The 124,069-nt window shown below is 54.4% G+C and overlaps 3 protein-coding genes across 5 annotated transcripts; 1 reads left to right on the plus strand and 2 right to left on the minus strand.

Annotated features, from left to right (window-relative positions):
• The first annotated feature begins 67,184 nt into the window (after positions 1-67,184).
• GALNT5 (polypeptide N-acetylgalactosaminyltransferase 5) lies at positions 67,185-82,847 on the plus strand. The gene is made up of 10 exons (XM_075757391.1): positions 67,185-68,526; positions 72,667-72,833; positions 75,033-75,152; positions 75,598-75,733; positions 76,110-76,229; positions 76,712-76,829; positions 77,030-77,353; positions 80,480-80,560; positions 81,323-81,484; positions 82,424-82,847. The coding sequence occupies exons 1-10, from the start codon at positions 67,283-67,285 to the stop codon at positions 82,562-82,564; spliced, it is 2,613 nt and encodes an 870-aa protein (XP_075613506.1). The 5' UTR covers positions 67,185-67,282; the 3' UTR covers positions 82,565-82,847.
• A 4,752-nt stretch (positions 82,848-87,599) lies between these two features.
• ERMN (ermin) lies at positions 87,600-91,606 on the minus strand. The gene is made up of 3 exons (XM_075757401.1): positions 91,060-91,606; positions 90,640-90,726; positions 87,600-88,734 (listed from the first exon to the last, which is right to left on the minus strand). The coding sequence occupies exons 1-3, from the start codon at positions 91,304-91,306 to the stop codon at positions 88,334-88,336; spliced, it is 735 nt and encodes a 244-aa protein (XP_075613516.1). The 5' UTR covers positions 91,307-91,606; the 3' UTR covers positions 87,600-88,333.
• An 8,368-nt stretch (positions 91,607-99,974) lies between these two features.
• CYTIP (cytohesin 1 interacting protein) lies at positions 99,975-121,388 on the minus strand. Of its 3 annotated transcripts, none has more exons than XM_075757400.1 (8): positions 120,832-121,388; positions 108,150-108,199; positions 107,761-107,815; positions 104,956-105,058; positions 104,735-104,828; positions 104,199-104,268; positions 101,360-101,426; positions 99,975-100,824 (listed from the first exon to the last, which is right to left on the minus strand). In XM_075757400.1, the coding sequence occupies exons 1-8, from the start codon at positions 120,844-120,846 to the stop codon at positions 100,352-100,354; spliced, it is 927 nt and encodes a 308-aa protein (XP_075613515.1). In that variant the 5' UTR covers positions 120,847-121,388; the 3' UTR covers positions 99,975-100,351. The 3 variants fall into 3 exon arrangements, with proteins under 3 accessions (XP_075613515.1, XP_075613514.1, XP_075613512.1); XM_075757399.1 differs by lacking the exon at positions 120,832-121,388 and adding an exon at positions 111,429-111,684; XM_075757397.1 differs by lacking the exon at positions 120,832-121,388 and adding an exon at positions 109,160-111,395.
• Between the last annotated feature and the right edge of the window lie 2,681 nt (positions 121,389-124,069).

Here is a 124,069-nt window from a genome sequence, read left to right on the forward strand (position 1 = left end):
CTTCTATGATATCATCTGCCAAGGTCTTTCGAATTTCTGCTTTGCATTAAAGACAAAGAATTCTTCACAATTAATGTGCTTTGAGGGTTTCCTGTCACAGGAACATAATTAACTCTTTGCTGGCCTAACTAATTTCTGCATTTTAAAAAGTAGCCTGATAATGACAAAAGTGGAGCACTCAATCCACAGGATAGCCATTAACTGCACTCAGTTATTGTGCAGTCTCAATTCAGACCACAATTACTGTCAGAGAATTGCACTGGAAGCTACTTCTTGTACGCAAACAAGAATACTATTCATTAAAGGCCACTTTCAATAAAATACAATCTATATTTTTAATGAATATTTGTGGAAGAAAATACAATCTTGGATTCAGAAACCTGCAATACAGTTATTATTCTTTTAATAACAGACTTTCTCAGGTACAGCTACTGACAGATGTTGGAGAGGCAGCAGAAATGAGATGGCTGGTGTAAGAGCTTTGACTCCAGAAATGAAAAGCAGAGCTCCGGGTAAACTAAGTCCATGTTAAATAAGGCTTCCCTGGAACCACCTACAGCAGACCCAGCTCCCCCCCGCCCCAGGGCTTTTACTGGTGTCCCTCGGCGAGCAGCCCCCCTTAAACCCTTCTCGCAGTTCAAGACAGGCACACGGGAACCCCGAGAGGCCCGGGTGCCCCCCGTCGTCCCCCCCCCAGCTCTGTGTCTGGGACCCCAGCGCTGGCAAAGGGCCCTTTCCTCTCCTCTCTCGGAGAAGTAAAAACTTGGCTTGTCCGTCTACGGAAATCTGTATTTTTCCTACGAACCATGAACGTTGCCCGAAGGCCGAAGGGCCGGAGCTTTAGCAGCGCAGCGCAGCGACTCTTGGCGCAGATGGGTGCCTGCGGCCCCCGCTCAGCACGGCACCGGCTCCCGTTCCCGGCCCTGCCCGTGCTAACGTGCCCTGCTCAGGCCCCGGCCCCTCCCGCCGGCCAGCGGAGGGCAAGGGGCCGCTCCCAGGCCGGGGGCTCCGGCAGCCCGCCCCGCTCCGCGCCCGGGGAGGCCCCGCAGAGCGGCCCGGGTGAGGCTCGGGAGCCGGCCCGGGGACCAACGGCGCTCCCCGGCAGCGCCAGCGAGGCTTCCGCGCCCGGCGGGACCCGCTCCGGGGGACCCGGGAGAAGCGGGACGGGGGCGGCCGCCGCCCGCTCGGCTCCGCGGGGGCTGCGGGGGGCGCGGGGGAGCCGGCGCGGCCGCTCGCCGCTTCTGCACGGCAACATTGCCCTCTTTCGGCTGAGCGCCGCGGGCCGCGGGCAGGGGGAGCGGGGAGCGGGCAGGGGGAGCGGGTAGGGGGCAGGGGGAGCAGGGAGCGGGCAGGGGGGAGCGGGCAGGGGGAGCGGGCAGGGGGCAGGGGGAGCTGGCAGGGGGAGCGGGGAGCGGGCAGGGGGAGCGGGCAGGGGGCAGGGGGAGCAGGGAGCGGGCAGGGGGAGCGGGCAGGGGGCAGGGGGAGCAGGGAGCGGGCAGGGGGGAGCGGGCAGGGGGAGCGGGGAGCGGGCAGGGGGAGCGGGGAGCGGCAGTAGCAGCGGGCAGCAGCCGCTCCCGGCAGCCCCTCTCCTGCCTGCCCTGCCGGTGCGCGGGGCCCTCCCGGTTCCGAGCACGCCGGGGTGGCCGGGAGAGCCGCAGCCAGCACCCAAGGCCGACCCGACGTGCCGCAGCCCTTGCCTGGGCTTTGCCGCAGGTTCCCGTGTTTTCCCGGCCCGGGTGACCGCCTCTCGCCTGCCCCTGGCACGGGGTGACGCCGTGAAGGGAAGGGGCCTTCGGGCCGTGGCCCCGGGGGATTGGGGTCGCGGCTCTGCCCAGGGACACGGCCCAGCCGGGGGCACCGGCAGCCGCCCTCCGCAGCCTCCCTGCCCCAGCACCCTCTGTCCCCATCCCCATCCCCACAGCAAACCCCGCAGACCGGGGAGGTGCTCACATCTAGGCTCCATTTCTGTTTGCAGCCCTACAGAAACGCACGTGGTCACAGGTTTCTTTACAGACTGAATTTGGGAAGAGGTCCAGGGAAATCAGCTAATTCGTCATGACATTCACTGTGAGGTCAAACTCAGCTCTTCTGCTCCTGAGGTTTTCGTGCACAAGAAAGTTCAGAAGAACTCCCATTTTTAAGGAAAACATTGAGTTTCAAGGGAAGCAGAGATCCCTCAGAAGTCAAAGCATTTTGCACAAGTATTCACTGACAGCGTGTTCTGTCTACGCTTTTCTCTTGTGTTTTATAGGTAGGTGAGCACAGCCAGAGATCAACAGTCCCACAGCATTATTAATTATGGTTTTCTTCTTAACTGTGTAGAAACAGATAAGCAATGTAAAATTACTACATAATAAAATATTTACTGACTTTAATATCTGAGGTTAAATACATTGCAATAGAATATGATACCCACTCTTCTTTAACTCAGTCTGGTATTTTTAAACATCAGAAGTATTTTGTGCTATGTCTCCTGTGTTCTTTCATTGCCCAACTGCTACTCTGAATTCAGTGACAATTACCATCGGCTCTTTCAGGTTTGTCAAAATACCATCTCTTCTCCCATATCAGCAATTCCGGACTGCCACAGACCTCTCTCCAGCTGGGGCTGAAGTGAGATCCAGGCTCCAGCCTTCAAAAGGAGCGGTGAAGAGTCCCCAGCATTGCTTTGCAACTCTATTGATACAGAAGAGGCTTTTTTCTTCTCTTTGTCACGTCAGACTTTTAGCCAGAAGACTTTAAAAAAAAAAAAAGGTAAAGCAAGCAAAGTAAAATATCCAGTACGTGTATGTGAGGAATGGAGCACATCAGTACAAAACTCAGCACAGCACCTATACACTAATTTTTTAAGGCCCTTTGTTTGTGCGGGGTGCGGTGCCAAGCAAAACGGGGACCTGAGGCAGGGCCCTGGGCACACAGCATTAGGTGTTATTTTTAAAAGATACGAATACACATATTCAATGGGATATATTTTAGAGAATGATGCTGCTTGCGTGTAAGTGTATTCAGGTGTTAGCAGGACAAATGGTTGCTTCTCTTCTCATCCTGGGGTCCTCTCTCTGACACGTGCAGCTTTCCCAGCCACGTGCAAGCCTCTGCCGGGCACCGCCAGCTCCAGTTTGATGTACAGAAACCCACATCGGACGTTTCGGTGGGCTTCCAAGGCAATTGCACCATGCCTTATACTGCCACAAACTCAGCTGTTACGTGACCTTCCTGATAACTTTCTTCTCTTGAACATCATTTTGCTGGATTCTCCTTTGATCCGGAGGAATTTGAATACTGTTACCTGGTCTGGGGCACATTCCTCGTGACAGCCATACGCAAACCGGTGGGAAGCTACAGGAGCATCGGTTCCACCCGCCTCCGCGCTGCGGTGCCGATGCGCTCGCCGGCAGAGCGGAGCGCTGGCAGGACTCTGTCCATGGGAGCACGCTGCACCTGGAGCTGCTGCTTCCTCCGCAGACGTCGTGTGTACACCTCCGAGGGGCAGGGAGAGCCGCAACGTTGGTTTGTGTAAAACTGCCACAGAGTTACACTCTGGATATTGTGGATTTTTATCCTCTTGGATAAGATTATAAATCGGTTCAGGATTTGTTTCACCAAGCCTCTCCTCCAAGGGATAACCAGCATTGAACGTGGCACCAGGGGCTGCAGGTGGGCTGTGGGTGTCCCCGCTGCGGGGTCCGGCCGACACGAGAGCGCCCGAAGCTTTGCCAGGCAGGAACAGCAGGGGAAGATAGATACCTGTTCTGGCATCCCTCCGGGACCGGGCAAGGCCTGCCTTTCCCTTTGCCCGAGCTCGGCTTGATGTGAGCCAGGGGAAGGCAGCCGGGAGTCCAGCGTCCTTGTCCACACTGAAAAGCAATTAAAGCAGACTATGTAAAAAACCTCCTGGAGGATGACGTGGGATTGCGTGGTGGTGTTTCTACTGCACAAGTAAGAGTTGACCAAATTACAAAAGAAGCCGGTAACAATTCCTGTGTGGCAGCTTACAGACCTGAATATGCAGAATGGCCGAAGAGGGAAATTTCTGAGGCTGCAGAGAAATTACACCCCAGGGAGGTAAATAGTAACGTGGAGGGAGGAGGGCCTGAAGGATGGAGTAGCCTCCTCTACTAAAGTAGTCATTCCCAAAATAACTTTTGTTTCTCCAATACCAAAACTGTATTTAGTTAAGATTTTACAAATGAAAATCTTAATAATCAGGAAAAAGGGAAATAAAAATATCGTTGACAGTGTTAAATACTAACATGGCTATTTAACTTAATGGCACCGCACATGCCGATAAATCCTAAGGGATCCCTCCCCCTTTCTCCCTAGTGGGATAAACACGGTTTGTCACATTGAGAGAATATTCTATAGTGCAGGAATAATCAGAACATATTGTTGGATCCAATTTTCTATCATTTACTTTTTGATGTCAAACAAAAGTAAAGCTCAGTACACGATTTAGTCATGGGTGGAAGGAGAATTAGCCATATAATGCGAACTACTTTTGGAGGTAAAAGTTGAGGGAAATGCAGCTTGCATTAATTCACATTGTTCGCTGCCCTTACTGATGCGATGAAAGGATTTTGATTTTCATTATTATGTACTTTGCATGTTGCTTGTATTAAATCAATGGGCTACTTACCTCCTTGTTTTTCCTGCAGCTGATCTAAAAGGCTTTTTGAAAGAAAACTGAACTGGCGCAGACAAAGACTGATTCTTCATCCATCTGACATGTCACGCCAACAAATGGGGTTTTGTGCACTCTGTCAGTGTCTTAATCAGAGCGTCACGCCAGCCCGCAGCACCTTCCCGGCTCCGAGACCTCTTCCAGCACTTAATCCTTCAACTTGTGTACCTTGTACAGACATTCAGATGAGGGCCGATAATACCAGAGATTTACATGTTTCTGTCATCGCCTGGATTTGTCACACATCACAACCCGGCGTCCTCCCGCCCCAGCCTGGGGGCCGGTGGTTGGGGAAGCGGGGGGAGCAGCTTCGGTTTGCTCTTGCCGGGGCGTTCTGCTCGGACGAAACATCTCGCCTGGTGGGTTTCCCGTGCCGGCGGCGTGGGCTGTCACACGGGATGGATGGGGCTCAGCCGGTTACGGGGGAAGGAGGGACCCGCGGCTCCCGCACTGGGAAGGAAAACAAGCTGCGGGCAATCCTCCGTGCCCTCGGCCCCTGCCCGGGACCCGGGACCCAGGAGCTGGGAGCTGGGGGGGGTGTTTGTGCCAGTGCTGACCCCCCGGGGACCCCCGTGCCCCTGGGCTCTGCTCCACTCCACTCCCCCCGGGCGGCAGCCCCCCAGTTCACCTCCAAACACAGGGGGGGTTGGGCAACGCATGAAACTGCAGAGCTGGAGAAAAGGCACCTTCGGGACACCCTTGGGACACCCCTCGGGTACCTCCTGGGTTGCGCTCGGTGACCCCGCTCATTAGCCCTCCGGGTTCAGCACCCAGCCCCCTGCTTGCTGTGGCCAGGGTGGTGGCACGGGCTTGGGGCAGGTTCAGGAGCCCCGGGTTCGTTAGGAGGCCACCTCACCTTCAGCCTTAGTGGAGACAAGCCCTTGGCTGAGTTCCTGGCAGCTCTGTGAAAGTCACTTTCTTCCCTCAACAAACACTTCCAACCCAACGTCCCCTACCCCGCTTCCCTCCCCGGCCCAGGGCTTTCCTCCTGCACGAGGACTTTACAAAACCGGGTGTGACCCCATCGTAGAAGGTCACCAAGTTTGTCAGGCACGATTTGCCTCTAGTGAAGCCGTGTTGGCTGTCACCAATCGCCTCCTTATTTTGCATGTGCCTGAGCATAGTCTCCAGGAGGATCTGCTCCATGATCTTGCCAGGCACGGAGGTGAGACTGACCGGCCTGTAGCTCCCTGGGTCTTCCTTGATTCCCTTCTTAAAAATGGGGGTTATGTTCCCCCTCTTCCAGTCGGTGGGAACTTCACCAGACTGCTACAACTTCTCAAATATGATGGAGAGTGGCCTGGCCACTTCATCTGCCAGTTCCCTCGAGACCCGCGGATGCATCTCATCAGGCCCCTTGGACTTGTGCACCTTCAGGCTCCTTAGATAGTCGCAAACCTGGTTCTTCATTCTCCCAGTCCCTGCCTTTGCCTTCTGCCACTTGGGCAGTGTGGCTAGAGCACTTGCTGGTGAAGACTGAGGCAAAAAAGTCGTTGAGTACCTCAGCCTTCTCCATATCCTGGGTAACTATCTCTCCTGTAGCATTCCAAAGGGGGCCCACATTTTCCCTCATCTTTTTATCACTGATGTACCTATAGAAGCTTTTCTTGTTGCCCTTGACATCCATGGCCAGATTTAATTCTATCAGGGCTTTAGCTTTCCTAACCAGATCCCTGGCTGCTCAATTCCTCCCGGGCTACCTGCCCTTGCTTCCAGCCTCTGTAGGCTTCCTTTTTGTGTTTGAGTTTGCCCAGGAGCTCCTTGTTCATCCATGCGGGCCTCCTGGTGTTTTTGCCTGACTTCCTCCTTGTTGGGATGCATCGCTCCTGAGCTTGGAGGAGGTGACCCTTGAATACTAACCATCTGTCTTGGGCCCCTCCTCCCTCCAGGACTTTGTCCCATGGTACTCTACCAAGAAGATCCCTGTAGAGGCCAAAATCTGCTCTCCTGAAGTCTAGGGTAGTGAGCTTGCTGTGCACCCTCCTCGCTGTCCTGAGGATCTTGAACTCCACCATTTTGTGGTCACTGCAGCCAAGGCTGCCCTTGAGCTTCACATTCCCCATCAGCCCCTGCTTGTTGGTGAGAACAAGGTCCAGCACGGCACCTCTCCTCGTTGGCTCTGATTAAATTAAGCATGGACAAATGCACCAGGGAAAACGTCACCGTGAGGTAGCCGAGTGCTAGTGTGTGGCATCCATGTAGGACTCGCACCTCCCAGTGCGGATTCCCAGGTCAGATGGATGCAAACATCCACTGGGAATGGAAAAATAAAACACTGGGGGAAACACGGCTCACAGCTGAGCACATTGGATATGTTTTGCAGCAGTTTTAATAAGACTCTGGGTGCTTGGTAGAGAAAACAGCCATCCGGAGGAAACGCATTTCACGCAGCTTTTTTTTCCTTTCCGAGAATCCCACCAAACTACCCGTTAGGGCCCCGCTTTGCCCGTCCCGTGTCCCACCCGCCTTTCAGCATCTCCTGGATCATTGTCTCCCGAAATGCGGACGTACGGCCAGCTCTGCGCCCCACACAATGCTGAAATGGCGCTGCTCTTTGTGCGACATCCAGTTTGTCTGGCATCTGACATTAGCATTGCTAAGCACCGAAGTGCCGAGGGCTTACCGGTTTCGAGAGCGTACCACCGCATCAGTCATCCCGACCCGCAGCCAAAAAATCTCACAGGGAAAGCCAAGAGGGGAGAAAGACTTCATGGCCAATGGGAGGCTGCCCGAGGAAATAGAATATGCTAATTTAAAGGCTTCAGAAACTGGAATGCTAAGAAAAAAAATATTCTGTAGAGGATAAGATGTAAAGTAGAAGATTTCAGCCTTATCCCAGCCTGACTCCAAAATACCAGAGCGTCAGCAGTGCGGACTTTGCGCTGGGTACAATAAAAAAGTTGTAATTCATGGCGGAATAAAGCGTAGCATCTATTCTGTGCAACTGTAATGCTTACATATAATCACTCCAACACATATTTTAAAGTACATTATGCAATACATAAAAAATAATGATTTTGAGACAAATTAAGCCGTAACAGCCTCAAATCAGTTTGCCTGCACAGTTAATATGTTGATTAATGTCCTGTTAGGACCGAGACACTCATTTTTATCTCATTATTCAACTCAGTGTTTTCCCATAGCTATTGAATAAAAATGTAATTATTGCTCTAAATTATCTTATTATTAACTTTCACATGGTGTTTCTCGATAAACAGCAGCACAAACAGAGGGCTGCCGGTGGTGAGGAGACAGGAATAAAAAATACTTAAATAAACAGAACTGTTTATTAGCACGACTTTTCACGTTAGTGTCACAAAAACAGTCGGCTATGCAAACAAAAAGTGAGCTGTGTTTTGCACAGTACACCGACGGCGCGCTTGGGCGGGACGGGACTGCACGGGACGGGTGTTCCAGCAAGGCGCCGTTGATGCGAGGAGGGCGGCGCGGCTCTGGGGCCAAACGCCGAAGGCTCGGGCCAGCGAGGCTGTCTGCGGAGGCACGGGATGGGTGGCTGGATTTGTGCCGCTCCCGTCCCTCGGTCCAGGCTCACCGAGCAATTCGTTACCTGCTCCGCGCCCCGGTTCTTCTTCTGGAAGCGCAGGTCGAACACACCCATCCCTGCCTTATCTTCTTTATTCGCTGAAATTCTAATTGGGCTCTAAAATATAGAATTGTTATTCAGAAGCAATAGCTATCGATATTAAAACCAACACGATTGTCTGTTTCAAGATTCATTATCTTCTTAGAGTTGCCAGAGTGCAATTTAATTGATAAGTTGAGAGGTAGAAACGCTTGAAAACAAAATGAAAGAAAATCTTTTTAAGCATTTAAATTTTGTATGGAAGGAAAGCTAAGGTGTTTTCAGTTTTTTTATTGAATCTAAAATATTTTTTCAGGGTTTTTTTGTTTAATCAAACAAAGTAGAATGAAAAAAAAAACAGCGCTGGTTGTTTTTGATGTCTCACTCCAGACACATTTTTTTAATAATGAATTGTGTGAAGAGCGCAGATTCAAACCCACCTGCAAGAGCATCTTTGTCTGGATGCTCATTTGAAGGACTGTAAAAAAGGGAAAAAAAAAAATATTCCCGAAGAGAAGTATATCCACTGGGGGACCTAAACTTTTCGAGAACTTCCCAGGTGTCCCGACCATTCCCAGCATTTTCCAGCCTGGCCTCTCCGCCAGAGGCTTTCTGGGGCACAGGGCATCTCCAGCACCCCATGCAGCGGCGGGGAGAGCGGGGGGTACCTGGCACTCGGGGCTGAACCCCTGGGCAGGGACCTGCCGGCTGCCCGGCCGCGCTCCCGCCCAGGCGCTGGGCTGGGACCGGTGCTCCCCAGCCTGGCACCGGCACCGGCACTGGCATCGACACCGGCATCGGCACTGGCACCGGCACTGGCACCGGCACCGGCACTGCCATTGGCACCGGCACTGGCACTGGCACCAGCACCGGCCCCAGCCCAGCTGCGTGGCAGGGAAGCAGCAGCCCTGCACGTTGACGCCTGCCTCTCATCCCCGTGAAGGAAGAGACGTGGGTGCACAGCCGTTGTGGAGGAGGTATAAGGGATGCTTAGCTTGATTGAGAAAGGTTAATTACATGTGAAATGAGACTGGGATTCAGACTATGTTTGCTCTAGATTTTGTGTAATGTTATATCAACATTGGGATTCTCTGTTATTCTATTAACAAAATAAACTCATTTTGTTTGGTTTCATTTTACTGTTGTTTTAATCCCACTGAACATTTATACTGTTATTTAATTTTACTAAACATGTGTGGATAGTAAAATACCTACAGAATTAAACTACCCAAGGATATTAAAGTGATCCAGTTCTCATAGAGATTTGATCTGCTAATTAGCCACACCAATTTTATGGATCATTGCAGCGCACTTAAAATGTATTGTTATATGTTCATAATCTTTTCTTAATGAGCTTTTATTGAGAGCACAGGCCAGCCTCGGTGCAATGTTCAACAGAGGGGTTTTTTCAAAGCCTGTGTGCCTGTGCCTGGTTAATCACAGCACAGTGCTGCAAGAGAAACCACCGGCAAAGAGTTATTAAAACGCAGCCTTGCATGAGGCACCCCGGGTGACTGGGGTCAGCAGAGCGGGGATGGGGGTCCCCCGGCCCTGGGGGCGAAGGGGGCTGCTCAGCCAGGGCAGAGGGGCAGCATCCCCCGAGCTGCACGGGTCCCAGTGCCGCCCCGCTCCGTGCTGCGCTTATGGCAGACGGAAAACACGTTAAAACCTGGCAAAACAGGAGCACGCAGGAAGCACCAGAACTCGGGTCCCCTCTCACCAGCCCAGCCCAGCGCCGGAGCACAGCCCTGGGTCGGCTCGCAGCAGCCGCAGGGCATGGCCCCGTCTGGGCTCCCAGCGTCCCTCCCGGATCTGCCCCGGGCACCCCCGACGGAGGGCGATGCTTTCACCCATGGGTGGGTGTGCTCTGGGACCCCGGAGCCGCACACCGGGGTCCGGGCCCCTCTTGGTGTTCGGATCCCTCAGCCTGCAGCAGTGGAGCAGAGATCAGCACCAGCCCCTCAGCAGGAAGAACTGGGACCAGACTCTAACTTTGTTACCATCAAGTGTTATCTTTGGCCTAAATTTAGGAGGATGCTGAAGGTTTGCTTTCCCTCGCTAAGGAGGGAGTTGAGCACATGGGGTTTCCCAGCACCGGCAGGTTAATTTTGGCCAAACCCAGAGCCATTGCAGGCGGGTGCAGCTTGCAGCTCCCCTGTCCTGGAGCCAGCCGAGTGGTGGCCATGGGGTGTCCAACCCCACTTTGGGCACCCGACCCCTTCATGCAGCCCCAGGCGGCAGCGGGGTCCCCTCTCTGGCTGGCACATCGCCCGAAGCGTGGTGTCAGCTCCCATCATCTCCAGCCCGGCGTGGCCATGGCTAATCCCTCCTGCCTACATGTGGGGTCACGGGAATCGGAGACGATTTCCTAAAACCCAGAGGTAATTGGGTCACCTTTTGACACATGGGGTTCTGAGCAAATGTAGGGATCCCTGAGAAAGCTGAGGAGAGCATCCCCAGTCCAACGAACGGTGGATGTGTCCTGTGAACACACTCCCCACAGGTTTGCCTGGTTTGGGTGGTCTCCAGCCTTCCAGCGCAGGGACCGGGGGGGGGGAGCGGTGCCCTGGCAGGAGATGCGGTGACACACACCAGTCCCAGGTCCACGGTGATGCCCAGGGCTTAGTTTTGCACCGGGGTGGACACGGCTCCAACACGGCCACCCCAGGGATGGGACATCGGGGCGAGCACAACCCACAGCGGCTCCTGGGGGTCCCGGCCGTCCCACCCCTGCCCCAGCCCCGGGGGCTTCTGCAGTCCTCGTCCCCCCTTGCCATTGAGGGGTTGCCACTTAATTAATTAGAGACGAAAGAATTGAGAGCCGAGGAGTGAATCGTAGATCATGGAGTGTGCTGTTCGGCGCTGGCACGGGCTCATTTAACAATTCAAGGGTCACTACCTGCAAAAGTGAGGACACAGCTTACAAGCGCGCGGATCCAGCCAGTTACAATGTGCGCATCGGGATAATGAACTTAAAACAATCGTAATTAGCAGGCCGAGACAAAGGATTAAAATTAAAAATGAATGGTGCGGTGTGTGCAGCTTGCTTGTAAAACAGCACTAAGCCAACTTAATCCATTTTAATTCAGCACGGGACGCGCGGCGCGAGCGCGGCGGCGCGGGGTCGGGTTCAGCGGCTGGGGAGGCGCGATACATCCGCCTGCCGCGGTCCTTCCCGGCGATAACGCCCGGCACCTCCCCGGGGACGGCGCCCGCCGCTGGGCTCCCCGGGGAGCGGGTGTCAGCCGTGTCCATCAGATGCCGGGGGGAGCGGGGGAGCGGGGCTCCCTGCTATTGTGCCACAGTTGTCATTGACTGATCAGGCCTTTTAAGCGCGCTTTCAGAGTCAATGAAACCACCTGAATAGATGAAAGGCAGACAGCTCCTGACAAACAAGGGGCTGCGGAATATTCATTGTGCATCTGCGAGGGAAAGATTAATGTATTAGAAATTAAAATGGGCCCAGGACGTATGATCTTGCTCTAACACTTGGCCAGACCTGTGTCACCCACCGCGAGCGCCTGAAGTCGGCAGACAATCCTGCCAAGGTAGTGGGGAATCATTAAGCATCCGGCTATTGTGCACAGTGAATAATAAAACTTTCCCCCTATTCTTTGCCCAGAGCTGACAATGAATAATTCTGGAGCTATTTGCAATGTTAACAGCACCTATCTTGCCCATCCATTCCTTTACGATAAGGATGGAAATATGCATTTCAACAGTCTGCACAGATAGTGATTCACAGGCGCTTCAAAGGACACCTGCCACTCAAGTGAAGGGCTGTCAGTCTCCCACTGCTGACGCTGCCAGGAAAATGGCGAAAAAGATTATCTGCACTTTATTTCTTTTTTCCTCCGATTATAACACTGTTACATTTGCCATCAACTGACAAGTGATTTACACTCGCAAGTGTAATGTGTTTAAGCTAGAAAAAGCTATTCTCTTAGGCAGCCCTTATTCTTTCAAGGTTTACAACTGTATCAAATATACTATCGCAAATGTGATCTCGACCATACAGAATGCCATTATGGGAGATATTAGAAGCGTTTAATCTGTTTGCTAACATAAAGGTGACATTGATAAAGCCCTATCTTTGACGTCAGGACCCAGCCAGCTCAGCCTATTTTTAAAAACCAGCAGGCCAGCTGCAGTTCTTTGGGGTGTGCCTGGAGGGTCTCCAAACTCCACCAAACCAGGCACTGGGAACGCATGCCGCTCGCTGGGAGTCTCTTTTGATGGAAGAGGGGTGAGTGTGGAGCGTGCCGCCACGGGCTCCTGCAGGCACGCAGGCGGAAGGGTGTTCGTTAGCCCTGAGTGCCCCTGTTAAACTGGAAGGTGTGTCCTGGCACAGCGATCTCAGGGCAAGGCTGTAAGCCCCTCGGGTGGGCGAGCTCCCAGCGGCGGGCACTTCTCCTGGACAAACATCCAGACACCAGACGGACCAAGGTTCCCCTGGGAGTGAGGTGCCCCATGGCTCTGCCATGTGAGCAGAGGTGTTGGAGTCGTCCCTGTGTCCCACTTGCGCCCCTGGGCAGTGGGCGACCCTTTGGACCCTTGCGCATGGCCAAAAGCAGAGGCAGACGGTGCCCGAGTCCTGCTCCCACACCCCGGGCCTGCCCGTGAGGGCGACGCATCGGCAACGGGCAGAGCTGCAGAGGTGTGCGCTCAGCTGCGGGATCTCCGGCACCACCGTTCCCGCAGGACCCGGCCTCACCCCATGACCCATTTATCCGAAAAGCAGCCGGAGGGATCGGCCCTGACACCCAGCACAGCCGCTCCCCGCAGCCATAGCTGCCCGGCCAGCCGGCGGCAGAAAGGGAGAGCAAGGGGTGAAAGAGTTCGGGAAGCTTTGGGACCCCCCGAGGGCTTCAGCCCAACCTGGGCAGCCACCACGTCGTGCAGCTGAGCCAGCTCTCGGCGCTGTGGGTCACTGAGGCGAGCGGGGCCGCGGCACTCAGCGGCAAGCCATATGTGGGACGAGGTTTCGCTCGGCAGCGACGCCACGCGTGGTGCTGCTCCCTTCGGCACCCTCCCTCTGCGCCTCACCGAGCAGCCCCGCGCCACTGCGGTCCCGGCTCCTTCCCGGCAGCCTCCGCACCCAGGGCCACGGCAGGGTGGCAAAGCCAACCCCGGGCACCCCAAGGAGGATGTGGGATGGCCACGGGGTTGCTGCCCAGCCACGTGCTCTCAGGGAGGCTAAACGCAGTTAAATACCACCCTCACAGAGGGTGCGTCTGTGGAACAGTTCAAGCCCCCCAAATGCACACATATGCACACACATATTTATATATTTATAAAATAATCTGTTTTTTATCAAGCACTGGCAGCCAGCCAGTTGGTATGTTGCCCCTGGCCGCAGCCCGGGCAGCCTGAGGGCAGCTCTCCTGGGCAGAGCCTGCACGGGATCCCTCCACCTCGGAGACACGCGGCTCCCCGGGCAGCCCCGGGCCCTTCCGGCAGGTCAGCAGCTGCTCTTGCTCCACTCTGGGTTCTCCCAAGGGAAAAACAAACAAGCAAAAAACCCCACCACTCTGTTCACATTTATGTTAAATATTTTCCAGATTATTTTCTTCAAATTCTTCCTCCACAATCTTCCTATTGTGGCGTTTAAGTGGACTCCCCAAGCAGCGAGGCTCCGCTTTATGAATGTTCACTTTCTTTCGGCACCAGCCGGCAGAAATACCGGGGAGTGACTCAGAGCTGCTGCGGCTGCGCTCAAGTTCTTTCCATTGCAGAAATAATTTTAGTTCAAGAGGAACAAACGCCAATGTGTTGTGCACCCTGTCCGGCATGATTCCCCACTGCACCCGCGGTGACCGGCCATGCCGAGCCCTGGACGAGGGCTTGGGGACAGGCAGCGCCTGGCCACAAACCCCCCCCAACCTGGCCTGGTCCGTGTGCTCGCAGCAGGTCCGTGTCGGCAGAGGCAGGACGGGCGGGAGCCCTGGCATGCACCCAGAGGCTCCCCTGGTGCTGGCACCAAGGCATCACCAGAGCGGCACCGAGCACCATGGCCTGGGCAGGGTCCTGGGTCCCACTACTACCACCCGGACGTATTGGTGAAACTCAGTTGGACCCACCAGCTGACCTCGTCTGCTTGGATAATGAAACATGGATTAATTAACAATCTATCTCATCCCAGCAAATGGGACAATTTGGAAACAGGCTCCTGCAGGACCCCCGCAGCTTGCAAGAGCTGAAGTGCAAGGCATTTGACACTGTCCTGCACAACATCCTCGTCTCTAAATTGGAGAGACATGGATTCAATGGATGGACCAGGCGGTGGATAAGGAATTGGCTGGATGGTTGCACTCAAAGAGCGACCACTGGTCAAAGGCTCAATGTCCAAATGGAGAACAGTGATGAGCACCGTTCCTCAGCGGTCGGTACTGGGACCGACACTGTTTAACATCTTTGTCGGTGACATGGACAGCGGGATCGAGTGCACCCTCAGCAAGTTTGTTGATGACACCAAGCTGTGTGGTATGGTCGACACGCTGGAGGGAAGGGATGCCATCCAGAGGGACCTGGACAGGTTGGAGAGGTGGGCCCGTGCGAACCTCATGAAGTTCAACGAGGCCAAGTGCAAGGTCCTGCACATGGGTCAGGCAATCCCAGGCGCAACTATAGGCTGGGTCAAGAATGGATGGAGAGCAGCCCTGAGGAGATGGACTTGAGGGTGTTGGTTGGTGAGAAGCTCAACATGAGCTGACAATGTGCGCTTGCAGCCCAGAAAGCCAACCGTGTCCTGGGCTGCACCCAAAACAGCATGACCAGCAGGTCGAGGGAGGGGATCCTGCCCCTCTACTCTGCTCTGGTGAGACCCCCCTGCAGTGCTGCGTCCAGCTCTGGGGGCCCCAGGACAAGAAGGACATAGAGCTGTTGGAGAGAGTCCAGAGGAGGCCATGAAGATGATCTGAGGGCTGGAGCACCTCTGCTATGGAGACAGGCTGAGAGAGTTGGGGTTGTTCAGCCTGGAGAAGAGAAGGCTCCGGGGAGACCTTAGAGCCCCTTCCAGTCCCTGAAGAGGCTCCAGGAAAGCTGGAGAGGGACTGGTGACAAGGGCAGGGAGTGACAGGCCAAAGGGAATGGTCTGAAGCTGCAGGAGGGGAGATGGAGATGGGATGGGAGGCAGAAATCCTTCCCTGTGAGGGTGCTGAGGCCCTGGCACAGGTTGCCCAGAGAAGCTGTGGCTGCCCCTGGCTCCCTGGCAGTGTTCAAGGCCAGGTTGGATGGGGCTTTGGGCAACCTGGGCTAGTGGAGGGTGTTCCTGCCCGCGGCAGGGGTGGGAGTGGGTGGGCTGGGAGGTCCCTGCCCACCCAAACCAGGCTGGAGTTCTATGACTCTAAGTTGCACGAGCCGTGCCGGTGTCCCTGGGAGCCCTGCCAGGGCTGCTGCAGGCAGGGCAGGGGCTGGGGTTGCTGTGGGGCCACCCAGCACGTCCCCGCAGATGGCTCCTCTCTGCAAGAGGCACCATCCTTGTGCAAGACCCAGATGACTCCTGTGCTGGACAAAGCCTGTATTTTCTGCCTCGCTCTGCAGCACGGCACTGCTGATGATGCCAACGCTGGAAACACTGACTCACGGCGTTTAATTCTCAGGCAACGTTCATGCCTCGCCACCCCCGCCGAGCGCCTGTGCCCCCCACCAGCAGCCCCTGGGCACAGCGCCGCAGCCCCCCGTCTTCGCCAAGCGCACCCCAGCCGTGGCCGCAGCCCCAGGTGACATCCTGCCTTTCTCCCACTGTTCCATACACAGATTTTCCAAGTTTCTCAGTGTCAAATCCAACCCTCCCCATCATTAATGCAGGGCTGCTGCCTGCCCTCTGCCACCTTGCATCTGCAATTAAGTCCGTTCTCCATTTTGCCATAAAAACTGGAAAACTTCTTATTTTGTAGAGCCAGCTGAAGCAGAGAGAAGATCCAATTTAGCCACTAGTGACTCCCTTGTGAATGTACGGCCACTTCTTGGGTTACACACTAAACTTTTAAAGTCAAACGAGAGGAGGGGAAATACTCTGAAACGAAGAAGAAACATGCTCTTTGCAAACAGGCAACAGCAAACCCCTCGCTGCAGTCAGCAGGTCACTTGCTGGCTGATGACAAGGCAAAAATGCAAGTGCCAGCAACGATAGCATGGGTGGCAGCGGCACGGGCAGCTAAACGAAAGGGGTTTCTCCTGCTGGCTGTGGGTACCCGGTGACGGGGCTCCGAGTCCCAGCTGGGATTTACACCCTGCACACGATTTCCATCCCATGCCCAGCCATGGGCAGGGCAGAGTTGCCTCGGAGCAGAACAAAGATGCTTTTAAAATGCCATTGCTCAGGGGAAAAACGCCAACGTGGGGGGAGAGCGAGTGGGAGAGGATCTCCTGAGCTGGAGGACGCAGCGAGATAGGGCGGAAATCTCTCCTGGGAGAAAAATGTTAACACTAACCTGACTCCCTTCCCTCCCGCACCTCGGTTTTAGGATGCGCTGGGAACATACTTGCTATTAAACGGTCTCATGCAGTTTGCAGCGGGCTGTTCTTTTTGCCGATGGTAGTTATTTCTAATGTAGCCAAGAGGACCAGAGAAGAACTATTCACAGTGTCTCTACACGTTTCTAAGTGCGCAGCTCAACCCTCAAACTTGCAATCTATCTGCAAGCAACAACTGAACCCAGAGCACACTTGTGCGTGCTGCAGGGATGCAGGATCAGGGTCGTGCTGGCAGGGATGGTAAAAGACATCTTAGTGTTTCATATCTATTCTCCCTCAGTGACTCCCATATAAAATTTGCTCAGAGTAAAAGTCAGAGCCAAAGTTTTACAACTACAAATGCTGCAAACTTGACCTCATACCTGAAGAATCATGTGGCGGACCTTCTGCTTTGTACAATGCCAGCAGTAAAGATTTGAGAATCAGGACTGGGCAATTTCATTGCTAATTCATGAGAGGCAAGGAAATGCAATTTACTCTCCTCCATCACAGCCAGATTTTGCCTTTGCAATCGCAGTCCGTGAGGGACGACTCATTTCTCTGCTGAAGTCGGCACAGAGGGAATGTCACAGCAATTTCTGCAGCCCCATGCCAGAGGGACGGTGCAGATTTGGGGTGAGTGGACCCGGCGCAGCTCCAATGCACGTGGCCGGAGATGAGAAGCGTCCTGGGATCCCAAGCAGGATTGGCATGGGGCGCCAGGAATTTCTTCTTCATGGCTCTTTGAATATTCCTCAACTTAGCAGGAAACCGCAGCGCGCTGTGTGTTAGACATCTTGCACTTGTTTCTTGTGCAAGGTTCTAGGTTTTGATTTAGATTTTCAGTTTTCCCCAGAGAAGTTTCTGGAACATTTTCATTTTTGTCAGCACTAAAGCTGAACACAGAGAGCAGTGTACGACCCAGGGCCTCAGGACGACTGAGGACATTGTTCTGAATGTCCCACAACTGCTCTTCATGGGGTCCTCTGGGAAATCCGTGTCTAACGCGTGAGTTTTCCCAGTACCAGGTCACGCTCCTGCTCTGCAGGGAGAAATATTTCTACTTACTGGTGTGAGTGACCAGGAGTTATGAAAATACTTTGTGTTTTTGTTTTTGTTTTCACATTTGATGGAAGTCCTGGCAGAAGGCGCAGCATTGCCTGGCTACGTCCCAGCACACCAGGGTGCGTGTTCCCCTCCCTCCCATTTCTGCACGTGGTCCCCTCTGGTGCGGAGCCGAAGGGGCCAAAGCGGACCACTCTCCAGGCACAACATCCTCCTCTCTGTGCCTGGATCACATCCATGGTCATCACTGAGCCACTCGCCAGGCACAGATCTGACCTCTTACAGCAGGGACTGTGTTCTGTTGCAAATGCTGCAGAAAATTTTTTGTGATGCCAAAATTTCATTTTTCCTAAAGTTGAATTGTCCCATTTTCTTGTGTGAAGACAAGTTGTGAAAGCTTTACTTTCAAAATATGGCATTTCTCAAAACAAAATTTTCATCCAGTAGGATGAGAGGGTTGGATTTTCTGCTGGAAATGATGTTTTGAAACAATCTTTTTATCTTTGAAAATTCTCAGTAAACCAAAAAAATAATGACGGTCTAGACTTTTGTGTTTCGGTAGCCTTGGCAAATAATGAGCGCATACGCACACGGTCCCTGCTAACCAGCAGCAATTTTAGAAGACGCAAAGAGCTTCTGGTTTCTTTCCCTCTTCCTTCCTTCCAAACCCAGGATCCCAACACAGCCGCTTTTTCAGCAGATCAGCTTGAAACTAGTTTTAACTTCATTCTGCAGTGGTGTGTCCTCCCTCACGAGGTGATGGAAGCCGGCGCGGAGGTTCCCGTGCTCCCAGCAGTTCCCCAGGTCCAGCCCGCAGAGCTTGCCCGCTGCCAGGGTTTGCATCCTGGTCTGGCCTGACCCCTTCTTTTTGGGAACGGTGCCCTGTAATCGCCACAGTTCCACTGCTCGATGGGGTCCCATCATAAAAGGCTGTGCTGCTGGTTGCCTGGACCGCGGGTTTGCGTCCCTCCTGCCAAGCAGCGTGCAAACAGAGGTTATGGTCCCCGCGCAGAGCCGGGCTTTTGCAGACCCCGGCTGGGTCCCTGCAAGCCGTGGAAGGTTTCTGCATCGCCGGCTGCTCTCCTGCCACCCCCCGGCACCGGTCCCTGCGGATGCTGCGCCGGACCGGCATCTGCGGCCGCCCCTTGGCAGCGTCTGGTTGTATACAAACGTTCAGAGCAACGTGTGTTGTAGGTTATGAAAACACACAAGGATCCCCATTCCAGCCAATTTATTCTCCTGGATGAGGGTGGAAAGCGATCTGGTTTATGTCGGTAAGACTTAAGCTTAATAGAAGAGTGAATTCAGCCTCCGTCCCACTAAATTATCTGGCGAGGGCTGAACCCTATTTTTCTTTTGAAGAAGAACAAGGGCACTGAAATAATTTGTGGATCTGGGTTCCTAATATTAAATAATTCTTACCATTTAAAACAGTTTTTGTAGGAAATATTTTATAGTTAGAGAAATAGTTTTTGACATTTTGGGGGGGAAAAGAACAATGGACCGTTTACAGGTCTACACAGTAGATTAATGAATCTAATTGAGTCTGTAGGGAAATGCTTCAGTTTAACTACTGGAACTAATTTATACATTCACTACATCGTAATAAGTCAATTTAAGTTTCTGGAAATAAAACTGGATATCCTGGGTATAGATTTGAACTATAAATTTCTGCAAGAAAGGAGTCTGTGTGTTCATTATACATTGTAAAATTACCATATGGACCTGTCAACACTTCTTAGCACAGCTTTGTAATAATGTCATTTAGTTTAACATTGTAATGTGCCAACTGAATTAATGCGTATGACACAATGAATGCCTCCCAACCGCTGGTTCTGGGGAGGTTTGCAACTTTTAAAAGATGTTTCTTATGCAAAAGAGTTTTGCCTGTATTTGCACAGCTAATATCTGGCCTTTGATCGGGTATTATCAGCTGTAATGAACGTCAGAGAACTGTTCAACTCCCAGCAACTACTTCTGCAGTTTCAGGCACGGGGACTGGTGTGCTGCAAACCCAGCGAGATGCTCCTGACCGCCCGCGGGACACAGTGCCGGTGCGCCTCTGCCAAGCCGCGTCTGCAGCCACGTATTTTTCCTCTTGCTGGCAATGCCGAAGTTCTCCTCCCTTCCACTGTTCTTTACGGCTCGGCAGCCGTGCTGCTGCTCCTCTCGGCCGCTCTGGCCACATGAAAGACGCCCGTTGTTCTGGGTTATTGTATGCTTGCTATGTTTCTCCTTCCCCACTCTCTATAACTTGCTCGTAATACCCTTTACTTTCATCCAGTCAAAAAATACAAGTCCTCGGCAGTAAATGGAGCCAGAGACAACGGCAGTGCCCCCCATTCCCTCCTTCTGAGGAGACACGTCGGGCACTGGTGCTGCTGCCTGCGGGGCAGAATGCAGAAATCCATTTAAAACCAGGCCCTGGCCGTCTTGGCCAGGCCTGTTTCCAGATCGCAGCCCTGTTTGGGGGGGTGCAGCCACCCACCGCCACGCCGTACCTGCCGGGTTGGCCTTTTGGGGGAGGCAGCGCGGCCCGTGGGGCTGCAGCCCCCGCAGTGATCCCGCTCCTTGCCCGAGCTGGCGCCTGCTCACTCGTGCACGCTCCCAACCCCAGCAGTGCGGGTCAGCGAGGGCACCCGAGCCATGTCCCCGTGGCAGAGCCGCTGGCTTAGCCCCCTTTCTGTCTCCTCACTTGCCAGCCAGCCCGTGCTCCCGGTAAGAGCCCCCCGGCTCAGCCTCGCGGGGCGAGGGGTGAGCTCAGCTCTCAGGCGGTGGTGGGGGCGGGAAGGGTTTTTCCCCCTGCACAGCAGGGCACGTCTCCCACTTTTTCTGCTTTAGACGCCCCAGGACCCCGCTCGGCTCCTGGAGGCCTGAGAAGAGCAGCAATCACCCGCACGGTGCGCGCCAGCCGCGGCTTACGCAGGACAAACCCGGCCCGGGGAAAGGCTGAAATTTCCCGAGTCGTGCCTCCAGCCCGGGCAGAGTTCCCGTAACGGAAAGGCACGCACAGCCCTAATTACCGAAGCTCCCTGAAGGCTGCGGTGAGGATCGAAGGGAAACTCCTTTTGCAAAGCTGAGGACCGATCCTGCAATGCTGACCTCCCGCTGCCGCTGAAGTGGAGGGGAGCTTCTCCCGAGGATGCTCTGCATAAATCAAGCAGCATTTTGCCCTTTGTCCTTATTTGTCTACTTCTTTGATTTCATCCCCTCCTCCCTATGTCTATCAGCAGCCTTTCTGAAGTGACACTAGAGATTTCATAAAATATTACGGCATTTGGCTGGATGAGGGGACTGGAGGGGGGCTGCTACTTAAAGGTGGAAAAAATAAAGTTGCTAATCTCCCTGTAATTGGGCTACGGGCATCGCAGTGTGAAAGCTTTCCGCTCTCTTCACTTGCGATGGGCACGGCTGCCGTTTGCCTGAGCAGCCCAGCCGTGGCGCCCGGCGCAGCACCAGCGTGGGTTACCTGCCGGCGGAGCCGGCCGCGTGGACCAGCTGCTGGTGTCTGCCGGTGGGAGGGATGCAGCCTGATTTCCCTCAGGATGCTCTCTGAAAGTCAAATAACTAAAAATCCTACCTCAGTGAATTAGCTGAACAGGCTAATCCCCACAAACAGATAGGATTTAGGATTTGATTCTTGGGTTCTTATCCAATTGCACAAATCTGGGTAGACCCAGCCATGCCGGAGCTCCCGAGCCGCGCCGGGAGGTGGAAAAATGCCGGGTAAGCGCCCAGAGCTGGTGGCTCCGCACGCGTCAGATGGACCAGAGTGCTCCGCTTTGAATGAGTGTGGTGAAACGTACCCGGGTTTTGTAATTAAATGTTGTAACTAAGGTTTTGCATCACTAATTACATATTAAAATCCAGTAGTTATTTACATTTCTGCACTCTGATTTCTACTTAAAGCTGTAACGGTTAATGTCACTACTTATGCAAACCTGATGGCATCTGCCTATAAAAGGATGATTATAAAAGATTAGCGCCTTACCTATAAATTCATCTCACTAATAAGCAACACGCTCATGATTGAAAGTCAAAGAGACTTTTGAAAGTAGTTAGATGTTTTATTTCCTTTAAAAAAATTATCTGACGACAATGAAAGAAGTGCTTGAGAACAGCGTGTGTGTCAAAAGTATTAGTGCTGCGCGTTCGATAATTCTGGAAAGAGTGATAAATAGCGGATCCTCAATTACATCTTTGCTTTATTCCCCAAGTGACTTGTATTTTGGTTGATATACAGTCAGTGTGATTGCAGTTGTTTCCCAATGCAAGGAAAATGCCCTTCATGCAAACATTATTAATTACAGGGAGCTGTAATTGTGGGGAATGCTGGCGGAGGGGCAGGCGGCTGAGAGGGAAGGAAGCGCCGCTGTGCAGAGCGATGCCGCGCCGGCTCCCCGTGCCCTGTGCCGGGGCTCCCGCCGCCCACGCTCGCCATTCCCTGCGGCCACGAGGGACGGTACGGTGAGGGGCGGCGAGCGGCTCGCCAGCAGGGACCCACAGGGTTACGGGGGGAGCATCACACCCAGCACAGATGTAGGAGGAACGCTCTTTGGGAACCCCCGCCACCCTCCCGCCCTGGGAGGATAGCGTGATGGAGAGGTGCCGGTCTCTGCTGGCTCGGAGCGGGGCCACGTCAGGCAGGTCTGCGCAGGCAGCACGTCCTCTCCCCACGCTGGCTTTCACCCCGTTCCTCACCCACCACGTCATCCTCCGCTGTGCCCGGGTGAAACACCTCGGTGCCGGCAGGAACAGACGGCAGCAGAGCTGTTCCACACCTTCGTCCCTGGCGCGACAGCTTGGCCGGGGCTCGGGGCACAGCCCCTGCTGAAACCGGTTTGGCTCTTTTTGAAAACGCCCGCTCACTGTGTCCATAAAACAGGTTTTTCTGTTCATCGTATGGCCCTTGTTTCCCTTTAATAAACCTGTAATTGTACATGCTCGCGGATATTTGCTATGCTTCACGCTTTGACATCTCCTGCATGAACCTTATCCAGGTTAAGAGAGGTCACTAGTCAGTAATGATTTCCCAAGAGCCCAAAACCAGAATCTATTTTTTTATTTGGAATATCTTTTATTTAATTAACCGCCGGATCAGGCAGGCGGTGTTCTCTGCATAACCTACCGGTATAGGAAATATTTCAGTGAATTTCCAACAGGAGAATTTCTCCCCCCCGCAGCGAAGCCGCCCGCTGCGTGCTCACGGGCAGTGCTCACAGCACCAGGCTGTGGGCTCCTGCTTCCTTTCCCCCCTCTTTTCCTCTCTCTCTTTTTAATTATGAAAATCAAGGAACCCATAATTCCCATGACAGCTGTGACTACATTCAGACTTAACCATAAACTATGCAGCAAATGCTTGGTTTGTAGAAAATCATGTTCTATAACATATGTTTCTCATTATGGGGTAAATTTGCAAAAGAATAAGGCTCATTTCTTCTGCAGGTGCAAAGCAAATGCATTTCCTGCTACCTGCACTGCACCTGCAGCCCAGCCTCTGGAGGTGCAAGGACTACAGCTCACGTTTGCAATGCAACTCGGGGAGCAACTCCTGCCTGTGTCGGCCGTGTCCTTTGCACACTCACCCCGAGGAGACGTCTGCGTGGCGGGTGGATGGTGGTGCTTGCAGCAGTGAACGCACCAGCAGTAAAGCAGTGCCATGACTTGTTGGTGACAGGGGAGATCCTGCACGGGAATGCTGTGGTGGGAACGCCGGGGTTAGTGGGAGCTGGGGGTTCCTGTGCTTCCCCAGAGCCGGCCTGCGCCCGCTTGCCTGTGCGAGGCGGTGGCACGGCTGTCGCTGCAAGGACAGGGACCGGGAACTGCCCCCGACTCTCCCGCTGTGCCAGACCCTCCCTGGCCCAGCCCGAGGAGGAGGCAGCGCTTTGCAGGTGTTTCAGTGCGGGGTGCGTTGCCCCAAAGCTCTTCCTAAAGTCACTGGGTCAAAGCCCGCCTTGGCCGCAGCACCCCTTTGCCCTGCCACTGGTGGCACCGACCAGACCGCTCTGGAGCCCAGCACCTTCATCTGGGACTTGGTGTTCGCGTGTGTGTGCGCGTGACGTCCGGCTTTGTCTAACGGTCCTGCTCTGCAGGCACGGGGTGCGCTGAGCGCCGCTGCTGCTGGCACTGCTGGCGCTGCTCACGGCACCGCCACGGCACTGCCCGCAGACGCGCGACCCCAGCGTGCTGCACAAACCAGCACAGGGGTGCCGCTGGTCCCGGTGGGTGCCCGGAGCCTCCCCGTCCCCCGCCCCGTCCCTCCACCCCACGGCTGCGTGGTTTTTGGGCTGCGCCGTCTCCAGGTTGGGCTGTCCGCATCTGACACGGGCACGGGAGAAGGGGGTGACCGTGCCGTCGCACAACACTGCCTGGCTCTGTAGGGGTGTCCCTGCAGTCCCAGGGCTGCACCCCAGGATTTGGATTGCTGCAATGGGAACTGTCCCTCAACGCAGCCCCGAAACCTCCAGCCGTCCCCTGTGCTCAGAAACAAGGCTCGGAAACAGTGCCCGACCTGCAGCAGCCGCCACGGGACTTCAGAAGGTAACCAGGGGGCAGAGCGAGGAGCATTTTCAGCAGAGATGGTGGAGACCCCGCGGAGCTGATGAAGGGTCCGTGCCCTCGCCCCATGCACCGGCCCCGAGCAGAGCGGGACACCGGGGCAGCAGGCAGCTCATCCCATCCCTCCTGCGGCCTCGGCCCCGGACCCCCGGGAGCTCCCACCGCACCCGCAGCCGGCTCATGTGCCGCTGCGCAGGGCCCAGCTTTAAAGTCCTCTTCCATCTAGTCCCCAAGTAAAGAACACTTCCTCCCCCTCCTGGCTGCTCTGATTTCATCCTTCCACGGCATTAACCACGTACTCCTGCTCTCCCACGATCAAATCGTTTCATTTCAATTCCCTCCCCGCGTCCATTGTCTCCTCCTGTGTCCATCCATGATGCCTCGCTTCATAAAAAGTTTGAAAAATCTAGCAGAAGCACGTTGCAAATGGAAAAGAGAATTTCATGTTGGTCGAAATGGGTGTTGGCAAATTCACTGGCAAGAAAAATGAAAATAAAGTTTCTGCTTTGTCTGGAACCGTCACTGCCGCCTGAAGGAACCGCTGCAGGGGAGTCACTGCATGGCTCAGCCCAGTGCTCTGCCCCCAGCCTCTCCCGTCCCCTGCCTTGCTCTCTGGCCATCATCTTCCTTACGCCCTTCTCCCACGCCGACGCTGATGACGCTGCAGCGTGGCTCCTGCGTCCCCCCGGGCGGGTGGGCATCGCCCGGGGCTGGGCCGTCCTTGTTTTCAGAAGCAGAGCACCCGTACACCTGAGCATCGCTGCAACAGGCGTTTCTCTTCATGCAGGATGCTTTCACTTGTCTGGTGCTTTCACTTAACGGCTTCTGGCCACATGAAAGTCTTGGCTGCCCCTGCAGTTTTAGGGGAAGCGTTTTGCTGCAGATAATTCTGTGGAGAAATGTGTTGCAAAAATTTTAGTTGCGGTAGTCCGTCTAAGATATTGCAAATGGAGACGGCCCTCTGCCTCCCGCGACACCCGCAGAATAAGTCTAACCTGAACCGACCTTGCAAGAGTCTCTTGGGACAGTGCATTTGATCCTCATCACTCAATTTTTTTGGTTGAAATCTATGCAAATTGGGATTAGACATAAAGAAAAAGCAAACAAAGTATAAGATGTACAGAAGTATGTTTTCCTACATATATTATAAAATTGCTTCATTGACTGTAAGAGCAGAGTTGCCATTAAGTATTAACTAGACAGGTATTAGCAATAGCCCATGTCACTGTTTTAAAGGAAATCAATATACAACATAAATGCAAAATCAAAAGGTTCTTCCCCTGATGGTATCATCTTACCAGCACCGAACAAATAAACCCCGCGTCGCCTTTTACTGCTCCCTAGCCCCTTAACCTTACTTGGATTGCTCAGATGTTCCAAGACACGCACGTCGGAGATCAGCCCGGAGAACGGGCGGCTCGCGGTGAAGAGCGACCGGCGGTCCGTACCGGATGGGCTGCGGCAGATGTGCCCCAGCCTTGGGCAGGACCAGCCCTGCACCCCCGTGGAGCCGCCCGTGCTCAGCGGCCGTGGGCTTCGGGCACGCGGAGGAGCACGAACACCTGGGTCCGGTCATCACGGCACAGCCCTGCACGGCCACGGGCGTGTTTTGTAGGGAGAGGTGGCTTTCCCGGTCTTACAGGACAAAGAGGAGCAGGATGTTCATTTCTGTACTTCTCAGATGGGTGATGGCATAATCCCAACACCTAAAGAGCAAAGCGCTTTATCTGCTGTATTCTACAGGCAGCTACCGGCATGGGAGAGCCGAGCTGCCCCGGCTGCCCCACGGCAGCACGTCCCTGCGGAGCATCGCCGAGGACGAGCCTCTGCTCCCGCAGGCACCACCCGAGCAGGGGCCAGCGGGGTGCCAGGCCACACGTTGGCCATTCCCAACGTCCACCACCAAGCTGAGTCCGAGCGGGTCTGTCGGATAGATGTGTAATCTGGTGTTAATGACTAAGCCACGGGGGTGTGCTACCTCCCCTGGTAACTGCTCCATATGTTTAATTATGCTCGCTGCTAGGAAATTACATTTTCTTTCAAGGCTCAATTTGTCTAACCTCAACTTCCAAGCATAACTTAAGCGAAGAATGAAAATTATATTTTTAGGATGTGTGATCATTTGCTGGGAGAAAGCATATAGAACACATAACATATCAAGAGAAGTTGCCTCATTAGATTAATTAACTTGTGCAGGCGAAGCCTTACATGCCAGCGCTGGAAGGAGCGAGAGCCCTCAGCTGCCATCGCTTCCCGGGGAGGAGAGCGCCCAATCCCTCAGGAATATTCCGCCTCTTGTGGGCCTGCAAGGGCAGAGTCCGAAATCTGTGGCCCTTGTTTGCCATATAAATGAGTATGTAGCTTTTCCTTCGGTCCACCCGGAGCACATATAGAAAATCCGTGCTCTTCATGAATAAAGAGCAGGGCCCATCCGTGGGGAGTCGCCCCAGCCAGCACACCGGCTGCGCCCTCAGTGCCCCGTGCTGCCCGCAGCAAACCCTGACGGCTGGAGCAGCCGGATCTGCCGGGGAGGACCGCTGTCTGAGAGCCAGGATGCTGGCATCCCCCGGGGCCATCGCCTGCCGAGGTGGGGACCTGTTCTGTCCCGCCTTCCCGCACCGCGCAGCCCGTCCCCTTCCCATCCCCGAGTCATATAATTCAATGTCAAGGGGGCTTATGTAATATTTAGGCGTGTATTACACTAAATTAATCTTAACATGAAAAATCTTTTGATTACATAGTATGTTTTTGTCATTGATTGATTAATTCATTTATTCATATAGTAATGCTATGTCCAACTTCTATTTATATTCAGTTGTAAGAGAAAGTTCCTATTCATGTCAGAGGAGATGAATTAAAATAGTTATATCAGTGGTATTTGTTAGCCTACTATTTTGTAAGGTCCCTTTACAATAGGTACTTTCTTTCCGGTACAAGCCGCCTGCCCCAAATCCATACCATTCTCACCGTCCCCGTGGCAGCCGGAGGCTCTGGACCGGAGCAGAGGCACTGATGGGTCCTCCTCAGCACGGAGGACCAGGGAGCGCAGGGGGTCACGGGGAGCCCCCCAGCCCAGGGAGCGTGGGGCTGGTGCATCCCCAGGGAGATGTCCGCTGCCCGCCCCCGCAGCGTGATACCGGGTGGCCCTCGGACCGCGCTACCGGCACTCCGGCATCTCCGTGCCGCCCGCTGCCAGTACTGCGGTATTCATTCCCGGGAAGCAATATTGCAGGGCTGAGCAGTGAGAAAGGCTTGGTTGCCATGGCATGAGGCTGCCCTGACGCAGGAGAGATTCTTCTTAATTTAAAAATAATGCTTAATTAATTGTAATTCTTTTATGGGCTCGCTCATGCCGTTAAGGCAGAGCCCCGAGGGCCCGCAGGGCAGTAACGGCTGCCACGTGCGCATCCCCTCGCCCCCCAGCCCCAGGTCCCCTTTGCCATCGTGCCGAGTGCCGAGGCAGCGACCGGCTGCGGGAGGCGTCCCCTGCCCTCGCCCCGCTGCGGAGGTGGGGGACCCGGCCCCAAACCCTGTCCCCTCGGTGCGGGGCTGCTGCGGCCAGCCCCGCGCAGGGCTGAGGATCCGCTGCTCTGCCAGCACTCGCCCTGTTCGCTAACAATAAAGCGGGCTAAAATTATCATCAATATGTTATTTTAATTTCACACACAATAATGAAGCCATTGGAAAAGTGGTTGTGTACACACGAGATATACCTTCTGCTATTTATATGTGTTTTTCTAAATTAAAGGGAATATAAAACCGGTGAGAAATCAACTTGGAAGCATTCCCCTTTTGGGTAGAACAAAATTTCAAGCCAAGCAGTATTAGCAAGGAAAGGAGAACCCACCACGCGGCAGCTTCACGCACGACAGCAGCAGGACAGCCGGGGTTCGGCAGCCCCGGGGTGCCCGGCGGGCGGCACAGCGGCAGCACCGGCCTCGCCAGCTCCTGGCACGTGGGGTTGGCAGCAGCCCGCCGGGCACGGGAGCATCCTGGAAAGCTGCGCCCGGCTCTGCCGCTTCTCGGCAGTGACACTGGGAAAAGAGCAGAGGTGATGCGGGGCTGGGCTCAAAACCTCTCCTCAGAGGGCTGGAGGGTTTCTGAAACTCAGAATACCTCGGTGAGCACTGGAGAATTCAGAGGGGACTTTAGCATCTCTAGAAGTAAAATCTTCTTTCCTTCATCAGAGTAAGAGGCCTGGACCGGCAGCTAAAGCGAGGTCAGTCAGATCACAAACGCACGAGCTTCTGATGTGGAGATATTTCACAACGGTAGCAACATCGCTGTCAGTACGAACAAGCCTCCATCGGGAAGGGCCGGGCGTTTCTCCGGGGCAATCCCGTCCCTGCAGCAGACGCTACAGCCTGCTGCGAGGCAAAAGCTCCGCCGTGGCTGCCCAGCCGGAGGAGCCGTGGCGGGGCCGTGATGGGGCTGGGGGTCCCTCCGTTCCCCGCCGGCTGCGCGGCCCTGGGGCAGACGGGCGTGCGTCCGGGTACCCGGTGCTGCTGCATGGTGCGGACGGGGCCATCCCGTGCCCGGCCAGCGGCTGGGACGCTCCTCGCTGCTGGGAACCCGACTCTGCAGGGCCACGGGCCGCAGCCGCGGGAAGCACGGTGCCTGCTGCTGCGGTGCGTGCTCAGCGCAGGGCACTGGTGACGCCAGGGTCTCTGAACGGCACCTGCTGAGTGGCACCTGCAATTAGAGCCTCCCAGATGAGGATGGCCCAAGGGCAGGCGTTCCTGGCTGCAGGGAGCTCTCCCTGCTCTCCCGCACCGCTCCAGCCCCCAGGGTCCGTGGGGCGCAGCCGCAGGTGCCGCAGCGCCCAGAGGCACCGGTGAGTGCCACGGAGCGTCTGGAGGCTGATTTTAACAGCGTTGCACTTTGCTCCCCTCCTCTCTCCGCCCTCTCTCCCTATATGTGTACCTCTTACACAGCCTGGAAGGGCTCCCAGCGCCAGGGCCATTGCTTTGTGACCTGCAGTGGCCACCCGGCCGCTGAGCACGCAGAGCGCAGACCAGGCGTTGAGGAGCTGCGGTCGCATCCCGGGGTGCGGCGTCGCCCCAGCGTTTCCCGCGCTGCCCTGCTGCGGTTACCGCTCCTCAGCCCTCCCGTATCCGAAGGCGTTTGGGTACAGAGCAGACAACAAGCAGCAATTAGTGCACTTATAGCCTAATCTCAAACTGACTGACAGATGAGAGCTCTTGCAACTTCCCAGCTGATTTCTGTGCCAGGAAATCGGATCAGCTAACGAGGACCTGGCTGCCAGCTTCTCCCCTTCCTCTTTTCCCGCAGAGGGGACACTCGGGTTTGAAGCGTCTCCGCAGTGCTTTATCTGAAAGCTAGTGTTGTGGGTTTTACACACATACACACACTCCGTTCTGTTCATCAATATTTCACATATGCAGGTGTACATAATCTTCATTTTTATGCAAATCTCTCTGCAACCAGACAGGTGCATTTTCTGATCTCTATTCATCATCAAGAAATCCAATAACTTGGCTGTGTACTTACATCTGGTTAGGGGCTGACCCAATGTGCACTTAAGCATGGATTTCAAATATGGGCAGCAGGGAAATAGCTTATTTCCCCCCTGGCCTTTATAAAATTAAATGCAAAAACCCCCAGTGTTAATGCAATGTTAATGTTGCAAGATCAAGCACTTAAAAGTCAGGAAATTCCATAACTTGAGGTTGCTCCAGCAATGCTGAGTTGATACATTGTCCATCCTATATATTTTCTTGTAAACTTTAATGATAAATATTAGTAATTAAGCAACTAAATAAGCAATATTAAAATATCGCTAGTACGTCAGCAACGCTGAAATAAAGGGAAGTCTAGAAGAAAACACCCTGTGTCTACTAGGAGACCCTTCAAGATGTCCTTATTAGTACAGATAAGAGTCTGACAAAAAGGTTTTGAAAAGGTAAACCGGAGCTGTGACATAACAGCGCGTTTGGGGGCTGAGAGGTGCCGTCAGAGCCTGGTGAAGCTCGACGCTGGCGGCGGCGATGAGGAGGGCTCCCGCCCCCCGCTCAGCGCCCGTTCTCCGCGCTGTAGCACGGCTGTTAAGCCACATCTGCTCGCGTCCAGGGAACAGTGTCTGTCCTCCGTCTGCCTGTCTGCAGGCACCCTGAGGATTCTGCTGTCGCTGCTTCTTCAAAGCCATGACGGTCCGGTTTTGGTTTGCTTGTGTCAAGCGGGAAGAGTGTTTGTTTCCTTTATTATCTTGGAAATAGATGAAAAAGATTAATTCCTTTTCTGGACAGGACAGGGGCAAAAGGACATGTGGCCTTTGGGGTGGGCCAAAAACAAAACCCTTTGACTTAAGAGGGGATTATTTCCTACAGACAGGCTTGTCGGTCCCACTGCACTGGCTCAGCCCCCGTGCTGGGAGCTGGGACTGCACAACTCCTCGGCAGTCCCTGAGGTTCAGTTGGGTACCGACACCTGGAGCAATTCAAACAATATCAATGGTGGAAAGTCATTTTTAAAGTTACAGGTAGGCTCCCAAATCACGCAGGAGAGCCGTTAGGAGACTGTTTCTAGGCACACACTGGAAAACAGCAGCTTTGTGCGCCCTGCTCGCCTGTGCTGGGGTAGCCGACGGAGTGTCTGCTGATGGCACCCGCGGGGTTTGCGAGTGGCCTGGATGCTTCATGCAATGATTTTGCCGTCATCACACGAAAAGTTATGTTTTGACCACGTCTCTATTTACAAGTTTGTGTTTGTTTGAGGTGTATGGTATCCTGTCCCTCACTGGTTGGGGTAGCGTCCCCTTGCCAGCGCCGGCTGACCAGCCTGTGGTCCCGGTGCGTTCTGCGGACAGACACTGGGTGGCTCTGACCGTACCCGGCCTCGGCGAGCAGTGGGTGAGGTGTTCAGCCTTCCTTTTGTTGCCCTCGCTCACCAGCCGCAGTCCCTGCCAGAGTGCCCGTACAGAGTACAGGTTACATCTGGGGCTCCCTGACAGCCCAGTAACTCTGCGCAGGCTCCTGTGACTAACCAAAGACCGAACCGGGCTTGTTTCTGGCCGTTCAACGAGTCCTCCCCACAAGGAAAGAAGGGGGAAATCCCTTTATAGGGATAAACAGCTCTCCTGCTCAGATGAATTCACTTCCCCGAAACAGGGACCGCTGCCCACAGCCTCCCACGGCCATGGAAGCGGCTGCCTTGGCCGGGCACCCGCCTGCCCGCGCCGCCGTGCCGGAGAGATGCTGAGGACGCAGACCCCGCGCTTACATCCTAGTGCAGGGGTAGGAGTGTGCGCCTCACATTATTCCTGCCTGGCTGCTGCAGCTGCTATGCCTTCGTTCCAAAATAATATTTTTTCAAATGAAGTAGCAGAAAACAGCTTTACATTTTTGTTATCCCTTCCAGCACAAAATAAAAAATGCCTGTGCTGCCACTACCTGATTCAATCAAGTGGAGTACATTGGATACCCACAGGCTACAAGTACTGGAAAAAGCTGACTTGTATTTTAATTAATAATGCGATACAGTGTCTCAACAGCCAGGCCTCTGGCAACATGCTTTGCTTTGTTCATTATTTGCTGTAAACAATTTTCAAGCAACGTGTAGACAGCCCTATTTTTTAATTTCTGCTAATTCGTAACATTAACAGAACGCAGGATTTTTCTTGTGCAATAAAGCAAGTGATTAAACCTCCTTTCTGGCTCATGAAAGATTTCAGACCGGTTCTGGTTTCGGACCCAGAAGAATCCACAGCTGTTTGGCATGGCTCCGCGGGCTCTGGCAGGGTTACTGGGTGGTGCTGGCAGGGGGTGGCTTTGGGGGACGAGGGACAGCCCCGGCTCAGGACCCTTTCCGAGTGGTGGGTTCGGACTCCAAGGTGCAAAGGGAACGGGATCTGAACGGCCCCGCTGTGTTTGCCAGGTTGTCCAAAGGTCTGTAACGTCGGCTGTAACGTTGGTTAGTGATTGCTCGGGAAGAGAAAGCCGGCGCGGCTGCGGAGAGCAGTAAATGCTGGGCGGTGACGCCTTCAGCCCCCAGCCGTTTCCCGGAGGGAGCAGAGCCGCCTCCTCTACCCTTACCCTGGCTCGGGCTATTTTTCTGCTACTTGTTGAGGTGTTCGATGGGTGCTGGGGTGCAGGATGTGACTGCACCAGCCCCCAGCCCGCTCCCAGCTCCCGGGCGTGGGGAGCCCCAGAGCTCAGCCGGTGACTCCTGGTGCCTCCCCCATCATTTCCACGGACATCTCCGCTCTCTGCCCCGGCTCCTGAGGGGCTGTGCACGGGCACAGCAAGCACCGGGCTCAGGGAAAGAGCTGCTCAGCCACAGCGACATTTTTCTTGCGGAGAATAACTTGTATTTGGAAACAGCCGAGATCCAGGCTGCACGCCTCCTAGTCTGCTTTCGCTGCTATTTGGCAGGCAAGGAAGGACCCTCCAGCTTTTGCCGTTCTGCAGATCCTCCTCATGAGCACAAATAGCAGGCTCCCGCACACAGCAGCGCCCTGCTCTTAATTAACGTCTCTTCCCTGGGCCATCTGCTCAGCCAAGATCAGGCTCAGCCCTCCCGGAGCCACGCGCGCCCCAGCCGCGGGGAAAACGCTGCTCCCCGGGGACGCGCGGGCCAAGCGAAGCGGCTGGTCCCTGGTCACCGCCTCGGCCGGTGCCCGCCCGGTGCACACCTTGCCTTCCTGCACGCGGAGACGCGCTCCCGGGGGCAGCGCGAGCGAAGCACGAGCCTGCACCCCACCTCCCCCTGAGCCCCCGGGTGCCTGGCGCGGTCCCCGGGGGGAGCGGGCACGTACCGCCCCACGCGCACCCTCCCCAGGGGCATCACCCCTTCCCAGGCTCCCTCCTAACGACTTGGCAGCAGAGTCGCTGTTTGATGCTACCAGGTAAGAGAAGATTGGTCAGAGCACAAAGTAAAATGTCACCCAAATGTCACAGCAATTTCCTAAGTGTCCACAAAATGGCAGATGCTCCTTTTCAATGGCACGTCGGCTTCTTCTTGGAACAGCAGCACCTCGCTCCTACCCGCTGTCTCCCCTGTCATCGCTGGGCGCTAGCGCGGGGTGCTGAGGGACACGGCCGCCACCGCGCTGGAAGAAGAGACGTTACCGCACTAGAAGAGGAGAGCTCTGCTGGTCATGGGCGCAGGCACGCTCGCCACAGCCCTTTCCCTTTCCCCGGAGCAGCTGGTGCCCACGCGGTGGCCGAGGCAGACCATCTCTGCCGGCCTGGCTCTTCCTCCCTTTGACGTCGAGCCCCACGGCCAGAAGGAGGTCAAGCACTTTCCAAGGCTGAACAAAGAAACAAATCTAATCTATGTTTCTTCTAATTTTAGAAGGGCAGAGCTATGGGGCAGCACTCTGAAACCAGCGGTAAACACGGACAAACAAGCGCCTGCACGCGCGTCTCAGGGCTGAGGACCCTTCACACTCACACTGCACATGTACGCTCATGGCTGTGAACCTCTCATCTTCTAAATCATTAACCACTGGATTAAACAGCGTGATCACAAAATTATCCTGGGCCATCCTAAGCACTTTGCATGCCTTCTTTATAATGGTGCTCCCCATCTGCGTCACCTGTGGAGGTGCTCTCCTAGGTGCATTAGACATCAGAGCCATCTGAAGTCCTTCGTGGAGGCTTCCAGGTCCGTTCGTGTTTAAGGACCAAGCTGCTATTTGCAGCACTTGCAGAACCGCAGCGCACCACCTTCTGCGGACACCTGGACTGCACCAGGTGGGGAAGAGGAGAAGTTGCCTCCAGCCCATCCTGTTCCCAAACCCTCCCAAGGTCTGTGAGAAAGACCTCACCCCACTCCTCGGACACAGGTGATGTTTTTTGCACTTTTGATTCCTGCAGGACTGGCTTCCAACAAAGACAGCTGGGCAAACCCTGTTATCACCCGGGCTTGATTGCTGATGGTGGGATAGCTCTTCCTGGTGCTGCTGCTCCCGACCGGCAGGCTTTGCACAGCAGCAGCAGATGGTGACCTGGAGCAGGGCTCCGGTTTGGTCTCACCTTCTCCTGTGCCTGGTCATCTTCATACAACACACCCTGCTGGTACTGCACTTGCTTCGCAGGACTGGAAGATGCCCTCTAACAAATACGGCCATGATGGCACGCTGGCAAGGTGGATTCATCTTCATATCTCTGCTGCGCGTGCGGCGTCTTGCTGTGCCTAGCACTCCCCGTACAACACACACCGCTACAGTCTGAGCTGGAACATTTCTGAAGAGGCTGGCAGAGCCGCACAGCCTGCTCCCTCCTGGCAGCACGCTTTCTTGGACATGACCTCGTGCAACTGAAAAGACACTGCAGTAGGAACACCTCTCCCTCCTCTCCTGCTCATCATCAGCGCGTATGCAATACAACACAACAGTGACACACGCTCACAACGTAAGACAAGTGTCAGAAACAGCGAGCTCTGACTGCTCTGATGAATATGTAAAAATATCACCAAGAGCCACAGAGGAAAATGGACCAGAAATAAGAATACATATTCTGAAATAGCACACCATCTGCTGCATAAAACAATCTTATGCAACCACAGCCAACCCATTGGTACGTGGTGTATGGAGACAGATCTCCCCTTCCCAAACTTCTTCAGCAGTCTATTCTTATGAACCTGGAGGGAAGCCACATCTCCTGCCGGAGCAGGAGACCCAGCAGAGGGTCCTGCCATACACGTTGTCTTCCTTCGGTTGTGTTCATCTGACAGCGACCACACTGTCATCCCACCACGGCACCAGCACGCAAACTATTGGCTTGGTGGAGATGAAACCCTGGCCCTGTCCAAATCCCAGGAAAAATCCCATTTATGAGGCTATGAGTTTGAGGGCGATATGTAAAGCTGCACATTGAAGGTTACACAGCTGCTGTGCTGACAGGATTTTTTTGCCTGTGATCACCCCGTTATTTTGCGACATTAATTCATCCGATCCCTTCATGCTTGTATGTGCATTTAGTTCTCGCAACTTCAGGATCAGTTTTCTAAGTATCTATATAAACGTATGCATAAATAGCTGTACTGTCTATTTTGCCTGCTTAGCGCTTTAAGGACTCCAGACATTGCTCTAAATGACTTGTCAGACACCTACGAAATATGCCTTAACATCATAGCTAGTTTGATGAGCTGCAGTTTGATAGCTCGCTTCTGATGAAAGCCCCCGCCACTGCAAATACAGGAAATTATAGTATTACAGAATGCGCAGCCCTTGCATGGCAGTGCTGTAATTATACAACTTCTAACAATTAAGTGCTTACTGATTATGCGTTGAAAGGAAGCTGAACACCATCAGATCACATCATTGCTGATTTATTGAGTTATTATTGGCCACATCCTGAAGCTCTGACTGTCCTTCCTTGATCAAAACCCCTCATTTACCTGAACAAAGATGAAGAATTTTGCCCTGTAGTATTTCAGGCGCTAGTGTGTAATCTCAAAACCTTTTCAAATGCTATTTATAATCCTGAAGCATATAGTTTTATGCTTGTTGAGTTTTATAAACAACTATTCTTCCTGCAAGGATAAAAATAAAGTCAACCAATGGCTTCTGCATTTAAGTCAGGTCACCGCAAAGTGCAATAGGCAGGATTTTAAAAGGTCTGGTTTTACAATTTATTGAAGACGAAAGAAAGACTCTTGAAAGCTTCCCAATATTGTGTGCACTACAGTATGTTATGTATAAAATAAGGTCATATATGCATTATCTTTCTGCTAGACATTAGGCATGAAATGAAACAAAGCTGACAAGCAGTTTGCATGTTTTGTGTTAATATCACAAACTTAATTCAGCCGCGAGAAGACGCTTTGCATAGTGCGTGTCATTGACAAAAAGGTACTAGACAATCGTAAAGAGAACAAGGTAAGTGATCTTCATCATTATTATTATTATTTATTCCATCTCTTCCCTTTTCCCCCATTAAGCATTTCATTTGGAAATTCACTGGGGAAAAAGAATGGGAGGAAATGCGTTCTGCTTTCCCATCTGAATATCCTTAAGTCACATATGTTATAATATATTTGCATTTTTAAATAAATACCCCTCACAAAAACAAATTAGAAATGGTTATTTATGTCTTACGAAGCTCTGTTACCCTGCAGGGCTGTCAAAAGGTCAACCATTGCCTCTAACTTTGCTGTGCACACAATGACCTGGAAGTACCATCGATAATGACCCTATGGCTGCAAGTCTTGAAGACTTAATCATCTGACATACAAGGAGCCCTACGGCGTTCGTACTTGGCATTTGCCTTATTGAAATGTACACAGACAATATGCATTTTAAACAATTCCAAGCTGCGTGCCTAAAATAGTCATCGGGCCACAGATCCCTTCCTGAAACAGGCTTCTCGCTATTTCAGCTCTCTCGCCTTGATGAGCAAGTCAGCTAACGAAACAATCTGATGCATCTGGAGCTAGAAACTAGCTGCATTTATTATTGGCATTTGCTCCATATTGCAAGGGAAAGTTATCATCTGCGTCATCTGGAACTTAATTACTATCTGCCACCAGCCAAATTTGATTTTAAGCCTCTCTTACAGAGAGTTCATAAAACACAACAACAAAAAGGAGGGGGAAATTCTGCACTAAAAAAGAAACCCATACAAAACTGAGTTCCCCTGCAAAAGCAGCTGCACCTGGAAGCCCCGCGTAGCTTTGGTGCTCGGTCAGCGAGGTCTGCCTGCTCCAGGTCTTAAAGTGGTCCAAAAAAGCCAATTGCTGCAAATCTTCCTTCGGTCTGGTAGAGCAAACCCAAACCTATAAGGAGGGAGATGAGACCTCCCTTGAGCAGGAAAGTCAAAGTCAGCGTTAACTATTGTGATCACGAAGTACGTTATTTAACGATCCCCTGCTTAAGAACACTTTTGCAAGACCACCATATGTTGCTGAGTGAAACAGGCCTAGCAGGAACGATTTCTGGTGTACAGCCATCGGCGGGCTCTGCAGAGCAGATGCTCTCACCTTGAGCGTCTGCGGACACGCAGATCAGAAGCGCCTGCTCACCTGTTGCTGTGGTGCTCACGCTCCTTCCAGCTGATTAACAGCTTCTCTTGCAGAAGTGAAAGCCCCGGAGACCCGCGGAGGTCTCGGGGTCATGGTGAACCTCTGGGTCCAGCAGTGCTCTGGTAACACCCGTACGATCCTCCTGAGACGGTGCCCTGTGCCGTCCAGCCCTGTCAGGGCGGGTGGTGCGGTGGGCAGGGATGGACGTTCCCCCCAAGGTCTGGCCAAGGGGCTGGGAACGGCCGCGCACCGGCTCTGCCCGCTCCGCTGGAGAGAGGGGCTGCTCCCAGGGAGGGTTTCTGACGGGTCTGAGGATTTTGGGGGGGGATTTTGGGGGATTTTTTTTTTTTGAGCACTCACTGCTGAGCGGACAGAAGAGGCAGCTGGTTTTGAGATGGCATCCGGCCGGTGATGGGTAGGTTGGACAAGGTGGGGTGTCACCACAGCGCCTGGAGTGACCCCCATGGATGGGAGAAGCCCGTGCGAGGGCTGCGGGTACCTGTGTTTGCTGCGCGTCCCGCCCGGCAGTGCACGCCTACATTTCACATGGGCAATAAAGACCGTACCAAGGGCAGAATCTGGAGGCGCCCGGGCCCCGGGGCGATGCCGGGGTGTTGCAGTGCCGGCAGCCAGACCCACCCCGGGCAGCCCCTGCCTGGACCCTCGGTCCCAACGCTGCCGCAGGACAGCGTGGAGACGTGGTGGCTGCTTGGGACAAGAGGCGGCATATGTTGGTGGAGACGTAGCTGTTTTCTCTTGCGTGTTTACCCTCCTACGTATCTTCTCGGAGGCTTGAAGGAATTATGCTTGATACAGAAAACAGAAAAAAAACTCAGAAAAAAACCCTTCCCTTTACTACCCACCCTTGAAAAATATGCCCAAGTGATGTCTCTTTCTGGTATTTCACATTGCTGGGAGTCAGGAAAACTAGCCCGTGCACTTTCCGTGTCTTCTGTTTTAATAAACTGCACATTAGTTTCATTCAGCAGCTCCAGCCTCTGGCTATCCGTTGCGCTGTATATTAGTTTTAAATACACATTGCTTGCAATAACACTGGAGCGGGAAGCTGTGCCTCAAGTTAAGAAATGGTTAGGATTGCTTTACATTTGCAGTCTCATTGAAAACATTTATTCAATCAAAGGGAAAAATAAATGTGGTCCCTCCGCTCTGTCAAGTATAAACTGTTATTGATCCCCTAAATGAAATTTGTCCATGCTGATCGATCAAACACATTATCTTTTTTCCCCAGTCTATTACCAGCAATTGGAAACTCTCAAGCATCAATAGCAGCTTGACCACACGCAACTGTAAATTTAGCCTATCGGCTCCCAAAATCTGAATTGTTCCAGTCCCCCTCCGTTCTCTGCAAACAGCGGGATCTCTGCATTATGACTATATTTTTCCTGAGATGAGGGTTAGAAAAAGTTACATTTCATGAAGTGCTGGGAATCATTTGTGTCATGTTAAACTCCTTCGGTGTGGTAATGGCCGTGTGACAGCGCAGGGATGGCACCAGCACCCATCCAGGCTCTCCGGCGGGTCCTGGGGACGTGCCTGCACGCCATCCTGCAGCTTCCCGGCTGGCCACGTCCGCCGGAGCAAACCAATGGATTTTAGCGTCTCCTAGTATTTCGTTTTTGACAAAACCGACATTTATCATGAATACTCCTGGTGCATAAGCTGCCTTGCGTATTCCCCACTGCGGGCTGGCCCGATGACACCAAGCCACGAGCCCGAGCGAGGGGTCCCTCTGCTCGGCAGCACCGCTGGCTCTCCTCATTCCCTAATTCATCGTGCCTTCCCGGGCGCTGCCCCGCTTCGGCACAGCCCCGGCCCCCGCTCAGTCCCGGCAGGATCTGGCCGCTCTGCCCCATCCCTGCCCTCGCACCAGCCTCTTAGAGACACGTGTCTGCGGAAAGAGAGGGGCAACCCCGGCGCGTCCCGGCTGGAAACGCAGGCAGCACGCGCGGGGCCCTGACGGGTCGTCGTGTTACCCGCCGGTCCTCTCTGCTGTCCTCATCTTCACCAGCCGGCGAGAGCCCGGGGAGAGGGGAAGGGTTGCACGTCCTGTTCTCGCTGTCGGGCTGTTTATATCAGGGTGTGGAAATGCTGTGCCACATGAACCTGGCTAATGAGAAAGCTCAGTAGATCGCTGATCACAAAATCTTCACCGTCCCCAGGGCCAGGCGGCGCTCGCGGCGCTCTCAGCCAGGGAGGATGCTCCAGGGAGAGGACGGCGTACGGGGGTCCTGCGGGCGACCCGGCGCTTCCCGTGGGAGCAGGAGCGGGGGGTCCCGCGGGGTCTCCGCCTGCCCGAGGACACAGCCTACACGCGCCCTTGCAAACCCGCCTGCCTCACGGACACGCTGAGGTGTCTGCCGTGAGCTCCCAGGGCTCAGCGCAGCACCGATCTTCAAAAAGAACTTAATTTCAGGTAGGCTGTGGAAAAAAAGGTACCGCTTGTCTCTTAATAGCCATCATGAGGGGCTTACTCTCCGCTGCTGCCAATAGCTCATATGTTTGTCTTCTGTCTTGCTGATAGGTAATAATTTTCCAAGCAAGCTTAGGGAGCAGTGACTCTTTATTAAAACTAATAAGGGAGGGAGTCACGGGTTTTTAAAAATCACTCAGGAAATTATTACTGACAACTCTTTCTTGCCTCGCTCCACAGAAGGAAAGCAATGAGGAGTTAAGATGCCTTGCATGATGTCAGCTCGTGGGTCTGCTGGCACATACGCTCAGGACACACAGCCTTTAGAATGCAACGTCTTGCAACGGCGGCTTACGCTGCAAATAAAACTGTCCTGAAACTTCACCTGGAGTAATAGAAGCTTCAAGTGTAAGTTGTTACAAAGGCCTAATTTTGGCTAAATGGGGCAGAAATTACATTTTAACTAACTGCGAAACATTTTGGGTGCTTTTCAGCGCCTGCTCAGGTACCAAAAATTCAAATCCCGAGAAATAGTAGTGAAAGGCAGCACCGACCCCGTGAAGGAGGAAGAGCCGGGCGCTGGCCTTGCTCACCGGCACGTCACCCAGGGGCTGCGCAGGGCCCGTCCTCTGCCCGGGGTGAGACAAGGGCAAAGCACAGCAGAGCAAAGCCGAGCCCTCTGCCCGGCTCAGCTGGGGCAAACCCTTCCCGGCCTGTGCACCGCACAGGACAGATCCCGGCGTCTGCAGCCCCGAGCCGTCAGCAGGCTCCTGGGTTTTAAGGGACCGTGATATAACGTAGCCAGAGCTTTTCTGCAACCGCACCAAAAACTTCCCCCCATCCGCGTCAAGACTGTATCTCCTGTCTCACATCTCTCTCTAAAAATCCCCTTATCTTGGCATAGCGCAGAATCAACCCCTTCCCTAGACGGGCTGTTCTGACGGGTCATTGCCTGCACAGATCTGGACCATTTTTCATTCTGAATTAATCCAGCTTCCGCTTCCCGCTGCTGCTCTTCATGCCGCCTTCCCTTCCCGCAGCTGGAGCTGCAGAGCATAGCGGGTTCGCCTGGATTAATGAGACCGACTTTCTAAGCATTGTGCTTGAGGCAGGTCTGCTGCATCTCTGGTTACTCTCCCGGCTGTTTTCTGGACACTTCCTCACCTCTACAGCTCCTTCCCGAGGAGCAGACAGCAGGTCGGGATGCAGCATTCCCGGGAAGCTCCCGCGGGCCCTGCAGCGCTCCCTTCTCCCCTCCCAGCCGCTTCTCCTTCCCTTCCAGACACCCGGCGGTTTTTCCCCACCTCGGCTTTGGCACGGCCTCGGAGCCTGCCAGCGTATTGTCGCCAGCAAACTCGTTTGCCTCAGTATTTAATATTTTCCATCGCTTTACCCACAGCATTTGTGGGGGTTGTGTGACGCCCTTCCCCTCCCAAGCCCCAGCGTGGCATTTCCCCTGCCCCATCCCACCGGGCTGGCCAGGTCCGACCCGCTCCCCGAGCCCCTGCTCCCCAGGTGGGAACCGCCACGCTGCGCGCTCCTTTGGGGCCGTATTTAGCCCAAAGTTTGCTGCTTCTGTTTCAGACCTGAAGAACAGGCGCGTCCAAAGCCGTGTCCGTTTTGCAGCCACACAAGCAGGTCTAATAGCAGCGATGACCCCTGCCCGTGCTCCAGCCGAGAATATGATCCAATGAAGTTACTTTTATCCATCACGCTTTTAACCTAATAAAAAGATGACGGGGGAAATGACACAAAGACCAGTTTCTTGGCAATATTGTTGCATTTCATACAATTATAACAATCTTCTGTGAAAAAAAGAACGTGACCACGTGTGGCCACATCCATTTCCGTCTTGAGAAATGTCGGCAGAAGCGCTGCCTTATTGCCCCGCCGCGGGGAGCAATCCTTCTCCCTCCCCGGCGGGGCTTTGCCTGCAGAGCAACTCCTGATTTTCCCCGCCGTGGGGTTTTGCCCCTGTGCTGTTTCACAGCTGGACTACCACAAAGATAGCGATGTGACTCCTACTTCGTCACCCGCAAAAAGGGAAAGGCAGAGTCATTTTTTCCGGCAAATTTTGCAATATTGACAGTGGTGGTGGAACGGCAGGAGGTCAGAAACTGGCCGCGGCTGAGGCGCGGTGCGGGCATCACCGAGAAGCGGTGCCACCGGCTGGGGCCCCCGCCGGTGCCCCCTCCCAGCGCTGCTGCCGCATGTGCGGAGCCCCCCGGGCCCCTCCTGCCCGCCGGACCTGGTGCGGGTGTCTGCGCTGCAGAGCCAGCGACCTGCCGGTGCCGGCGCGGTGTACGAGTAGCACCAGCCCCAGAACACTCGGAGAGTTTTGCATTAGTTTCTCACTCTTTCACTGCCTGTCTGGTGTGTGTAATTTCCAGCCACGAGAACGTAAGTGTGGAAGGGGAGAGGTGGGGAGCGGGGCGAGCGCGGGGGTTTCCCAGGCTGGGACCCTGCAGGCGGGGCGGGGGGAGCCGGGGTCCGGTGGGCAGAGGAGCAGGCAGAGGAGGGGTCCCACCGCAGGCACCGGCCGCGCAGACGGCGGTAACCCCGGCAATCCCTCTGCGCTCATTTGGTACCAAAACAAAGTCACTTTTTTTGCAAAGCAATCTGAGTTTTGAGGTTCAAAATTAACAGCGATTGAAAAATTTCAGTTTCTAAGTGTGAAATGATATAGGATTGGTGGGGGGTGGTTTCTGCCGCTTTCCCGCAGGGCTCCGAGGGCGAAGGAACGCACTCTGTGGTCTGGGATGGGCATGGATATTTGGGATGGGACACCCCCCCCCGGCTGCGTTTGGTTCCGGGTAGGTTTGGGGGCACCTTGTAACAAAGCCCTCCGAGTGCTCAGAGTGCCCTGGAAGGAAAACAGAACCCACAGAACAAAGTGGCACAGAGCGCCCTTGGTGTGAGACCTGCCGGTGCCCTTTGGGCTGTGCTGCAAGGAGGAAGGCTCCCCCGGTGATGGTGACCACGGTCACAAGAGGGTCCCGAGCCCCCACCTGCCTCAGGGTGTGCGGCATCACCGCCGTGACACGAGTTGCAGCAGGTCTCAGCCTGCCTCGGGTGCCGCCCTCCCAGCGGGATGGCAGTTGGCTGTGCTCTTAATTACCAAAGGATAAAATAGAATAGAATAGAACAGAACAGAACAGAACAGAACAGAACAGAACAGAATAATAGAATCTAAGAAATAGAGTGAAAACTAAGAAATAGAACAGAACTAAGGACTCTTAGTCCTGAACTTAGACTTAAAACCAAAAAGTTAACTTTTAATATGTCTCTTTTTTCTTCCAGTTTGTCCATCTAGATAAACCCAACTGATTTAACTGTGCACCGGTGCCTGTTCTCCCATGACCCTTTTGGCTCTTGAACCAATCGTATCAAAATGTGGATGTTCTTCCCCCAAAAATCCCTTTTCTCCTTTACTTGCATTTTTTTGGCCGTGTGCCTATTCCATTTTCTGTGCGAGTGATAAATTCTCTCACTCTGACGAACCAGACAGAAAAAGAAATCCACTTTACGGGAGGCTTTCTGGACGGGCCCCGCAGCTTCAGCAGCGGAGACGCCTCTGCATCCCCTGCCTGCGCTCGGCCCCAGCCGGCCAGGGGGGCGAAGGGCCGGCAGCGCCGCTGGCACCGGCAGGCTGACGGCAAAGCACTCGCACGGCCCGTCGGGCCCTGAAATTATATCAGTCCTGTGGTCCTAGTCTGCGGAGGAAATAAGTTTGATTTTTTTTTTTTTTTTTTTTTAATTTTAAGCGTGGAGAAATACGGACTGGACCACGAACTCCCGTAATGCTGCTAGTGTCATTGTGGACCACGCACTAATGGTGTGAGACACGCCAACTTCCGTGTGCTCCTGCCTGCCCTTCCTCTGACACCTTGGGCACAGCAAAAGCCTCAGAGCGTTGAAAAATAAAATGCACCCAAAAGAGACGGAGCTTTACCAGGCTCCCAGCATCTCCCAGTTCGATAAGTTATAATTATACAAGCTGATTTTTCTCTTTAATCATGGGGTGAGCTTTTAAAAGGAAAACAGCCAAGTCAGTCAGGTTCTCTATATGATATTTGCTGGTAGATAATTCAATTATTGTAGAAAATTATTTTAAACATTAAGATACACAAAGTTCAGTTTTTCCCCATTTCTGCTACTATCACACAAGCTATTGATAAGATGTCTAAATTTATTGCAGAATAATTCTGCAGGAAAAGAGATAAAAGGTTCCTGAATAAAATATGAGGCAAGAGCTGTAAATTGTAGCAATGCATATCATTTCATTCAAATGTAGGAAGCAATTACCATCTGCTATACTCATCAGTTCCCTCCTTTATGACTTAATTATATGTTTAATGCTATCAGATCAAGGAAAGGGCACAATAGATGAATGAGTGAAAGAAATAGAAAAGATTCAGCAACAAGACAAAAGGCAGATGAAAAGTAACCCAAGAACAGAATTGATTTCATTTGTTGGGAGAGAAGTTAATTTAAATAGTATATTCTATCATCTCCTGTGCTGTGCTGAGATAATATAAATCATGTGTTTGTGAATTTGCTTCATACAATTTTAACAAAAGCATTCAAGTTTCTGAAAACCTAGGGTCTGCAGGTTTTGATTTATTTATGAAACGAGTAACATTTACAAAGAAAGAGCAGTGACTGACAACCAAAGCATTTAAATTATTATTAACAGTACTTTGCTGTACAAGTACGAGATGATAGAAGGAAAGCTGACGAGCTCTTCTTGCTCCCCTCCTATTTGGGTTCCAAGATCTGCCGAGATCCCCTCCCGGCAGACACGGCCTCAGCCGAAAGCGTGGGGCGGCGAAGGGACCCGGCCACTGCCACCCCCTGCACCGTGCCGCGGCCTCGCTGGGCCGGAGGGACAGGGAGGATGCGCTGGGCTGGCAGCCCGGGGACCACTCGGCGTCCCTCCACGGGACGGAAGTCACCGTCCCACCAGCCACCCCAGGTTTGCCAGCTCCAGCCATGGCCTGGCAGGGCTGCCCGCACCCTGCACCCTGCACCCTGCACCCTGCACCCTGCATCCCTGCACCCTGCATCCCTGCACCCTGCACCCTGCATCCCTGCACCCTGCATCCCTGCACCCTGCATCCTGCATCCTTGCACCCTGCACCCTGCATCCTGCATCCCTGTATCCCTGCACCCTGCATCCTGCACCTTGCACCCCACACCCTGCACCCCCAGCCCTAGAGCTGGCTGTGCCTGCTTCCCTCACAAGAACAAAAGTTGGAGAAGTGTCTGTCTGATATTAAAGTCTGTGTCCGGCTTGTCCTTCCCTTCGAGCAGCTCCCCTGCGCCCTTGTGCTGTGTGACGGTCCCGCTTTCCTCAGTCTGAGACAGATCGCACCTCTTACATTAGCAGTGAAATAACAACTCACATGTTGCCGAAACAGCGCCAAATATTTTCCTACGTTTGAAGGTCCTACTGCTTTAAAATATTTATCAGTTGTTTGACAGCACACCTGCCTGCTAAATACTGGGCTTATATTGAGCAGGCTGTATACTCCCGTGCAGCCTGGCTCCGAACAGAGGGGTCCCTCCTCGGCCGCAGGGGGGGCTGGCAGGGGTGGTAAGGCAAGCAGAGGTGAGCGGGGACCCTCCCAACATGGCCCAGGTCACACGTTGCCTCGGAAAACTGAAACTGCCTTTTCTTGACATTTAGAAAGGATAAGCGCTCGATTTAAACTAATCCACTTTAGCTAGCCCTCGTTTGTCGGGGATTGTTTTGACAAAACAGTGCAACACCCACCAAAACTCTGGGAAACCGGTGCAAAAGGGAGTAGCTGGCTGCGAGCCCACCCCGCCTGCCTTCGCTGGAGCATCCCGGGAAATGAGAACCAGGATTTGCACCCAGGCTGCGCGGGGAGGCAGTGGCCGGCGGTGAGCCCGCAGAGGTGCAGACCCAGACCCGCCGTTCCCAGCCGGACGGCAGCTGGTGGAGCCGCCCAGGGCATCCGGAGCAGGGAACCGAGCGGCTGCAGGCGGTGATGCTGGGGAGGGAGCCTGATCTGCGCTGATGGGCTCGAGGCAGCTCTGTGGGTCCAGCTGCCACAGGAGCCCTTTTGCTGAAGTGTATACGGAGTACGAGTAGAGGAACTGAGACTCAACAGCTTTCCAGGGCAGCCCCATCAGAGGGGCTGTAGCCACCCCCTGCGAGAGTGGTTTGGGACCGCTGAACCCAGCCAGGGACCTGCATGACACGGCAGGTGAGACAGGCGCTGCCCACCCGGGTCCCCCGAGCCTGGGACAGAGAGCAGAAACAGCCCCACGGCCCCAGCGGGGCTCCCACGGGCGATGCCAGCCGCGTGCCGTGCTCCACGCTAGCCTCGAGGACAGCAGTGCAGCTACCTGTCTGAAACGCATTGCCTCCGTGGAGTGCTCCGATGGAAAAGGCTACGGCACGGCCCCGGCGCACGGGCAGGCGTCCAGCGAGCGAGGGTGGTCGTCCTGCTCTGCCCCATCGGAAAGGCCACGGCCAGGCTGCGGTGACCGACGGAGCCATGGCATTTCGGGAAAGACGTGGGCAGGTAGAAAGGGGATCGCAGCGGTGGGACGAGCCGCGGTGCAGGACGCCTGCCTGCAGAGGGGAATCACCGCGGAGGCCGCACCGTGAGGGGTGACGGCAGGGCCGGGGGAGAGCGCAGCCTGCGCGGCGGCTGGGGCCGTGGCACACACCACAGGACGGGCCAGTACGGGGGCTGCACCATGGAAAATACTTTTGGATGGTGGGGAAGTCTGGCAGTGGAAGAGGCACGGCGGGGAGGAGGGAGCTGCCTTACGTGGGACCCTGAAGAGCAGGTTAAAGACATACCTGCCGAGAAGGAGACGGGGCCACCCGGGGAGCAGGTGGTCTCTGGGGGTCCCACCAAGCCTGTCCGTCAGGGGCTGTGTGATGCCCAGCCCCAGGGCAGGTACCGCGGGTCCGCAGTGAGATCGGGGTTGTAACCTGCCAGCAGTCAGCAAATAACCACGAAGTCCTGCTTTCATTCCTAACGTCCAGAAAACTGGTCTTTGTTTTCAGACACCCAGTCGCTGGAGGCTTCCCACAGCTGACAGAGCAGCAGCCACAAAGACAAAGGCATTGCTTGCTGTGGATAACCAACTAGCAAATAAGAAACCCAGAATAATCCTGGCAGCAAACATCCATAGTTCATCCCAGGGCTCAGACTTTCTTAACTCGCTTAGCTGTTTATTTTCTCCTTCCACTTTTCTTCCCTCCCCGTCCCCTGGGGCTCCCAGCGTGGTCAGTTACGGGACGGAGCTCGGGATGTCGGTACGGTGCCGCGGACAAGCCAGGACTGCGCCGAGCTGTGGACAGTGGGGCTGGGACCTCCAAGGCGAGCCAAGCAGAGTCGCCATGAAGAGTTTCCATGTGATGTTGCAGATAAATTGTGAACTGGACCTGCTGCGGAGCCGAGCGCTGGGCCGGGGGAGCAGCGCCCGGAGGGGCAGTCGGGGTCCTGCGGCTGCGCTGGCCGGCGGCACAGGGGCACCTCGTGCTCAGGGGCGGTGAAGGCGAGCTCCGGCTGCCTCTTCTGGGGCTAGCAGGGTTGCAAAGGGAAGAGGGGAACGACGCCGCCATAACCACTGGCTGTACCTCCTCGCCGCCGGCCCTGCCCTTGCCCAGCACGCCGGCCAGGCTCTGGGTGCCTCAGACGAGCTGCGGTGGGATGAGCACCTGCCACTCACACGTGTCCCCATCGCCCAGAGAGGCCACCACATCCGCAGTGCACACGGGGAATAACGGGGCACCGGCACTCCGGGCGCTTCGCACGTGTTCTGCAGCCTGGCACGTTAACGTCAGAGGAAGCTGATTTCTTCACAAATCAGGTCTGTTGCCTTGCCCCAGCGCGGGGGCAGAGCCAGGGACTGTTTGAGATACTGAGAGGGGTGGGAACACACAACCCCATGGAAAACCCGAGCCCGAGCCATCCCTGCCCCCCGGGTGAAGGCTGCGGCGCGGATCCTGCCCGGAACCCACCTGCAGACGCCCGAGGTCAGCACACAGGTCTGATGTTCTCCCTGTGTGGTGCTGCTCCTAATAGAAAAGAAGCTGCTCCCTGCCCTAACTTCATTTCCCGAATGGTTTTAAGGCGTAGCCCCATGTCGAGTCTATTGCATTAATCTGTCCTTAATGGCGTTGCGTACGCAGCACTTCATTAAGTGCCTCCCATTACCTGTGTGCTCTCACCGATGTGGATGGGTCTGAAAACTTGCCGCTGGTTTCAGTGGGAACTGCCTGGTCCTCTCCGTGTGAAACGCAGCCTATTTTTCCAGCAGCTATCGAAAGTGAAAATTAAGGCACAGGCTCTCCCTTCCCACGCTTCTCGGCGTTTACAGAGCTGGGCTGGGTTCAGCAGCGAGCTCGGTGCCGGAGGGGATGTGTGTGGTGGGGGGGTGGATTCTCGGGGGGCAGGAGTGAGGGGGTGAGCAGGGAGGGTGCAGGGCTAAGGGCCCTAAAGGTGGGGTGGCCTGGGCTGTCGTGGGGCCGGGGAAGCTGCGTGCGGCTCAGCCGCAGCCTCCGCCAGCCCATCTCCTCCCGGGGTTTGCTCTGCAGCCGCAGCCGCAGCTCTCCATCGCGTCCAGCCCCACGGCTGGCACCCCCGGGGTCCCGCAGCCAAGCTCTGCGCTCGAGCAAGCGGGGGCTTGTGCAGCACCGCAACCTTCCCCACCACACGTGTCCACAGGGGAAAGTAATAATGGAATAATGCAATTTGCTTAAATATCACATGGTGGGGTTAGAACACAAAAACGTATGTCACCTTTTAACATACCTTCTGATGCTTTTAATTTCCCCTACCGGTTTCAGTAATGTGCGCAAGGCAATTATATTGCAGTCAGAAATTATGGGGTTGTAGGAAATAGAGCAGTACACCTTTTCAGAAGACCCAGGCAAAGCTGGAGTTAGAGACTAGCTGGGCAGTTGCAGAGGCAGCGACATCCCCACAGCCCCTGGCACCAGCCCCTGGCACAGTCCTTGTCCCAGGAGCTAAGCACCATGGGCACCAAGGATACTTTAAAAGAGAAAAACTTTTTACGTGAAGTCTGAATCCAGGTCGCATTCAGATTGAAGCATCGGGCATCTTGCAAGCTCGGATGGTATAGCTTGTTTGTCTACAAATGATTTTCTCACGGGCGTGCGTGAAGCACACCTTCTTCTAGTGGCTGATGGCACCATGACGGCTTCAGTCAGCCACTGGACCCCTTCCTAAATCAAAATAAGTATCTGGTTTGAGGCCCCAAGCAGCACCGAACGTGCTGAGAAGCAATTGTGGCAGGTCAGCCAAGCATGCCGGAGCTGGTGCTGCCGAGTGCCACCGCAGAGTGCCGGGGGAAATGCCCTGTCCTGCTCCGACGTGAGCGCCCAGTCAGCGGGGCCCCGGGCGCACGGAGCAGGTGGGGGGGGCAACCCGCGGGGAGTCGCTGCCTGAGGCTGCCCACGGGGCGCGGGGAGCAGGAGGGAGCCTGGCAGCCCAGCAGCGTGCGCCCGCGTGCCGCAGGCTTTACACGGCGTGCCAAACGGGTACGAGGGGCCAAACCAAACCTGCACGGGTGGCTCCAAGGTCTCCGAGCACCGGCGGGCGCGTTGGCAGGTGCTGAGCGTGGGGTCCGCAGGCAGCCGAGGGCTCCGCATCCTGACGCTCTCAGCGGGTGCCAGCAGGACCCAGGACCAAGGCACCAAGAATGGCGGAGCATGAAATCCCAGCGGGGATGCTTTGGCTCCAGAGCCGGGTCAGACCCTGCGGAGCTGCAGGGAGGAGGTGGGACGCGGTGACGGGGTCTCGGTTTCGGACCATCCCCCTGCGATGGCTGCTTTACACCGCCGCGTTCCCACGGCACAGCGGGGTACTGACCGGGGGGTTTGCCCCGCTAAGGATGTGCACAGATACGGGGGCAGCGGAGCTGCCCTGGGGCCGCATCCTCATCACTTTGTGGACACACGGACACTTCCGCCTTTACACAGCCTGCCCTCACCAAATGTGCGCGCGTGCAGATATGCGCTGGCAAGTCTACGAAGAAAGAACGCAGTTTTATACTAATTCCCTTAATTTATTCACATCAAATGTCAGTGCAGTGTCATATAAAAATCTTTAATGATTTTAAAACAAATGGTCCCTGAGGCAGGAAAATATAGTGCCATTTCTAAAATTAATTTAATTCCTGTGGAATAGAAATTAAAAAAAGTGCCTGCTCAGTTGCATATGCATTACAAATAGCATTAGAAACTATCTGAAGAGTCTTTTCAGCTGGAATCACGCAGGGTTCCCCAGCCTTTCTGCCAACCCTCCCGACACGCCAGCGCTGGGAGCACCTCGCCTTGCTCCCCTGCGCCTCGGCAGCGTGTGGAGGGCAGACCTCTGCCCGCCGCTCCCCTCCCCGCGGCTCCCTGTGCCACGGAGAGCACCCGGATTAATTAGTACCTGTTATTTTCTTTACACAGTAGCAGAACCTATTTTTATTACATTTCTCAATGACTCATAATAGTGTATCTTCTCTGCCATATGCGCACAAGCTCAGGACAGCATTGCACTGATATTCTGGGCCTGGAATCCTTCCTCTCGCGAGCTCATGGGATGATCATATACGGTCCCGCTTCGCTGCCCACCACCCCGCTCAGATGCTGTCATACCTACTCACCATATGGCACGTTGGTTTTACACTGGGACGCTGCTGGCAGCGGCTCCGACGGGCAGCCAGCACCGTCCTTCTGGCAGGGGGGCCACGCTGCCGTCGCGCCACGCTCGGCGCTGTCCGGTGAGCCCGGCCGACTCCCGACGGAGGCGACGCGGAGCTGGCGGAGGGCAGCCGAAAAGCCGCTCGGCTCCCACGGCTCCGGGTGCGATGTGCCAAACTGCGGGAGACAGAAGCGGCGCGAGCATCGCTGAGCCTGGTGCCGGGCGGCCGCGGGGTCTGCCCGTACGTCCTCCAGACCGGCGAGCTGGGGACCCGCAGACAGCCCGGCCGGCGGAGAGGGGCAGGGAAGGTCTTCTCGGCCCGTTCGTGTCAGAAACCACACACTTTCCAGAGGAAACCAGGTCAATGGAGCAAAGATGAGCTTAAGCACATGCTAAAATTAAGCTCAGCCCAAGAAACCGGCAGCAAAAGCCAGTCCCTCTGGCAGAGCTGCCGCAGAACGGAGGTTTGGCCAGCTTTCGCGTGACAGCTCCACCCGACCAGCTGGGACCTCCGGGGACACAGCAATAAATTCAGTGTGAGCACCAAATGTTCAGGTCGGATCACCGCCTCCGACCCATGAGTTTATCTCGGAAATCAAGCACTTTTATTTTAAAGATGATACTATGATACTGGTTTTTCATCTGCATTTTTAGATCATTTGCATACCCCACCAAGTCTGAATTTGTTGTCAGACCTCCTAAGTGCCCTGAATGTGATGAGTTTGGAGCCAATAATCCTCCATGCTGCCTATTTGTACAAATTTCCTAGTCTTTCCCCAGACTTCCAGGCCCTAAGTAATGATTTTCCCCTTCCCCCAGCCCTGAAATGAGTTACATATGCCTTGGTGGTCCCCCACCAAGAGGCAAAGGAACTCTGATATTTCCAAAGTTTAAAGTGTTTGACTTTGCAACCTAAAAGAGCTAATCTTCTGGCTTTTTTAACAAAAAGCGTTGTTTATCTTCGGCAGCCCAGCCCTCCTAAAGTCAGGCGTTATCCTGCCTTGCCGCTGAGGAAGCTGTGGGTTTCCCACCGGGTCCCTGCCCTCAGCGAAGGGGTTAGCAGGAAAGCCAGGCAAAGGAAAGGACATCTCGCCAGATGCCTGCTGAGAAGGGAGAGCATCAGGTCGTGCTGCCGAAGTTGGCAGCCCCTTGCCCCCGGGGCTGCAGGGCAGCTCTGCGTGCGGGCAGTGATTGCACCCCCGGGGCAGATGGGTCCCTCCGGCACGGCACGGCACGGCACGGCACGGCACGGCACGGCACGGCCCGTCCTGCAGCAGCTGGGACACTGGTCTGCACCTTTTGTGCTGAAGTTGAAAAGGCATTTCCAGAATTTACGGACTAAGTTTTGGCCCGTGAACCATTGGGAGAATGGACAGAAAAGGAGCATCCAGCAAGGAGCCCCGCACTGAGAGGGGCTGTCGGGAGGCTGCTGGTGCACCCACCTCCCACTTCCCTGGCTGATGAGCCAGTCGGGATATCGGGACTCGCATCTCAGCCTGAGATCCGGTCCTCACACGAGTACGGAGAGGCCGGTGCGTTAGGGAAGGCAAAGGGAAGAGCTGGCCATAATCATTTTCAGCACCTCGAATGAAATGTGTCTGCCGTTTGTAAAGCAGTTTTGCTAAAAGGGTTTCCCGGGAATTCTGTGGTACCCGTAACCAAAGCATCGCTGGGATCTTGCTGTCTGTAGCTGGGATGCCACGAACGTGCAGTGCTTTCCTCCAGGTGCGCACCAGACCCTTAGCCACACTTCCATCCCTCGGACACTGACGCCTTCATTGCATGTCCTGCAAGCACAGCTGCAGCATAAGACCACCTGCAAATGCAACCTAATATTAAATACATCAGCCTTTTTACGAAAAAGGTGCCCGTGGTGAATACATCGGACATTCGATCTGTAATTTCGCCCTCTAAGTAAATCTCTGGGACGGCACAGGGCCAGCTTACGAGAAGGACAAGCCTCTTCCCCAGCCTTGCCGTCACGGCTGTGCTCAGCCCTGCCTCGGGCCAGGAGAGGAGGCGGGTTGCTGGCTACGTGCTGTGCAAGCAGGCTGGCAGGAGCGGATGCTAACCCCTGCCGCCCATCCGCGCTGGCGTCAGTGCTGGTACCCGGGGGGGCACTGGGAGGGGCACAAAGGTGGGAGATTTCCTGAAAACCGCCGGTGTGGATAATTAAAATAAAACCCAAACACGTGAAATTATGTTCGGTGACTCAGTCCACACACTCCCACCCTCCTCCCACACGCCTTCTGATGCTCGGGGAGAAATTAAGCACTTTTCCATGCTTTGTACTTACGGCTTCACATTTTTCTCTCTCCTTCTGCCCATCTGAGGCCACCTCCAGTGCGACGGCGGGTTTGCAAACCTGCCGGAGATGCCTTCAGCCGTCCTGGCTAACCTGAAACCCTTCTGGAGAGAAAACTCACAGCAGCGCAGCTGCGTTAAGAGAATTATTTTACGTTATTTATGGTATTATTTAAAGTACCCAATGGGTATAGGCTTCTTTAGAAAAATTGAGAGATCATTTAATTACTGGGTTCAGGGTTCAGAGCAGAGCTGGAATTTATTGTGAATTATGCTCATTATGATTTTGATGGACTTCTGTGGAATAATTGTGCATTCGTTTTTCCGCCCTTCTCCCGTCTGCGTGGTGGAAGTCGTTCACAAACCCCTCAGGTTTGTGCTGTCTGGGGCTGAGTTGTTGTTTGGTGGAGCTGTTCACCAGGAGCCTTCTCTTGGTTCTCCTGGAAAACCCGAGAAAATCACACGCAGCGACGCGATGCCCGGATCCTCCGGCCGGCACGCAGAGCAGCCGTTCCCTCAGCTTTCCGCGGCTCCTCTGGGAGAGCGCGCGTGCTAAAGAGAAGAGAAAAAGAGAGAAAGGCTCTTAAATACTTCAGTTTCATTTCAGTTCCACTAAACCAGTTACCATACAGGCAGTCTCTAGTATGGAGTTAACACTATGTTTAAAGGAAAACACTTCCAAAGGCATAAAAGGGAGCTAGGTGCCTAAATCACATTCACTTTAATTAAGGAAAGTGATTAAGGAAGAGGTAAGCAAATCTGTTTAAATGTATATAAAAGATCTGCTGTCAACAATTCAGTGCCCTTATTTCCAGCACTGCTGTGAAGTAAGCTAAACACCGTGACTTTGAATTTGTGGCTGTGCTCAAGCTGAGGTGCCAGCTTCTAATTATTAACAGATTCGATAGCATCCACATGACAGTACATTACATTTCAAATGAAGATTTGACATCTTAATTTCAGCTGCGCCTTTAAATTTAGTCAGGTGGAAAATAGAGCAAATGACCATCTCCAAATACGTCGTTAAGCCATATGTTCTTAGCCTGACTCTCCTTTCCTTTTCGTTTAAAACTAAAATGCACGCATGCTCTGAAAAAGCTCCGGTCCCAGCCAGCAGAGACGGGCGGCCACTCTGCCCGGCCCTTTTCACCAGATGGGAATTTCTGAACCTTCCGAAGCCTGGGAGAGGACAGAGGCGTTTGAACCTGGCAGCACGTTTCCTACGGAGCCGGCAGCCGTGCATCTCCCACGCCACAAACTCTTCTGACTCCCGAAAATGCACCATGGTATCTGCTTGTACTCCTTGCACTATGCCTTGCAGCACGTCTTGTACTCCAAGATCTTTTCAAGCATTTTAATAAATGTGTCCTCAGGGTCATCAGCTTCTTCCACGCTGGCCGACCTCCGTAGGGTGGGAATCATTCGTTAGATGTGAACATCAGGGAGATTTGAACAAACAGCAGAAATCCTCTGGGTCCTGGACAGGTGATTGAGCCTTATTTCCAAAGCCACCAGTTCCATCTGCAGGATGTGCAATTCAGGAAAATACTGGGGGATGAGGAGTCAGGGCACGTGCGCCGGTGGTGCGTTAGTTGGCAACACGTAGACGGCCAACGACAGATTTTGACATTGCTCGGAAACAATCTATTGTGGCTCCACGCACAGAGTCACACCCGGCTTTAGTGCACAGATCTCTCTTAAAAGTAACTTTTGCAAAAACGGTCTGATCCACTTTAACCCAACCGCTGGAAAATGGCACCAGCCATCACCTGGGAGAGCCCACAAATCCACCTCCTGCAGACTGGCAAAATGCAAATGAAATTATATTAGAAAAATTTAAATATCGCTAAACTTGGGACAAGTGAGAAGAAGAAAGTAGTGCCATTGCCACTCTGTTTAACATTTTTGGACAGATCAAGCTGAAATGTGGAGGCCCACCCAGCCCACGGCCAGGTACCGCAGTCTCAGCTCTAGCATCGCCCTTCCCGAACCCAGCGGGGCGGGCGCGGGGTCAGCTCGGTGCTCGGGGCGGTGGTGGGGAGGGGATGCTCCTGTGGGGATTTTGCAGGGACCGACCTCTCGCAGGGTGTGTGGCAGGTCCTCGTGTCCCCGGCCTGGGTGAGTCGTCATGTCCGAGGCGGAACGGGGCGGAAGCAGCTCCCGCTCCAGCACAGCACCGCACGCCTCTGCGAAGGGACGGGGCACGGCACTGCGGCGCTTGTCGGTAAAACACGTGTGGAACAGCTCGCGCAAAGCGGAACAGGGCACAACAGCCCTCGCACAGGTATTTCAGTGTCCGGCAGAAAGCAGACAGGCGATCACGCCTCTGCTGCAAACCCTTCTGGCACAGCTAATAAACCACGTGGAAAGTGTTCCACTCGGGGTTTGCAGAGCGCGGCTCACCCGGGCTCAGGCACCGCGCGATGCCCACACACCGTCCCACGAGGAGGAGGCAGCGGGAGGTGAAACTGCTTTACTCGGCCTCGGTACAGGGGCCCGCACGGGTTGTGGCCGGCGCCCTGCAGGCAGCGGGCAGCAGGCAGGCAGCAGGCAGGCAGGCAGCAGGCAGGCAGGCAGCGCGCAGGCAGGAGCAGAGCCGTGCCGCCGCCCCTCGCTTTGCAGCAGCCCCTGGCAGCGGGTCCTGCCCCGTGGGACGAATCCCCGCGGGGTGAATCCCCGCCGCCCGCGGGAGGGGGCGACGCCGGAGTCCGGGGGGGCCCTTTCGCCTCGGCACCCGCGTTAGTCCCGGCGGGGCCGCGGGTCCCTCGGCACCCCGAGGCCTGAAGGCCGGGGCCAGCCCGCGCGCTGCCCGCGGCTCCGCGCGCCATCCGGCGGGAAAAGGCGCCACCCCGCGGCGGCGGCGAAACGCGTCTGGCGGCGGGCACCGACCGGCACCGGCCGGACCGGCAGCGACACCGGCACCGGCACCGGCACCGGCACCAACACGAGCACCGACCGACACTGCCACCAACCGACACCGGCACCGGCACCGCACCGGCACCGCACCGGCATTGCTCCCGGCCGCCGCTCGCTGAAACGCTCCTCGGTCTCCCCTTCACCAGCGGGGTGACCCCACCGCCCCGAGGCTGTGCAGCCCCTGAAGTCCCCCCCGACCCCCCCCCCCCCCCCCCGGAGGGACACCGGGTCGGTGCACGGCGTCGCTGGAAGAGAAGCGGTGTGGCCGCACGGGGCCGTACCCTTAGTCCACCTCACGGTGCCCAAGGGGGGCCCCGGGCCGCGGGGAGCGTGGGGGGCTCGCGGGTTCCCGGGGGCAGCTGTGCTGCAGGCAGCTCCTCGCACCCCGACACGCCTGTTCAGCCACCCGCCCTTTCCGACTGCGGAGGAAGACCCGTGGTGGTGGGTTTGCTTCAGTTGCCCTAAACCTGCAGTTGTTGTTTCCCCCGTGAGAGGGGGGAGGCAGTCTGCCCTCGCACCCCGCTGCCTCCCCGTACCATCCCGAAACATCCTCCTGCGTCGTGTCCCCAGCCTACAAAGCCAGACCTAGTCCTGACCAACCTCGGTGGAAGGCATCAGTTTCTCGGTTTATTATCACTGCTACGATGAAGAACAACTTCAGAACATCAGTTCCTGGTTATTTGCGTCTTCCTTTCTAAGCAGCAGGGTCGGCGGCAGCAGCCTGATGTGCCTGTTCATTCCTACTGGCACCGGTGTGTGATGGGGACGCTGGGGACTTGGGCACACCGGGAACAAGACCAGGAATTCATTTTTAAATAACCTATGGGCTTTTGAAATCACTTAGGAAACCATTTTGATTGGCAAGTCCAAGGAGAGTACATTACACATTACTGATTACTTTCCCTGGCTTGCAATAGATTACTGATTATTTTTACTTTCTTATGCATCATGCATGTGAATTGCTCAGCAAGACAATGACAGACTGCCTTATGGCCATCGTGCTGACTATCTTTACATGACATATCGTTTCATGGCCATCAAACTACCAAAACATCGTCACTCATTCTCAGGACAGGACTGTCAAGCACAATGACCGCCTGGTTACCCCGGATTTCATGGGAGGTTTTTTAGATGAATCCATTTCTGTGATCACTCACGTTAAAATGTTATATAAGGAATATCCATTTGCTGCTATCAGTTGCTTTACCAATTACAGTGCTTTTTAAATATTAACATATTGCATGAGCAATTGAGGATACAGAGCACACACTGCCTAGTGTCTTCCAGGAGAGATGAAACAGATAACTCAAAGGCAAGAGTTCATTCGATGTCGGAGGAGCCGGGGTCACGTTCAGGCAGAGCAGCAGGTTGGGTACCCGTGCAGAGGTGCCCTGCCCTGCCCTGCCCTGCCCGCAGCGCTCAGGACAGCATCCCCTCCCGGGGCAGGATGCTCACAGTGCGGGCAGCTCCAGTAACTGCGCGGGGCTCTAATATATCATGGTATATCATAGGGGGATTTCAAACCTCTGCTCACCACCTGAGAGAGGGAAGTACTGAGGAGAAAACATCCAAATCATTTCAGTTTTGTTAACTAACCCTTTTGAACTCCCTGCTGGTTTTAATTTCTGCCAGCATCCTAGCTGAAGGGATTAGCAAGATCAATGACCAAAACATTTCAAGAGCATTTCACAGACATATCTATGGTAAAAAAATGACAAGTTCCTAAATACTCACTTTGCCCTAGACAAGTGATGCTGTGCAGAGAGCAGGAGAAACCAGACTTACGCACCCACCTGCTTCAGACACGAATGGGGAGCTGCTCCCGCCACGCCACGCCACGCCACAGGAGTTCGGACCAAACACGCACCCGCGTACTGAAGAACATGCCCCTCTTTTCTTAAAAGATTGTGTGCAGAAACTAATACAAGAACTGATTTGTTTTAATATTTTTAGCCAGCAGCTTTGGTCCCCAAACAGTAAAACATTATCCCTCAAAGAGAGATGGAGTAATCTGGGACTCAGAAGGGAGACTCTTATCTTTGATTTTACGTCGATAAAGATCGGCAACGCTACAAGCTTATTTCACCAGACCTGGGGCGATGGGTTACACGTACTCAGGGAACAACCTGGCCTTTCGGCGGCCTTTCCACCTGCAGGAACTGCCCCAGACCGTACGTCCTGCCTTACTCACACGCCTCTGCGAGGTTCATCCCACATCGCTCAGATGCCAGGGCAAAAATCAAAGGGTGGGAGAAGAGTCTCTGCACACCAAAACTCCGGGTCCCCGGCTCGCTGGGAGGGGGAGCGGGCAGGAGATCCCCCGCCGAGGCTCTCCGCATCACTTCAGGTGCTGCGCAGGGAAGGAGCTGCAGGAGAGCCTCGACGGGGTGGAGCGTGCCTGCAGCCAGCCAGACATCCCCAAGCAGTGTGCGGAGAGATTTGTCTCAGTTCCCGCTGGCGAAATAGGTCAGCCACGTCCCCGTCCCCTTGTATTTGCTGTTCACTAACATATGTGTGCCCGGTCCTGCTCGTGCAAATATTAGAGGAAAGTTGCCTTTGGTGCTAATGTCCACTGTCACCAGCAAACAAAGGTGTACATGATTGCACACCTGTATCTCATTCTATAGAACCAGCACTTTTGATATCTTTATTAATGGTTTTAGCCTTTCAGGCAGGAGACAGAGAAAATAATGTGTAGCTGAGGTGAGCTGTCAAGTACCTCAAATATTAAATAATTATTTTGAACAGGCTTCGAACAGCCTGCCCCATGAGCTGAGCACATACGGAAGTATATATTTACAAAAATCTGGGTCCGTCCATGCATTAATGAGGCTGAGAATGAAAGGTTGAACTCTCCTGCTAATGCATTCATGGCGGGGCCGCCATGCTCGGCATGCGGAAAGAGCAGCCGCCTCCAGCAGACGGCCGGGGTCTGCCCTGTGGGCAGGGCTGGGGTCCCCCCCTCCGCAGGCCTGCAAACGCTGTTTGGGGGGGTACACCCTGCGGATGGAGTCGGGGGGAGCCGGAGAGCGGGACGCGCAGAGGGCAGCCGATGGCCGCGGGGACGTGCAGGGGGGTCCTGGCAAAGGGGGGAGGCTCCCCCCAGGGCTCTAACCCGGCTGCTGGAGGGTTGGGCCAAGACTGGCTGTCCCTCGCCGTGGGCCGGGGTGGGAACAGCCCAGGGAAGTGTCGCAGTGGGTGGGACGGAGAGGTGGGGAGCAGGGCCCACCCCGTCCCCCGGAGGCTGTGCACATTTGCTAAAATTCGGTGAAGAGGAAAATAAAAAGATCAGAGTTCACGTGCACGTGTCCTTCTTGTTGCAATGTTGTTTCTTTTCTAAATTTCTTCCTTTAATAATTCTAAAAGTAATTTCTCTTATATTCTCTTGTATGAAATACCCTATTTTGAAGTAATTCTAAGTGATGATTTTTTTCTGGAATTTTCTTGCAAATTTGGACACTTTTGATAATAATTTGAGCTTAAAGTTGCTGAAACCCTCCGCAGAAGCTTCCTTCCAGGACGCTGCTGGTCAGGACGAGGACAGGCTAGCCCTTACGCAGCAGAAACAGGAGACCGTTAGACCCTGGGTAACGCTTTAGCTTAGGGACCCTCCTATGGTGTTAGCCCAGCTCGACTGCAAGGACACGGGGAAGTTACGTGCTTCGTATTTCTTTGGCTTTAGTCAGGTATAAAAGGAAAGAACTGAGGAAGCTTAAACAAAACGCTGCTGTAAATCTGTTTGCACCAGCGAAGTACTGTGTGAGCGTGTTTGGTGTCTGGGACCTGCAGGAACAAAGTGTATCATCGGGTGCATTAATGCCACACCTGGGAGTCCTCACTTGTCCTCGCTCTGGCAGCAATCCGTATAACCTATTTATACAAATTTCTGCGTGGCGGGCAGTCAGTGAAGCTTTCTAGCTCAGAGCGTTCAGTAATGCCGGTACCTGTCCTGTCTGGGTTCGTGGCTCGAGGCTTTCACTTCCAGTACCCCAGCAGACCTGGGCACTGCTTGTCTAGCGCTTGGCTTTGTTTTTATCTTCCAAACTTTCTTTCATGGCTCCTGGTCCAAAAAAAGGGAAATCTCAGGGTTGCATCAAGAAAAGAAAGGAACGCAGCAGTGTGCTACGGGCTGGACACAGAGGCTACAACCCCTTTCTGCTTTGGTACCGCCGGGCATTGCAAAAGCCACTTTCACTTCACCGCAGCGTCTCCGCGTCCCTCCGAACGCATCTCTCCCCGGCCGCGCAGGAGCCCGTTGGAGAGCTGGAGTCGCTGCTTCCGAACCTCAGCCTCAGGACATCCCCCCCCAGGGCTGCGCTGTCCGGGCCGATGACGCTCGGGAGCGCTGTCTGTCGAGGCCGTTTTTTCAGAGAGAGGCACAAAGGACACAAACGCCCTCGGCCGTGGGTAGCACCACTGCTCTAGCAGGCGTGTCCATCTTCCCGCGGAGCTGAGCTGGGTGTCCCCGTCCCCCGCTGCCCACAGCCTCGTCACCGTCCCCGACGTGGGGAACCAAACCCCTCGGGAGCTGCCGACCCCAGGCCCGTCCCTGCGTGGGGACACGTGTCCGGCACGGCGAGGCTGCCCAGGAAAGGCGCGGGAAACCACGCTCTTCAGGCCATGAGGAGGAGGAGGAGGAGGAGGAGGAGGAGGAGGGTGGGGAGGTCCGGGGAGGCTGCAGCCAGCGGAGGACATCCGGAGGGTCCCTGCGCCCCACGGGGAGTTGGGGTCCGGGGGGGATTCCCGCACCGTGGCGGCGGCTCCAAACATCCCAGCGCTTTGCCGACAACTTGACAAATTTAGTTTAACTATTTTGATGTAATAATGTAATTAGGTAAAAGGGTTCAGCAACCGATTGCGTTTCACTAATTTCAACCATCTGCTTCAACATTTGTTCTTATGCGTACCAGATTTCAGAGTGCCTTTGCTCTAATAGTAATTAATGAAACTGTTAATAAGCTACATATATCATATTATGCTGCAATAATTTATCAAAGGATAATGTTATGAGACAAATTATATATAACAATTATAGAAAATGGCTTACATTACTAAATGTTGCACAGTGCTAACTAGTTTCTTTACTCTTCTCTTCTTAATGAATTCCCTAATTAATGTAATGCATACTTTATGCGTAATTTGAAATTTAAAAACATTGCTGGGTCAGGTTTTAACCATCCTCTTTTACATGCTGTCTGCTTCTACAAGACACATATTAGCAAAACATGACCTCTACGCAAATTACCGAGCCCCGCTGCTATTTCCATTCCCAATCCCAGTGATCCCGTTCCCTGCTCCGGTGCTCCCCCTCGCGTGCGGGCACCCCGCCGCCCTCGCCCGCATCCTCGCGCCCCTCGCCAGTCACGGCGCACGTAACGGCGGCGTATTTCGCGAGAGCCACAGTGAATCTAGGTCGCTATTTATAACAAAAAATAAACATAAATGGCTATTCTAATCTTTTGTTACGTAAGCAGCTCCATTTTGGGGGAAGCTGCTCTCAATCATATTTTGTGCAAACAGCCATCTAAAAAAAGAGCTTTGCCGCCATCATGCACCGAAAATCACCCCGCCCCCAGAATAATGAGGTCAGCTTAAAAATCCGGAAACCTTTAAAAATAGAAACCTAAACTTTAGTTTCTTAATCCTGAGATTTTTAAGCGTCCAACACACAACTGCCCGATATTTCCCAGGTTTCTACATCTGCAGCTTTGCGGTTTTCCTGCAGAACGCGACCATAAACTTTTCTTTCGAGGCCAAAGTTTCCATTCGCGTCCGACTGTGTAATAATTGCTGCGTGCGGAGACTGCAGGAAAATCTCCGCATACCCCGGCATCCCAGATGAACTGCCGGGGGCTCTGAGTGTGGTGTTTCCTAAGTTCTTACTGACTGAATTTCCATAGTAGGGGAAATAAGATATCCCACCGCGGAGGATACAGTTAGTAACTTACGGACCGGACTGTTCACGAAACGCACGGTGAAGGTGAAACTCCTCTCTCTGGCAGTTACACGAGAACCGAGTCGTAATTCAAGCTTTGAGGCTTATCTGTGATTTGCCACCATAGCGTAGGACACATCTGTGTTTATATAGTGCACATACCTACTGCTTCATTGCATGAGCAACTTCTATCTGGGAAGGGATTTGATGGAAAACTGTCAGTCGTACTGAGGAGCAGGCTCCCAGCTCTGCGGGTGGCAGATGTTTGTTTCTGCAGCACAAACATTTGCTGACGCACCGATAGTCGGCTCTGCCCCTCGCCGCAGGGCCAGCGTTTGCCCAGGCTCGCTTGGGACGCTTGAGAGGTTCAGGTTTGGGGCTCCTGGGTGCTGCCCAGGGAGGCCAACGCGCGCCGCAAGAGGCTGGCATGGCTTCGTGCTCGCCGAGGGCTGCGATGTCGAAACCTCCTGCAGTGCTGCACGTAAATACGACCTCAGCTCTAACACCAAACGGACAAAAAAATTCTCCCCAGCAGTAATAAATACCCAGTAAGTAGAATTAAGGTTTTATTCGGAAGGGACTGCGTTACTAGCAAGACTCCAGAGAGCGATCAAACGAGCCATCATGGCCATGGTCGCAGGCTGCCCGGGCTGCGACTGGCCAGTGGGGAAGGACGGCCAGCGTCTGTGTGTCCATCCTCGTGGCACTGCCTGGAGCCGCCCCCGGCCCCTGCCCAACGCCGCTCGGCGGCTGGCAAGGAAAGCAGCAGAAAACGAAGCCAAACAAGGAGCTCCATGACCAGAGGAACGTGCGGTGAGGCTGCCTGGTGCCAGCATCCCCGCTGCACAGGGCGAAGGTCTGGTGAAGTGCAGCCTGCGGCCGAGCCCCCGTCACAGCCCGCCAGTGCGGAGTCTCTGATGTCTAATACAGCAGCGGAGCGGTCTCCTTTTCCTTCAGGGGGGTGCTGAGCTGGGGCTTTCTTTCCCCTGCTCAAGTGCTTCATGTTCTCAAGTCATGTATCTTTCTGTCAAATACAATTAAAGTTAATTAGCAGATTCAAAAGCCAGCAGGACCTCAGAGACGACACAGAGATATATAATTAATATCTTATGGAACTTAGTATCTTAATGAACAAATAGTTCACAAATAATTCACTACTATTCTAGTAGTTTATTAACATTTGGTAGGTATGGTTGTATTTCAGAAACGAAAACATGATTTCGTAGCTGCAAACGCGTACGAAGGTACGACGTGAACCAGGCGGACAGAGGCGGCGTGCCCAGAGAGCTGTAACATTTGAGATGCCCACGGTCCTGGGATGGAGGAGGGAAGGACCTGTCTCAGGGACCTGCTGAGCTCTCGGTGCCAGCTGGGCTCAGCCCGGCGCACCAGAGCCAAGCACCTCGCCAGGAAAGCCGCGGCTGAGACCAGCGTTTTGCGGCAGAAGTCCTCTCCTAACTCCCGCCGGAGCCACGGCTGTCCCAGCTGGAGGGCAACAGACCTGAGCACGTTTTAACCACCTCGGCGCCCGCAGTGCACGGGGCATCCCGGGCCGCCAACCTGCGAGAGCCCACGCAGAGGTTCTCTGTGCTCTCCTCTCCCCTCCTGTTTTTCCATCAGGACTTCCCGGTTTGTACCGTTTGCTGGCATTAAGGATCATTTGCCAGATTTCGCCTGAACACCGTGCCAGGCTGCAGAAAGCTTGGCGCTTTCGTGCTCAGGAGGGAAGCACAGTTAGTGAAAAGTCAAAGGAGGGCGATCTAAACCGGTGAGATGGATTTCCTTTACAATAGCTTCTGTTACTGCGGGCAGCTCTCAAGCGCTCAACCATGGAGCAGCGCGAGGCAAGCGGGCATCACGCTGCCAAAACTGCCCCTGCCCCGGCCGGGCTGCAGGGACACGGCTCGGCTCAGACCCGGCACCACGGGGACGTCACTGCTCGGGGGTCACTGCGCCGGCAGTTGCGCCCCGGCATGGCCGTTCCCCCAGCAAAATGTGGCCACGTGTTTGGCTGCGGCGAGCGCAAGGAAAGGGATCCTGGTCTTTTGGCAGGTCACTACAAGTTAAATAGCTATTCTAGCGTCACCTTTCCTATATTCATATGTTAAATTTTATACACATTCACACGAATACATATACATATTTCTGAGTAAGAGCCTTAATTGTTAGGTCTTTCCTTCTTCCGTTTGCATTCCTGCTTAAGTATGTCTGCTTTGCTGCTGTCCCCTTCTATGCATAGAGCAGGTTTCTTTAAACAAATGTCTTTTCCAACGTGATTTGCTTAATGCAGTGTCTGCGTCCATAGCCACGCCGGCTGCCCGTGAAGAGTACACCGTGGTGCTCTATGATGAAGTAATTAAGCAACCAAGTAATTAAGATATAGCAGATCCCTTGTGGCAAGAGGAAGAGCTTGATGGCTTTTTGCACTACCCATTTGCAGCACTTTCTGCTATTTTCAGCCAAAAGGGCCGGTGTATTCTGCGTGGTGGGATCAACCACACGTGTCTAATCTTGCCCTTTGTGGACCACTGTGTCGTCTCTGACTCTGCACGGTCTCTTATGCCCCAGAGAAGAAATACAATTTATCAAGCCAGCCAGGCTTTACCAAGAGCTCGTTCCTTCACGACTTCTCCTCGGACAATATTTTTTTTTACATTACTAAAATATTATATGGAGACCCAGAGTGACTTATTATGATGTCACCTCATCTTCTGGGACACTTCTGGCTGGAAAAAATGTTGAGTTTTCATCTTCAAGTTAGCTTGCTTCCATGCTTTTCCATCTGACACTTCAGATTATTTTAATGATGGAGTAGCCTTGATTAAATTAATTCCTCCCTGCAAAAGCAGATGTCTCGTGTCAAGGAATATGTTCAACTATCTGGAACATTTGCACTTGCCAAGGAGGAGAGCCAAAGCGCAGCGTTAGCAGCGGGAATGCCTGACCATACCAAAACAGCAACGGCTTTGTCGTAACGCGAAGCTCAGAGGAACATCTCGGGTCTCTCTCCCTGCCCCGCGCAGGGCTGGGCCTTGCCGGTGATGGGTCCGGCCATGAGGAAAAAGGCTGGCTGGCCTTTCCCGTCTGCAGAGGAACGTGCTTCCCCGCATCTCCTGGGGACCGAGGTCCTGGGGCCTCCGTGCCCGCCGGCGTGCACCCCGGGTCCCCCCGCACTGCTGCGGCTGCGCCATGCTGCACCCCGGGCTGGCTCCAGGGGGTCGCACGGACCGAAGCCCACAGCGCAGCCCTTGGGCGCGGTGGCCGAGCCCCAGCAGCGGGGACCCCGGCCGTGCCGGGACGGTGTGCTGGAGTGGGCTCCTGAGTGCTCCCGCGGCCGGGCGAGACAGGAACAGCAAGGGGAAAAAAAAAAAAAAACCTGAAAAAACAGTGCCAGCGTGGTGCACGAACACACAGCCTGTGGTTTATCTTAAACCTTTATTTCTAAACCGAAGGTATGATTTCATTTAAGTTTAGTCTTGACTCCAAGCTTCCTTACTCTCAAACAGCTAGTCATTTTTTTCCCTTTTAACATTCCTTTCGCAATCTTATCCTTCACTCTCACTGAAAGTCCTTAAGCATGCACCATCCACACACGCAAATCCTGCTGAAATCAGAACCGCCTGCCACGTCTGAGGGGAGTTTGCTTTACAAAGAAAAGCCTTGGAAAAACAACAGAATTGCCATTTCTTTTGTATTCTATCTTGCCATATAACCATAGGCTGGACTTTGAAATTAGTATTTTTTTAAAGTACGAATATAATTTTTTCTTCCCCACTCATTTATTTTCCTTTTAATAGTCATATGCACTGCAGTGGGTTAGAGCCCTTTATTTTAAAAAAACTCCTTTGTGATCTGGGATACCATGTATTGCTTTTAAATTTATTAATATCACAGTTTAAGAGAGCTGCAAAATACTGACCAGCTCAGGCTTTTTCCTTTTTCACTTCAGTGCCCGTATCCTGAATTTTCACAACCGATGCCCACACATTACACCTGATCTTACAGCTCTTTAACCCGACTGTGTCTACAGGTGCAACGGATGCCGCACCGACCCTGCAACGCTGTCCGCACTCACGGGCTGCACGGCGTTCACTAACGGAGAGAGCTGCTTGACGGGGACCCTGGCACGGGGAGCGGAGTCTCCCGGGCAGGGCAGTGGGCCCGTCCCGCTGGTGATGGGGTCTGTCCCCGCTGCAAGGCTCCTGGCAGCGGTGGGATGGAGAGCCTCCCCGAGCCGCGGTTTTGCTCAGCTGGTGCAATCCAGTCACGGGGGTCCCGTGTGACTGTCCCAGCATGAGGAGCGCACCATGACCAACACACCTTCACCCTGCGCAGAGCATCTCCCAAATATCCTAACCCCACACGGGCCGCCCGACACGACCACGTCTGCTGGAACAGCTTCTGCTGACGATCCACTGGGGTTTACCCCAGCACAGCCTGCCACCCCGACACCAGGGGACACGGAGGGAGCCCCCAGCACCCCCCCAGCCCACCCTCAGCACAGCCCGGCAGAGCCAGCACACCCCCCCCCCCAGCTCACCCCCCCCCCAGCACACCCCCAGCACACACCCCCAGCTCACACCCCCAGCTCACACCCCCCCCAGCACACCCCCAGCACACACTCCCAGCTCACACCCCCAGCTCACACCCCCCCCCAGCACACCCCCAGCACACACTCCCAGCTCACACCCCCAGCTCACACCCCCCCCCCAGCACACCCCCAGCACACACTCCCAGCTCACACCCCCCCAGCACACCCCCCCAGCTCACCCCCCCCAGCACACCCCCCCAGCTCACACCCCCCCCCAGCACACCCCCAGCACACACCCCCAGCACACCCCCCCCCCCAGCTCACCCCCCCCCCAGCACACCCCCAGCACACCCCCCCAGCTCACACCCCCCCAGCCCTCCCCGCCACGTCCCAGGCTGCGGCGCAGGGCCGCCGTGGCAGGGGAGGTTCCCCGGCCGGTGTTGCCCGCCCGTTGGCTCGGCCCGCCGAGGCCGCAGCGCTTCGCCTCCCGCGTGGGGCCGGCGCCGTTCAGCCGCGGGTGCCGAGCCCCGCCACTGGCGTGGGGCTGTGGAAAACATCCCCGTACTCTGCAGAGAGCCTTAACCCCAGGCTGCTGCCACGACTGCCACGTACAGCGCTTACACGCGTGCGGCTCAGTTTCGTGCAATGACCCGCTCACCCGGAGCCCTCCTGGCACCCGCATTCCCACCCGGGCCAGCCCGGCGGCCCCGCCACCCCCGGGACCTGCTGCACCCCCGGGACCTGCTGCACCCCCGGGACCTGCTGCACCCCCGGGAAACGCAGAGGCTCCGCGCCCTGTTCACGCTGGAACAAGCCGTTTGAGCCCTCCCGTGTTTGGCGGCGGGCCGGCCCAGCGCGGGGCCGTGCACACACCGCCGGGGCCCCCGGGACGCGCGGGCGGGGAGCGCAGCGCTGCGCCGCGGGTTCAAGCCGGGCGGCCGCGGAGGTGAGAGCCGGCCGGAGCTCGCCGGGCCGGGCCGGGCGGGTTTCCTCCGGTGTTGGGTTACAGCGTGGGCTCCCGGCGCTGGGTGGGGCGAGAGGAGCCCCGGCCCCGGCCCGCCTCTCCGCTTCCCTCCGGGCACGGCGTGCGGCGGCCCGGCTGCTCTCTTCGCCCGTCCGGGGCGGCCTCCGGGGATGAGCGGGCTGCGGCGGCTCTTCCGCGGCAGCGGGCGAGCGCTGGCGTTCGTCTTCGCCGCCTCCGTCGTCTGGCTGCTCCTCGACATGGCCGCGCTCCGCCTCTCCCTCGGCGACGCCGGCGGGCGGCTGCTGAAGGAGGCGGCGGGGCGCGGGCAGGAGCGGGCGCAGCTGTGGCGCGGCCCCGAGCCGCCGGCGGGCAGCAGCCGGCCCGACCCCGCCGGGCTCCGCCGCGGTGGGCGCAGGGACGGAGGGAGCCCGCCCGCCCGGGCAGCCCGGCCCGGCCCCCCCCGCCTGCCGAGCCCCCCGCAGCGGGGAGGGCGCGCAGAGGAGCGGCCCGCGGCTGCCCCGGGGGCTCGGCTGACCCCGCCGCCGAGGTCGGTTGTCAGCTTGAGGAGCGGTGCGGGGGCTGTAGCGGCACCGGCAGCGAGCAAGCCCCTGTCCGAGGCAGCGGAGGGGGCTGTAACCGACCCCGCTGGAAGCAGAGCTGGGCTGCAGGACGCGTCGCCGTCCCGGGCAGGCGCCCCGCGGCCTCCCCACAAGCCCCCTTCCCCCGCCCCGCCGGCTCCCAGGCGCCCCGAGCCAGCACAGGGGGCTGGGGTTGGGGTGACGGTGCCGGGGGGACCCGGACACGCCAACAGGAGTCGGCGGCGACCTGCCGGCACACCGGGGAAAGCCAGTCTGCCACCCCGGGCAGCGGGGCTGGGAGCCCTGCCAGGGCAGGAGGAAACAAGAGTGGGAAAGAAAGAAACTTCCTCCGAACGTCACTTCATCCTTATTAGCAAAGAGGGGATAAAACCCGTCAGCCCAGCAGCCCCGCGTCTTGGATCCGACTTTGCGGGGAATTTCACAAAGAGACAAGACGACAGCAAAGAGCAGCAACTCGCTAACAAAAATGGTGACGGTGCCCGTACTGCGAACGCCATCACCGGGGCTGCAGCGCAGGACGGCCAGAGCCGGACGCTGGGTGCGACGCAAGGAGCAGCTCACGGGGCACCTGCCGCTGGCAAGGACGGGCAGGAGCAGGCAGGCGGCAACCGCCCAGGAACGCACAGGGTCTTGTCCATGGATGCAACGCTTGCCCCGAGAGACCCCCAAGCTCCCGGCCAGTTTGGACACCCTGTTGCAGTCCCTGATGATAAACAAGAAGAAGCGAAAAGTAGATGGAAAGAAGGAAACTTTAATGTCTACCTCAGCGATTTGATCCCCATAGACCGAGCCATAGTGGACACCAGGCCTGCCGGGTAAGATCTGCTTCCCCTGCACAAATACCTGTGCTGCACCCCTGGGAACCTGCTCAGCGGCTCCCAGGGAGGGCTGCTGGGCACAGCGAGGCCTTGGCTTGATGCGTGGTAGCTGGGAGATGGCTTTTGCCTTTCCAGGTAAGAGCAGCTTGTTATTAAATGTTAAAACCGGGTACAATTTGCAGATTGTCTTAACCTGCTAAGCCCTGCTGTCCGAAGAGGCTGGGGCACACGAGGCAGGCAATGGGGCTCAGGCCTCTTTGTGCCCTAAAACACTTCATCTGGTTCATCAGGTGCAGCGCTGCGTGCCGTTTGGTTTCAGTATTTGTGCATTTGGTTCCTGAGCACTCCTGCACCCCTTCAGTTTGTCTCGGCAGCAGAAGCCCTCTGTGCGCAGAGGTGCTCTCACACCTGCCAGCCGCCGCTGCCCTTCCCTCGAGGCAGAGGCACCCCAAGGGCCTACCCTGCCCGACGGGCCGGCTGGGGCTCCACAAGCCTCCGCAGGAGACAAGGCCATGCGCTGAGCGCTGACGTGACTAAAGAGGCACACACCGGCCTGCGGTCGGGGCAGTCTGGGGGACGCTCCCGGGAGCCATCCTTCGTGCAGACCAGTGGCACCGCTGCCCTTGTGCCGCAGAGCTCTGCGGTCGGTACCCGCTCTGCGGAGGCGGCTCGGGGGACTCGGATCTGTGGGCACACGCGGGGAGGGACGCAGAGTTTTGATTTGGAAAGCTGTCCTTCAGTTACCGCTGACCAATGAAATGTGCAGCTGGTTCTGCAAATCTCAGTATTGCGGGTCAAAAAAGACACTCCCTGCCTGTAGTCCCTGTAGAAAAGAAAGGGCAAGGTGTAGGCAGCGTCCTGCCGATGGAAGGGGTAAGGAGCTCGAGGGGCTCCCCCTCTCCTGAGCTGCTGTGCTTGGGCAGCTGCGGGGAGGGTCATGGGAAGGTGCCGGTTCAGGTGAACAGCAGGTTCATCTCGTACTCAGCTTTTCCCACTGCAGACGTCTCTCGGCCCCTTGGCAGGTTAGAGACCTCATGCAGAGACCCTCCCGCGTCCCTCCTCCCACGCTGGCAGGCCACGGCTGCGGCAGGATGGGAGTCGTGCCGTGATTTGTCCCCCATCCCACAGGACAGTGCACAGCCATTCCCACGGCGCTGTCAGTGCTCCCCTGTGAGTCGAGGTGAGGCCCTGCACCTGACGGCATTGCTGCCTGGGCGTCACGGGGAACGCCTTGGCCAAACAGGGGCACGTCCCTGAGGGCACTGCCTGGGGACGTGTGCTGCCAGGCCGGGCCACAGGGAGCTTCCCTGGGCGCTGTGGTGCTGGCAGGAGCCTCTGCGGGCTTTGCCCTCAGCCTGTTGGCACGGCAGAATTCGGGCTGTAAGGGCCAGCTCCCAGCAACGGCTGTTGGCAGCTCTCGGAGATCAAACAGCATGTGACTTTTTTGCTGGAGTCTTCAGGTCTCTCCCAGTTTAGGCTCTGGTTTTTCTTGTGAGCCTTGCTGGGTGCCGGACTTACCCACTGAAATTTGGCCAACAGGAAACTTGTCCTGTCGCAGCCTTCACTCTGCCTATCCATGTGCAACGCTTGCTGCTTTCTGAGCTTTGCTTGCCGTGCTGGTGCTTGCCGGGCACCGTGCCTCTGCGGAAATGCGCGCAGTCCCACCAAGGAGGAGGGAGATGCACAAACCACATGGGTGTGGAGGGGGTGGCCGGGGGGCTTGCAGGGAGGCTTCCTGCAGAGCCCGGTCAGGAGCCTTGGCCCCCATTTCAGCCCAAGACTGCAGCACCGGCAGTGAAGGTCCCTGCGTGCCTCTGACCCCTCCCCAGGCTACCTCCATAACTTCTCTGAGACTATCGCGTTATCTGGGTTTAGACAGGGACCCAGATTTCCTGGGCTGGCAAAAAACACGTCACACGCTGCACGGCACAGTCCGGTCCGGGTTGGTTATCACCCGTCCCGGCCAGCGTGAGGAGGGACCTCGCTGCACCTGCCAGCTGGGAGAGGACGGGGCTGGGCAGCCCTGCCACCCAGGTCTTTGGTGCCAGGCTGCTTCCGAACTCAGGGGCAGCAGATCTAAGGTGACGTCTTCCCAAAGCAACTTCAGCAACTTAAGAGCCTACATTTTGCTGACTTTCAGGGTGATGTCAACCGAACATAAAGGCAGTGGGCTGTTTTTGTTTAAAAGCCTGTTTGGGGTGGAATTTCAAAAGGATTTGACTTCTACTTAACATTAGTTATACATATAAAGTATTATATATGCATATATAAAAAATATATATAAATATCTCTCCATGCAATGAAAGCTGTTGTGCTCGGCAGCTGTCTCCCGCTCTATCCACAGCCTCTGTCCCTCCTCCCCCCAGGAGCTGCCTCCTTGGGTTTGCTGTAGGAGCAACTACAGATTCATCTCTTTTCTCCTGATTTTGCTCTCCTTTGCTGTTCTGTCTCCTTCTTGCAAGTGACGTCCCCGGCAGTTCAGCCCCTGCCTTCTCTCTGTCGACCCCGGGAGTCCTGCCAGCATCCCCAAACCAAGCCCCCGCGCTGCAGAGGTCCCATCACCGCAGGCCAACTCCGTTATGGTTTCCGACCAAACCATATCAAACAGCACATCCCCTCCTGGCTGCGCCAGCCCTGGCTGCTGCCCGAGGTGAACCAGGCTACAGAAGGAGAAGGAATGACATGTCCCAAGGATTGCGACAGAGAGTATCTCGGGTTATTTTCACTTTTCCAGGGCACTTCTGATGAGCTGCGAAGCCCTGAGATACCTCTGAGTTTTCTTCAAACCACCATGTGGTCTGAGCTGTGCAGTGCCCTGGCATCAGCGCCTGAGCCGGCACCAGCCAAACCCAAGGGCCCGTTCATCATGACAGAAGAACAAGAGGTCAATTTTCCAAACACTCCCATACACCTGTCCTTGTTCTCTGTCTGTTGTTGACAGCAGAGCGAACAGTGTTTTCATCACTGTGAAACTCATCCGCAGACCGGCTGGTGCCTGTCCCGCCTGCAGGAGGTCTGCTCTGGAAGGACAAGAGAAGAAAACCTGCTGTCAGACTTCAGCCCATTGATGAGAGAAAGCAAGTCCCAGTAATTTGTGGGTATTCTGGGATAAGCTGTCCGGTCTCGGGGAGAGGAGCGCTGTGCCAGGTGTTCTGCAGGCCTGGAGATCCACGCAGAGATAGGAGAGCTGAGGGAGCCCCGCTCCCCAAGGCACGCAGCGAAGTGGTGCTTGAATTGCAAATGGGAGATGAGAAAAGCTGCTCGTTGACCTTTTGTCCAAGCACTGGAGACACAGGCTGACCCAGCCATTGCATTTTTGGCTGTCACAGAATAGAGTGACAAACTCAGAGAAACAGGAGGAATTTTATCGCTCCCTCGGATCCACCGATGTGTATTGCTGGCTGTTTGCAAGGGAAGCAGGCGCCGCTCGGAGCCCCTGCACGTGGGCTCAGGGTATGGCTGGCCAGGCCGGGGCAACCCTGGAGAGATGTGGGTGCTCAGGGAGCAGACCCGCCAGTACCATCGTACATGAAATTCAGATGCTTGAATGTTTTCCCGTCCTCCCCGGTCCCCTGAGTTAGGTGCAGAGGTTGGACTGGGTGACTCTTCCTTGCTGTCTGTGTGTTTGACGAGTTGCTGTGCTGAGTGGCCATTTCCCTGCATTTTGAACACAATACTGATCCTTTTTTCCCAGTGAGGCTATCTCACGCAGCCCGGGATCCCAAGCCCTGCGGGTGCTCGGAGCATCGTGGGAAGGCACCCAGCGCACAGGGATCCTTTCCCCGCAGGAGTCCCCGGGGCCAGTGGTGCAGAGCTGGGACTGGGCTCGCTCCCTGGGGCCTTTGCACTGTTTGCTCACTGAAAGGAGATGTTATCACCTGGGGGAAGGGGGTTAAAAAGAGGTCCCTGGTAGGAAGGAGTGAGTGGATCCTGTCCGCATGGGCTCTGGGGTGTGTGGGGAGTTCCCCCTGCTTACCCCTCTGCTCCTTGTCCCGACAAAATCCCATTGCAGGGGGTTGGCTCTGTATCTCACGTTAGCAATTCCCCCCTCCCTGCGTGTTTCCCAACAAATCCTAAGCCTGGAGATTTTCAGGAGTGCGACCGGCTGTCGCCTGTGAGCCCGTGTTGCCATTGCAGGTGCTCCGAGCAGCGGGTTCACGACGACCTCCCAACCACCACCATCATCATGTGCTTTGTGGATGAAGTGTGGTCCACCCTCCTCCGCTCCGTTCACAGCGTCCTCAGCAGATCTCCTCCACACCTGATCGAAGAAGTCATTTTGGTGGACGACTTCAGCACTAAAGGTAGGTGAAGCTTCTTCTACCTTTATGAGCCTATATATAACTTGAGGCCAAAATGCAATTTGTTCTCTGTAATTCAATTCTGAATAGTAGAGAGAAATCACATTTTCTCCTTCCGATGTATTGCAGCGTATCCCCAGCCCACACTGTTGTCTTTCCAGATGAGGGGGATCAGAGGCCAGATGGGCACTGGGGGTGGCTGTGGTGGATGGAGCTGCAGCTCTTGCCTACCACCCTGCCAGACTTTATCATTCACGTCTCTCCTATCCCCATCAGTCACTCAAACAGCTGCTACCTTTACAGCTGCGCATTGCTGAGTTTACACTCGTGTGCTGCTTCGCACGTGTGCCGGAGGTGGCAGAGGCACCACGGTCCAGGGGCACCAGGGAGCTCGGTCCCACCCGACCCACGCATCTGCAGCGCGTCCTGGATCGAGGGCTTGCGCGTTCATAAAGACATTGTCGCCCTTCTCTGTGTGGTTTCCAGATGAGTTCCCCCCTTGTTTTCAGTGCTGGCGGCAGTACGCACTTCCCGGGTTGCTCAGAGAACAGAGTAGTTGCAGTAAAAGCGGTGGTGAGCTGGGCATCTGCGCGTGCACAGTGGCTTTGCGTGTGTGTTCACAGGCATTTCAGAGGATATCGAACCTCTGCTTTGTAGCGCTTTGGCTCTTTGCTGACTTCAGCCCTTAAAAATTTAGGAATGATGTAATTTTCCAACTGCTGGTTCTTCAGGGAAAGTGCTGCCTCAGACGAACCTCCGAGCTCATGCCACGCACACAAAGAGCCTGCAATGCAACAAGGCAGTAGGTGCAAAAAGGAGGAAGAAGGCTCGGTGTGCTAAGTTTTAAAATAATCATTAAAACATATTCATACCATTGTCCCTTAAAAGAACCTTTTCAAGTTTCCTCTTTACTTTCTCCCCATGACCTGCCTTTGTATCTGCTCGTTAGCCAGCGAACATCTGAACCGCTGGGTTTGCAGCCCAAACCCTGCCAGTGCGAGTGAATTACGGAAAGCTGTGCTTGGCATTGCAAGCAGCAGCAGCAATAACCTACGGAAACGTGTCCGCAAAACATTTCACCTTTTGGAGCCTTTCAAAGCTTTGAACTGGCTTTTGAAATGCAAACAGTTGTTATGTTCTCCTGAAGAAAACCAAAGGGCATCAAGCGATGCCCATCGGTGAGGGAGGCTGGGGCCCTCCCCGCAGGCAGAACGAGGTAGGTGGGTGCCTGGCGCCAAAGGAAGCGTTTGGGGCAGCGGCAGCACCGCAGCAGAGGCTCCGGGCTCCTCTGCCAGAGGGGAGCCACCTGCAAACAGGACCCCTCGGTGCTCGGGTCTCCCAAACCACCTTTCTCACACCCTCTTTTTCCTCAGAGCTTCCCACCAGCTGCCCCCACAGCCACAGGAAACCATGCCAAAAGCAACCGGAAAAGTGGTGATGCACCGCAGCAAACCCTCATGCAGTTTAAACCCAGGCGGAGTCTTTAAATGTAGTGCTTAATATCAAGAAATTTGTAGAGCACAAAAAAATATTTTTTTAGGCAAAGGAAAAAAAAATTACAACCAGATTTTAATTGCAATTATAGTACATTGAAAAGGAAAATTTAATTTTGGAGCCTTTGAACAATCGTTCGATACCTGGTTTGGATCATGAACTGCCCAAGTGAGGTGACTCCTGGCCTGTCACCGAAAGCCCTGCACTTGCTGCTCTCCACTTTCCACGCCTCCTCAGTGCAACAAGTCGCTGTGCTCGCCCAGGACCGGGTACGGGTCTGCCTGTGCTGCCTCCGCCGGGTTTGTGCCGATGCAGAGCGGTGCCGCTGCGCAGGGAGCAGGAGGTGACACCACCAGCCCCCGACCTGTGGGGGCAGATGCAGGGCAGCCCTTGGCGAGCCCCCGGGACCAAGCAGCACACCCGTCACTGCATGTCGCGAGGCTTGTCTCCAGCAGAGATTTTTAAACTCGGCAACTTCAGCCTAAACCTGCTGGCACCGATGCGGCAGGGAGTTTCACCGGAGAGCAGGCTCTGATCGCGACACTGTGCACCAGAAGCCCTGCAGCTGTGCCCAGATGTTCGCACCCCAGACCCCAGGACCCCCATGTGTCCTGGAGGTGCTTCCAGGGAAAATCTGCCCGCAGCTTTTCACCCCCGGGAGCAGGTGTGAGGTGGGTAAGTCACCCGCTATGCTTCTCCCCTCTGCAGAGTACCTCAAGGAGAAGCTGGACAAATACATGTCGCGGTTCCCAAAGGTGAAGATCCTCCATCTGAAGGAGAGGCATGGTCTAATACGGGCCCGGCTGGCGGGAGCGGAGATCGCCAAAGGTAGGACGAACGCCATTTTACAGCCCCGGCTGGCCCCCCAGGGATGCCAATAAGCCTATCTCCAGCACTGAGTTTTAGTCCCTCCTAACGACCTAAGGCCATCCTTTCCGTATGCAAAGCACGAGGGTCTGACAAGGGGACGAGCTGCAGCTTGGCCGGCACCTCAGCACGGCAGTCGGGATCTCCGGCTGTGCCGCCCCGGCTCTGCGGCCCGTGCAGGCCAGGCTGTGCCGGCACCGAAACATCCATTTCTGCCGGGAGCCGCCCTGCTTCGCTCTGCGATGGCCGAGCAGTGACAACATGCTCTGGGCTGCGGCGGGGAGGGTTTTGGGAGCCACAGAGGGTCGTGGCACTGTCGGCAGCACCCTGAGCCCATGGGGAGGCCGGTCGGCATGGGAGGGGGACGGGGCGCCCAAGGCCTGACGCTGCCCGGCCGCTGCCGCAGGCGCCGTCCTGACCTTCCTGGACTCGCACGTGGAGTGCAACGTGGGGTGGCTGGAGCCGCTGCTGGAGAGGGTCCGCCTGAGCCGGGCCAAGGTCGCCTGCCCCGTCATCGAGGTCATCAGCGACAAGGACATGAGGTAAGGCGGCTCGCGCCCTGGGAAACCCCAAATCCCTGCCAGTGGCTTGAGCAAAACCTCTTACTGGGACCAGCACCGTGTTAACTGCAGCACGACGCAGGCCCAGACCTCCGGACTGGCCCTCAGCAGCGTTCCGCACGGGATGCGTAACACTGCTCTACGCCAGAAATTAACGTCAGTGGTGGATGTGGCCCCTTATTCATCACACATACCTTTTCCCTTTTTCAAGACTTTTAGTACATGAAGAGGATTCCTGATGAAATTTGTTAAAATCCTGTTTTAATTATGTACAGATATTCATCTTCGCTCATTAAGGGTGACATTTCAATCAGGACTGTGACTCAGAATTAGTCATCCCGATCTTTTCTCCGTTTAGTTACATGACCGTGGACAACTTTCAGCGTGGGATTTTTACTTGGCCAATGAATTTTGGATGGAGGCAGATTCCACAAGAGGTCATAGAGAAAAATAAAATCAAGGAAACCGATATAATAAGGTAAAAAAACCCAAATGTGAGAGCTTTGTGAACCAACCCATTCCCTTGTTAATAATTTAGCCACAGTGGCTCCTTCGAGGCCGAATGTCCCTTTGCTCGTTAGGACAGCAGAGGCAATGGTACGCTGTGGGCAATCACATCATCAGCGACGGGCAGAGCCCAGCCAGCCTTTCTCACCTCTTGCGGCACTGCTGGTGTTTCGCCGGTGCTGCCAGGGCTGAGGGAACGTACCCTTGTGTTTTTTCCCTCCCATACCTCATTACAGCTTTCAGACCGGGTAAAGCCACCCAAATATCATCTATTTTAACATTGCATCTGTCAGCCTGCAGTCAAGTGACGAATCGGGTGGTCCTCGCTGTCTCTGTAAGTGCAGGCTCAGGCACCGTCCCTGCAGCTTCTCCACGATTCCCTTGTCAAAGGGAGGGGAAAGGGACGGGCCCTTCCCGACCAGCTGATGTGCTGTGTGGTTTCTCTCTTCCCAGGTGCCCGGTCATGGCAGGTGGCCTGTTTTCCATCGATAAGAAGTATTTTTTTGAGCTGGGAACGTACGACCCAGGCCTGGATGTTTGGGGAGGTGAAAATATGGAGATTTCATTCAAGGTATGTCACGCTCACACGCCTGCATCCTGCCAGCCTGGCTGGGGTGCTTGGGGTTCAGCCAGGGTCTCCCCAGGCAGCCCCGTGCTGGAGACCCCATCCCTCCTGGCAGTTTACTTACTTCTCTGCTCCTGTTCTGGCTTGCACAAAGCCAGCACCCGACATTTGTCCGTGTTTCTATCGAAGCAACCTCTGTTTCTCAGGTCTGGATGTGCGGGGGAGAGATTGAGATTGTTCCATGCTCCAGAGTTGGGCACATTTTCAGGAACGACAATCCTTATTCCTTCCCGAAAGATCGGGTGAGAACGGTGGAGAGGAACTTGGCCCGCGTTGCGGAGGTCTGGCTGGACGAGTACAAGGAGTTATTCTACGGCCACGCTTACCACTTAGTCTTGAAAAACTTGGATGTTGGCGACCTGACTCAACAAATCCAACTGCGAAAGAAGCTTCAGTGCAAAAGCTTCAGGTGGTACCTGGAGAACGTCTACCCGGACCTGGAAGCTCCCCTGGTTAAAGCCAGCGGGCTGGTACGTACCCGAATGACTTGCTATCCCTCATTTAAACGTGTTGCAGCGGCTGGCGAGGGACCTGGCACAGGGCGGCATCCCAGTGTGCTGTCTGGAGTTGCTTCCCTGACATTTGGTAACAGTTTTGCAGGTTCAGTGTGTCGCGGTGGCGTGGATTCCGCAGTGTTTTTGTAAAGAAACGGGTCACGGTTCCCGCGGAGGAGGCAGCGCAGCGTTCGCAGGCCCGGCCAGCGGCCCGGGCAGCAGCGGCCCTCGGGGACGGGGGTGCGGGGCGGGAGGCCCGGCCGGCTCTGGCCGCGCTTTGCGGCCGCGGCAGGAGGGAGCAGCTCCTCTGGGGCAGCGCAGGCCGGAGGGGCAGGCAGGCGGGTTTGTACCGGTGCTCTGCCGCCAGCAGAGCGCAGCAGAAATCCGCTTTTCCTCGGCGCGCTGCCTGCAGCCCGGCGGGGCGGCAGCCTGGCCGCGTCCGGCCGTTTCTCCTGCGCGAACTCCTTAAAGCACACGTTGGGTTATGGCCTCTGGCCTGCCTCCCCGCCTGGCTGCCGGCCTCCGTTTCTCCTCCGCCGTCCCTCCAGGTCCGCGCCGGGGAACTCGTGGTGCTCTCTGGCACTGGGTCCTGCTGGTGCAGCTACTCCTCGGTGCTCAGTGTCGCTTCACCAACAGGACAAGGTGAATTAAACAAGAATAAAATGTGGGTTCTGAATTTGGCCCAGCCCTGAGCCTCAGCAGAGTATCGGCTGATACTTTGAACGTTCAGAAACCTCAGACGCTCAACCCAGAAAAGATACTACATCGACTGCAATCTAGTTACAATTGCAATATCAAAAGTAAAATATCTGGTTTGTCAGAAAAACTACAGTGATGCCAGGAATGAAAACCAAAGGGTCTGCTGCCTTCCCCACCCATCCCCATCTCCCAGGGCCGCGGCAGGAGCAGCGCTTGCCAAGAAGAGGTGGCCAGGAGCCGGTGACCACAGGACTGGCACGGCCAGGGGAGCGAGAACAAGAACTGCCTGTCCCCTCCGTCCCTGCCAAGGCGCACAGCCTCCGGTTACTGCACCGGCCCTTCTGGGAGCCAGGAGAAAGCACAGCAACCATTTGGCCGTGTTTCAGGCTTGTCTGTGGGCCAAGGGCGTAACGTGAAGGTTCCCTGTCACGGGGATCCCTAGGGATCAAGTCCGGCTTTCTGCCAGCCGCAGCCGGTGTGTTACTTTTGTGACCGAGCGTGCAGGTGTGGGAGGGTAGCTCTGCAGAGGGCACGGGGAGCGACGCCGTGCCGCCTCTGGGTGACCTCACGGCACTCGTGGAGAAGCTAGAGGAAACTGCTGGTTTTGGGCACTTCAGCCCATTACGAGCGGTGTGTCCGTTCGGACGTGTCCGTGTGTCTCAGCGTGGCAGCAGCGGCCGGTCGCTGCTCAGAGCAGCTGCCAGCACACGAACCGAGGGAGGGCTGTCTGCTGGGGCAGCCGCTCCGACACTGCTGTGTGGCTGAAAGCCTGCGTCCCCGCGTTGCCTTCTAGAAAGCACCGTTTGAATTAGACTGAAGGCCTCATTGAAACATTGGCTTAAGTGACATTCTTTAAAAAGAATTAGCAGTAATAGGCTTGAGAACGTAAAAAAAAATAGAAATTTCTTGAGAAATACTCACTTTTTCAGCTCTTTGGTTTCAATCAGGGCAATAAAACTTAATGTCAAATTCAGTGCAAAGCAGTCAGACCATATGAGAGACCTCTCTTTCACCTGAACCAAAACCTCAGCTTTTCAGAGGTGTTTGGGAAAATTTTCAAGATATTGCCTTGTTTTGTCCTGATTTAGGCCACCTGAATCACTCTTTTATCTTCATTCTCAAAATTTAATAGGGCAGAAAATCTGTTTTTCAGCTAGCTCTGCAAATTCCAGCTGTGCTGAACACTGTCCAAAGTTACTTGAGAACTGTTTTCTGAATAGCCTATTTATTCACCGGGATTAATTCACAACTTCTTCAGAAAGTTTGAAAGAGAAGGAATGACATTTGCAAGGAATCGGCGATGTGAGCAGCCCCGACTGACGCACCGCCGGGTTGTCTGAGGAGCCGGTGCCTGCAGACTGCGGCCGACCAAGCCCTCCGCAGCCGTGAGTCCTGCAGCGTGGTGGGCTTCAGCCGGGAACCAGAGGGGAACGGCGGAGCTCAGTCCAGTGTGTTCAGCATTCCCACATAATCTCCCGTCCTGTGAACACGCTGTACGAATGGCGTTAAGGAGGCGCTTCTTGCAGAGCACGCTCTGAGCGGATGCTGGCGCTGGCCAGGCAGTGGGGTGCCGGCTCACGGGCGAGGGACGGCTGGAGAGAGGAAGAGCAAAGAGAAGCCGAGCAAGGAGCAGAGCCTGGTGCTCCCTCGCAGCAAGCTGAGGGCTGAATACACGTGTATTAGTACAGTATAGTGCACGTGTATACACGCTCAGAGAAGCATCCGGCCTGCGCTACCCTGGGTGCAGTGCTCACTCGTCCTCTCTTTCTCCCCACCAGTGCGAGGCAATGGCATTCGGTTAAAAACAGCTTAGTGATGATGTTCCTGCCGGGGTTCCCCACTTTGGGGGACCGTGTCTGCATTTCCCTATTGATGAGGGGTATCAAGACAACCAACCTGGATGGAAAACAGGAAGATTTAGCTCGGGGTGAGGCACCCAACGCAGCACATATAGTGATGGAGTCATTCCCTGGGGCTGGCTGCAGGGTCCGCAGTGGGCTGCCAGAGCCCAGGGCCCCGAGCCCCGGCTGCTCGCCTCCTTCACTGTGTAACAATGGGAAGGGATTCTGCAGTTGTTACTGTTGGGAGCTGTTGGTTTTGGGATTTGCAGAACAGGAACGTGAGCTATGTCCAAACCCCCCAAAAAATAACGTCTCATCCAGCCTTGAAGGTTTCTGGAAAGGGCTAGTTTCAAGCTTCTTTCGGTAGAAAAACATGTGTAACAGACCAGATGTGCATTTGCACACCCTTCCAAGGGCTATGACACGTCATCTCTGCTTCACTCAGTTAAGTGGACAGTATTAATCAGTGTCCTGTGAATCCAGGAGGTTAACAGCACTGTAACAGCCTCTCCTCTTTCTTGGGAATTTATGTCTAAATTTGCATTTTGTTGCTGTTTTCCAGCTTGTTAACATAGCCGCAGCAAGATGCATCACTGTGGAAAACACCACTCTAGCTTTTGAGGCATGCGATGTTAACAACAAGGTAAGGATACCCTGCGCGCTCAGTACGTAATACTATTTTTAGTGCATGGCGTAGAGCTCCTGTACCTCCCCATGGTGACCTGCCCCTCCCCGGGAGCTAATGCAGTCCTTCCCACCGGGGGACACACCAGGCGATGCCTGGGAGCAGCGAGGGGCAGGAGTTGCCTGTTTGCAAAGCCTGTAGCCAAGCAACAGCCCCAGAACCAGCAAATTCAGCTGGAATAGGAAAGTTTGATAACGCCCTGAGCCTGCATGTGAAAACAGGGAGAAACATTTAAATACAAGCCTGTGTTTTGCGCGCTGCAGCAAAGCATCCAGCCGCAGACTGTTGCTAGATGGGAAGCAGCCGCTGTGGACAACCTTCCCCCTCCTTTATAGACAGTGTTTCTTGGGCAGTTCCCCGCTAATTGCTCCCTGCTCTGGCACAGGCAGCACGTGTATCGGGGGCCCGTCGCGTTCGGGGGTTTATCCATTTGCAGCCCAGTGCTGGGGTGCAGCCAGGCAGGTGGCAGGGCAGAGGAGCGCCCAGCTACTGCGTTTGGGGTCTGGGCTGCCGCGGCAGCAGTCGCTCCCAGAGCCTGCGCCAGGGCTGTCCTGAGCTTTTTAGCTCTGCAGATCCATAGGAAGACCTTTGGGTGAGGTCCTGGGTGAGGGCAGGAGGAAGGCGGGGAGAGCCTCTGCCGGCTGCTTGCCAGCCCCGAGCAGCCAGCCCTGCCGACAGAAGGCGAGCGGGGTCACAGCTCTCCCCGGTCTCTCCCCACAGAACCAAAAGTTCAACTACACCTGGCTGAGGCTGATCCGGCACGGAGAGCTCTGCGTCGCCCCGGCCGGCGCTGCGGGGGCGCTGGGCTTGTGCCGCTGCGAGGACAGGAGCCGCAGCCTGACGTGGCTGCACAGGTCGCTGGCCGCCTTCCAGACAGAGCTGGTAAGTGAAGCGCTGGCGAGGGCGGCCCCCGCCACGGCCCGTGGTCCCTGGTTTGGGGTAGCGTGCCAGCGTGCAAACTGTCAGGCAGCTGCAGCCCGGCGCAGGGTGTGCCCTTTCCCCCTTCACTGGGGCCAGCAGTTGGAAGCCTGAAGAGCAGCTCAGTGGCTGGTGAATGCTGACCGAAGGAATTACGATGCCTTACCTTCTGATGTCACAGTCATTGTGTCATATTAATGATGTGAAGTGCATTTACTACATGCACAAAGACTGAACTTTTGCCCAGACGACACTCCACGTGTCATTTCAGGAGTATTTCATCTAGGTATTAACCGCATGGTCATAGAAACGCCGCAGTGCTAGGCGGTGACACGAAGTGTCCCTCACCTTTGGCAGCACTTGCAGCGTTGCCTTGCTGGCCACGTGGGTTAAGCAGGTAAAGCCAAGCAGATGTGAAAAGCGAAAGGATGGGGAACAGACTCTTCATTCTTTCATAATCCAATTTACTGCCCCAGCATTTGAACTTCATTGCTGAATTACCTAACATGCTTTTCAGCACAGTGAACGTGCTTTGAGTTCATCAGCCGAGAAACTCAAAATTACTCAAATCAGTCTCCTGCCATACGTTCCCCTATATTGCAAATACCATCTGGAGTGATTTCCTTTGCATGGTAATTGCCGTTCGGACAGCGAGGGAACTAATCTTCCCATTTCCAGTGAAGGAAAAGCCATGAAGCACAGAAGGTATGGCGTGATCCTGGCTTGGCAACAGGTGCAGGCTTTGGATCCCACCCAAAAGTCCCTGCAAAGAGATCTTGCCTGTTAGGGAAATGCAAAACAAAAGGGCACACCATAAAGAATCAAGCCTTCTCAGTGGAATAATAGAGCTGCTGCTGTGTGAGTCCCACTACCTAAAGCCTTCTCTCTCTCTCGCCCCTGCAGACGGACCACATCGTCTCTGAGCACCTCCAGCCGCCCACCTGCTTGGAAGTGGATCCCTCTCACAAAGCCCTGAGGGTAAATGCCTGTGACTCCGCAAATCCTTATCAAAAGTGGCAGTTTGGCAATTACTATGCAGACTGAAGGGAACACAGTGGAACCAGAAATGCTGTGTTTTCGTCTTGTGAATTCAGCAAGGACATCTGTGCGACTTGTGACAGCAATTACAAAACTGGAAGTTCATTTCCAAATGATAATTGAAATCCATAATTTAAACCAGCATATTGAGAGATCAGAACACCAAGAGCAGCACATCTGGTTTAACGACGTCTGAAACAGGTAGGTGTGGTTTTCCCTCACTGTGGGAGACTGGCAAAAACTCAAATAATTTTCTGTATTATTAAATGGAAATATTTTTTGAAGTCTCCCATCCTACCGTAAGCAAACCTTCATCAGTTCCCCGTGGACCACAGCATGAGCTAAGGAAATACTTCCAGGGCTCTGTAGTCTGTAAACAGCAAATTGGGTTGCTTATTCTTCCACAGAAAATGGAAGTTTTTTGACCAACGCATTAAAAAAATCCATCTGACATGCCTGTGCTGAGTCTGGCCGCAGGATCCTGCCCTGTGGGATCCGTTCCCTCTGACAGACGAGTACCAGGGTTCCATTAGGAATCGATTGCTTATTGAAAAAACCTTCTTTTAATAACGAGAGGCAAATGTGGGTCGATAAGCTGCCCAGCAGACGAGGTAAACTGGGGGCTGCAGAAGAAGCAATGGGCACACTCGCCTGCGCCCTGCGGACAGCGAGGACACGTGTGCCTTGCTTTGCCTGGAGGCAAGAGGAGCGCCAGGGAGGCAAACGGGGGGCTTACCCCTCTTCGTGCCAGCAGCACACACCAGCCAGGGAGCACCTCACCCCAGGGTGGCCAGGCTGTCCCCACCCTGGGGCTGCCAGGGCCCCAGCCCTGTCCCCGAGCCCTCGTGGCTTTTTCGGGGTTCCCCCAGGACTCCTTGGCCCGGGGCAAGGAGTGCCGAGGCATTGGGTCGCGCTGGGGCCGGTGCCCAGGCCGGTGATGTTTGCTGCGGCCCCAAGCAGGGTGGCTCGCCCTGCTCCTGCCAGGCCTTTCCCGAGGAAGCTTTCCCAGGCCAGGCAGCTCTCCCCAGCGCGGCGTCCCCCACCGTGGGCAGAGGGAGGGCAGAGACCTCCGGCAGGACATTTCACAGCCCAAACCTCCGGATGGGGGAAAACCCCACTGAACTCAGCGAGGGCTTCCACTCAGAAAGGGCTGCGGAACACGTGCATTTCACGGGAGCCCTCGCAGAGGTGAAACAGCATGATGAGACCCCGGCCCCACACACCAAAGTCTCTCTGAACTACCGTCACAGGCACTAGTTCTCCTTACTGAGAAACGTTTTATCCCCAAAAGCTGTCACCACCTTTTGAAGGAACAGAGTTGATAGAACAAATTCTGCAGTGACAGGACAGTTTGATCCAGGATATGTAGCACCAGTGTGTCCCAGACGGGATTTCTTCCCCTGTTTCTGTTCGGAAGCTCCCGCAGTGGGAGGCTGCTCCCCGTACGGCTGCGGTGTCGCTGGGGAAGGCAGCGCTCCTCCTGCCCCCCTGCCCCGCACTACGGCGAGGGGCTTCTCCAGCACCAGCCTTTGGGGATACGTGGGGCTGAGCATCCCTCGTTCTCACGCCGCTGTTGACCACAGCCGAGCCTCCACCATCCCGCGTGCACAGAACACCTCCTCCTCTCCGATTTTTCAACAGCATAACGTTAACTCTCACGTGGCGGATCAATGCTGACAGCATCTGACCGGCCCAATCTGCCAAAATATTGACTGGCCCAACAGATTTTCCCGTCTGGCTCCTATTCCAACTGTCTTCCTGATTTTCTCTCCCTCCTTTAGTGCAGCTAGCCTGCAGTCACTATCAGAAAAATGACACAGATGTTGTTTGTGCAGTCATCTTTTATCAGGAGCATGAATTTCATCAGATTCTGTTTGCTGACATTCAATCACTTGTCACCCAGTAGGCACCAAATGGTCCTATGTCACGGTCACGGCCCCTTGCCAGGCTTGTCACTTGCACTCCGATTCCCGCTGCTGTAAACGCTCCTTTCCATCTTGGGATCTTTTGCTGAAAGACTGGAGCGTGCCTGGGGGGCTGCTGGCCGGGACTGCGGCCCTGCTGTCACGGTCTTGCTGCTGTGACGGTATTGCGAAGCGTCCAGACTGCACCACTCGGCCGAGTCTGCCAGACGCGAGAGCGGTTTCTTCCGGCAGACGTGGCAGTAGGCATCTCGCTCCTGCCCGGTGAGCTGCCTGCTCCTTTGGCCCTCTCCATGCACGGCGCCTGGGCGTGCATCGCACCTCGGGGCACTAGGAGGTTTTGGGGCTGCACAGGGTTTGTGAGTGTTAAGGAAGGGGGGGGCACCCCAGATTGGCAATGGGAAACAGGCACAGCTTTCCGAACGAGAACAAATACCTCCCGAGCTGCGGCGGGAGGGGCATGGTGCGCCGTGCTGTGCTTCCATCAGTGAGTACCCTGAATCAAAGTGGCCGTGGCTGGAGGCCCCATTTGGTTTGTTTAAAAAAAAAAAAAAAGCTTAAAAAAAGGGAATAAATTATAATAGTTGAAGCTTCTTCCTCTGCACTCTGTGTGTTAATGCTGTTCATGACCAACTCGGACCCTTCCTAGGGGCTCATCTGCCGAGTTAACTGCCAGGCTGAACCGTGAAACATCACCCCGGGAAGAACCTTTACAGCACCAATTTCCCCTGATTTATGGCTATGCTTTGGAGTCTCATGTAGGGTGCTAGTAGTGCAGGCAATGGCAATAGCCGGAGCTGGCTGCTGTGCCCCGCAGCTGCTGCAGATGTTGTGGCAACTGGCAAGTTTCCGCCGAAGTGGTTTAATTCCCATTCGAGTTCAGCATTCAGTGCTGCTAGAAACAGCCCCCGAAGGTGAGCCAGCACCAGGCGGCAGTGTCCGGAGAGGGTGCAAAGGCGTCACAACCTCCGAAAGGTCCGCGCCTTACTTACCTGCCAGCAGCCCTCATCTGGCTCCGAAAACGAAGAGCAATTATTTGCAGGCTAAGGCTGGGTCTGCAGTTTAACCACGTTCGGGAGCTGCGTGTCCTCGTCAGCACCCCCACTGGCTTTTCTGCCTGAAAACGCCTCTGCTCCAAGGGGCAGATTTTCAGGTCTGCGGGCGCCCTTTCCCCTCGCACGCCCCTGTGCACCCCCTGATCTCCGTATGGCACCCACCCACCCGGAGGGTTAGGCAGAGGCGGTGTGTTTGTGGGAAAGGCCCTCAGGCTCCTAGAGCGTCCCAGGACTTTCAGTTTTATCTGTCAGCTACCAAGGAAAGCAAGAGAGGGAGTTGCAGTTCGCAGCTGGTCAAACACTGCTTTCCAAGGAAGTTAAAAAATTAGTCCAAGTTTCTTGAAAGTCTCAGCGAGAATCCACGCTGAGCTGGAGCCCAAGCCCACAGGCAGTACACCAAACATCTCATCCCAGCACTTACCCAGAACCCCTGGGAACTGTGTTTTAACTGTCACCTAGGGTATAAGCCAACTGTTAAAACTTGCAGGCAGACATATGATAAAAGGAGAAAAAAAAATCTGCCTTTTACTAAAGCAAGCAGGGGGCCCGGCCGGAACTCCGGCGTTCCATCCCATCGGATGTCTGCGCTGCCCTGGACGTTCCCTTGCGCAGCCCCAGTGTGGAGCCCGCAGCAGAGCCGGGTGTTCGCATCCTGCCTGGCCAGTCTCAGCAGCTTTTCCAGGGGCACGAGCACCCCTGTGTCCTGTGGACCCCAGCAGAAACCAGGGACGAGCAGAACCTCAGAACGCCTTAAAAACTCCAGCTTCTCAGCGACACGCGGACATACTCTCTTTAGCCATGATTTTTATTTCGCTTTGGGGTTTTGTTGTTTTCCTCCCCCCTGCATTTTTTAATTGCAGCAAAGCAAATCTGTTGTTGACGTTCTGAAGCGCAGATGGGGCCGGACAGCGTGGCGGGGAGGCAGCGGCCGCCAGCCCCACCTCGGCAGGCGTGCAGATACTGGTCAGCCCGGCACCGCGCTCTGCCGCCCGCAGCCTTGGCGAGTCACCGAAAGCCCAGGCAATGGTCACGGCTTTGAGAAATGTGCTGCTCTTACAGGAACCGCTGCGAGGGGAGCGATGGGGGGCAGCTGTCAGCCGGCAAACAAACCCGCAGTATAAGTTCACACAAGCAAACCTCTGAACTTCCACAAACCAAAGAGCGAATAAACAAGTGTGAATAGCACAATGAGGGCTGTGTCTGGTTTGTACAATACAGAATTGCCATTTATTATTTTCACTTTGCCAATAAATAATTGCCTTTATGCAGAACAAAAAAAGTCAAAACGATACTCAGTGCTGCTGGAGATGTAAAACTAATCGTTAAAAAAGCGCTTACGGCTGAAGGAGGCCACTGCAGCTGAAGTCGGGGTCTAGCTTGGTTCTTTCCTCCTCTCCCTTTGTCAGCTGCTCTCCGCTTTCCCAGATGACATTTGCAAAGCCTAGTCCCAACTCAAGACAAATCTGTCTGTAAAAAAGACTGCACCAATAATACTGTAGTTACACAAAGGTTTTTAAGAATGGAGAAAGTTTGTGTTCAGGTGACACAAAAACAACTTATGCATAAAACTTGCCTGGCTTTGACAAAAAAATAAATCTTTAAAATATTGCATCTAAACTTAGCATGAAAATTGAGAAGACACGTAAGAGAGTCTAAACTGTCGGCATTTGGAAAATGCAGGTTTCTGGTAGCGGCCATTTTTCCCAGGTGAGCACCGAAGCGCACACAGGGACGTGCTGTGCACCTCACGCACCATGTAAGCCGCTGCCCTGGGCAGACCCCGGCTGTGCTGCTGTGGACGGCACCAGTCACCGGTACCACGTCCCCAAAGGCCCCCGGGCTGCCGGGGCCGGACTCTGTGGCTGGCCACCACCAACGGCACTGCCCGCGGCCATGCGGGGAAGACGGTGGGGAAGAGGAGCTGCTTTGTTGCAGGCAGTGATTTGGGCTGGTTGCACCCGTGGTTGCACACTACCGTCTGGAGCAGGCGGGCTGGAAGGCAGCGCTGCATGCGCCCAGCGGTGCCCACGGTGCAGACTGCGGCAGCAGGCAACGGCATGTCTGAAGACGTCCATGCTGACACCTCTCACCCCAACGGGCAGGGGCCAGCGGATGGTACCAGCCCTGTCTGGTGCTGACTACAGTGGAATAAGGAATCCAGCTATGGGGGTGCTAGGGGTGGCGGGGGAACAGGGGCCTTGATGCCTTCCCATCTTTTTTAGTTCCTGCACATCAGCATCTACCCACGAATGCAAATATCCCTCCATCCCACCAGCACGGTGGAAAGGGACGGTGGCTGGCAGGCGGCGGCTGTCGGTGCTCCGTGAGATGCCCAGCATGGATGGACGGCAAAACAGAGCGCGCTGTGGTTGCAAACAGTCATCTTTTTTATTATTCACGCTGCCCTGGCCAGTGCTACTGGAGCTGCTGCACTGCCAACTCATTACCAGCACGGCTGATGGCATGGATCACGTGTGCGTCGGCAGCTAGAGAAGCCCCAGCCAGTTCAAGACATCCTATTGTTCGAATATGGTTAGAAAAGTTGGATAGAAAATAAGAGGATAAACTTTAAATCAAATGGTATTATATTTAGCAAACTGATTATTTATTTTCCTGCACTATGGATGTCTCTGCCTGCTGTCAAAGCAAAGATGTTAAATTTTCACAGTGAATTATGAAATCATATACAAAAAGGAAAAAAGCAGTGACCTCATGTTGTGTGAGGAGACATGTCTTGGGGGAAACAAAAAAGAAAAGACCAGAGTGAACGCTCGGCTCATTAAGCAATTCACCTCAGTTTATAAGTGCATCATGGATTCAAATTCATCGATTCGCTGTTTGGTGTTTCCTTTTCTAATCCTCCGGTAGGAGATTGTGTTGTATCTGGAATAGCTGTGTCTGGAGATATCATTTTTTTTCCCCAGGCTGAGCTGCTCCCCTGGTTTCTCCGCCTGGGAGTTGGAGCCGGGGCGGGCCGGGGGAGATGCCTCCTTGCCGCTGTCTTGCTGCTTTAGACAGGACGCCTCGCTGTTCTCCTTCTTGATTTCGATCACCTGAACTTCATCCTCTTCAGTGTCCTCCTCCTCCTCCTCCTCCTCCTCCTCCTCCTCAGCTGCATTCCCTCTCCCATCGGCGCTGGCTTCAAGGGTCTCCACTGCCTCCGCGCCGGGGCTGGCCGTCGTCCCCTCGCTGCCCGGCCCTGCGACAACACAGAGGGAGCGGGGCTGAGGCCGGGCTCAGCACCCCCTTCCCGCCCCTGTCGTACACGCTCCTCATGTAGCGTCGCTCCCCCACAGCTCCCGTCGCCCCGGGGCTGCCCAGCGAGGGGTCCCCACGTCTGCAGGCTGAAGGCCCGCGGCCTCGGCTGCCTGGGCCTGCTTCGGGAGGGCCCGGCAACGCTCACAGCGCTGCGCAGGCCACCCGCCCTGCAGGTTTTAATGCCCGGCCCTCTGCGCCCCCCGCCCCGCGGTCAAAGGGGAGGCCGTGCGGGCGAGCCCGGGGGAGGGAGGAGCGGCACGGCACCCCCCGGCACCCCCCTGCGCCCCCGGCCCAGGGACACTGCCTCCCCGCACCCCTGGGCCCTGCCGGGGGGAGAGCGAGAGGGAGAGAAAGGGAGAGGGAAAAAGGGGGGAAAGGGGAAAAGGGGAAGAGAAAGAAAGACGGGAGACGGGAAGGGAAGGGGGAAGGGAAGGGGAAGGGAAGGGGAAGGGGAAGGGTTCTGCAGCACCCAGCCGCCCCGGTGATACAGCGGGACCTGGCACTGCTCCCCCCCGGGACCCGGCACTGCCCCCCCTGGGGACCGTCCCTGCTCCCCCCGGACCGTCCCTCCTCCGGGGGTGGCCCACCAGGCCGAGATGGCGATCTCCCGTTTGGCCTGTTTGGCACGTTTCTGCCTTAAATGATGCTTTAGTGTCACAAGAATGGTCTATTCACCCTTTTGCCTGTGGGGTCCTGAGTATTAATTAGAGTAAATTGGTTAGGTACTAAAAAGCTGCCTGCAATTTAGAGATAAAGTGCTTGTGGGAGAGGGGGTGTGGGGGAGGGGGACTGGGCAGGATCGTTTAATGGGTTTTATCGTGCACTCATAAAGCAGCACAGCTGGAATACGGATGTCAGCTCCAAGTGGGAAAGCTTCCATCATGATTCACCTCCCCACAACCTATGCGGTCGCTATGAAATACTATTTCACCCGTGACAAATGTTCATATATTTTTTCCTTTTCTTAATGAAGGCAAAGTTTCTGTTTACAGGGCACGGCCCATACATCTCTTAGAGCTACGTTCAACCACGCTAACTTTGCCAGGACTGCGACAGCTACTCTGGGTTGTTAATCCACTCTTCTCCGAGGAGGGGGTTTGTATTTATGTGGCAGCTGACATACAAAAAATGCCAACTTACTGCGGCCGGGTGGATGTGTAAATGACAGGAGGGGTCCAGCACAGCCTCCTTGTTGGAGGAGGGGCTGCATTTTGCACAGTGTAATTAAATATGTTCACCTATGTGGATACACTCAATAGACGTTAACGTCCTGCCGGGGCCGGGCAGCAAGCGCCCGCTGCAGCCCCGCGCGTTGCAGGAGGCGGGTGTGAGGCCCAGCCGTGGCTCCACCTGGTTTTTACCATTTTCACCTCGGAACAAGTAGAGAGACCAAGGAGCAGATGTTTAGGAGAGCAGACGATTTTCTGCTAGATACTTGGGCGCCAGGGGATGTTAGACACTTGGTGAATCAGGCAGGAAAAGAGTTTGGGGTTTGAGGCTGCACATTTTTGACTTACAGAGGGTATCCTCCGAGCTGCCCTGCGTGGAGCAGAAGATAAAGCATCTCCTGGCCTCATGAGGCTGTTGGAGACCTCCTGGTCGAAGACCCCACGGTGCTTCGATGCCCTATGCTCATGGGGACTTGCCAAACCTCAGGAGGAGGGATACCAGCTGTGTTTAATAAGGTGCGACAACACTGCTGGTGAGAAATGAGTCACTGCTCTCCACAGTATAAGGGTCTGACCGAATTTGAAAAAAGTAATAACCACCCATATGCTGTTGCCTTTGAAGGCTACTCATTGCCATGCTCCGGGAAAACCTGACGTCACACAGCACTTTCCGTTACCTTCCTCTGACTCCTGGCCGGCGGTCCCCGTGCCCTGGGTATCACCTGGCCCCTGCTGTAGCATCCCATCGTTTTCCTCTCGTTTCTCTTTAGGAAACACAAAGCACAAGAAACGGACTGATGGAGCAGTTAGTGATGATGATTAGGGTTTAACAGTTGCAGATTGGCAGCAGAGAGATTTTCAGAGCAGATTAAAAAATTGCTTGTTTCTTTAGTCACATGCTTTTCATTGCATCCTCTGTAAGTGCTAGTTAAAATTTGCCCCTACACTGTGATTTAACTCTGAGTCACTGTTATAACTACCATGGGTTAGGAATCTTGACTAACAACGCGCATAGTAGCTCCCGTTAATCATAAAGCTATACAAAAAATAGAGCTTTTCTTTCCAAACACGTAAAGAAAGGCAGCCTTGTACTTTACCTTCGCATTGCTTCTCTCCATCAAAATCCCCACGTACTATGTCCTCTGCCAACGAATTTCTACTTTCCTCCTGATTTTCTTCTGCAAGCGGAGCATCGGGGCTCATTTCTGCATTAGCGTAAGGAACCGTCCCGACAGATTTTGCTATTTCATCGATGACACCGATGACCTGGAGCGGGCCCTTCTCCGGCGGTACGCTCCCGTTGCACTCGGGCATGCCGGACGCCGCCGGGAATTCTTCTGTCATGCTTAGGGCCGTGCCGTGCCCGCCGACCGGGGCCGTGCACCTCCGGGGGCCCCGCTCCTGCACCCCGGGGTGGGGAGTGCTACACCTCACCCCTTTTCCCCGGGATTTTGTTCCCCTGCTGAGATGGTCAACGTGCGTCTCCTCTCCCGTGGGCGCTGCAGCAGAGCAGGGTCCGCGGTCACACCGTCAGATGTGCCGAGGGTTTGCCAGCGGGCTCTGGCCACGGGGCGATCCAATCAGCACCTCACTTGTTGCTGAGGCTCGTCCCGTTGCATAATTAAATGCACCATTTTAATTTACATAAACAAACAATCTGAAGCAAGGAAGCTTTTGTGCTGGCATGGAGAGCGGGTCTTTCAGCATGTCAGCCCCGTGGTAATAAACAGAGATTTTGTACTCCCGCACAATGGCTCTTTGTGCCTCCGCCTGGTCACAGGGACGGCGATTGTTCTGACCCCTAATCCCCAGAGGGTGACCACCTTCCCCAGCGCTGCGGCCACCTAACCCGCTTAACATTCCCCATCGGGTCTGTGTGCCGATAAACCTCGCCGTGCCGCTGGCCGGACAATGAGTGCTTGTCAGGGAACAACCCGCCGGGTGGAAGGGCACATGCCCCGCACACGGCACGACACCACGCTCCTCCGCCGCACAGCCTTGGCCCAGCCACGTGCGTTTTCAGGCAGGGCCGTGTCCCGCCAGACGCCGAGCATCTGCAATTACCCGCTAAGTGAAACGCGTCTCAAGGGCTCGGCCCTCAGGAGCAGAACCAGAAGGTGAAAACCAAAAGCACAAGCCGAAGTACCGTTTTGTGACAAGACGTGAAGCGAGGCGGCAGGATCCCGAGGCCAAGCCGGCCAGGCGATGGGATGTGCTGCCTGCTGACGCCCTGGCCAGAGCCCCCCCGGCACTTCCCTTCCGCACCCGCAGCACAACCCCAACCCCCTTTGCAGCAGCAGCTCCTGGCCCCAGCAGCAGAAACTCTTTAAAGGAACACAAAAGGGGCAAGGATGAGATTAGCACTTACATCATCAATTGTCAGCCGGACCTAAAGCCAGCAGGACGAGAGGGGAACGTTTTACGGAGGGACGCAGGAGGATCGCCCGAGCAGCACCACGGCATCGTCTGACCGTAGCTGAACTCGTTTCAGCCCTGGTGCCCAAAGCCGGGTTTACGTAAGAGTGTAATCTCCTACTGTGAATGCCTTTTTTGTACTCGTACAATGCATTTTGGACATCTTTAGGATTTGGAAATCCTCTTGTCGAGTTCAGACCTTGGTTAGAAATGGACCCAAAACCTTTCCCCCGGTTTTGTTCATCTGTGAATTTGCATCCTTAAATCAACAACTGTTCATCATTGCTATGAAAATGAGTTTGGTGTAATTGATTTATAAAATCGATCTTTTGCTGGAAAAATTCATCCAAGAGAAATGGATGATGAGGTTTGAAAGTGAGTTGACAGCATCAGTGGTAGGTGCCCTCAGGAGGAGAGGCTGGGTGCCGGCACGGGGCTGATGGCTGGAGAGGGGACGGTTCCTTTCTATTCTTATCAAGCTATTTCCGTATCCCTCAGATAACCCAAAGGGCTCCGGCAGGCGATCTCCCGTTTGACAGGTCCAGTCCCCAGGGCTTCCCTTGGTGCAGAAACACCGCTGAAGAGGTTTCAGGGCTGGGACTTGCCTGAGCACCCCCGCCATGCTGGGTGCTGGGGCTGTGCCGTAACTGTTACCGTACCTGAGAGAGCTGCAGGCACCAGAGGCAGCGCCAGCGCAGGGCACACAGGCCGCCATGCAGCCAGACGCCCGCGCTGCCCAGCACGCCTCTCTTTGCGCAGACCCCCGGGCAGGGCAGCGCAGCCGTGGGGATGTCCCGCACCGGCGGCTCTGCCTCATCGCTGGCCCGGCAGCAGGCGTGAGGGCAGAACGGGGACATGGCCATCGCACGGGGCCAAGGGGCCACGGCCACCCCGGCACAGGCACTGCACCCCGCCTGGCGCAGCCAGCACGAATCCTGCACAGGGGCTTGAGCGTGGGGCAAACTGTGGGCCAGGCTTCCAATGTGAAATAGCTCGAAGCTGAAAGCACGGCCTCGGGCTTGACGGGGCGAGGGAGCCCTGCTGACCTGGGACCCACGCTGGCTCCCGCGGGGACAGGGACGGGGACACGTCCTGCCCCATCTCCCCAGGAACCTGCCTGCCGGACTTGCAAAATGATACTAAAACACTTTCAGGTACGTCCTGGTGCCATCTATTGGTTACACAACCAGTTCTTGACAATTCACATTTTCCCACATGAGCGCTTTGTGGTCGAAGCACGCTTTGCATGAATCTATCATAAATAATTTTCCATGTGACCTTTTCAGCAGGAAGTTTCCATCCGAGCTATCCTTTGCTAAAACTTCAGAAATAGCACCTGGGATTTCAGAGATGTTGGGGCACAACAGGGATTTGAAAGTTGGTGAGATAAATTGTTAGAGCCGCAGCAATTCCAATTCATTTCAGAAATAGGAAGAGGCTGCCGTGGCACGGTGTTTGCAGAGTGTTTGCAGGGCGATTGCTCTGTAGGCTTCTCTGTCATTACCTCTCCACTCCCCAATTTCTGCTCCAATCACACATTTCCAGGAGCAGCTCGTGCAGGCACCTGGCTGCCCGGGGATGCACACACACCATGCACGGTCACCAGGGCAGCTCTAGAGCAGAAGCCGCACAACCCAGGGTAACCACAGGAGATGCAATGCCACCCAAAACCCAGGGCAGGGTGACTGGCACGGTGGCACTGGAGACAAACGTTCCCGCAGCTGCGCACAGCTGGGAGAGGTTGCATTTCACTTGAACATCTGGAGAAAAACTCCCGTGGACCATGCCGCAAACTGCAATCAAGCATTTCCATTTTGTCAGCAAGATAAGTACCTCGTGTTTATGAAAAAACGTTGCTTGAGATTCCTCTTCTACAGAAAATTTCCAAATTCTAACTTTCCACCCTGCGGAGGCATGAAAGGAAAGGCAGAAATACATGATTCCCCCTGGCAGAGCTACGTCAGGCAACAGCCAGCCCAGCGCGTCCTCGGGGTCGGGATGCTGCTGCTGCTGCTGCTGCTGCTGCTGCTGCCCTGATGCTCCTGCTCAGCGTGCTGTCTTCCCAGCGGCAGCTGCAGGAGGAGCAGCGTGTTTCCTCTGAAAAACAGGGATGCATCCAAAGGGATGCAGCAAGGGCACGCTAGTTACAAACCACGGGCACACACGGAGTCATTCAAGTTTTGACAGTGTTAAGAACAGGCAGCTGCTGCTTTCTCCTGGCCAGCACTGCATGAGGAGCCCAAAGGGATCGCTGATGAGGGGAGAGCAGCTCCTGGCTGCTTGGAGGCACGTGCAGACGCAGGTTGCTCTGCCCAGACCATCCCCAGGAGCCAACAGGCCTCCTGTCCCTGTCCCCAGGTCGTCACGGTGCCCGAGAGCCTGGAAGCCGCTGGGATGCCACAGCATCCCCAGCGGCATTTTGAAGCAGGCAGAGTCCAGAGCTGGACTAGGAAAAAGGAAAAAGTAGCTGCGGGTTCCTCCCACCGCAGGCAGCTATTTATAAACAGAACTGGGCAAAACCACCTCTCAAGCCCAGGAAAACATTTCATTTGCACAAACCTGAGGTGGTCTGATTTCTGCCTCTTTAAAAAAAAAAAAAAAAAAAAAAAAAAGGCCTGTACTGAAAGAGCCAAACTTTCTGGCAGCAATTCATGCTGCGGCTCTTCCCCGAGCAGAGCATCGCCAGAACAGCCCTGCTCTCTGCTCCCCCCAACACTTCCATCCGTGCTGGAGAAGCTCCTGTCCTCACCCGCCCGCGGGTGCCACCAGGGCATTCTCGGCCGCGCATCCCGGCATTGCCATGGTAGCAACGCGGCATTGCCGTCCCCTGCCACAGGCCACCAGCTTTGCACCGAGTTTGCAAGGCCTCAGCGCTGGTGCCGGCAGGACCGGCTCTGTCTGGGCTTCGCTGGCTTGGTCACGCTGCAACGGTGATTTCTGCGACTGAGCTATGGGTGCCTACGGTGGGTTTGCTTTACTTTTGCGCATCTGTGCATGGCACAATATACGTATAAGGTGTGTTTCCCTTTTGCCTTGCAGTGGCAGGCAGGCCAGGCTCAGTCACGCACGGTAGCTGCTTTTCGTGATCTTCTTTCCAATGCTACGAAAGCAGGGTGCAACCAGCTGCTACAGATGAAAATTGTAAAACAGCTGCTCGAGAAAGGAAACATTGGGTCCGACAGCAGGAATCAGCAGAGCAGAACTGCAGACGTGAAGGCAGACACGCAGCCGTCCCTGAAAAGCATGCAAAAAAGTCGTCGCTGAAGGGATAGCCACCTGCTCTGAGCACAACTAAAACCCAGGACACGCAGAAACACGGATCGGAGAGAGAAACGCAGGAACTGCTCACGTCTTTCAGCAGCTTCCAGGGCTGGACCTTCAATCTGCAGGATAATACAGCCTTGAAGACAAAATGATTTTCCACTGGATCTGAAATGTTTCCAGCAGAAGCAACAACCTGTTTCATGGGTTTGTGGAAAAAAAACAGGCCATGAGAGCCCAGCAAGAAAACCTGGGAGACTGCAAAGGTCATAAAGAAGGAGAAGGCTGGTTAGAGAGCTGCGAGCCGGCGTGAACGAGGTGAGTAAGTCTGGGGGAGCAGCAGAAGAGGCACTTCGGGGCCCTTGGAGAACGCCGCTGCGATGCCCCGTGGTCAGTGCCGGAGCCGCGGGAAGCAGCGCGTTCAGCAGAGGGGCCGTGCCGGCGCCCAGGTGCAGCCCGGCGTCCCCAGCACCATCCCTGCCCCTTCGGCGCAGAGCCAGCACTGCTAAAGCAGATCGGCTGTGCCAGCTCTTGCGCTGGAGATGCCTCAGCTCACTGCGCTAAATCAAGCCGAATGACGTAGGACCCAAATATTCCCCTCGCCTCAAGTGAGTGTTCTGGGTGTTCGGTGCTAAACCAGGGCTGCGTGCCCTGCCTGCGCCGTGCCTGCTGCTGATCCAGGGTCCTGAGTTCGGGGGCGTTGCCTAGATCTGGGCACTGGGCTCGACCCAGTTAAGCGGTTAAGAGCCCATACCCGGTCAGGCTTGGTAGCAAACTAATTAAAGTTTTAAGTTTAAAAAGGAATTGTATTCTTCAGAGCAGGCACACTTCTTTCTGCAGTAAACTCGAGTTGCCCCCTTTATCCCCAGGGGATAAGAGAAGAAAAGGTAATCCCTGGGCGGGTAGGAAATCAAGCAAACCCTTCACCCACGATCAGTGAGAGCATCCCCTCCGCTGAAGGTCCAGAGCACCTTGCGCAGCGTGGCTCAGAGCCTGGCCCATGAACCACGCTGTCATCGCGCAGCGTTGCCCATCGCCCACCCTCCTCCTGCCCGGACTCCCGGGAGGACGAGCAGGGACTGTTCCAGATTGCTCTCTGCAAGGAGAAATGCCGGTTTCAAGGAGTTTTCTTGTTCATTTTGCTCTCCGAGCTATTTGTTTTGCTCTGCGGGCTCCATCCTCCCCTCGGAAGGCTGGGGCACGCTGAGCTGGATGCCTGCTGCAGCAGCCCTGCCGAGCCGCCAGTCACCCACATCCTGTTTTTGATCGTGACCGTGAACATGTCATGTTGTCGTCTTGTAGCAACCAAAGTGTTCTCTCGCCACTGCAGGAAGAGCATCATTTATTTGGTCTTTCTTAAGGCCTTTTGGAAGCTTATGGGATGCCCAGGCTTGTTCAGCCTTTCCACACTAAAAGCAAGCACTTTTCTCCCAAGGTATGTCAAACTAACTTTCCATACCAAAAGGAATCACCTCTTTGTACCATAAAGCCGCACTAATTTCCACTAGAGACACGGTCTTAGGGAGCAGAGTTTATACCGTGTTTTAAATTTCCCCCTACAAAACAAGGCAGAGGGCCGGGCCGTGAGCAGGGCACCCTGTCCAGCCCCACCTCTGCCACTGCGGTCTCTGTAAACCAGCCGCAGTGAACCAAAAGGAGACGCAAATTCAGGGCTTGTTTCTAAGGAGCTGGCTGTGGAAAAGCGAAGCAGAACCCCGCCGGGCTGACACATTTTTATCGATCTCCGCAGATCGGTCCGCTCGTGCTCTCCCGGGGGCAGAGCTCTGCCCTGGCTTGGGGCATGCACGGATTTTCACCCGCAGAAAGAGTCCGTAGCAGCGGTGGGCAAAGCTTCACCCTCCCGTCGGGGCTGGAATATTTTGTCTTCTGAGACAAATGCAACAGTCGCGGGTCCAAATACTCCTGGGCCAGGCAGCGAGAGGCACGTTCCTGCACCACGGGCCGCCCACCGCCACGTGCGGCAATGCCCAGAGCGAGCGGCAGGAAACATCCGCGCGCTCCTGCGGTGAGCAGCGATGGAGACGGCTCTTCCCTCGGCTGCCAGCCTGGCCCCTGGCCCCAGGTGTCCTACCTGCAGCAGGTGATTGAGTTTAAGGTCCCTTTCTAAGTGCTGGAGTTGTTTGCTCTCTTTGGGGCACTACCACAACCTTCACCAGACTTTCTGGATATGGTGTCCCCAGGTGCTTTTGGACACCCAAGCCTTTAATTCCAGCTTGTCCAAACAGAAATAATATCTACTTTTTTTTTTTTTTTTTCTTCTCCTTTCAGCTGCTGCTATTGGCAAAGTAAAACTCGACCTTGAGACAGAAAATCACAGGCAAAACCCTTGATGTCTAGCGGTGAGCTCCAGAGCCCAGCCCAGCCTGGGCTGACGGATCGGCTTTGGCTCCGTGCAGGTGTCAGACCAAAATTCACCCCCGGGCCCAGGGGCTGGGGGATGAACCGATGACAGAGGGGCTCAGGGCTGAACTGCAGGTGTTGGGTTCAGCAGCAAGGACAGAACATCATTCCCGTACACCAAAACCTCACGAGCTGCTCTCCCGACTGCCCTCCAGCTCTCCCAGAGACTTGCTGGATTACCATCCACTTAATCCTTTTGAGAGAAATTACCGACACCAGCACAGATTCTGCTGGCTTAGCAACATTCATTAGCTAGAGGACTATTGGGAACAGGTCGGTTTTATTTGGGGTTCATCTGGGAGGGAAGCCGTTGGGTTTAGTCTGAGGTTTCTGAAAAGACCAGGAAATCCTGCCGCGGCGGTACCTGAGTGGTAAACAACCGCATGGTCTGCTCGGTCAAAGGACAAATGAGTCACACAAGGTATTTAAATTACATTTCAAATTCTTCCAATTGTATTTGAAAAACACAATTAGGTTGCTCAGGCTGAAGGAATAGCCTAGTTCTGTGTTGCCTGAGAGGGAAATAAAATTTCTCTTTTTCTTCACATCTATGCCTGTATTTATTGAATCACTTCATATAAGCTATCAAGTTGATCTTATTGCCTGAAGTCTCTGCTCCTAAACGAAATCTGAACAGCTGATGATCTTCCTGCCTGACGAGCAGCGGGCACACCAGCGCGAGGGGCATCTCCTGGGGCCGCAGAGGGGCTGGCTCCCAGGCACAGCCCCCCTCTAAGAGGTCCCCAGGGTGCAACCCGCCGCCGCCTCCAGGCACAGAACGATCCTGCTCGTCCCTGCAGGACAATCCTCTGCCTTTACTTCTCTCACCTGAGCTAGGTAGTTACATCATTGTAAGCAGATGAGTATTTTCTCAAATCTGGTAAAATTCCAGCCAGGCGACTTGAGTGCCATGCCCTCCGGGGGTGACCCCCGCACTCCAGCGACTCTTGCCCCGATGACGCCGTGCAGAAGATGTCCTTTCCAGCAAGGCCGGCAGGCGCCGCAGGGAAGAGCTCCGCGACTCGGGCAGAGCTGCGCTGGGAAGCAGGAGATGCAGAGAGACCCGCCGCCCTTTGCTGGCTCCTCGCCGCCCACCGCCTGCACCCCCACGGCAGCCGCGGCCGCCAGCCCCCTGCCTTCCTCCCAAACCACGCAGACCTGCGCCGCTCGCCCCTTTGCCCGGGGGAGCGCTCTCTGTTTGCCCCTCTGCCCAGCGCTGCTGGTGCTCTCCACCGCGCTGCTCCTGCGCCAGACACGCGGAGCTGCTCGGGGCAGCGAGTGCAACGGGCACCGGCTCCCTGGGCACCGGCGAAGAGCCCGGGGCTGCCTGTGTGCTCGGGAGGGTCCTTTCTACTCCACATTCCCTGGAACAAGACAGGTTTGGCAGGATATGCGGTATCTGCTACTGACAGAGATTGCAGCCGGTCAGCTCCCAACTGATACATCGGGTTATGCAGGCTTTACATGACGGCTGCCAGGAGATGCGAAAGCGATGGCAGCCAGCGTTTTTCTGTGTAAATCTATCAATGCTGTCAGCACGGCTGACCAGGGGCACTGATCCCTGCTTTGGAGACTGGGAAGCAGATGGTGGAGCTCACCCTTTTCCTGACACGCATACCGAGCGCACGTGTCCTCGAGCGGCGGCCACGTCTCGGGGCAATGGCCCTGCACAGGCTGGCGTGGGCAGCCCCGCAGTGAAATGGCCAGCGTGGGTCCTGAGGGCCACACACGTGGCGAGGGCGCTGGCAGGTGTGCTCCCAGCCCTCTCCAGCTCACCCACGTAAAGCACCTGCCGCAAACCACGGGTAAATCTCTGCCCTTCACAACGTTACTGCCTGGGGTCTCTCTCTGTTGTACGGTCTGGGCTCCATCCTCTCTCCTCTCCAACGGAACTCTGTCGCTGGTTTTAGTAGAAGCACTTGCTTTATTAAAGACCTTTGGAAGACTATGACTTCAGAAACAGGCAATAAATAGCTATCAATTTTACATTCAATTAAAAAATGTTATTAACGCTAAAGAATGCTGAGGAAGTTCTGCAAAGGTTCTTCACATTTCAGAGTTACTCATTTTTCACGTTAATGAAGAGGTCCACGGTGCGCTCTGATTAAAAACTAAAACAATTAAAAAACCCAGAGCTTTTCAAATACCATCAGCACGGTTGTTTGCAGGACTGCCCTGCAGTGCCGCCATGCCTCACCCACTGCGTGCTTCTGGGTGAGCTCTGCCCTCGGTCCCAGGCCACGCAGCAGTTCCACGTGCAGAGCCCCAGACATCAACACATGACATGCGATGTCAGACACGACTTTCTTCCTCTTCCACTGCCCGGTGAAGGCCTGGAATGAATTTCAAAAGATGCCTTCGGACACTGGATCTCCTGCTTTTCCGCGGGAGGGTCCCAAAACTACTGGTGCAGCCGCTTCCCTCCCAGAGTGGGGACATGGACCCACTGCTGGCCAGGCTGATGCTGCGGTTCCTCCGCAGGGAGCACCTCCCGGCAGCACTGTCTCCGTCCCTGGGGAAGAAGCAGTCGTCATCCATGCTCGACTGGCGGCTCAGGCTCTCTGCAGCTGAATCCTCGAAGGCACCACTCTGGTAGAAGCTGTCCTCGCTGTCCACGGTCATCGAGCTCAGCCGGCTGCGGGAGCTGCTCTCGCTGGAGAAGCGGGGCTTCATTGGAAAGAGGGGTCCCGGCGTGCTGCACCCGCCAAGCAAGCTGGACTCTTCCAGCTCCAGCGCGCCCAGCAGAGTGTTGTCGTTCACCTCCCCTGGAAGCAGAAGCCAAAGAGGAGCGTTATTTACCAGTGTCAGCTCAAGGCCGGAGAGCAGGAGGGCTGCGCCAGGGTGGCCCAGGGGAACGTCGCACCCGGCATCTCAGAGCAGGGAGCAGCCCCTTTCCCTCCTGGGAAGCTGTTTCCCGGCTGTGGGGTGCTCTCTACCCCTGCCTTCCCCCACATGCAGAATCAAAGCTGCTCCCTAGGCAACCCAGAAAAAAAACAAGCAACCAAAACACTCCCCTGATAAGTGCAAAATAAAAATGGAAAAAAACCTTTGCAACCCAAATCAACTCCTTTCCTAGAACTCATGAAAAGAGCCTTTGGTCTGCACTAGTCAAGCAGCGGCCAAATTCATTAGTCCCAGAAAAAAAAAGCTTTCCCAGGGGCCAGCCCTGCAACTTCGTTACCAGGGGAAAAAGAAAGCAAACGAAAATCAGATTAAAGAATTGCTTTTTACTGATCAGAGAGCGTTTCCACAGAAGCACTCGGCAGCGCTGCGGTTTCCTACCCGGAAACAAGGACGTACCGTGCAGCAAACGCTGTTCCTGTAAGAGCAGAGATCGCAACTCCACCCATTTCTGCTGCAGAGTTTGCTGTGGAGGAGAAAGAGGGCTCTGTCACTCATACACTTCTCTAGATGCATAAAAACAGTTGTAAAGAAAACAGCACATGCAGAAAGTACGGGTCACCTGCAGGAAGCACTTGTATGTCCCTCTTTTCACAGAGGAAATTTTCCCAGAGTTTAGCAAAGTTCTCCCAGAAAGCACAATCCTGCTCACGTCCTGGGTGCGTCGGCTGAGGTACTGTACGCGTGTGATGCTAAAAGCAGAAGCCTGATGTCTGGAGAGCACGCAGCTTGCCTTCAGCTGCAAAGGCAGACACCGGCTCTCGCCGGCAGCCCGCAGCCTGCCCTCCTCCAGCCCTCGGCGGCTCCGGAGCCCACCGACCGGCACCCCCTCCTCGTTCCTGGCTCCGGCAGCGCGGCGTGGGCACGGCGCAGCTAACCATCCCTGACCCCGAGTACAGAGCCTTACAGCCTCCACATGCTACAGGCCAGACAACCGCGAGCAACAGTTTTCTTTCCCTCTGATGCAGGTCAGCTTTCAGTGTAAAAATAAACCATTGCACAGTTGATTCAAAAAAAGAAAACCAAAGCCAACGGGTAAACCTCCTCCGCCTGGAGGCAGTCGCAATAGGCACTTCCCAGTAACCTGCGTGAACGCGGCGCACCCACGACACGCAGGCGGACGGGCTGGCAAACCACGCGTTTGTACACCCAGACTCACCAGACCGGGCAACGCTGGTATCGCATTCGTGTTTGTTCTCTTTTCCACACTTCGGAAAAATCACTCAGAATATGAAAACCATGGCCCGGCTGCAGGGTGCGAGGCACCAGGATGCGCCGCGGGCAGCACCCGCACGGCAAGCCCCCAGCACCGCGCAGAGGCCCGGCAGCCCCCCAGCAGCGGGAGGAGGGGGCGGCACGGAGGGTCCCTCAATGTACTGAGCAGGAGCGAGTCACGGGGGCAGCGGGAAGGGAGCCTTGTCCCAGCTCTCTTCTCACCAAATCGCTTCCTAGGGAGGTGGACACGACCTGGCAGAGTGCTGGCACGTCAGGTCTGACGGCGCAGGGCAGCGGGGCGCCTTCGCCAAACCAGCGGCACGGGGTGGCTCTGGCTGCCCCAGGTGCCATTCCTGCAGCACGGAAACTGGCTCACCTCTGCAACCCGCGTAACGACCGCTTTTAAGGAGAGCTACTCCAGAGAAGTTTGCTCCTATGGTCTCTACATAGTGTTGAATAAAGTAGTTTTTAGAAGTTTATAATTCAACTAACCCTAGGAAATTGTATGCAAGAGATGCTGGGGAGTTATCCAAAGATTTTTGTTATCCCTATCGAGACCCAGCCAGAAGAGCAACCACCTCCTAGTCCTGGTGCCCCCATCTAATAAGCCGTAGTAGCGTGGAGCTGTCAGCAGCTGATGCACGGAGCGGTGCCAGGACACCCATTCCACCGGCACGGCAGCGGTGGGCGCAGAGGGGCGCGTGTCCCAGCTCCGTGCCTTGCCGCGGCCGCGGTGCCTTGCCGGGGCCGCTCTGCTGGCTGCGGCACCTCAACGGCAGGACACGACAGGCTGGGCGTGAGGTCGCACCGGCATGTGACTGTTGGCACTCGCGGGCACGGCACCGTCTCGCTGCAGTTACAGGGTTTGCAGCGACCGAGCGCACCCTTCGGTGAGGCACCGGTGACAGTTATAAACGGAATTAGTTTCTTTCCACTGCGGCCACACTGGTGTGAGAGCGCAGGGCCGGGCACACGCCCATATTTTCTCTGTAATGACAAAGCTGTGGCATATGGTGACAAAGCTGTGGCATACGGTGACAAAGCTGTGGCTCGCACAGCCAGGCACTGCCCTCGGCACCCCCAGCCGCAGAACAACCAGGGCTGGGAGGGACTTTGCTTTTCTCACCCCCCAGCCCCCCCAGCTTCCGTTTACATCACCTACAGCATCGATGTCCTGCAGCAAAGTACAACGCCCTGTGCTCTACTCTCATAAATGCAGCGCAAACCAAATTAAATAGTGGTTTAAACATGTTAAATATATGAAACATGGAATCGCCCCCATGGCAAGACTTATATTTTATGGGCACTGGCACACATGGCACACGCTGTCCCTGCTGCTCAGATTTGGCAAGCCTAACCCATTTGGCATGAGTTTTATTCCACCCAGATTAATTTTAACACACATTTAAATTACCATACTCCTGTGCAGAGGGTTTTGGCACAGAGCTGCCATAAGGAAAAAGCCCTCACTCAGGTCTACCAAGGCCCAGCTTTGGAAAGCCCCGGTCCTTGTGGCACCTGCAGCACTGTGGCTACAGTGGGGCGAGCGGGGAGGCACGCTGGGGTGCCAGCACCCAAAAACCAGCTCCCAGCACGGCTGCCTCAGACTCAGCTGGGGGAACAGAAGTTTTGTGAGTCGGAGGTGCCATCAGCATGCCGTCCCTACTGAGCCTGAGCTCTCCTTGTGAAAGCCTGACTTCCCGTTTTGCTAAATACAGAGTATGTTAAAATATGCCGTTCAGTCCGTAGAGGGGAGGGTTGCCTACTGGCTGGGCACAGCTGAGACAGAGGCAGATGGAAATATTTAGAGAATTACAGAAATTATTTGGGGGGGAAAATATTTAAAATATAGATACAGAAAACATGACAGGGACCACACCTGGGGGTGCTGGCGCAGGGGACACGTGGGTGTCTGCCCCCTGCCAGGACACCCAGCCCCACAGACACCCACCTACCCCCGTCAGCAGCAGATCCACGACAGCCCTCTGCGTTCAGCAATGGATTAACTAATTAATTATCTTACCTTCAGTAACTGCAGCTTGGTCTCGAGCTCCATTTTCCGCAGAAATGCGGCCTCATTGACAGTCTCTAACCTGTAAAGAAGGGGTGATGCTGGCACCCAAGCAGAGAGGAGCACCGAGTGCTGCCGGGGCTGCCGCCACGGTGGGCTGTGGCCGTGCCAGACCCCGCAGCTCACCGCAGCTCACCGCAGCACACGGTGCCGCGGGGTCCTCGGGGAGCGGCCATGCGCGGGGACGGGAGCACCCCCCCTGGCTGACCCCTCTGCTCCACCGTTGTCTTCAGCAGCAGCGGTGCTGGTGCAAGACGAGCAAACGCACGGCAGGGGCAGGAGAAAAGGGTCAGGGGCAACGCTGGGGCACCTTCCCAGAGCTCCTGGCTCCCTCCCGACCCCCCACCTGCAGTAAGAGGTGCAGAACCAACCCCCCGGGGCTTTCTGCCCCGAGACGGCGCAGCACTGCGGGGTGGCACGAGAGGCTTTCTTGGCTTCCAGCGGGAGAGACTATGAAGCTAAAACCCATTGGAAGGAGGGATGCCTACCTTAAATAGTTCCCTGAAGACTTTATCAAGTCTACTATTTGCTTGTGAGTAAAACCATCAGTGTTGACGCCGTTGATACTGGTGAGGATATCGCCTGTTAGAGATACACAGAGGCAAAAATGAGCATCTGCAGCACACGCACGCCTTCCCTGTGCTCTACAATAAAAGTGAGACAAGCAAGATAAGGCCACTCACAGCAGGAATAACACATGAATAGTTACCAATTTGAAGGCCAGAAAGATGGGCAGGACTTTCTTCCTGAATTTTGCAGACACAAGTGTATATGTCCAGGGAGCAATCATTTTGGCATGGAAATCTAGTAGTCTGTAAATACCAAAGGCAGCAGTGTTACCGATATTAAAGCCGTGAAAACAATTTAAAAATTCATAGTCTTTTTACACCTTTTTTAAATGAGAAGGCTGTGATGAGCAGGGTATATTATCATACAAGTGAGAACACCAAAATGTTGTAACCTAACAATTAGAAATTGCATTCTTATAATAGAGAACAACAGACACCTGACAGATGCCTGTACACTGCTTTTGCAAAAAACGAGTTTTAAAGCAATTGGTTATTCATTATCAAAACCTCAGTAACTTCAGTCAAGAATATCTGTTAGCATGGATGCGGATTGCTTTCTGGAAGGTATTTTGCGTTCCCAGCCACAGCATGGCAGGGCGTACCTCGGGCTTTCCAAGCGACTGACGCCTGTGCATTGGGACTGCTGCCCGAAGCTGGCCGGTGCTGCCGCAGGGACCGATTTGCAATGAGAGCTGAACAGCCAGAAGAGCTGAGCCTGCTTGTGCTCTTTTGGTCTCTTGAACTCATTATCCACACACGTCCCCACAGCCCCTAAAAAAGTGCTTTTTATTCTGGACTTATACATTTAAATATACATTAAGTAATTCTAAGTATAAATCCGTCATGTGATTATCGGTGCTGACATATTTAGAAAAATGCAAAAGTAGGCGATGCAACCTGACCAGATCTTGCAATGACAGGAAATGTCTTCTTAGTTACATGCAAATATCAGCATTTAGCCACATCTTCTCACTAGAGTTTAAGACTGAAGCTGAAGTTCCTGAAAACCTCTGACAGCCACATCTAACCCAGATATAAGAAGTCATGTTAGATTCGCAAGTTCCTCAGTCAGCGTGGAACAAGTAGGGATGAAGACTGGGGTGAGTTCAGAGCTTATCTGGCCAAATCACATCAACGCAGTGATTTCAGCCCTAGACCATCAGTAAAACTTTTGGCTGAACTAAGAGCACCCAGTGAAACACGAGGGTCTTGGAGGACATGCCACTGCAGGTCACACTTGCCTTTTTTTTTGACCTATTTCAGAGTGGCAGGTCTCACCTACCAACCAGAAAGACTGGGCCAGCTTGAGCGATACAAGCTGGACAGGCAGGATGGGGTTCGTCACACCTAACTGGAGCCACCTGGACAGAGGTGTCTCAATGTCCCCACCAGAGCCACCAGGAGATCTCCAGAGTGTGACTGATGGCCCCAAGAGAAGCACTTCCAACCAGGAGGGTGGACTTCCCTCTCCTGCACCTTCCTTTCATCACATTGCAGAAGATGGCTGGGCCATGGTGTTGGAGGGGACACCTAGTCTTTAGGTGGCTGCAGTGAGGGGAGAGATGTGCTACCAGAGCGCCTGCTCTGCAAACATCTACGTGTGTTGAGAGCCGCACCGCGTCCGTCTGGCCCCCAGGCTCCGGTCCACGAGTGGGAAGTCGGAGAAGAAGCAGTGACACATGAGAAGCTCTGGCGTTCAACCATCACTGCAGTTCTCGTGAGCTCCCTGCAGATGGTAGACCTAGAGTTTCACATCATCTTATTTTGGTTTGCCTAAATTTAACTTGTAGTAATGAAATTACAGCTTCTAAATAATGGTTTGTGCTTAGACAGATGCTGCTTTTTCATAGCCTGGACCTTCTAGTGAAGTGCCCACACTGAAAATATGCCAAGAACAATTCTTTTTAACCAGAATATCACACATAATGAAAAACTGCCCTGAAACTTTATACAAAAGCCTAATAATTGACTCAATTATCCTCCCTTCTGAAAGCTCTCCACCGTTCACCAGCTGAATGCTTACCCGCTCAACAGTCATAAAACCAGATCTGAAAAAGTTAAGCTTTTCCTAATACGCTAATTTCACTGAAAATACTGTTTTCCCTTTGTGAACAGATACAGGTAAGTGCTTTGCAGTAACCAAAACAGAGGGGCAACGAGGGAGAGTCCCGTGGGCAGGGCTCACGAAACAGGCTCCTGCCTGCAGGTCCCACGGGCAGGCAGAGCTCTGCAGTGTTGCCCCCAAAACAACATCCATTTATTCCTGGGATTATTTTTTTATTTATAACCAGGGTTTTAGCAGGCCTACTGATCTAAGAGTTACTTTTCTCACAAAAACCTACAGAACAAAAATCTCCCATTAGCAGTACTCCTGTTAAGACTCTGGTTTTCCGGTTTGCTGACTTCCTGACTTCTGCACCCAACAGAATTTCTTCCTATACGATTTAGCCCCCAAAAAGTCATGCTCAGCAGTTATTTATTCAACAACATACCAACACTGTACACTTACTTCAAAAATACATATGTCTTTATGTATGTTAAAGGAGGTTGTAAAATGCTAGTATAAGATATTTTTTGGAGAGAGACCTTTTTGATCTCTTTTTTTATATGAAGATATTCTCATATACAATTCTCCCCAAAAATATTCACCTATGGCAGTAAGAAGGCATTGCCATTGCCTCATATTTGGATTTGGATGAGATTTCTCCTACATACAACGCTCTGACTTGTGAGAAGGCCAGAAATTCTCATCTGTGACCTTCACTATGAAAAAATCATTGGAAATGCATTCTGTTTCTGTATCATTACTGTAAGCTCTTTCATGAGGACCTGACAGATACCTTTCTCTGCTCTATGCTCTCTTAACCTAATTTTGAGGATATGACACTTAAGGGTTCGCACCATATTTCATTTTTAAATGAATCAACTCGTCATTTAAGTCTTACCTGGATTTCAAACCCAAACGTCTCTTTATCTTCTTTTAATATAGCAACGAGGTGTCTGTAAGAAGAATACACAGAGTTCCATATGAACACCGGGGCACCACACTCTGAGCACTCTGTATGTCTCACCAAAAGGCTCGTGTCCCCGTCCTTGCCTCTCTCCGCGCGAGCAGGGTATCAGCACGCCTCCCCCCAGACGCGGCGGCAGTGGTGCTGGCTCTTGCCCGACTCAAGCTAAATGTCACAATTTCACCTGCACGTCCCAGGGGCTGGGTACCGCGCTCTGCCTTGCACCGTTATCCCACCAGGGATGCTAAATGGGAAGATTCCCAGGACACACGTTTCATGTAGAATAAGTAAGTAACAGTGATTATAGCAGAATATCTTCATACCTTTGTGGCCTGTAGGAGTCACCCAAGGAGCTGGATCTGGTTAAGGCAAGCTGCAGCCAGAAACAGGAGTGAAAAAGGGTCAGTATGTTCATGGTTCTTTGAGGCACATGGCTAAAATCAGCAGTTTAGAGAAAAACTAAAGCAGTGGGTGGCCTTCCCCCCCCCCCCCCCCCCCCCCCAGCTTGCACCAACGCAGCCTCCCCCTCAGTCAGCTGAGAACTTAAACTCCCAGAACAAGTTAGGTCCAGGACACAAGACAACTCATCATCATGTTCAAAGCCACCTTTTAGATGCTGACGGTGAGCTCAGCCAGGCACAGGCAGAATCAGCAGCCACAGCGATGACCTCCAGGCGCGCTGCCCGCTCCCGGCAAAGCTGGGAAAAGGTGCTCCCCCCGCCCGAGGAGTCTCCCTCCCCGTGCCACCCCTCCACCCTACGGTTCCTTTCCAAGGAGCTAGAGAGTAATTTTGCATGGTAACAGGTCTGATGCCAGCGCCCATGGAGGACGTTTAATTGGCATTGCTGCAAGACAGAATATCAACTGCGATGCATTCCGGTGTGAGGGATGGCATGAACATGCAAGAGGCAGTTGTTGAAGGAGTTCGTGTTTATTTTTAGTGTGTTGGAAATTAAGCCCTGTAAAACTGGCTATATGTCACCTCTTTCATTTTTCTAAACCATTTAAATATAAAATTGAGTTATTTCCAAGGTACTAAACACTACAGAGCAAAAAAACATGGGTGCTCTTAGCACATCATAATATTGTTTCAGTTGTTCACCTCCAGAAAACAGTGAGGCATCCTCGCTGAGAGACAGTAATAGTACCCGTTCCAACTTCATTTGAAAAAATTGGCCACCCACTAGCTATCCAACCTTCCCTGTACTAAGGTAAAATTAAGAGCTGAGCTACCACCAGCCAATATAAAACGAAGCAACACAAGGCTTTTTTTGCACAGGGGTGATAATTTGACACCTTCACAATTAGCTTTCAGAAATTCACAAACACCTACGTCCGGGGGAGGGACAGGTCTGGAACGAGAAGTAACTTGGGTGGGAGATCCCTGCAGCAACACCAGGTGGAAGACCCTGCGGCAGGAAGGTGCTATTTGGGGTGACAGAGGTTGATGGTGAAAAGCATGAGAACAAGTGGAAAAATTCAGGTTGAATCCCAAGAAAAATTGTCTGGCAGGAGAAGTGCTTGGGGCAGGGAACTCCTCCCCAGGCTGCTGGAGGTGTGATTTCTGAGGACAGTAGAAATGGAAAAGACAAGAAAACCCCTGCAGCCGATAGTGCATCAGAGATGACTCCCACTGTCCTTCCAGTGTCCACAATCCTCTCGTGTGGTTTTGTATGATTTAAAAAAAAAAAACCCACACATGGCAGCCTTGTGTTTTCAAATCAGAGAAGGCATATTCCTTCCTCGCTGGTCGCCTTGCTCTGTTGCGGTGCGCTGCGGGGAGCGAGGGGCCGTGGGTGGCGTGCGGCCGCCCTGTGCCACGGGCTGCGGCTGGGCTGCCCCGTCCTCAGCGTGCGCGGGCACTTGTGTTCTTGTGGCAGGACGAGGGGCTGACGGGCACACAGCACCGGCCAGCTCTCCAACAGTGGGAACCCTTCAAGATGCTAAAACGCGCGAGGCTCCAAGATTTCGAAGGCCAGGGATTGCTGTCATTCCCGTTAATGCTGTAACCATTATCTGTACAGCGCCCAAATCACGTCTCTGTTACGCTAACACCTCACCTTTCTTTTGTACCTTTCCCCTAAAGATCTCTGGGCATTTATAAACCGAACACCTATCAGAAAAGGCAGAAAGCACACATAAATTGAGGTGACTGCAGACAGTGGTCTCTGCAGTTTCTTACGGCAGCCGCCTAGCATTTCTAGCTGACGCGTGCATGGTCATGGCCACGAGCATCCACAATCGCTGCTTCAGGCTGGGGAGACCTGTGCCTGAAGAGCTCTCCGGAAAAAGCCGGGATCAATGTTAAACATCAATTCTTCCCATAAAAGTGACCCATGAATAAGGAATTACATTATCCCTGTTTGTAGAGTTTAGTCACCATAACGGACTGTCTCAGGCTTCAGCAGTATAAAATGATGCCACGGTGTGCCACCGACAAAAACACCCCTCTTTGTAACACACATCTGCCTGGGGAGAGGAGGCAGAGGAGGGAGAGGAGGGAGAGGCCGGTCACAGCAACCCGCACAGCACGCGAAGAGCTGATGGCAGGCATGCACCGGGGCGGCCGGGCCCTGCCGCACGCAGAGTAACGTACGGTCTGCGTAGAGCGTCCTCACGCCTGATGCCCGTGCTGTAATTCACCTTAGCAGACACGGTCACGTCCCGTTACCGCCGGCCTCCCCCTGTGCCGGCAGCCATCGCCACACAAAGGGCTGCTCCAGCGCAGCCGCGGGAGCTGGGTGCCGCAGCGGTCCCGAGATTAGCCTGGCTCTGGCTTTCCTTTATCTCCCCACACTCATACGAGAAAAGGATTAAGTGCGTTTCCGCTCCTGAACAAAGCAAAGCCTTAAGCACGCAGATACTGTGCACCAGTTTTCTGACAATACTTTCCGATTATAATGTGTCTCAAACAGTTTCTATTTAGGCTTCTTCATGCTAGACAAAGAGACCAAAGCTGGAATTGCTCAGCTGCCAATTTACAGCAACAGCAAGAGAGAGTTTTGTGGCAATTCGGTTGCAAACAGCAGAAAAGGGCACAAACGTGCTGTTCGGTTCTGGGGGAAAAGCCCGGACGAGACACAGCCCAACCAGCCCCAACACTTGTGGCCAAATGGGTGGAAATAACTTGTAGGTGCTTTCTGTCAGCATTGCAGAACAAAGCACAGTCCAGCCAGGCTGCTATACTGAAGTAAATGCAAGTTTAAAGGAACACCCAGACAGCAAGAGCCTCTTTTGACGCGCAGCGCTGCGGTAAATGGAGAAGAACCGCAGCCGGGGCAGGAGCTCGGCTGCAAAAGCACTTTGTGCCCCCCAGCCCCCGCAGGCAGAACGCCCCTTTGCTCGCTCCTCTCCGGAGCTTCCCATGCTGCCGCTGTTGCACAGATTTCATTGCAATCCCAAAATTGGCTCATTGCAATCCTAAAATTAGCTAGGCTAAAGGCACCCAGCAGTAATCCTTCAAGCACCCCGAAATCAGCAGCCGCACGGCTCCGCAGGGAACCTGCAAGGTCGCTCGGGGAAACTCTGCAAACGCGGGCAGCGAGCGGCTCTCCAGGCAGAAAGAGCCGTCAGCATCCCGGAGCACGGCAGCCGTCCCGTACCTGCTTGCGCCCGCGGGGCAGCGTCCCCACGGTGCTGGCCAGGTGCTGGATCCTCCTGCTGTCCATCGGCAGAGCCTGCTCCTCTCCGGCGGCGCAGGCGAGGCCGGCACTGAAGCCTACGAAGTTGGCGTTATGGTTCTGCTGAATGAGCCTTCTCAGGGCCATGTCGGTGGAAGAGCATTTAAAGCGGCATTGCTAAACGCTGTGGCATGGCTGAGGAAACTAAAATACACTCACCCCTCCGAGCGATCAAAAAGCATGAGGCCGGAAAGCAGCCACGTGACCTGTGGTTTAGGTGCATGCTACATAAATCTCTTCGCCAGGGCACTCGGTATGTGTTGTGCTCATAGGAGAGTTAAGAATTTGGCTTGGCAATTAAAAGAAATCTGCTTAATTTTTCCATTCCTGCACACAACAGTTCTCACCGAACAGCTGCTTCTCTCTGTAATGATTTGTCCTTAAAGCACTGCTTGCTTCAGACACTTGCCTGAATTCCACTTGCTCATTCCTTCACTTGCTCGGCATCCCTCGCATCGCTCAGATTACCTTTTGGCAGAGACGGGCAAATAATGCTTTCTTTGGATAACGGCGTCAGTGCGCCTTCCAGGCACAGGGAGGCAAGAACTGAGGGCCACAGCCCGAGAGCAGGAGCTGAAAACACCACAGAGCAAAGGCAGAGCAGCGGCCTCGGCTGAGCGTTTGCGTTTTGGGAGGGAGTGGTGACTTACCCAGCCAACAGGGTTGGGAGCAAACAGCCACGTAAGTGCAGGGCCTGAAGGAAGGGACGCGAGGGACGCCTCGGCAGAGCTGGGGCAGGCACGGTGCCAGGGAGAGCCTTGGCCGAGCATCGTCCTTGCACCTTGGCTGGCTGGCCGGGCTGGAGGAAGACGGCGGGGGCTGTCTGCAGGCGAAGAGGAAGGCGGCCAGGCTGTGCCCAGCCGGGCGCCATGCATCGAGCCCTCCTGGCCAGGTGGGGTGGTTATGATGGCCAGCGACACCCCAGGTGCCCTGTGGACCCTCCCAAGGCATCAGCTTTGCACACCCACCCGACACGCCAGGGTCCCTCTGGGGGAGCTGCACCATCAGTCCACCCCAGGGCAGAGCGATCCCAACCGGGATCTTGTCCTGGTCCACACCGGCTGGAGCACACACCGACCATGCAGCCAGCTGTCACTCTAAAATCAAGTCCAAGGCTGGACATCCCGATGGGACTCACCTGAAACGCACCCATTGTCAGATGAGATGGCTGGACAAATACCGGGGATGATGACTTTGTGAGGGAACCAGAGCTCATCACAATTAACCCTAGCTGGCATTGGAACCTTCGTCAGGGAAAAGCAGGGCTATCATTCTCAAAATAGAGAAAATTTACAAGTTACGTTCATTTTTCTCAGTGGAGGCTTCTTATGCACCTTTACAAAGTATTGCTGTGCGTGCCTTGGACACCAGCTGGGACAGAGAGGGCGGGCAGGGGTGCAGGCAGCACGGGGCACGGGCAGGGCGGGGGGGCAGCCAGCACATCGCCACGGGGCGAGGGCTGCTGGGTTCTGTCTCTGCTAACCTCACGGGAGTTCAGCGGTCTGGTACGTGCTGTCACAAGGGTTGGATTCTGAGCTGATCTGCGTGCCTTTTGTAATGGCTCTGCCTCTGTCAACGGCGGTGGAGGAGGCACAGGGAGGGGTGTCCAGCACCCACCGACGAAAAAGGTAATGGCTTTTAAGTAAGGGATTGCAAAACAAGCAGCAAAAAGTTTTAAAATTAATATCATTTTTAAAAAGAAACTTGCGTCTCCTCATGCTGGAAACAAGTCCATTTCTAGAATCATAGGATCGTTTTGGTTGGAAAAGACCTTTTAGATCAAGTCCAACTGTTAACCTAACACTGCCCAGCCCACCACTAAACCACGTCCCTGAGCACCACATCTACACATCCTTTAAACACCTCCAGGGATGGTGACTCCACCACTTCCCTGGGCAGCCTGTTCCAATGACTGACAACCCTTTCAGTGATTTTTGGACTGCAGAGCACTATAGATCACATCAGGATCTCAGCAGAAACTCAGGGTAAGTAAAACTATGAGCACGGTGGGACGGCCGTTCAGCTACAAGATAAGTAAAATTTAACTCCTAGCACGGAGTGGGGAGGGGGAGGATTGCTTTTTTTGCAGGACTGATTTTAATCATATTTTTGACACAGCAAATTTATTTCCCTCCTACTACTTGCCCAGCCCCTTGCTGTGTCACGTCACCAGGGAGGAGCCGCCTTCCCTCTCGCTGCCCGCACCGCTGGCGAGCACACGTCTGCCTGGTGACGGCACCGGCACGGGAGAGCCGCCGGCTGCTCCTCCCGCAGCGCCAGGAACCACATCTGTCCATCCGTCCGGCCCCATCCTTCCAGGTGCTCTGCTGTGCCCTAAAGGACAACCGGGAGAACATGTTTCACACACATCTCAACACACCTGGACTAGTTGTTTGGTAAAGATCTCATTCACTTCTTTTTTAATCTTGCCGTCGAGTAAAATTCCCAATAATTTTAGGAGCAAGGTGAAATATCCCATAAGAACAATAGGAAGCAGGATACTATGGGCCATTGAAAAATACTGTATCACTTCAGAAACAGTCAGTGGCAGAGAGGAAATCTGAAATCACTTGGAGAAGGAGCAGAGTCGCCCACATTTCCATGCCCCGGCAGAGATGCCTCATCCGGCCACTGGCTGGAGTACTCCAGCTGCACCACTCCGCCCTGGCGCAGTCCTCCTTCCAGGTTCGGGGGGGTTAGAAAACCCTCCGTGCGCGGGGTAGGCTGAGCTCCGCGCTGAAACCCGCCCCTTGAGAGCGTCCCACCACCGCGCCAAGCACACGCACCCGTCTCACGGCGTGCGACCGGGCTCTTCCCTGCAACAGGGTCAGCGCCCACCCACACTGGGGTCTCCCATGGCACCCAGGGGTGCGTCCGGCCAACTGCAGGGCTGTGAGGGCTGCCAGGCACCGGCCGCAGCGGTGGCTAGGCAGGGCAGGCTGTCCTGCCAAGGGAGGCAAATGGAGGGAAAAGCAAGTGCCAGACTGGAAAAGAGATGGGAATAACTGAGCCTGGAAAATGCCTTCCCTTGCAAAGCAGGCGGATAGTTATGCCCGGTGTGGGATGAGTTTTCCATCCGATGAGAATGAAAGAATTTTTTCCACATTGTTGTCATCTCACAAGAGATTTTAAAGAAAAATGAAATCACAAATTTTCACCAAAAAGGAATTTTCGCAGCATTGGGCTGGCAGCAATCACCAGCAATACGCTGCCGGGGGACCCTGCCGGGGTGCAGCTTCACCACTGCTGGGGAGACCAGCCACTCGCCATCCCAGGCAGCCACAGGATGGACCCTGGGGGCTCCTGCAGCCACCTCTCGCCTTCCTGGGTCGCCTTCCCAGGTCCCTTCAGCTGCGTGGGTGCACGTCACCCGGCTCTAGAAGTGGGGTTTTCTGTCAGCCCAGAAAGAGAAGGCTGCTGTCAGACCAACGCTTCCGCTGCCTGACACCCAACTTCTATTCTGACAAACGTCAGATAAACCCCAGATTTTGCAGGAGATATTGGTGATGTGGCAGGCAGGAAAATGGTAATTTCCACTTTTGAAGAAGCATTGGCAATGCTTTGGGATATAATAGTGCAAGGGGTTTGGTTTTACTGTTATGCAAAGGCAGTCCTGATGCCTGGCCCCAAACGGCCTGTATCTCCCCGGGAGCGAGCCTTCAGACGCCGTGGTGGTTGTGTGAAGGACGGTGTGTCTTCCTGGGGATCTTGAGGAACGCCAGCCAAAGGCTGGGTTAGTGTTAATACAGATTATTTAGTAGAACCAATTTAAAATATGGCCACTGAAACATTTTTATATTGGGCAGATATCTGCAAAGAAAAAAATAATATATTCTGGCTCAAGCTGTTTCAGTCTGTAAGTGTTATCAGTGCCACAGAAGTTCACATTTCCAGTTAACGGTCCCTCTTTACACTAAACTGCTGCTAATGTTACAGCACCCGCGAGCTCCCCCGTGCTCTGCCCTTCTGGCCGGCACAGGAAGGCGTTTGCCGGAGCAGAGGATCTCCCGGTGCCAGGAAGATGGTGGCATGGGGCTCCCCCCGCTGCGGGGCATCCGCTTCTTCCCTGGGATTGCTGAAGTGTTGGCACATTCCCACCGTTCATCCCTCAAGAAACCCGCACCTTGCGAGAGAGAAACGCTGTCAGAACACATCTGGCCCGTACACCTGGAGGAAGGTTTGTGGCTGAGGCGTGGAGTCCCTGCAGTGCCCATGTCTCTCCTGGCAGACGGACCGGGACAGACGTGTGTTGCAGGTCACAGCAGCACAACAGGGACGGTTTTAGACATCTGTCCTTTGCCTCCAAGAAGTGGAATGAGACAGATCCCGGGGGAACCCCTCTGGGTTAAGGGGTGGCACTGACCCTGCTCACAGTTTTTGTCTCTCTCACCTCCTCCGTGGTGCTCGTTCAGGAAAAAAAAAGTTTAAAAATGCAATGTGTGACAGAGGGAAAGCTCTGTCCTTTTTCTTGAGAACAGTAAGCTGTATCTCAGGGATGGCATTTGCTTACTTGCTAAAGCACGCTGAGTAATGCAGGGACCGTGGTGACTCAAAGCCTCTTCCCCTTTTCCTGCTCACAATCACCCCACTAAGTGCCTTTGAAAACAAACAAAGTGCATTTCAGTTCCTCAGGCAACCCTCTTCTACGTTTCTGAAACTGAGTGACTCATCTCTGAACAAGCTGAGACGAGAAACAAATAAAATCTCCCATCAGAGCAAACAGCGGGACCTTGGTCCGAGCTGCCCCAGCAGCCCCGTGCCACCCTCCACAGCAGCACCCACGGGCCAGGCGCTGCCCCAGGCCCCTGCACCAGCCGCACACCCTGCGCCCCTCAAACGCACCCCATCCCTCACAGACATACCCGAAGCCACGTGTGGCCGAGCCGAAGGCAGAAGGGAAGCACGAGTCAGGCCCTGCCACCCACGGCGGCCGCTCACATGTGCCCAAGGAGATCACAAAGGATGCTCCGCTCCAGGTGCCTCCCCAACACTGCGCTGGCTCTGTCTCGGGGCCGGGGCGACGGGCAGCCTCATGTCCTCTCCAGGGGCAGGCAGGAGTCCGGGGTGGTGAAGGGAAAGTCGTTCACACCCCCCCCCCCCGGCGAGGCAGAGCAGGAGGGTGCATCAGCATTGCTCTGGGCGCTGCCCACCACGGGTGCAGAGCCTCTGCGGCTCCGCAGCCCAGCCCAGCGCTAACCTCCCCAGCAAAGTGCGTGCAATGACATTCAGGTGCCAAGCAGCACTGCCAGATAATGTTTATCTTGCACTTTAAACCTCTCTAACACGCTGTTACTGTTGGCAGAGTAGCAATACGGCGCTATGAACACACTGTCCTTTCATCCCTCTGGTTCTCCAGCGTGCCCACAGCACTGACGCATTCGGGGCAGACACCCAGTGCTGGTTCCTCTGTGCTGATGGCTGTCGGCCCAGGGAGGGCTGATGGGAGAGGGAAGAGCAAACGTGCTGGCAGGGCTCTGCTTTTCTCCTTCCAGTTTCTGTGGAGGGACAGCAGAAAGTCCTCATCTTCCATCCTCAGGGCACAGAGAGCTGCTCCTTTGCTCCTCCATGGGGATCCAGCCCTTGGTCCATCCCCGTCTCTGCCCATCCAGTGCCAGAGCTCCCCATCTCTTTACAGGCACCCCAATTCCCAAAATTATCTCCAGCGCTGCTGCCCACAGAGGGACTCCCCGCCGCACATCAGAGGAGGTCCCAGCCCCTCTGGCACTTCCCGGGAGCAGCGCTGGTCCATAACGGAGCTCAGGCACTCCTGGCTCTGCTCATCCCCACTGCTCTGCAACAGCTCTGACTCATGCCCTCAGCCCTGGATTCAGGGCTCAGCACCATCCTGAAGGACCACAACCCTGAAACACCTTTGGGATAACTTGTTCATGACAAGTAGCTGCTGTTTGATTGCAACATTATCTGTCAAATCAAGCTTGCTGCTTTCTCGGTGTCCTTCTCCCCACAGGTTGGGCTTGGCTTTCCCACGCATGTTCGGGCCCTGCACTTCCTTGGAGACGTTCAGGCTCTGCTCCATCCATTTCTCCTGTTCTTTGTACAGCTTCTTTGAGCTACAAATTTCTAGCTGTTTTGAAAGGAAACCAAATCTGTTGTGGCATTAAGGGACTGATTTTGCATTAAAATAATTGGATGGATGACCACAGACTTAGAATGGATTTGCATTTAATGGAGAACTGGGTTCTTACGTGATCTTGCTGAAAAGGCAACATGAGGATGTTCCTGTGATTTGGACTAATCTGAATAACTTCATACACTGTGGTACAGACTCGTTCTGTGATAGTGCTCAAACCCTCCTCCAGGATGTGATGAAATCTGCTGTGTGATTTCAAACAAACAGTCTCTCTCCATATTCTTCGAATAAGGTTTTGTATTGTAGACAAACCATACGCTCTATTTTAAGTAGCTACTCCTTTGTGCTACCAACTTTTCCATTTGACAAGTAGTTGGTAAATGCTGCAATGACTCAGAATAACGGTTTGAGTACCCAAACGAGTGTCAACCCACACGTGTGTCAGCATAGCTGCTGATCTACACCCCGTGCTCTTCTCTGCTTTCCTAATCAAAACATAAATTTTTCAGAATACTAGGATATGAAGCATAGGGCTGATTTTGAAGAAGTCTTGAACAACAAGCCTCTTGCTAAGGGTTGGAATTGTCCTGAAAATTTAGATTCCTAACCTCTACATAACCTTAGTTTCTGGGATTTTTATATTAGATTTTCAAACACTTGCAGAAGTGTAAGATAACGATCCCGAGCAATAATCTTGGTGACCCTTTTATAGCCAGTGAATTTCCAGCATCTCTCTTTTAACTTCCCAATGAAATCAGAAAGGTGTTTTACAATGAGCAGCAATCCAGAAACACGCCAAATATCTGTACAGTTGTTTTTAAACAAACACATACCAAGGACTCAGTAGTATATTTAAAGAAAACAAATGTTGGAGGGGAAATAAAAATACTCTGACAACGCCCTCCCTTTTATCAGTGCGGTACAGAGCTGCGCGTGTTTCCGTAGAACACAGCCGAGCAGGCGTGTGTGCGTATGTGTATAAACACTTACAGGGCGATTCTCTGCACATACAAGAGGACGCAGAGATGAGCAGCTTGCGTGCAATTCTGCACAGAGCTGGGTGTCCTCCAGCACAGGCCGAAGAGCGGTGCCGATCCGCGGTAGGGAAGGACCTCGAAAGACAGGACCCCAGGCTGTGGTCACCCCCACACACCAGGATTTCACCACAGCGGTGTCCTGTGCACCATGGGCAGGGGTGTCAGAAAGAACACCGGGTTGGCGATAGCGGGGACAAAACGTAGGTCAGCGTGTTTCATAGCACGAGTGTGGTGATAAAGGGGATTTCTGCTCCCTCGTACGGGGGTAGATTCGGGGCACACAGCCTAGCAGCTCCACCCCGTCTCAGGAGCAGGTGAAGGGCTCTCAGCTGCACCTACACGCAGCAGCAGATATAACTGCTTGTCCGGAGCAGAAGGTCCTCAGATGACTGCAGTACATCTGTGTTGTAGCATCCCATTCGTATTTGTCTCACTAAAAGATAATTTTCATCTGTGTCCATCTTCAAAATAATCTCACAAGGTTGAAAAGAAAATTTTAGTACTACGTTTGCACCCACCCTATGAAAATTCAGCCGAGTATCAATTTCTCCTTAAATGTCCCATAATTCTGCCAGTAGTGACGCCAGTTAGACCGCGTTCCCTCTGGCAGCGCGGCTCTGTGAGCTGCGGCCTCTCAGCTCTCACAGCCCTGAGGAGAAGAGACGAACCGCGCCAATCCCTGCCGCCCCTGTGCCGTCGCCACCACGAACCGGGCAGGGTGGCCGTACGGGCCTGCGTCCCCGTGCCCACTGCAGCGGTCCCCTCATCCACGGAAAGGCCCCAAATGTCAGCACACCGATTTTTGCCCCATTTCACTGGAAATACGGTTCCAAACAGCAAAGGCCGGTGCTCCCGCGAGGGCGGTGCTGTGACACAAGAGCGCTTCTCGCAAGGGTATTCCCCGGCTCCTGGAGGCACCCGGGGCTCGGGCACACATTGCTAGCACTGAAGCAAATCCTTCAGGGAGTGGATAACCGTTCCCTCTGGGGCACAGAGAGCACCCCTGCTCCCCTCAGATGCTCTACGGAAAGACCTAGCATGAAAGAGGAGAATGGCGCATTTCTAGGATATATACCAGCTCTGGAACATGGGCGTACTGAAGTATTATAAACGTACTTAAACACAAAGTCTGTTGCAATTCTTTAGAAAGTAATTTGCAAAGAAAAAAGTTTATAAAGATAACGCAAGGAAAAATCCCAGCTTCTTTCAGTCTCCTTTACATTTACTTTGAGCCTGGATTGTAGGCATATGCCAGATCCTGTACTCATGCTGGTATTAAGGACAGCAATATCTAAAGTAGATTCTTTAATATTAAACTGACAGAACCTTAAAATAGAGTCCCTTGCTTTCCGTCTCCTCAGAAAGGCCAGTCCTCAACCTGCGAGGCGGGTTCATAAAATGGTGTCCTACCATCCAAACTCTTGCAGCCTCAGGACACCTGGGCACTGACAGAGTGCAATTACATGGATACCAAATAATTAAAAGGCAATCAAACCCTTAATGAAAGAGGAAGGGATCCTGCTTCCGCAGCATAATAATGCTGCAGCCAATCGACTAGAGATTGCTTATTTTTGCTATTTTCTCCTCCTTTTTGTTTTCTTTATGGACTACCTACACACTTCCTAGGCTCTCGTGAACCCACACACGTCTTAAATTCCCACAGTCCAGCAGGCCCAGGAAAGAGTTAATAAAATATTTGACAGAAAATAAGATGCTACAGCTTTCCAAAATCCACAGTCATCTGCCAAGGAGATTGTGCCACTGCCCTAGCTGTGAAATAAGCTGTGCATCGCCCAGGCAGTGACGGGGCGGGTGCTCGGCAGGTCCTGTGCAGATGTGCACTTCTCTCCTCTGTGCACACGCATGCGAGCTCTTTATACTAATTAGCGCACAGCCTAGAAACGTTACAGAAATCTTTAAACTTTATAAACAACTTCCATCACAAAACAAAGCTTTCCGTACTGCGTGCGAAGCTGCAGCAGTTTCTAGTCTGCCACTTCTAAGAATTCAGCTCACGACATGACAGAGACAGGAAACACCAGCTACAGAGCTGGGAGGGGAGCTGCACCCTTACGAATAAAAGAGCAGCGGTTCGTGTCTCAGCAAGGCTTTACATTTTAATTCATTGCTAACCAACTCTAAAACACACAGGAAATGGTGGGAGACTTTCCTAGGAGCAGAGCTCATGCAAAGCTACCTGCTTCCGAAACATCCATCCTCCTGAGATGCCTGCAGGGTTTCTGCCCACGCTCACGCGACCGGGGCAGAAGGAACGAGCGAGGAGTCACCGTCTGTGGGACACGAGCCTGGACCTGCAGGGACTCGTGAGCTGGCTCTTCTCCTGTGCTACCAGGTTTGTACCGAGGACTCCTGCGGAGCTGGTTTACCTGTATGGAAGAAAGTGAAGAATTAGCCCTTTCTCTTTTAGACCCAAATCCTCCATGGAGCAGTTTCTCATGAACACCTCTCCCCACATCAAAGCCCTTGGCATTTTGCTGACGTGCCAAGCCTGTCGCCGAGCTGGGATGCAGCGGATGGGGCGCAGCACCCGCATACAAACGCGCCCATCTGGGTCACAGGGGCGAGCTGCTCCTCCTTCCACGCGTGCTGGAAACTGGAAATGAGGATCTCCGAGGAAGCAGGAATTTTTCACGCTGCTGGAAGTGCAGCCTTTTGCTCTCCCGGGCAATGGACACCCGCCCGGCGTGGCACTGGCCAGGGGATGGCAGCCGACGCTTGCGGACGAGCGACAGGCTGCTGCTCTCTGGCTGGGGACCCGCTCTAGAGCCAGCGCTTGCCTTTCAGCAACCAGAACCTGACTGCACAGCAGCATCAGCCCGAGCAATTAAAACTTCCTTCAACTGTGCAGTTAGCAAAAAGTGAGAGCACACTTATGATCCCACTGTGTGTTGCAGAAGGACCGAACTCACAAGTAATTACCTAGAATACAATAGTCTTTTTAAGAAAAAAATAAAAGCCCGCAGTATCCTTCAAAAGCCATAGAGGTCTCAATACTCTTGGGTAGTAGCATGGTGGATTTCATTTTGACATGCCTTAAATTCAAATAAAGCCTGACTTAAACCCCTAGGTTATGGTTGTGTTAGGGGGCTTTTCAAACAAGCAAAGACATCAGAAGTGAAGTGTGTGAGCGGGTCTCACTCGGATTTACACTACTGGAAACCTAAATAGCTGGAAGAGGGGGATCCAGGGATTTGTGAAAAGGAGCTCAGCCAGAGTTCACACGGGCACAGGCACAAGAACAACGTGCCAAGGCTGAGAGCAGGCTCTCCTCCCTGGGTGATGTGCAGACATCAACCCCCTGGCTCAGGAAGCTGCTCTCCAGCGCGGGGGGGGGAAGCTGCCGTTTCCCAGACAGGGAGGCACGAGGGTAGAAGGAACACTCTGGTTCGGCACCGGTACTCACTAGCTGTTAATCTCCTGCACTAGAATAAGGGTTTGTCATAGCCAGAAGCAGAAGCTGGATGTTTCGTGCATCACCATGTCCGCTATACGCCAGGAAGAGCATGTGCAAGGAGGAACAGCAAGGCAGAGCTCACACACCATCGCTGCATGCTGCCCTACCAGCACAGGCGTCAGGAAAGCATGCAGGATGCCCCTCCGGACAGGATTTATTGCCCATTTTGCAGCGCAGGGGCCGGGAGCAGCGATGGGAAGCTGAGGAAGCGGTGGCCAGCAGGAACTTGCCCTTTCCCAGTCTTGGCAAGAGCCGAGAGCCCTGTGCTGGGAGGCGGCGTCCCCTGCCCAGCACACCTGTGACACGGCGGGGCGAGGGGCTGGGGGCACGCGCTGGAGAAAGAGCTTTGGTTCGTGTGTGAAACCTCCACTGACTACAAGGTACCCGAAACAGCCCTCAACCCTTTTCCCTCACAAAGTGAACATAAAAAAAAAAAAAAAAAAAAAAAGGAGAGAGTTCTACACTTCACGGGAACACAATGGCAGAGTGTGCTTAATTTATTAAAATCGCCACGTCTTTCCGAAAGTATACCGGTATGTAAAATATGCATACAAAATACAACATTTAAACAAATTATTTACATCCAGGGCAGCTGCAATATCAAGAAATAACTTTAGCAGTAGTTTTAAAAATAACTTGCTGCAGCGTATGCTAGATTAGGTATTTCACAACACGAAGGCTGAACTTTAGCACTGTACTGCTACTCTAAGTTCTAAAACATTACAGTACTTCCAGGTAAAATATTAATGCTTCTTCAAAAAACAGACAAGTCAGAAACTGGTTTGTAGATTGACAAAGCACTACACGTTTCTCTTTGGGGGACTGAAAACCACAGCAGATTCAGACACAAACGTAATAGCTACATTCAAAATACATTCAGTCTATTTATGCCAAAAATACATTCGGAGCCTTTGGTTACAATTTATTGCACATTTCTTATATTCTGTAGAAATATATAGTACCTCTTAATGCTTATTTTCCCGTACATTCATGAATTGTGCTGCCCGTTCAAACAGAACACGGATGCCTCTCCCTAAAAGCTGCACACGGATTGGGGTACCACAGCACGTGGGGGGGATCCCTGCTGCCCCGCCTGGAACCCCAGACGGGCAGCGTGCTGCCGAGGCACCAGCGCTCCCATCGGCAGCAGACCACTAACTCCGGTGCTGCTGCTGGTGGCACCCGTGCCTGGTGGCCAAGGACAGCTTTACACCACTGATACCAAAACGCAGTAGGAGTTTTTGAGCCATAACCTTTACCAACATGCACCACTGCACCAAAAGCACGTGTGCACCTGTATCTGTAGACCTCAAACAACGCGACAGAGCGTCTTCCCACCCATCCTCACGACAAATCCACCACGCGGGTGGGAGCCCTGCAGAAGCACTACCTGCCGCAGACAGGAGCCCCGCTGCTAAACCTTCCCACGTCGCGCTGAGGCAGCTCATAAGATACCCTTCTCAACAGCAATGAGAAACACAAAAACTTCCTTCCCGTTAGCAAGGATGTGCTGGGGACATCGTGAGCCCACCGGCGGTCACAGGCGACCCGGGCAGACAGGGACTGTGAGAAGATCTCGCTCTGTTCAATGTTACGACCTGTTGTAGTGTGTTGGGTTTGTGTGGCAAGGTTTTGTAGTGGGGGGAGGCTACAGGGGTGGCTTCTGTGAGAAGCTGCTAGAAGCTACCCCTGTGTCTGACAGAGCCAATGCCAGCCGGCTCCAAGACGGACCCACCGCTGGCCAAGGCCAAGCCAATCAGCGCCTCTGGGATAACATATTTAAGAAGGGAAAAAACAGTCAGAGAGAGCTTTTGCAGCCAGAGAGAGGAGTGAGAAGATGTGAGAAACTCTGCAGACACCCAGGTCAGTGAAGAAGGAGGGGGAGGAGATGCTCCAGGCGCCAGAGCAGAGATTCCCCTGCAGCCCGTAGTGAAGACCATGGCGAGGCAGGCTGTCCCCC

The sequence above is a fragment of the Balearica regulorum genome, chromosome 6, assembly GCF_011004875.1.
Source record: "Balearica regulorum gibbericeps isolate bBalReg1 chromosome 6, bBalReg1.pri, whole genome shotgun sequence".
Classification (NCBI taxonomy): Eukaryota; Metazoa; Chordata; class Aves; order Gruiformes; family Gruidae; genus Balearica; species Balearica regulorum.

Excerpts from the sequence above, each read along its gene's own strand:
- GALNT5 (XM_075757391.1), top strand. The coding sequence starts at position 67,283 with ATGAGCGGGCTGCGGCGGCTCTTCCGCGGCAGCGGGCGAGCGCTGGCG. Across the intron at positions 75,734-76,109 it reads ATCAGCGACAAGGACATGAG|TTACATGACCGTGGACAACT; the intron begins GTAAGGCGGCTC and ends TTCTCCGTTTAG. Across the intron at positions 76,830-77,029 it reads ATATGGAGATTTCATTCAAG|GTCTGGATGTGCGGGGGAGA; the intron begins GTATGTCACGCT and ends TCTGTTTCTCAG.
- ERMN (XM_075757401.1), bottom strand. The coding sequence starts at position 91,306 with ATGACAGAAGAATTCCCGGCGGCGTCCGGCATGCCCGAGTGCAACGGG. Across the intron at positions 90,727-91,059 it reads TGGAGAGAAGCAATGCGAAG|AGAAACGAGAGGAAAACGAT; the intron begins GTAAAGTACAAG and ends TGTTTCCTAAAG. Across the intron at positions 88,735-90,639 it reads CGGCCAGGAGTCAGAGGAAG|GGCCGGGCAGCGAGGGGACG; the intron begins GTAACGGAAAGT and ends GTGTTGTCGCAG.
- CYTIP (XM_075757397.1), bottom strand. The coding sequence starts at position 109,444 with ATGCACTATCGGCTGCAGGGGTTTTCTTGTCTTTTCCATTTCTACTGT. Across the intron at positions 104,829-104,955 it reads TCTTTCTGGCCTTCAAATTG|GCGATATCCTCACCAGTATC; the intron begins GTAACTATTCAT and ends TATCTCTAACAG. Across the intron at positions 104,269-104,734 it reads TCTTCAGGGAACTATTTAAG|GTTAGAGACTGTCAATGAGG; the intron begins GTAGGCATCCCT and ends CCTTCTTTACAG.